Below are 129,056 nucleotides of genomic sequence, written 5' to 3' on the forward strand. Positions count from 1 at the left end.
AGAACCATAGAATATCAGGGTTGGAAGGGACCTCAGGAGGTCATCTAGTCCAACCCCCTGCTCAAAGCAGGACCAAATCCCCAATTTTTGCCCCACATCCAGAAATGGCCCCCTCAAGGATTGAACTCACAACCCTGGGGTTAGCAGGCCAATGCTCAAACCAGTGAGCTATCCCCCCATCAGAGCCTTCCTGCCTACATACCTGTCAAGGAAGAAGAAAAAAACAAAACACCACGCCCACACCAAAACACAACTGTACCACAACACACCCCTTCTCCTAACCTCCCCTGTTTATAGCTCTGTCTGCTGGCTCCTGTGCTGCTGGCTGGCTGACTATTTGGCTGCCTTCATAGGACCCCTAATCAGGGAAGCCCCTTCCCCTAAGCAGGGTTTAGCTTCTCTTACAGCACACTGTCCCCTGCTAGCCTCTGCAAACTGAACAGGAAAAAACAAAAACACACAAACACACACACTGCCCCTAAAGGAACAGGGGCTTGCTTCCTCCCTTTTCCTCCAACAGAGCTCCCACTTGAATTCCCCTGTTTACAATTCTGTTTGCTGGCTCTGGTGCTGCTGCTTCTCTATACCTTTAGAGAAATAAATTTATTTTGTACTAATATATGCCTGAGACAAATTTACATGAAAATAACATTCCCAATCTCTCTCGTTTTCATAAAGCACCTACAGATTTAATGTACACTAGGGACAGAGTGTGATCAAGTTAAAAAAAGAAACAGTTAAAGGGGAAAAACACTTTTTTTTTTTTTTTTTTTTTTTAAAAAGAGAGCTTCCTCTGCTTTCAAATATGAAAATGTTGGAATAGCACAACTAAAAATAAAGCAGAACTGTTAACTTAAATTGAGTTTGTGAAACTACTATTTTTGTTTCTGTCTTCTCAAGCATGACTGACCAGCAGAGTAGCTGGTGTTTTAAACAGTTGTTATATATAAGTTTCAAAAGAGTCAGATATCTTTATTTCTAACTGCAGCCACTTTTTCTTAGGATAAATTAAGCAAAAATTTATTACAACAGAATAAAACATTAAGATAGCACACAGTATTTCAATAATAGCATATGATGGGGGGGGAGGCTCTATAAATGAAAATTTGTCACTACCAATAAGTACCGCTTTCAGAAACAGTACAAAAGCATAAGCAATTCTGCCACAAAAAATTTCTACATATATAACAATAAAGTACTCTTTTTTTCCCATTTCAAAAACGTCACAATTTAACAAATTATATTGCTTCAAAGAGTTCCATCACAAACTAGTCTAGTTTGATTCATCTTTGTTGTTAACCTGTATTGCACAAACAGTATAAAAATATGGTTTTTGTACATTCCAAGAAAGATGACATTAAGCAGTTATTTAACATCAGAAAAAAATTAACAAAATCTTTTTTGTAAACACAGGACTTGTCTATACGATATGTTAATCCGCACTAGAGGAGTGTGAATTCTAGTGCCCACTAGCATGTTGCACATTAACTAGCCCACATTGACCCTGCTGGAGTGCACTCTATTATATATATAAATCAATATATTCTAATTTGATCAATATATTATCAAATAATATGACCTATGTTATTAAATACAAAGATGTGCATTATGCTATAGGTTAAAAATGTATACAGTTACAAGATAAAGGAGCAGATTTTAAATGTGCACATACTGTTAAACAAAATATATATACAGCATCTTGAACAATCCAGGTAAAAGACTGACTTTATCCCATGCAAGTCTGCATAGTTCATACACCCAGCCTACCAACATCAACTATATACATGCAAAAGTTAAAATTCTGTTTAAAGTTCATAAACCCTTTTAAGACTCTCCAGGTCTTCTAAAGAAAATTGGTGATTTTGCTTTTTTGAAAGAGAATCAAACAACTTCTGAACCTGCTCTTTTTCATTCTTGCTAAGAAGCGTCAGCACTACCTGAAAAAATATAATTTGTATAATTAGTGCACATAGGTATAAGTTTTCTGTTTTTCTGTTAAGTGCTAAATTTAATAAGCTTTATACTGCATTGAGATTTTTACATTTTGAGTTTCTTGACATTTTCATAGAGAAAAATTGCACTGAATATATGCTCTTACCTTAAACCTTTCAACTTTACTCAGATAAAGAAGGTGCTGATACACAAGGCCAGGGTCTTTTCCAAGTAGATGATATTCCAATGCCTGCATAAAGATCAGAATGGTATCCCCCTCTAGTTTGTTACTTAGCAGCATTGGCAATTTTTTGGGATCAATAATGGTTAAAAGATCTGCACAGGCAGCTTCATCCTTCTTGGCATTCACTGCATTTATAATCTGACCAAACTCATAGGCATTAGATGGTTCTGAAATGAGCAGTTTTTCAGAGATTTTCAATGGCAGACTGTTTTCAGTTCCTCCTTTGGCAATTTGGTAATTAAGCACAGCATCCTTTGAGGTACTGGTCTGTCTCTCCTCTTCATTACCCTCATTTACCTTCACAGGAAAACAACAGATCATTTTAATTTTGACATATATAATATCTCGAGTTTCATAAACCAGATGACAGCATGTCCTGCACTGATACCACTAAATTAGAGTTTACCACTTTCCTCATCTTGTGGGAAGACTTTTTGGAACATGATGGCTATTCTCCTTTCTATGTCACACTTTTCCCTTTACAGAAATGGTATCCTAATATTCATGCAGGTTAAAAGTTTGTTTTTCTTAGTTAGCAATGCATTATTTTACACTTGTCTTCAGTATTTTGCACCCTCTTCTTAAGGAGAGAGCTGAAAGTTTTTGGCAGAAAACTAAATATAGGACCAATCACATCATAGTTTCAAATATACATACTATCTATATGAATTATAGAGCAACAGCAGTCATACTGTATTTTAGTCATAGTGAATAACTACTAAAAATAGGCTGTCTTTCAAAACATGAAGAGTCATGAAATTGGGTTAACAGAATGAAAATTCAGGGGTCAGTATCTCTTGAAATTTATATAAAATTTTTCTAGAAAGTTTTAGGGTATAACGTCTTTGCGCCTGGTCCGCTATTCTTTTCTCTCTTCAATAATCTGATTGTGTTCTCTACTTCTTTCTATTAGGGGAGGTTTCTTGATCTTATATGTAGTATATTTTGGTTAAAATGAAAAAGCCAACTTCTAGATTATGCCAGTTATATGAAGTTCCCCAAATCCCTTTGACTTTGATGGGATTCCTGCATGGGACCACTTGCACAAATGGGTCCTGCCCTAATGGTTTATATTACCATTATATAGTTCCAGTTTTAATAAAAGTTATACAACAGTTTTCAAAATGAGAGACCCAAATTCTAATCTCAAACTCTATAGATCAGTAGCGATATTTCTTGTAATAAAACAAAGAAGAAAGACACCCATTCTTACAGGACCACAAACATTTAGTCACAGAGAAATACCACCATCAAATGATTCCATATTTAACAGTGACTCAGTATTATCTGGGCACCAGCAACTCAGCGCAGTTGTTTTAACCTAGAATATTACATCACTTGATTCTTTTACTACAATATCAAAATTAAGGGGAAAAATAGCATTCTCTGATGATTTTGTAGATTTTTCACCCACACTCTACTTCTCCAATGCATATTCAGTATTCCATTCCTCCACCAAACTGCCAAACTTAACTGAAGGTATAGCCTCTGACAGCACACACAGCCACAGGGGACTCCTGGACAGCATGGCCTCTTGCTGGTTCCCCAAAACAACATTTGAAAGAGACCTGAAATGTTGCATCATCAGATATGACAGCTATTTTGAACAGTGTTTTCTTCTGGTTTTTTTAAAAGAACATGTCCTCAACTTTAACATCTGAAAGTTTCTTGTTTAGGCATTACAGTCAGTTTATTTCTGCTGGAATTCTGGATGTACCCTGAAGCATCACAGATTTAATTATAAGAGTCTGATTGGCATCAAACACACACAACGTTTAAGATGTGAGTAAATTGGCATGTTTTTAAAACTAGCAAGTACATGAATAAACACACTATATGTACGAAGTATTAGCTCAAAATATCTGTCAACATTACAGAACAAAAGCCCTATTTTAATCTTCTTAAGTGTGTGACTTCAATATTGCCTGCTTTGCAAAAGAAGGAAAATACCTCTTGTATTTTGATTTTCTTCCTTTGCTTTTGTTGGCTACCTGCTCCAATACCATTTTTAAGGTTAAACAACTGGGTGATCTCTTGTAGTTCCCTCTTTGCTTCAGCCACATTTGGATCTATCATAAGTACTTTGCTGAGATCATCAACACTGGCTTGGTAATTCTGAAAGGCAAAGAGGAAAAGTAAGTTGTTTTCATAAAACAATTCCAGATGCCACAGTAGGAGAATTAGCTAACTGCCACACTACTGTTCACAATTATTCGGAAAACTGCTGGGATACTGACAACAAATGAGCAGAAAGCAGCTAGATTTAGATTTAAACATGTATACTAAAGAAAACAAAGCTAAGAATGGGTTCTCTGTTCTGATGTTAACACTAATGTTATGCAGCTAAATATTTACAGATGATCTCTATAAATATCCAATTTGTAAATAAATTTGCTCTCAGAAAATCCACCCCCATTAGCAAATACATTATTAAATAAGGCTGCTTTTATGTGTATTTCCAATTTGCTGACATGATGTAACTTAATGTCATACCATCATCAAGATTGATATAATATGGTCCAGATATACTTAACATAAATTCTGCCAAGACACACAGCTTTAAACCGATATTAATTTAAAAAAAACAAAAACACACGTTATCATATGCACCAGAAGATCCAAATAGGCTACAGCTCCATAATCCAGAAACAGCTAGACAGAAAGGACTAGATTCACACAGAAACTTCGGCATGGTGATGCTGAGCATTGCCATACCTAACTTTTTGGTGTCTAGAAAAACACAAGGATTCACAAAGCTTGAGTTTGGTGCCTTGACTCCCTACACAATGAATGGGGGAGAGATATATGCCTTAGGCAACATGCGAGGCAGCTCCTTGTATAAGCTAGCCAATAGGAGATACCAAGCGGGGGGGGAGGGGGGAAGGAGGGGTGTGCGCTAAACCGCATCCCTCTCTCAGAGATAGGCACTAAGTCCAGGCTCGAGGGAAGCACCTATGTCTTCCTAGGTTTTCCTCTGCTTAGGATTCTCAGCTGCAAACCCTCTCTTGGAGTTAGGCACCTATACTGTTTTGGTGAACGGGGGGAGGAGGACCTCTCTCATAACTTTTAGCCCAGTGGTTAGGGTACTCACCTGGGATGCAGGAGATGTCCATTTCAAGCCCCCTCTCCAGATGAAGGGGAGGAGGAATTTGAATAGGGATCTTCACCTCTCAGGGGAGTGCCTGAAGCACTGGACTATGGGCTATTCTGATCTGGGGCTCCCACACACTCTCCTATTGAAGCTATTCCACTGTGCATAAATAATACAAAAATCATTAGGGGAGGGGAGGGAAGAGAGCATGAGAATGACTCCGTCCTCCTGCTTCACTGACTTTTTTCAGTTATTTTATCCACATTGGAACAACTTCAACAGGAGAGACAGGCAGGGGAAGGAATAGTAGCAAGGGGCTCCATCAGTTTTTCCTGGTGAAGCTATTCCACTGTGGATAAATAACTGAAAAAAAAGTCAGTGAAACAGAGGGACTGGATCCTGGCTATCCTACCTCCCAGGTGAGTGCTCTAACCACCAAGCTAGTGTAATTCAACAGGAGAAACTGAGGGAGCTTCCCTGCTACCACTGCTCAGAAATGAGTGGTGATAGGACCCGCACCAGCACAGCAGACAGGCCCCTGACACTTCCACTCCAAGTGGGGGTGGGGCTATGATGCAGGGGCAGGCCACTGTGGGCCCTGTTTTGTGGTGTTCTCAGGGCCCTGGATTACCTTGATATGGTCTTGCTTCTGAGTGGGGGATTTGACTTTGAGCAGAATGGCCATTGTAAGGGCTTTATACAGTCCTCAAATACGCAGCCACAAACAGCCAAGCAGCTTATATTATGTGATAAAAAACAAGTTACCGTGTGTGTTCCAGTTCGCGCGGCTATCAAAGTCACAAGATACGTAGTGGTAAATGTTCATGCACCTAAGAGACTGTTCATGCCCTAGCTGTGAATTTCCAGTATAGAATTGTTTTTCTTCCAGTCTCTATTCTCCTTCTTTACCCTTTCAATCTAGACAACGTTCACAGATTTAAGAAGTTTTAAGTGTCCCATGCAAACTTTTTAGATTTAAATTGAGCTTCTTCTCTCCCTCCTCTGGAGACTTTCATTTTCACTAGCAGAAACTTTTCCTGCTACTCACGCTAACTTTTCCCTCTCAAATACATCTCAATAATTTTACTGACATCCACATGTACCACATTAAATTTCACTCCATCTTTGATATTTACTCTTCAAATATTTATTACATGATTTATATTTAGAATTTGTTTTCCTTCCTCCCTTTTACATCTTTAGATATTTAATTCTTCACTTTTAAATCAATCAAAATCTGAGATCAATTTTGTTTTTTTCTTCTGTTTTTGTTTTGTTATTTATAATTCTTGGAGATGGCAACACTGCAATGTCTTATCCAAAGAGAAGTCAGTCATATGATGTGGTGCTGACAGCTAGCCAGCTCAGGTCACAACCTCAAGAAAGTGTTAAGTGTACCAATTCACTTGTTAGAACAGAACAAAAGAGGATATCACATTACATGTACATGGCATGTGCCTAGTAATTACATTTGCTTTAGATGCATGAAAGCTAGTGAAATAATAATGTTATTGTCTTGACGTATCTGTTTCCTGTGACTGCTATCTTTGTACTTAATTAACCTTAGATCAAAGATGTATTAGGATAAGAATTTACTTGATGTGCAAACTTCATGAAAACCAGTGACTGGCACCTGTACTGGTTTTCACTTATCCATCCCTATTATAAGGAATAGCAGGCAATTGCATTATGCATATCACTGTAATTGAATCACATGTGTATGCATAGGAAGCAGAATGTTAATTTCAAAGCAAGGAGTCCTCGATGTGGTGACCCAAGGTCAAAGATCAAAATGCATTCTTCATCACAGGAAGAGCCCATGCTGTGAGTGCAAGCATTTGCCTGACTGCTTTCTCAGGAAGACAGCTATAAAAGTATGCCCTGAGAACGATCCTTATCTCTGGACTGATGAATTCTGAGCAATTGGACCAAGATCCCTAGAGCCATTCTAGGAAACCCTGACAGACTTTGGGAAACCAACAAATTACTACAATTTTGCTATCATACTGGACTTACAAACTTTTATTCACCTGTAATGTATTTTACCTGCTTTAACCTCTCAATAACGCATTTCTTTTTCTTAGCTAATAAATCTTTTGTTTAGTTTACTGAAGAAACTGGCTTCAGCGTTGTCTTCGGTGGGATATGAAGTATATCTTGACATGGGGTAAGTGACTAACTCTTTGTGGCTGGGAGTAACAGAATGTGTGATGATCTTTGGTTTTAATAATCTTTCATTGTTAAGTCCAGCTTGTCTGGGTGGTCATAGAAGCTGGAGTGCCTAAGGGGACTGTCGGTGGCTCCATGGTAAGCTAGTATAGTGATCCTGTAGCACATATTTGTTGCTGGTTTGGTTAAATCTAATTATAGAGTATACCACCAATCTGGATGTGTCTGCCCTGTTTTCTGACCGTCTGAGCCAACAGCTGTGACCCATTCTGGACACTGACAGATGATCTTGGGAAATGTATATGTGCTAGGTCCACCTGTGTTCTGTGTGTGCATATGGCAGGTCTCACACTACAAGTATACCATGTAAAGTGTATTTCTGTTTACGTCTTCAATAAAATTACAAACATGTTTTTAGAGTACACAAAAATGGGGAAGTTTCTTAGATTCTTGAATTTCTTCCTATATTATTTTAGGAAGAACAAATGCCTCACTGATCTCTGACTACCTGTTTGGCTGGTTAAATCACTCTCAAACTTCACTGTCACCTATATTAATTTCTACAGACTACAATGACACAGAGAGGTCAATTGCAGCTGATCAATTACAGGTTACTTAACAGAGCTATGGAAAACATTTAACACAAAGCAATACTTTGTCTTCTCATTGGTTTTGAAGAGAGGTGAAATTTTCCTTTTTTTTTTTTTAAGCTGCTGTAGTTTTGCAGATTTTTTTTTTTTTAATAAGAAAAGGAATCTGATTTTGTATCATGCTTACTAAAGCCTACATTTGGAACTCATAGTAGAGTATGAAGGCAACTGAAGGAAAAAAAGTGTACATTCAGTCTGCTGCGTTACTTGATTTCAAGCCATTCCTTATCTGCATGCTCAGCAGTGCTCATCATTACATTGGGGAGACCTCAGCAGGGGAAGGAGATTGTATGAGTATCAGAAAAAAATTAAAAAACAGTAGAATCTTGTTTAACTCAATTCCAGTTAACCAAAACTCTGAGTTACTCCTTGACATTACTGCATGCATGAATCAATTACATGAAATCGTTATTCAAATAATTCTTTTGGCCCCAAAATATTTATACAGTGCTTTACTTTTGCCAAGTACTTTACCAACATTAAAAAACAGCCAACATTCCACACCTCTCTTGTATTTACAAATCCACTGTAACTATGTAAGTGTCTTTGAACGAGATAGCTGCAAATTTAAAAATATTTAGGAATACCTGCCTTGTTCTTTTTTCTTACCTGTAGTCCTTTGTATGCTAGAGCTCTTCTATAAAAAGCTTTGACATTAGCATCTTCTATCTGAAGAACACGATCACAATCCTGTTTAGCCTCTTCATATTGATTCAATTTTAAGTAACAGAGAGCCCTAACAGAATACAATAAAACACAGTTCGGTTTAAGGGAATTGTAACATATTGCAGTGCCAACAATTTCTGACTCTCAAAGGTTAACTATGTTGCTTGTTAGAATTCAGCATCAATACATTTTTTTAAACTTTGGAGTTCTTCAAAAATATTTATAGTACAGATTATTACAGCATTAGATTTATAATATTTCCACATGGCCAATTTCTGCAATCTTTTCTCAGACAAAACTCAATGAGACTTTCGCAGTTACATTAAACACATGGGTAAATGTTTGCAGTATCAAGGCCTATGCCAGCATAATACACCCTAATACTGTAATGGGGCATTAGTTCAATAGTGGCTATGGAAAAAAAAGAGAGTGTCACCTAGTTCATCACTACCACTACTTTTGGCAGCACTTTGCAGCTAGGTATTACTTGGAGGTCTCACATTCAAGTACTGACCCAGTCAAATCGTTCTTAATTTGTGCGAGTTGATGGGATTACAGCAGGTTTAAGAAATTCTATAAAAATTAATGCTGCTTCATTGCCGTTTCTAACCATCCAAAATGGGTAGGGATCTCCTACTCTTCAAAGTGGACCGAGCATATTAAATACTGTGTGAAAAGTCTCTTCCACAGGCACTGCAGGAAGATTTAAAAAGGACACTACACGATCCACTAAATTGTGGAACTGCATAGCATCCTCAGAAGGCAAGTAGGTCGAAGCCACTCCCACATGTTCATCTGGGATAAAGATAATCCATTTCCAAATGCTCCTGCTCAAAGGGAAAGCTACCTCCTCATCTTCCTCTCCTCAGAAAGCATTTCTGGCATGACCATCTGTAATGTTGGCGGATCTGGAGAAGCCAGATCCGAGGATCTCAGGACTGCCGTATCCTCCTAATTTCCTCCTGCTAAAGATCCAGGTCTGCATCAGAGGTAGAATGCAACGGGGATAACAGTGGCTCCACAGGAAAATATGAAGATCCATCTCTTTGTGGGGATCCTGTAGGGCCATAGTAGGAAGAACCAGAAGCACCTTCTGACCAAGTCTTCCTAACAGGAGACGAGGACGATGATCTTGGAATCAGGGAAACATGCCTCCTTTTGGAAACCACATATTTCATATTTGGAACCAATGAACATACCAGAGCCAGAAGGTGAACGTGGGCTGCCAAGGTGACAGAGCTCCCTGGGACCAAGGATGTAGCTGGAACTGACTTAGGGACAACAATGTATCCGAAGAAGTGGATAACATCAGATCCAACATTATACACAAATCCATCTCCCTTGCTATTGAAGCTGGGGATGGAATGGGTCTTTGCTTCGTAACTGTAGAGGTCTTGTCAGAATCAGACAGATCCAAAAGTTCTGGGGAATGGGAACTGGCATTGGTAACAAACAGTTATGTCCCTATGCTGCTTTTTTCTTCAATGTCAGGACAGAGGGAACTGAAGGAGCTGTTGGCCTTGATTCTGTCACCAATTCATTCCATCTTCCTGGATCTGGAAGTGGAAGTCGGAACTGATGCTGGTCCTGCAGCCTCAGGAGTTCAGCCAGGGTCAGGTAATTGCAAGCATGAGGGTTGGCACTAGTGTGGTCAAACTGTCTCTCAACTTCTCTTCCAGAACAGAGTTATTCAGATCTGACCGCATGGCCCTCAGTTTGGACTTGCATAGCTTTGAGGGCTTGACTGGGGGAGCTGAAGGAACATGATCTGGCCCTGACAGGGGTTGCAGCCTGTTAGAACCATTCAGTCGCGGGGAACCACTGGAAGCCCCAGCAGCTGAGACTGGTCTCTTAGACCCAAGATGTGAGGACTGATTGGATCCAAAGGATCTAGCCAAGAGAGCTATCTTGAGACGTAGGAACTGCAAATGAAAGTCACCCTGTTCTTGCAAGCTCTGGGAGTGAAGGTTTGAGAAACTGAACATCCAGAAGGTGAATGTCCTCCTCTCAGACACTTGAGACCCCACTCCTCTCATAAAATGCCAGGAAGGCAGTTAGGCAAGAAGTGTACCTCTTGAATCTCAGGTTTCAGAGTAGCAGTCGTGTTAGTCTGTATTCGCAAAAAGAAAAGGAGTACTAGTGGCACCTTAGAGACTAACAAATTTATTTGAGCATAAGCTTTCGTGAGCTACAGATCACTTCATCGGATGCATCTCAGCTTTTTCTGTTTCAATTCCACCATAGTTCAGAACCAGGGAAAACACTAACTATACTAACAAAGCTAACACTAACTATCTAAGAAGAGAAAGGCTCTGGCATCAAAGAGACCATAGAGGTTCACATCTGTCGAGGTATACTGTTGGAAGGAACTGAGGCGGTGAGGGGGCTCTCTGACCCCTTTATAACCTTGCCTTCAGAATATCAGTGACACTGAGGAGAAAAGCAGGGGGCATGAGATTGCTTTAGCTGACACTGCTAGAAGAAGGTTCTACCACAAGACAGCGCAGCACCCATAAGTAGGAATATGCAGAACCACTTGAAGAAGGATAGATAAGGTTTAAAATAAAAACAATAGTTATTTGAACCACAACTCAAACATGTGGAAAATCTAATTCTCTGTTTATATAAAAAGGTGACTCAGGTGGCATAAAATTAATATCTGCAGACACAAAAGAAAATCATCATAATATATTCTTATTTATTACACTTACAAAGTGTGGCAGAGCTCTTTACCTGTTAGTGTAGATAGCACATTCCTTGGAATTTAACTTCATGCACTCGTCGTATTTCATTAGAGCTTCTTTATATTTACCCTTCTTTACCAATTCATTTCCTTCATTCTTAAGGGTCCTGAAATTCTCTTCAGTTTTTTCACCTTGGTAACAAAAGGACTAAAATGTTATTTAAAAAAACACCAATTCGTTAAAAGTAGATTAATAATCCACCCAGATTAAGCAACAATACATTGCCCCTGGAGTATCTTGAGGGTCACAATTTTGATTCCTTGAGTCACAATCTCTCTCCTCGTCTCCCCACTGCTCCAAGGAGGAAACAAATTGTACCATGCATAAACCTGGCACAGTGTATGCTCTCCAAAAGTGCTGCTATACATTGGGAGAGAGGGCAGAGCCAAAGTGCCAAGTTTTAAGAAAGTCAAACCACAGAATGGGTGGAACTCAGTGGCTCAGCACCTGGAACCTGAGTTTGTTGAAGTGCTAAACTATCTTTTCACAGCAGAAGTAATCACAAGTAAAAAATTAATCATATAGTAAACAGAAAATATTGAATGATGCATTTCTTAATGTAATAAAAAATCCAAAAATTAAGAATCTGAATAAATGTAAATTAAACTATATAATGGCTTAAATAAATGTATATAGGTGTAGTTTATCTCCCTGGTTAGCAAAAAAGCACCAAATTTAGCATAAAGGCTAGATTTAGTTGAAAATCAACATGTTTTAATGGTTACCAACCAAAGAGAATCAACTTTTCTTTAGGAAAATAACTACAAAGTACAAATGCAAAAGGCAATTAAAATTGATTTAAATCATGATTAAAATCAATGATTTAAATGACACTGATTTTAATCAATCCACCCTGGTTACACTTGTCCGCCCTCCCACATTCCCTCCTTTCTGTTTCATCCTCTTGTTGCATCTTTTCCTGAACTAGACTGCAAGCTTTTCTGGGCAAGAACTCTTTCTTACTATGTGCTTGTAAAATGCACAACACAGTGGGGCGCCAGTCCCCACAAATAACAAACAACAACAACATCATAGCCCTTCATGTGCAGTAATGAAAATCTAAATTTACTGCTGTTAAAAATCCTGCTAGGCTTAAACTTGTATAATTTCTTAGATTCAGTAAACCAAATATAAAGAGACCCACATGCTTAACAGACTGTATACACAAGGATCATTTTAGCCAATAATGAAACTGAATAAGGTCTTGGGGTAAAACATGGCAGCCATTCTGCACTAGAAACACTACAAAATAATGTACTTAGGGGAAAATAAAAAGTAACCTATCCAGTTGAAATCAGAGGGGAATTAGACAGGCAGCATGTAAATAGCCTGAGTCAGAATGTGGCCAGGACACCAGGACTAATTATTCCAACTGTTGCTAACAGTGCCAGGTGACCACAGATTTTTATATCTGAAAGAAGTACTGTCCAGTAGCCCTGTGTTCAGGGGTTAGCCTATCTGTGCCAGCTAGTGTGTGTAACAATAGCAATGAAGACAGCCCAGCATGGGCTTCAGAATAGGCTAGTGAGTCAAGTACATATCCAGAGTCTATGCCAGGCTTGTACTACCCTGCATTGAAGCCTACGTTGCACTGTGTTCACTGCTATTACCCGCACTAGCTGCATTCAAGCTATCTCAGACAGATTAGCCCATGCAGCTTTTCCTGTGTAGACATATCCTAAGAGAAGACTATCACCTTCTCAGTTACCCTTCACCAGGGGAAGTAATTATGCAGACTTCATCTAATCCCTTTGTAAGTAAGTAAGTAAATGTATGTATGTATGTATGTTACTAACCTAAAGTGTGTTCCCACCCAGTGCACAGTTGTTGGAGATTTTCCCTCAGCGATACTCTTTGGGGTGGCATGTGTACCTCACCTGCCTCGCATCACCATACAAAAAAAGGGGTCAGAGTTGCCCCCAACTCCCCCCCCCCCATTGCTTTTTACCAAAAGACTACAATAGGGAGTGGAAGGAGGGTAGGTTGTGGAATGGATATATGTAACACATCTCAAAGGAAAACAGTTATTGCTAACAACAGGTTAGTAATCATTTTTCCTCTTCATATGATTGCACATATCCTTTCAACTTCAGGTGACTTTCAAGCAGTTTGATCTGGAGCAGGGGGATTGGAGTCTCCCTGAATAATGATTGGAGGACCACACATCCAAATCTGGCATCATCTCTTGATTGCTGACGGATGACATAATGTGAAGTAAAGGCATGCACTGATGAACAACCAGCCACTTTGCAGATGTTACTCCTGGGTGAAATCTGCGCCACGTGTGCAATGCAGAATTTGTGCAGAATTAATGTTCTATGAAGAAATTCTTTTCCCTGCAGAACTGGCAATGCAGAGCTGCTGGCCAACCTCTAGGGGCCACTGGACCCATGAGAGCCCAGCTCCCCAGCTTGCAAATAGACACTGCCAGGGAGAGGAGCTGGAGGGTTCCAGGCAGCTGCATTTCCCAGCACACCCTGAAAGAAGAAGGCAATGTGCAGAAAACTCCATACAAGCCTTGGACCCAGCATCAGGCTGTTTCTCACGCTGGATCTCTGGGCTATGTGGAGAAGGGGGTGCGAGTGTCTGGGCCAGGGGGCCCTGTGACTGTACTCTTGGGGAAGGGGGTGCAGATGTCTGCCCCCCCAACTGGGCTCTGAGGGGGAGATGGGAAGAGAAACAGGAACTGGGGTGTCACAGGGGTTTCTTTAATTCTCTACTCCTAGGGGAATTTTTTTGTTGTCTGTATTGTTACATACATAGCTGCTGACAGGTATTTTGAAATAAATTACCAAAATAATTGAAACTGGTGTGATTATATAGTGTTATTCTGACAAATTAAATTTGCAGAATTTTGCAATATTGTTCCAGAACATTAATTCTGCACAAATTCTGCAATCGCAGAATTTTTAATTTTTTCTGTCATAGGACTGGAGAAAAATGAGTGATTATCAATTGGCGGGTGGACAGCCAAGGTAGCTGCTAGATGCCATTAGTTCCATCAAGGTCCAAGACCTTATAACAAAAATAGTCCAGCACATGACGGATCGGAGTCTGGACCAGGGAAATGCCTTTTTGGTGTGACCAAATGGAGAATCTTTTCCACTTTTCCAGGTAAGTAAACCCAGTAGAAGGCTTTCTACTATTTAAAAGTACATCCTGAAGCACCTTTGAACAAACCTTCTCCTGAGGAGTTAGCTCAGAGCATCCAGGCAGTCAGGTGGAGGGGGCAACCAGGGTCATGAGAGTTCAGGTCTGCATCCAGTGGTAGTGGCAATGCAGCTCTGGGAGACACGGTCAGTAATGTGGAAAACCAATGTTGCCAAGGCCACACTGGAACTAGGAGTATGACTTGAGCGTGGTCCTGCCTGATTTTCATCACCTCTAGATAGAGCTGGAACTGGAGAAAAGGAGTGCAGGAGCTTGTCCGTCCAGCGCTACAGGGAAGCATCCATCTGAGACCTTAGACTGTGTGCCCTGCTTAAGGGCAAAAGCGATGACACTTTCTGTTGACTGTTGTTGTAAACACGTCTGTATGGGGAGTCTCCCCCAATTTGAAAATGAATCTGGCCTTGTCTGCGCAGAGACACCATTCGTGGTGACTGGTGAAAGATCTGGTTAATCAGCCTGCACGATGGTTTTGAACACCCAGAAGGTGAGAGGCCTTGAGATGGAATGGAGTTGACAATACAGGAGTCCCATAGTCACACTGCCTCCTGGCATAGCACAGTCAAATTGGCCCCTCCTTGCCTGTTCACATAGAACATGGCCACTGTATTGTCTGTGAGTATGATTTCTTCCCTTGATGTGGGGAAGGCAGGCTTGACAAGCTAGCCGGACAGCCCTCAATTCTGACATTTATATGTACAGTTAAATCCTGAGCAGACCATAAATCTTGAGTCTGCAGGGACCACAGCTGAGCCCCAGGGTCAAAGCTGGTTGAGAAGGAACAAACAGAACCCCACACACTCATTTGAAGGGTCTGTCCACCAATACAGAGAGGCCAAGATCTGAATGGGCACCTGAACCACCACGTCTAGAGGATAACGAATCAGAGTGTACACAGATACCAGACACCCTTGCAACTTCCAGTGACAGAGCCTGACAAGCCAAACTTTGTAAATCCATGAAGCCCTATGCCCCAGATATCTCAGACAATTCTGTACTGTCATTGTAGGATGGGCCTTCAGGTCTAACACAATGGTCAGCATCATCTGGAATCTTACCTGGGGAAGGAAGGCCTCGGCAGAGTCCAAGACCACGCCTATAAATTCTATCTTTTGTACAGGTGACAGGATTGACTTCTTGTATAGATGAGCAACTCTAGTGGAGTTAGAGTGGATGACTGACATGCCAGACAGTACCTATGCCTTGGACTGGCCTGCCACCAACTAGTCGCCTAGGGAGGGAAATATGTGAACTTCTGACTTCCTCAGGAATGCTACCACCACTGCCATGCACTTTGTGAACACCCATGAAGTTGCAGACAGGCCCAACGGCAGTACTGTAAACTGGCAGTGGCACTGATTTACCAAAAACCTGGAGGATTTCCTGTGGCTTTGATGTGTTGCCACATGGAAATATGTATCTTTTAATTCGAGGACAGCATACTAGTCTCCAGGATGGGAAAAATGAAAGCCTGTGTAACCATGCAAAACTTTATTTTCTTCAGGTTTGTTGAGCTGTCACAGGTCCAGAATGGGTCAGAGACCTCCCTTTCGGGATCAAGAAATAATGGATCAGAGGAATAAAACCCCTTTGTTCTGTATAACTGAAGAACTTCCTTTATGGCTCCCAACTGGAGAAGAGGTTGCTTCTTCTCTCCTCATGAGAGTGGTCTCTGAAAAGGGATGAAAAAGGAAGGGAGAAGCACGGATAGAAAGAAACTGAAGAGTATATCCCAATTCCACTGTGCATAAGACCCACTGGTCTGTAGAGATGTTGCACCAAGCACTTAGGTAGTGAGATAACCAGATGGCAAACTGTGAAGTAGGAGAGGTTAGCAATCCAGAAACTAGTAGGCTGACCTTGACAAAACACATCAAAATATTTGCTTAGAACTCCCAGGCAGTCTAGATGAACAAGTATCTATTGCAGAAGGAGAGAACGGTCTTCTATAACATCTGCTCTCTTTCCTGGCCAGATCTTTCTGATGAGGTGTGAAAGAAGGATAACAGTGAACCTACTGAGGACAGAACAGCTTCCTCCTTAGTGCAGATGTATAAATGCCCAAAGACTGAGTGTCGCCCTGAAGTCTTTTAGGCTATGCAGTTTGTCATTTGCCTGCTTAGAGAAGAACGATGACAATTCAAAGGGCAGATCCTGTATCATCTGTGAAGACCTCTTAAGGAATATCCAATGACTGGAGCCATGGGCATCTGCATATATTGTAATGGACAATGCCATGGCTCTAGCCACAGAACCAGCAGCATCCAAACTGACCAGAAAGGAGATTCTAGCCACTAATTTACCCTTATCAACCATGGTGAGAAATTTCTGCCTCACATCCTCTGGCAATTTGTCTTTAAATTTTAATAGATTGTCCCAGAGGCTAATGTCATAGTGTCCCAGCAAAGATTGCTGGTTACCAATCCTGGGCTGCAGACCTGCTGTTGAATAAAGTTTTCTGCCAAAGAGATTCACTTTGTTTGCATCCTTTCCTTTCAGGATTGATGCCTGTTGACCCTGGCATTCTCTCTCATTGGCAGCTGAGAACAACCACCACCCTGGAAGGGGGTGGGTGAAAAAATGTTCATTTCCCTGTGAGGGGATATATCTGCACTCAGCCCTTTTTTGCTGGTGGGGAGGAAGGGAAAGTTTGAGTCTGCCACAGCATGTTAGTGGGCTCCAAGATAGCTTCATTATTTGGGAGTGTCATTCTAGATGGTTCCACAGAAGCTAAGATGTCAACCAGCCACTGTAAATGTAGAGTTAACAGGTCCTGATGAACTCTGTAATCCTCAGGGGATGATGAGGCACATTCCAACACCACTGCCTCATCATGCGATGAAGGGGAGGAGGACAAAACCAACTGTGGTGGAGCCTCCATCAACTCCTCTAAAGGGAGATCCAACAGACCAATTTTCTCCCGCTCAGTACCAAGCCTGGAATCAGGAATGGTCTTCCATGGGACCTGGCGTGGTAAATCTTGGTGCCTACTCAAAGAAGCAGAGCAGGGAGGGTGTGGCGACAACCTGGAGGCATGCAGAAACCCCCAAAGGGTTCATAATGGCCATTGATAAGGCCACGGAGCCCAATTTCTGCCTAGGCATGGGTCTCTACTTGATGGCCAAGACAGAGCCTCCAGGAGATACCAACAATGGTAGGCAGTAGAAGGGGAACATTGATGTTTGTGGTCCAGGGGTGACATGTAGGAACCGACCTCAGAATCCGCAGATGAAGCCACCTCCTCCAACAAAGAAAGAGCTGTTCCTATGAGTGCAGAGGTTCGATGTCAGGTGCCTGGAGATGGTGGTTCTTGTGAGACAATGGCTGGTTTCCCTGTGGACGGTATCACATGAAGAGGCATGCAGGGAAATGGAGGCACTCATGGTATCATATGCTGGGATGACGACAATAAAGGTATCGTAGGTGCCAGTACTGGGCAAGAAGACTCTTGGACTGCCAGCAAAGCCTGCACAGAGAAACTCAGCAGAGTCTGCCTCCTGAGTACACAGTACCAAGACAGTCTTCTGTATGGTTCAATTAGATGCAGCCACTTCAGGGTTGGTCTCAACAGCACTGGTGCTGGCATCAGAGTTGACAGGATTAAAATCCCAGCAAATTTGACACCAATCCCTAACATGAGTCTCCTCAAGACACTTCAGGCAACTGGAGTGTGGGTCACTCACTGGCATCAAGTTTTTTTCAGGAATGTCAGGGCTTGATGCCGGTGACTGAGGTATGCCCTGGCAATGGGAATTGAAGTGTTTAAAAACACTTCAAAAGAAAACCTATTTCTATTACCAACAAACACTAAAACGAATACCAACTGTACACAAATATGAGGGAAAGATAATTGGAATACCATATTCCAACAACCATTACAGCCAGTAAAACGGAACAAGGAGGGGTCGGGGTGGATCTGTCCTTTATACCTTTGTGTGGTGGTGTGAGGCAGCAGAGAGCTCATGTGCCACCCCAATGGGTACTGCTAAGAGAAAAATCTCTGACAACCGTGCACTGTGCGCACACACACCTGAAGTTAATGGACATCTGCAATCACTCGAAGAAGAATCATAGAATCATAGAAGCTCAGGGTTGGAAGGGACCTCAGGAGATCATCTAGTCCAACCCCCCTGCTCAAAGCAGGACCAATCCCCAGTTTTTGCCCCAGATCCCTAAATGGCCCCCTCAAGGATTGAACTCACAACCCTGGGTTTAGCAGGCCAATGCTCAAACCACTGAGCTATCCCTCCCCCACCCAAATGCAAAGAATGCATCCCCCCTCCCCCCACAAGAATGCAAACAAGGCCAAATCCACACACTAGGTTCAACAGACAATCTTATACCAGACCACCACGAATTACATTATCTTTTGATTTAGACAATTATAACTAATTTGATTAATTTTCAGAACAGGTTAGATCTTATCACTACAAATCTGACCACTTCTCTCCATGATTACCTGCAAACTCTTCTTCATGGGAAGGTTATTACAGAGTTATATAGCCAACGTTTCAATTCTTACAACTGGAATGATTTAAAATAAGTCAATTTTAATTCAAAACAAACAGCAAGTTCCATTCCTGAGGTTACAGAAACGTATACCATCAATCCTTACCAAAATCACCTTTTCAAGCTAAAAATTTAAACATTTATTAAGCAACGTATCTAACTGAACATAAGAACTGCCATAAAAAGTCAGGCTACTGGGCGAGATGGACCATTAGTCTATCTCCAAAAGTGGCCAGTACCAGAGCTGCAGTCAGACCAGGGCAATTTTGGAGAGATCCACCGGTCTTTCCATCTCTGCTTCTGGCAGTCAGAGGTTTAGGGTCACCCGAGCATGGGGTTACACCCATGACCATCTTGAGTAATAGCCACTGATGGACATATCCTCCATGAACTTACCTACTTCTTTTTTTAATTCAGTTACACTTTTGACTATCACAGCATCCCATGACAATGAGTTCCACAGGCTAATTGTGAGTTGTGTCAAAAAGTACTTCCTCTTGTTTGTATCAAACCTACTGCCTATTAACTTCATCAGTTGACCCCTCGTTTTTGTATTTTGGGAAAGGGTAAATAATGCTTTTCTATTCACTTTTTCCACACCATTCATGATTTTAGAGTCCTCTATCATATTCCCCACCTCCATCATCTCTTTTCCAGGCTGAATAGCCACAATCTTTTTAGTGTCTCCTTGTATGTAAGCAGTTCCATACCTTTGATCATTTTCGTTGTCCTTCCCTGAGCCTTTTCCATTTCCACTATATCCTTTTTCAAATGGGGCAACCAGAACTGGACACAGTATTCAAAGTGTATGCACACCATGAATTTACATACTGGCATTACAATATTTTGTCTTATTTTCTATCACTTTCCTAATAGTTCCTAAAGTTCTGTTAGCCTTTTGACTGCTGCTGGGACCTGAGCTGAAGTTTTCAAAGAACTATTCACAATGACTCAAGATCTCTTTCTTGAGTGGTAACAACTCATTTAAAACCCACCGTTATATATGAGTAATTGGGATTATTTTTTCCAATGTGCATTTCTTTGCACTTACCAATGTTGAATTTCATCTGACATTTTGTTGACCAGTCACCCCGTTTTGTGAGATCCTCCGGTAACTCTTTGCAGTCAGCTTTGGACTTAACTATCTTGAATAATTTTGTATCTGCTACTTCATCATTACAGAAGTGAAAGGTAAAACCAATTTCTGTCATTACTGAGGACTGGGCAAATTGGCAAAGTGATGCATTTATAACTTTAAGAAAAACACTGTAGTCTGGGAAATTTAAACTCAAATTAATTGATTAAAAATGCTGTTTTATCTCTCCATTTATCTAGCTTGCGTTCCCTACATGGAAAGTGATTTTCCGTAGTTGTACTGTGGTTGAGTATGCAATACTACCCTTTCCCTATAAAATCCATATTACTGTAAATGATTACTGCCTGGTCTTATTCTTTGAGTCAAATTTCCTTCTCAGGCAAAATTCTAATGCACATTGTTGGTATTCAACGAACAAATAATACTAACATCAATTTTCAATCTTACCTAATATTACCAACATATCTGCCTCCACCCCTTCATTTATTTTTTGCTTAGTTAATTCATCTTGTACATAGATCTGTTATAACTATAAATGTGTTTTTTGTTTGCAGTTGGTATACAAAAGGTCAAGAGTAATTCTTCAGATCACCTTTCAGACAGCAGTAATATCATTAATTCTTTAGTATCTCAGGAGTGGAGGTTGATTGAGGACATGCCTTTTTCCGGTAATAAATTATGGTTAGATCATCTAATGCCATGGAGATTAGGAGAGAAAAAAATATTTCCTGTAACTGAAACTATGTCTACATGGCCATGTAGTTCAGACTATGGGGGATGTGAACTGAAGAATGCATTGTATAACTGTTCTGTGTGGACGTTGCTAGTGCAAACTGAAAAGTATCTAGTTCACATTAACATAACCCCATTTGAAGAAGGCTGTGCTAATACGAACTAGGTATCTTTTAGTTTGCACCTGCAGCATCCACGCAGCACTAGGCGCACACAATTCAGACAAGCCCTGAGTTCCCTGAAAACTGCATGCTTTAGAAACAAACGTTTGCCATTCTTATGGGTTCACCACGTTGTATACTTATCATGGAAGATTAGGGTTGGAAGAGACCTCAGGAGGCCATCTAGTCCAACCCCCTGCTCAAAGCAGGACCAACACCAACTAAATCATCCTTGAGCTAAGAGGTAACATTACTAGTGGAGAGAGGCTATGCAGTAGTCACAGCAACCTTCTATCATGATGTAGAGCACGACTCTACTTTTAAAATAAATTGATGTAATTAAGGTTAAGTAAATAGGAAAGTCACTGGACAGTTTCAGTGGGTATCAACATATTGCTGATCAATATTCTTACCAAGTGCATTTTTATTTATTTATCTATTTTTATTTATTTATTTTTCTAAAAGAAATGCACATTGAAAACTCATCCACGGGGTGGTAAAGAAGCGTAACATTATGGATCTTTACAGGTTATTAAATCCAATTTTGACCATTATCCAACTTATCCTTTCAGAAAGATTTGCTATTAATATTATTTAAGTATATTGCTTCTTCAGATAATATTCTGAAAAGCAATGGTATGTTTAACTTTTGTTAAACTATATAACTATATTTCCATTTTTCTACCTCTACATATTTGCATATGCTATACATACTCTTCATCTCTGACTGTCTGTCTCCATTGAAGTCTGCAGACTTCTTTCGCTTAGTCTCTGAAGTAAAACTTTCTTCATCCCATTTGTGTAACTGAGCAGAAAAAGGGACAACTGGAATTGGTGGTAGCTTCTCTCTCCAACTTGGTCCATCTTGAGCTATTAAAGTTCTTGTTATTCTGAAGACAAAAACACACATTATTTTTCATATTTTTTTCTTTTTACAACTTAACTTCAATTTTAAAAATATTACTGCCCTTCAATTCTTTCACTAAAATTATTTAAGCAGTTATCAGTAAAGAGACTAATTAAAAAAAAAAAATCTGATAGGCCAGGTCTACACTATCACTTACTTCGGTATAACTTTCGTCAGTCAGGGATGTGAATAAGCCACCTCTCGACTGATGTAAGTTACACCGACTTAGGTGTGGACAGTGCTATGCCTCTTGCGGAGGTGGATTTATTTATGCTGATGGGAGAGCTCTCTCCTGTTGGCATAGAACATCTTCACCAGATGCGCTACAGCGGTGCAATTGCATCAGTGCAGCTGCACTGATGTAGTGCTTCTAGTGTCGGTTTGCCCATAGTGCCCAGTTTAAGTAGCATTGTCCTGAATTTTTTAAAAAGATCCTTAGTTTTTTTTCCTTAGAGTCTTTATGCTCTTTGTTGGTATTTATACAGGTCTTTTCAGCAAAGGAGAAACTCACATAGGCCTGGCCAGTAAAGCATTTAAGCATGTGATTGTTTGGCTGGGTCAGGGCCTCAGCTAGTGCGTATTGAGAGTTCCCAGCCTCTTGAAGGATTGAGCCCTGACTCCTGCTTAATGTATAAACTAAAACTGGAATTATTTTTTTTTGTTAATTTATCTCAGATGTGAAATTAAAGGCACTGCTTGTAACATTATATACACTAGTTTCAGACACAAATGTACTTTTTACAGCAGTTGATGCCACATTAAATACATACAACTACTTTCTGAAACACTACTGCAACTCAAAGTATGTATTACATTGTATTTTAAGACCTTCTTGCTCTACAAGTCTCTAATTAAGCATGAATTATTATCCCCATTTAAAAAGTAAAGAAAATATATTTAAAATGGTCTCTTAACTTGATTCTTTTCTTAAAGAAGTGTACTTTCACTGCTCCCAAATTGTAGGCAACTAGTTTATTCCAACCCATAGCAGGCCCAATATAAACCCCATTAAAGTCAATACGAGTCACCTGATTGACCACAATGGGCTCTAGATTAAGACCTAAATAAATCAATCTAACCTATAAAAAGCTTGACAACACTGCTATACATTTTATAGCATCTTTTAAAAAGAAAATATTAAATATTAATGAAAATGGATTAGAAACTTTTCTAAATTAAGAAAAAAGATCAGGAAGAGCTTAGGAACCAATTCTTGAAGGAAAATTCTGCACTGTCCAGTAAATTATGCTACATTCAAATTTTATTTCATAATCTTGCAATCTGCAGGCGTATCAATCCCATCACTGATGCAAAAATATATTATTATATATGACAAATCCTTTTTCATTAAAAGAAACAATTGATATACATCTGAAAAGGATTTAACAATGTTGGATGCAACATTAAAAATGAGGTTGGCATGAAAGAAAGTAATCCAGATTGACATTTCCTGCCCTTGACTTTAGTCTTAAAAATTGTTACAGTGCAGTATTTATACACTGAAGGGGTTTTTAACATTATAGTATAACTACAGATGATGAACAGTTAGGGCCCAATCCCGGTCTCCTCACTCCCACAAGACCAGAGCCATCCCATGCAATTCTGGGGCTCTACACAGCCCCCCCGTGGTGGGGGTGGGGCCCCAGGCTTCCACGGGGGGGGGGGGGGGGCTGGCTTGGGGGGAAGGGGAGAACCACCCCCCAGCACACACTGGTGGCATGGCTGAGGCTGGGTCGCTGCACTCCCACTGCTGGTGAGTGCAGGCCCAGCCTGGCTGCAGAGCTCTCAGGAGTGGGGGCGGGGCTGGGGCGGAGCAGGGGCAGGGGTTGGCCTGCACTCACCAGCAGTGGGAGTGCAGACACCCAGCCTCAGCCATGCCGCCAGTGAGTGCTGAGGGGAGGGGCTGGGGTGAGGAAGGGGCCCAGGGGAAGAGGTTGGGGGGAGCAGGGGCTGGAGCAGAAGGCAGCTGCGCAGGGCACCAGGAAATTTGGTGCCCCAAATTTCCTGGTGCCCTGCACAGCTGTGTGCTTTGCATATGGGTAAGGACGGCCCTGCACAAGACCCTCAAAGGTCTACAAAAAGACTCTATAAGAGGTTGTATGCAGTGCTGCTGTACCAGTGCTGGTCCCAGGATATCAGGGACAAGGTGAATGAGTCAATATCTTTTAATGGACTATCTTCTCTTGGTGAGAGAGACAAGCTTTTGAGATTCTACAGAGCTCTTCTTCAGATCTGAGAAATGTACTCAGTGTCACAGCTAAATCTAAATACAAGGTGGAACACATTGTGTACATAAATAGTTAACATATACTTCAAGGGACCATTCAAGGTGAATTGACCCATTAACACCTCTACAGTCATGGGGCTTTCCCTGAACAAGCGGCATCCCAAGTCTGGGAAACACTGCATTAAAGGATCTTATGATGAACACATCTGGTATGTTTCAGAGTAACAGCCGTGTTAGTCTGTATTCGCAAAAAGAAAAGGAGTACTTGTGGCACCTTAGAGACTAACCAATTTATTTGAGCATAAGCTTTCGTGCATCCGATGAAGTGAGCTGTAGCTCATGAAAGCTTATGCTCAAATAAATTGGTTACTCTCTAAGGTGCCACAAGTACTCCTTTTCTTTTTACATCTGGTATGTATATGCAAGCTCATTCATCCTGGCCAGTGAATAGACACACTAGATTTATGGCTTATTACAACTATCTGTAACCCACTAAACACCACTCCCAGCTTCCCAAATGACTGAAGATGTGTTAACAGGCCACTTTACCTTGAATGGTCCCTTGAAACAGGTGTTAACTACTTATGTTAAACAATCTATTACACCTTGTATTTAGCTAGGACACTGAGTACACTTCCCAGACCCAGCTCAAAAGTGTGCCTCTCCTACCAACAGAAGTTGGTCCAGTAAAAGATATTGCCTCATCCACCTTGTTTCCTATAAGAGGTTGTAACTATATTTACACAATATATTTTGTGTAATACAGATTACAAAAAAATTGCACTATTTTACAGAATAATAGACTGAAATGGATGCTGATACATTGATTTGTATGAGGTACTGTTTTATGTACTATATTTATGTGCTATGTTGATTTATGCAATTTTTTTCAAATTTTAATCTTTAAAAAAAACGTTTGCATCATACTCAAAATACAGGCAGCACTCACTAATTCCACATTATCACCTAGCTGCTTAATTTCTTTTCAAGCTAATGAACAAAAAAGTGTTCTTCTCTAAACTAACAATTGGTGCCTTTCAGTAAGAGATATGTAAGGGTACATGGTGTTGTTGTTTTACTGAGTTATAATTTTATTTTAATCTAGGCAAAATATTCTCTCACTCTAACTTGAATGAAGTAGCTCATATAAAATTAAGGGTACTATGCAAGTTGAATAGCCCTGACCTTTGCTTTGGTTATTTCACTGTAAAATAAGCCATGTTACACAGAAGGCAGATCACAGTATTTAGATATTGTTCTGAGTAAAGAGCAGAGTAACTCCACACTGAACCAGGACCCTGCTTCCTCCCTGCTCAGCCTTTCTCCATTTGTGGCTGTGTGCCCACAATCGTGCGCAGAGGGCCTGACCCAATGGGCACTGAAGTCAGTGAAAAGACTCCTGTTGACTTCAGTGCATACTGAATCAGGCTCAAAGGGAGCAAGACTGTATTTGTCCCTGATGCTTATAAAGGATGCATGGGCTGGAGGGGTGGCTCCTTGTATCCCACACCCCATCCAGTCACTCAGCCGTGCTAGCGACAGTCTTGCACCAGGAATGGTGTTTTACAAGAAAACATTCAGATAGTCATGTTGCAATACTGGGATTTACTGGGATTTATCACAAAGATCCATTTTATATATAGGGCTCTACCAAATTCACGGCCATGAAAAATGTGTCACGGACTGTGAAATCTGGTGTCTCCCACAAAATCTGGTCTTTTGTGTACTTTTACACTATCCTATAAGCAATATTTCTCAAACTGGGGGTCCTGACCCAAAAGGGGGTTGGCAAGACTATTGTGGGGGTTACGGGATGGCCACCCTTCCTTCTGCGCTGCCTCCAGCTCCAAAGGCAGCACTGATGCCAGCAGCAGTGCAGAAGAAAGAATGGCAATACTATACCAGGCTACCCTTACTTCTGTGCTGGCAGCAGCGCTGCCTTCAGAGCCAGGTGTCTGGTCAGCAGCTGCCACGCTCCAGCCACCCAGCTCTGAAGGCATAACAGAAGTGAGGGTGGCAATACCTCATCACCCCTATAACAAGCTTCTGACCTTCTTTTGGGTCGGGAACCCCAGTTTGAGAAACACTTACTTAAAGGCTTTACATGTTTATATTTTGCCGTTTTAAAATACATATTCATGCTTTGTTACAACCCTGTGAAATTTCAGATTTAAATATCTGAAACTGTGAAATTCAAGATTTTTAAAGTGCATTGACCATGAAATTTATGAAAATGAACCATGAATTTGATAGGGCCATGTTTATACAGTATACTTTTCATATAAACGTTTGTAACAAAAGCTGCAGAGTTGTTCTGATAAAGTTTAACAACTGGTATTACAGGAAACATATTGGAATTTGAGTCAATTAGAACGAGAAGTCCATTTAGTGAATGGAAGTGCATATACACACTCCCCATGGCCATAGCCTATAGACTCCTTACAATAATTAAAAAGGAACAGTAAAAATATCAGTCAATTTAACAGAAATTTTTAAAACAAAACAAAAAACTAGCCACAGAAACCTGATGGTATGCAGTCAATGGTAAAATGCCACTGATTAAAAGCCTCACTGAAAAGAAGCTTACCAAACCTGGGTTCTGGAACCCCATTATAGGGAACAGTTTCCATAAGCAAGGTCCCTCAGATAAGAGTGCTTGCTACCACTCTTGCAGGGTAACGTATCAGGCACCAAAAAAGAAGTCATTCAACATATTCTAACCAACATGACAAACTCTCTTATTAATGGTGGACTGCAAAACAAAAATAAATAAATTGCTCACACCCTTCAATGCTTTCTTTATGATGTATACAGAATCTCAAAGTTTTATTTTAACAATTCTGCTTGTCTTTTACATGACTAATAATAGGAACCTCAGGAGCTCCATTTTTGCTTGTAAAATTTTTGGAGGACTTGGTTATTTAGGTCAGTCTAGAAGATAGCCTGAATAAGATTCCCCTTCACCTAGGGGTGAAAAGATCAGCAGGTCAGTCAACTTCCTGTGATATCACCAATCAGATCCCCTGAGGATCTTAAAAAGTTCTCCAATAAAAATAGGAAGCCAAGACCTGATATTCCTAACATAAAAGACATGTAGAAAAATATTATTTAAAATACATTTTTGAAGTTAACCCTTTATATCAAAAAGGAACAGGAAAGGTAGAAATGCCACCTTTTTTCCTTTGCAATTCACTTCTTAAACTGTTTCTTTTAAAATTATTTCTCTTCTTCACTGAAACTGAGTATTTTCCTTATTTGGTCAGCTATTTAAATTGAATTTAGAAATGATAAAAATTTTAAAATAAATAAATTGTATTTAAACTTACGCAAGAGGGCTATGCTCTAAAAACAAAATCTGAAAGCCAAAAATGAATTACCAGCAAAGGAGGAGAAGGAAGAAGCAGCTGAAATAAGATGAAGGGTTGCCAGGGAGGAAAGAGTAATGAGTAGAGAAGCTAAAAGCATAAGGAAGGCCTAGAGAGGGAAGAAAAGGGAAAATGTTAAGGAAGAAAAAATAGGAAGCTTAAACATTAAGTAAGTTACAAGAATGTCAATCAGGGGAAATTTCTAAAGTGCCTGTTTGTAAATGAAAGATAGTGATACAGGAGGTAAAACCATGAACACCAATTGTTTTACATCCGTAATTTCACCACACCAGGAACTCATCTAGTACCAGATGTAGACACTGATGTACTAGCAAGTTTACTCTGCAGTTAAAGAGAACATCCTTTACAGAAAATGTTAACCTAAGAGCCTTTCTGGTGCACACACACCTACAGTAGAAGTTAAAGTTATCATTTGCTTTTCAAAAAGCATAGGGAATAACCTCAATGCCCCGTCTTCCTTTATAAAACAGGTTCTAATACTGAATGTTGAATATATGTGGGCTATTGCTCAATGCATACTGGCTTCTCTGTTCTCATACACAATATTTACATTAGAAAAAAAGCAAATACAGTTTTGTGATTCATAGAATTACTTACTGTAAGTTAAAGGAAATAAGTATGACAACGTTTGAAGTATCAAGCACAATTCTGTACACTTTTGTTCTAAACATAATTACAGAAATTAATGATCTGCAGTTGGCAGCACAAATGATGGGGTTTTGAAACTATTTAAAAGGTTAGAAAAATTGTATCTCTTAGACTATACACTGTGTAGACAGTGACTATAGCTACCAATATGTTTGTACAGCTCCAGCACATCAGGGCCTCAGTCCTCATCAGGACCTTTGGGCGATACCAGAATATAAATAAGAAAAGAAGGGTAGACGTTATAGTGTTATCTCACCTGGTAAAGACAAAAGTTAAGAAGGGGAGGAAACTGAAGCCCCACCCAAAAAAAGTAAAGCCATTTAAATACAGCTGTAGTTAAAAAAAAAAGCACTGAGGTTCTATGTATATACCTTCTCAGTAACTCCCATATTTAATCTGCTCTGTATTCGAATATCAATAACTAATTTTTTTTTTTTTAAAAAGGTGATGCTACCCTCATGGGGTGTATGAGGTTCAAATCTCATACTCTGGAAAAATATTGTTACCCTGTCATAAATATAAAGGGAAGGGTAAACCCCTTTGAAATCCCTCCTGGCCAGGGGAAAGCTCCTCTCACCTGTAAAGGGTTAAGAAGCTAAAGGTAACCTCTCTGGCACCTGACCAAAATGACCAATGAGGAGACAAGATACTTTCAAAAGCTGGGAGGAGGGAGAGAAACAAAGGGTCTGTGTCTGTCTGTAGTCGTCTTGGCCGTCTTGGCCGGGGACAGAACAGGAATGGAGTCTTAGAACTTTTAGTAAGTAATCTAGCTAGGTATGTGTTAGATTATGATTTCTTTAAATGGCTGAGAAAAGAATTGTGCTGAATAGAATAACTATTTCTGTCTGTGTATCTTTTTTGTAACTTAAGGTTTTGCCTAGAGGGGTTCTCTATGTTTTTGAATCTAATTACCCTGTAAGATATCTACCATCCTGATTTTACAGGGGGGATTTCTTTATTTCTATTTACTTCTATTTTTTATTAAAAGTCTTCTTGTAAAACACTGAATGCTTTTTCATTGTTTTCAGATCCAAGGGTTTGGGTCTGTGGTCACCTATGCAAATTGGTGAGGCTTTTTACCAAACCTTGTCCAGGAAGTGGGGTGCAAGGTTTTGGGAAGTATTTTGGGGGGAAGGACGCGTCCAAACAGCTCTTCCCCAGTAACCAGTATTAGTTTGGTGGTGGTAGCGGCCAGTCCAAGGATAACGGGGGTAATATTTTGTACCTTGGGGAAGTTTTGACCTAAGCTGGTAAAGATAAGCTTAGGAGGTTTTTCATGCAGGTCCCCACATCTGTACCCTAGAGTTCAGAGTGGGGGAGGAACCGTGACATACCCAAACACTGAAATACAGCTCCCCAGAGTTCCATCTCACTTTTACCGCTGGCAGCTACATGTAGAAGATGCTACACATTTTAGTATTTATGAATTTGGTCTTGAATATAAGGGGCACTTAAGTTGTATGGCAAGAGAGTGAGATTCTCTCTTGTCTGCTTCAGTGTTAAATAGATGACCAATGCAGACACTGAAACAAGAGAGTTTGGCAGACCACTAGCTTAGAGACCTTTCTGTCAAGAACATCATGTGAAATTATTGTTCTACTCCAGCCAAGATAGTATTTTGTCATCTAATACAAGAATAAAGTTATGCAGACCCAAGTATTAAGGGCAAAATTCTCAAAGACCCAATGGAAGACCTCAGCTTTAACATTTTGCCCTCCCCATATACATGCATCTCTCATTGAGGTCAGCAGAGTAGAGAGAGGAGGATATTGGGAGTCGGTATCTGCCATGCAGAACTTGCAGGAGATTTCTGCCTTAGGTTATAAAATTTAAATCACATATAAAGGAGTAAAATATCCACAACAAAACATGAAATTTTGCTGACATGGATTAAAATCAAATTTTTAATATAGTTCCAGGGAAGTGGCACAAGCCACTAATAAGCTACTGTTGACAAGTGGTAGCACAGTGAAAATCAATAGGATCTCTGTGCAGGCTAGAAGATGTCAAACATTGGCACTTCAGGGATCAGGAGTCCTACAAGTTTCATTTTGCTGCTGTCCTCACAGAATACAGAACACAGAATTAAAAAGAAATGAGGAAAACACAGAACAAGAGAGGAGGAACAATACAGTGTGGGTAAAGGACTAACGACAGAACAGTAGAAGAAAAAAGATGGTACATTCACAGGTGCTGAAAGCAAAAGAAAAGTGCCCCCTTCAAGTTCACATTCATGGTTTAATTGTAGAGTGAATACAACAAATGGGAAATGATGTTACTGTGAACACAATTAAGAACAAACAATTGGTGTTTCTGTATATACTTCTAACTCTGAGGCACATAGAAGAGAGGGAGTAGATAAAGGAAAACAAATAAAATAAAAAATCCTATTTTTCCATTCAGCATCTTATAAAAACACAAAAGTCACAAATTGAGGTTACCTATTAACACTGTCATTTGCTGCCTGGATCCCACTGTCTATCTGTAGAACCATTTTATAATCAACATACGCCTGCCGATATCGCTCTATGGACTCATATGCCGTTGCCCGTCGCAGAAGAGGTTTAAGGGAAAATGGATGAAGTTCCAGAGCTCTTGAGAATACAAAAGAAAAAAAGATTACAAGCAGTGCAGGGCTCAAAACAGAATGGTCATGTAAATCTAATGAAGCCATCCAATGATATAAAGAACTATACATAGTACGTCCATTATTTCATTTTGGGGTTATCTTGACAAAATAGGAAAGCTGATCTGGAGTGGTTTATTACCAACTAAAAAGAACCTTCGAAATGGGAATGTAGCCATGTACATGCTAGTATATTTTATTACAATGTATTTAACTTAAATTTGTTAACTCCGTCTGGTAACCTACTTCCTCCACAGTGAACGCATTTAAGGCCCATGATACTTAAAAGCATCTTAATGTGGTTATTCTGCTTAATCTTAATGGGATGATTATTCTGCTTAATTGGTGCTTAGATCTGTGTGGATCTCAAACTTATGCTTGTTCTGTCTGCTTGTTCCTCTAATAGCTTTCAGTTCCTCCATAGTTGTAAAACATGAATAATACAAGCAGTACAACACTGCCTGTTGGCTGTGATCAACAGGCTAGCATACAAGGAAAAAATGGACTGTTTTGGCAGGATGTCTCCCAGATGCCACTGCTGTTGATGCAGTCAAGCACCAAGCTCAGTCTCTAGGGCAGCACAATGAGCACTACTTCTAAACTACATGGACTGCTCCAGTGACATGATGGGTTCACAAAAGCACAAAATGCCCACAAAAGCATCACTATTTAAATAGTGTCTTTTGTTAATGGGACAATAGGAGTATTGCGATTTAGAAGATTCTAGGCAGCTAGATGTTAGGATATGTACTCCTGTATATATCTAAATAATGAAGACAGTTGTGTTTAAAAGCTTCCAAGATCTCTTCTACTGCTAAGTACAGTTTAGAATAGCAATTATGCATCATTCCGTAGTACTTACCAAGGCTCAACTACTGCTCTTAACTTTCTTTTAACCTTGAAAACACTAATTTTCAGGTTCATAACACCTAGAAATTTGGTGCGATCTATAGGGTAGACACAAAGTCAGATGGAAGGGGTGCATTTCTTGGGGACTACCAGCATCTGGGAGGTGAAGCTAGCCAGTAAGCATTTCCAGGGTATAGCTGGAGGGTAATGTTAGTCAGCTGACAGGTTATGCCATAGCAGTAATATGGGGAAGTGGAAGCTAGTATAAGGGAGCTACATCCTGCCTTTCACAGACAAAGGGTAAGTTACACCAAACCAAGGCCCTTATGCGGAAGAGGAGCTAAGAGGATTCCTGGCAGCCTCTCAAGAAACAAATATTAAAAGACAAATGTGTAAAACATTTTTGGGGTTTGGTTTTGTTTTTTACATCAAGAATACAAGCACTATGCCATCCCTGACCTTGCTGAAGTCAATCATTATTAAACCTTACCCATTTCTGTTGTGCTTCGTACAGCAAATCTAATGGACATATACATATTTGTTTAATATTGTTTCTATTTCCGATTCTTCCTAACTTCTGTCTAATTTGTTGTGTCTGCTCATTATGGCAGAAACCATACCTCTGTCTATACAGAAAGTGTATAGCATATTATGGGTAGTACCATAAATTAGTATTATACTGATGATGATGATGATGATATAGGTTTCCATTAGAGAGAATACAAAACACAGGTCACAGTATTGTTTTCAATGGCAGAGTTATATTCAAAGAAACAGAACAAGCAATTTATTGCTATAATTTTGTAACTTTATTTGGTCAGTAAACGTCTGTCTTTTTCAACTATCTTATATCTTCACTAATTACAACGAAGTTTAAATTATGCAGAGTATTAGAAAGTATATGAAAAAAACCTGCTCACTCTTAGAAAACTCCTAAAGCAGATGGTAGACTATATACAATATGTTAGCAGCTTAATTAATAAAAATTCAAAGCTAAATCTATATTATTATATCCAGTTATTAATATTTTTATATTCTAGGGGTGTGTGTGTGTGTGTGTCACATTCTGGGGTGCAATCCAGACCAGTGAAGAGTTCTGTCACCTCTTATCCTGCAACCCCAAGTGCCTCACAATGCCTTGTTACTATGACTCTCTGCCTGGGACACCCACTGTAAGCAACAAACATGCACTCACATCTACATATTGAGCAGCCCAGGTCCAATGCTTTGGATCCTGGAGCCTGCCTGGTAAGGCAACTCCATGCTCTCCACTGGTCTGGTTTGCACTCCAGAACGTTACAACCTGGCATTACAAAAGTGGCTGATGAGAGCTCTGACTGTATGGTATCCTGTTTAACCCCTAAAGCCTTACACTCAATCACTGCTTATGAAATTCAACAGAAATTTTAGGAAAAACAGCAATACTTTAAAAAAAAAATGTGGGTTTTTTTGCAGGGGGATTGAGGGTACCTGACCTTCAGCCAATGGTGCCCTACAACAATGCACCATAAGTAGACAGCAGAATTCTAGCTGAGTTTCTGAACACAATTGTAACACAGATTGTGAATATGTTGAGTGTACATGCAAAACAATTTCTACTGTAAACATACTTAAAAATGGTTTCAAACAAGGTAGAGCCTGTTTTCATTTAACGTTAACATTTTGTTCATTTAAGCCTTCCATGCATTTCTATGTACATTTGGGAAGATTTAATTGTCTTTAAACATCAACTTATTCAATATTCTTAAAATTACCTTTCCCCAGTAGTGAGTGATTCATAACATTTTAACAGATAAAGATTCCTGTCAATATGACAAGGAACTAGCCCTTCCTTAGAATGACTTAGTTAAAATAGTATTTTAATAACGATAAACCAATTAAAAATGTTTAATCATCAATAGGAATGTTGTTTCCCTACAAGAAAGAGTGCTGTTTACCTGTTACAATCTTGAATGCAGTCACTGCAGTTGCCTTCTTTAAGGTAACATGCTGCTCTATTTGAATACAAGATACTTAGATCATCTCGACTTTGTACTCCTAAAATTATATGCAAGTACAATGAAAGTTCATTATTTAAATATCATTGAATTAGAATAAAAAAAGACTATAGTATGTTCTGAGTTACACTGCACTGCTGCAGTTCGCTGATGATGCAAAGCTTCAAGGAGCTTTTTATTCAGTATGTCACCTACAATGCATATAATTATCTTAGTACATAAACATATGCAAACATCCCTGTCACTAAGAATTATCAATCTTTCTATTCATTTCACTCTACTGTACTTTATGTGACTCATTTTGTAAATTGACTTTATTATTCATCACAAAGGAATTTACAGCCTGTCAGTTTCTGTCAGAAATCTGTGGATAGGCTATGAGGGTTAAATTGTGGTTCTTTTAACAATAATAGCAATTCTACTCTTTTCATAAGGTAACACAACTCACCTAAATTGATGACATTTTCAATTGCCTCTGAGTACCTCAGCACAGCCTCTCCAAACTGTCCATTCTTAAATAACTCATTTCCTTCACTTTTCAGTTTTGCTGCAGTAGGAGGAAGCAAATTAGAAGTGCTTTTCCCAGCTGATGACGATTCTGTCCCATGTGAACTGGAGGTTTCCTTCTTTACATCATTGCTTTCATTCTTTTTTTTACCATTTAGATAACCATTAACTTCACCTTCATGGTCTGGTAAATGTTCAATTGTCTTTTTCTCGGATATGCCTTTTTTTACTCTCTTCTCAGCGTATTCACTGTGCTTCTGCATCTCTGACTTACAGCCACCTCCTTTGCTGGAAAACTTTTTTTGTACATTCCCCATTTCACTTTTAGTTGGAATCTCGCCTCCAAGTAGTACACCAGTTTCTACAAGGAAGTTAATCAGCTAGGTCAGAGTTTGCATCATTGGAAGGAACTATTGTAAAGGCAATAGAGGGGTGTATACCAAAGTCCACAGCATGAAATACTTCAAGAGTCTTCCTTTATAAAAACTGATTTGCCACAGAAAACACTCAGAATACAGATTAATTTCGAGTAATAAACAATTCCCAATACATAGTAAGAACATAATACTTTCTTGTCAAATCTGTTTTCTCCTTGCTGAAGAACAACTTATAGCACTCCCCTTTTCCTACATAATGGAATGGTACAGAATTTACCTTGAATTTAACCACTTAAATACTGAATGTTAAATAAAAAGCTGACACTAATTTACATGAAAATGCAGATTTACATGGTTTCAATCAGCAAATCACAATTACTTGTCATGTTAGAATTAATACATCAGCAGCAAATTAAATTGCTTTACTAATAGTTCCTGAGAAAATATTACAGCTATCAAAAAAATTAATCGCGATTAATCGCACAGTTAAACAATAATAGAATACCATTTATTGAAATATTTTTGGATGTTTTCTACATTTTCAAATATATTGATTTCAATTACACAAAATACAAAGTGTACAGTGCTCACTTTATATTTATTTTTTATTACAAATATTTGTGCTATAAAAACAAAAACAGTATTTCAATTCACCTCATACAAGTACTGTAGTGCAATTTCTTTATCATGAAAACTGAACTTACAGTGGTAGAATTATGTACAAAAAATAACTGCATTCAAAAATAAAACAATGTAATACTTTAGAGCCGACAAGTCCACTCAGTCCTACTTCTTGTTCAGCTGATCACTCAGACAAACAAGTTTGTTTATATTTTTAGGAGATAATGCTGCCCACTTCTTCTTTACAATGTCACCTGAAAGCAAAAACAGGTGTTCGCATGGCACTGTTGTAGCTGGTGTCGCAAGATATTTACGTGCCAGATGCACTACAGAATCTTATGTCCCTTTATGCTTTGACCACCATTCCAGAGGACACGCATCCATGCTAATGATGGTTTCTGCTCAATAACAATACAAAACAGTTTTCAGAGTAGCAGCCGTGTTAGTCTGTATTCGCAAAAAGAAAAGGAGTACTTGTGGCACCTTAGAGACTAAAATTTATTTGAGCATAAGCTTTCATGAGCTACAGCTCACTTCACTGGATGCATTCAGTGGAAAATCCAGTGGGGAGATTTATATACATAAGGAACATGAAACAATGGGTGTTACCATACACACTGTAACAAGAGTGATCACTTAAGGTGAGATACTACCAGCAGGAGAGTGGGGGGGGGGGGGTCAGAGAAACCTTTCGTAGTGATAATCAAGGTGGGCCATTTCCAGCAGTTGACAAGAACGTCTGAGGAACAGTAGGGGGTGGAATAAACACGGGAAATAGTCCACACAAGAGATCCATTTCCTGGACACTACAGTGCTAATAAGCGATGGTCACATAAATACCACCCTATACCGGAAACCTACTGAGCGCTATTCCTACCTACATGCCTCCAGCTTTCATCCAGACCACACCACACGATCCAATGTCTACAACCAAGCTCTACAATACAACCGCATTTGCTCCAACCCCTCAGACAGAGACAAACACCTACAAGATCTCTAGCAAGCATTCTTACAACTACAATACCCACCTGCAGAAGTGAAGAAACAGATTGACAGAGCCAGAAGAGTACCCAGAAGTCACCTACTACAGGACAGGCCCAACAAAGAAAATAACAGAACGCCACTAGCCATCACCTTCAGCCCCCAACTAAAACCTCTCCAACGCATCATCAAGGATCTACAACCTATCCTGCAGGACGACCCACCACTCTCACAGATCTTGGGAGACAGGCCAGTCCTTGCTTACAGACAGCCCCCCCAAACTGAAGCAAATACTCACCAGCAACCACACACCACACAACAGAACCATTAACCCAGGAACCTTGCAACAAAGCCCGTTGCCAACTGTGTCCACATATCTATTCAGGGGACACCATCATAGGGCCTAATCACATCAGCCACACTATCAGAGGCTCGTTCACCTGCACATCTACCAATGTGATATATGCCATCATGTGCCAGCAATGCCCCTCTGACATGTACACTGGGCAAACTGGACAGTCTCTACGTAAAAGAATAAATGGACACAAATCAGATGTCAAGAATTATAACATTCATAAACCAGTCGGAGAACACTTCAATCTCTCTGGTCACTCGATTTCTGATCTCAAAGTGACTATCCTTCAACAAACAAACTTTGAAAACAGACTCCAACGAGAGACTGCTGAATTGGAATTAATTTGTAAATTGGATACAATTAACTTAGGCTTGAATAGAGACTGGGAGTGGATGGGTTATTACACAAAGCAAAACTATTTCCCCATGTTTATTCCCCACATCCACTCCCCACTGTTCCTCAGATGTTCTTGTCAACTGCTGGAAATGGCCCACCTTGATTATCACTACAAAAGGTTTCTCCCGCCCCCCCACCCCCCCGGCCGCTCTCCTGCTGGTAATAGCTCACCTTAAAGTGATCACTCTCGTTACAGTGTTACACCCATTGTTTCATGTTCTCTATGTATATAAATCTCCCCACTGTATTTTCCACTGAATGCATCCGATGAAGTGACCTGTAGCTCACAAAAGCTTATGCTCAAATAAATGTGTTAGTCTCTAAGGTGCCACAAGTACTCCTTTTCTGGATGCAAAACAGTGTGGACCAATGCATGTTCATTTTCATCATCAAAGTCAGATGCCATTAGCAAAAGGCTGATTTTCTTTTTTGGGGGTTTCGGTTCTGTAGTTTCCACATTGGAGTGTTGCTCTTTTAAGACTTCTGAAAGCATGTTCCACACCTCCTCCCTCTCAGATTTTGGAAGGCACTTCAGATTCTTAAAATTTGGGTCGAGTCCTTTAGCTATCTTTAGAAATCTCACATTGGCACCTTCTTAGCATTTTGTCAAATCTGCTGTGAACGTGTTCTTAAAAATCAAATATGTGCTGGATCATCATCCGAGACTGCTACAACATGAAACATATGGCAGAATGCGGGTAAAACACAGAGCACGAGACATACAATTCTCTCCCAAGGAGTTCAGTCACAAATTTAATTAACGCATTATTTTTTTAATAAGCGTCATCAGCATGGAAGCATGTCCTCTGGAATCATGGCCGAAGCATGAAGGGGCATACAAATATTTAGCATATCTGGAGTGTAAATACCTTGCAACATCAGCTACAAAAGTGCCATGGGAACACCTGTTCTCATTTTCAGGTGACATTGTAAATTAGAAGCAGGCAGCATTATCTCCTGTAAATGTAAACAAACTTGACTGTCTTAGCAATTGGCTGAACAAGAAGTAGGACTGTGTGGACTTGTAGGCGCTACAGTTTTACATTGGTTTGTTTTTGAGTGCAGTTATGTAACAAACAAAAGAAATCTACATTTGTAGGTTGCACTTGCACAATAAAGAGATTGCTCTACAGCTATCTTCCAGCAGCTCCCATTGGCCTGGAGCAGCGAACCGTGGCCACTGGGAGCCGCGATCGGCCAAACCTGCAGACGTGGCCGATAAACAAATCGGCGCAGCTCGCCAGGGGCTTTCCCTGCACAAGCGACGGAACAAGTTTGGGAACCACTACTTTACAGTCCTTGCATGAGATTAACTAAAAAATACTCTTTCTTTTGTAATTTTTACAGTGCAAATATTTGTAATAAAAATATAAAGTGAGCATTGTACACTTTGCATTCTGTGTTGTAATTGAAATCAATATATTTGAAAATATATAGAAAAACATCTAAAGTATTTAATGAATTTCAGTTGGTATTCTATTATTGTTTAACAATGGGATTAAAACTGCAATTAACCATGATTAATTTTTTTTAATCGCAATTACTTTTTTTGAGTTAATCGCGTGAGTTAACTGCAATTGACAGCCCTAGAATATATATATCTACCCATCAGAAGTCCCTGTAAATAACATGGAAAGGAGAAATTTTTAATTCGTCTTCTTGTAATATATCAACATAGCTCAAGAAAAAGAGGTTTCATATGAAAGGTAAACATAAGGACAAAGCATAGCCTTATATGAGTTCAGATTAAAGACACACAATAATGAAAATTAACCCTAAAATAAGCTTTAAACAATGTCCAGAAGATAAGAAAATCCACAAAATCACTGTATCAGATGTAACCTTAGACAAATCCCTCATCTATCAGAATGGCCTATCACCATAGTATGTAGGTATTTAATTTTATTCATTAGAGGAGGTTTTGGAAAAAATTGATAAACTAAACAGTAATGAATCACCAGGACCAGATGTTATTCACCCAAGAGTTCTGAAGGAACTCAGATATGAAATTGCAGAATTACTAACTGTACTTTGTAAACTATCATTTAAATCAGCTTCTGTACCAAATGACTGGAGGATAGCTAATGTGATGCCAATTTTTAAAAAGGACTCCAGAAGTGATCCTGGCAATTACAGGCCAGTAAGCCTGACTTCAGTACCAGGCAAACTGGTTGAAACTATAGTAAAGAACAAAATTGTCAGACACATAGATGAACATAATTTCTTTGGGAAGAGTCAACATGGTTTTTGTAAAGGGAAAATCATGACTCACCAATATACTAGAATTCTTTGAGGGGGTCAACAAGCATGTGAACAAGGGGAATCCAGTGGATATAATGTACTTAGATTTTCAGAAAGCCTTTGACAAGGTCATTCACCAAAGGTTCTTAAGCAAAGCAATCTGTCATGGGATAAGAGGGAAAGTCCTCTCATGGATTGGTAACTAGCTAAAAGATAGGAAACAAAAGGTAGGAATAAATTATCAGTTTTCAAAATGGACAGCGGTAAATAGTGGTGTCCCCCAGGGGTCTGTACGGGGACCAGTCCTATTCAACATATTCATAAATGATCTGGAAAAAAGGGGTAAACAGTGAAGTGGCAAAATTTGCAAACGATACAAAACTATTCAAGATAGTTTAAGTCCCAGGCAGACTGCAAAGAGCTACAAAAGGATCTCTCAAAACTGGGTGACTGGGCAACAAAATGGCAGATGAAATTCAATGCTGACAAATACAAAGTAATGCACATCGGAAAACATAATCCCAACTATATATATAAAATGATGGGGGCTAAATTAACTGTTTAAATTAACTGATCTGGAGGATGGTGTGGATTGCACTCTCAGCAAATTTGTGGATGATACTAAACTGGGAGGAGTGGTAGATACGCTGGAGGGCAGGGATAGGATACAGAGGGATCTAGACAGATTGGAGGATTGGGCCAAAAGAAATCTGATGAGGTTCAATAAGGATAAGTGCAGGGTCCTGCACTTAGGACGGAAGAACCCAATGCACAGCTACAGACTAGGGACCGAATGGCTAGGCAGCAGTTCTGCGGAAAAGGAACTAGGGCTGACAGTGGACGAGAAGCTGGATATGAGTCAGCAGTGTGCTCTTGTTGCCAAGAAGGCCAATGGCATTTTGGGATGTATAAGTAGGGGCACAGCGAGCAGATCGAGGGACATGATCGTCCCCCTCTATTCGACATTGGTGAGGCCTCATCTGGAGTACTGTGTCCAGTTTTGGGCCCCACACTACAAGAAGGATGTGGATAAATTGGAGAGAGTCCAGCGAAGGGCAACAAAAATGATTAGTTTCAGAGTAACAGCCGTGTTAGTCTGTATTCGCAAAAAGAAAAGGAGTACTTGTGGCACCTTAGAGACTAACCAATTTATTAGAGCATAAGCTTTCGTCAGCTACAGCTCACTTCATCAGATGCCTATCGTGGAAACTGCAGCAGACTTTATATATAAACAGAGAATATGAAACAATACCTCCTCCCACCCCACTGTCCTGCTGGTAATAGCTTATCTAAAGTGATCATCAGGTGGGCCATTTCCAGCACAAATCCAGGTTTTCTCACCCTCCACCCCCCCACACAAATTCACTCTCCTGCTGGTGATAGCCCATCCAAAGTGACAACTCTTTACACAATGTGCATGACAATCAAGTTGGGCTATTTCCTGCACAAATCCAGGTTTTCTCACATCCCCCCCACCCCCATACACACACAAACTCACTCTCCTGCTGGTAATAGCTCATCCAAACTGACCACTCTTCAAGTTTAAATCCAAGTTAAACCAGAACATCTGGGGGGGGGGGGGGGGTAGGAAAAAACAAGAGGAAACAGGCTACCTTGCATAATGACTTAGCCACTCCCAGTCTCTATTTAAGCCTAAATTAATAGTATCCAATTTGCAAATGAATTCCAATTCAGCAGTTTCTCGCTGGAGTCTGGATTTGAAGTTTTTTTGTTTTAAGATAGCGACCTTCATGTCTGTGATTGCGTGACCAGAGAGATTGAAGTGTTCTCCGACTGGTTTATGAATGTTATAATTCTTGATGTCTGATTTGTGTCCATTTATTCTTTTACGTAGAGACTGTCCAGTTTGACCAATGTACATGGCAGAGGGGCATTGCTGGCACATGATGGCATATATCACATTGGTGGATGTGCAGGTGAACGAGCCTCTGATAGTGTGGCTGATGTTATTAGGCCCTGTGATGGTGTCCCCTGAATAGATATGTGGGCACAATTGGCAACGGGCTTTGTTGCAAGGATAAGTTCCTGGGTTAGTGGTTCTGTTGTGTGGTATGTGGTTGTTGGTGAGTATTTGCTTCAGGTTGCGGGGCTGTCTGTAGGCAAGGACTGGCCTGTCTCCCAAGATTTGTGAGAGTGTTGGGTCATCCTTTAGGATAGGTTGTAGATCCTTAATAATGCGTTGGAGGGGTTTTAGTTGGGGGCTGAAGGTGACGGCTAGTGGCGTTCTGTTATTTTCTTTGTTAGGCCTGTCCTGTAGTAGGTAACTTCTGGGAACTCTTCTGGCTCTATCAATCTGTTTCTTTACTTCTGCAGGTGGGTATTGTAGTTGTAAGAAAGCTTGACAGAGATCTTGTAGGTGTTTGTCTCTGTCTGAGGGGTTGGAGCAAATGCGGTTGTATCGCAGAGCTTGGCTGTAGACGATGGATCGTGTGGTGTGGTCAGGGTGAAAGCTGGAGGCATGCAGGTAGGAATAGCGGTCAGTAGGTTTCCGGTATAGGGTGGTGTTTATGTGACCATTGTTTATTAGCACTGTAGTGTCCAGGAAGTGGATCTCTTGTGTGGACTGGACCAGGCTGAGGTTGGTGGTGGGATGGAAATTGTTGAAATCATGGTGGAATTCCTCAAGGGCTTCTTTTCCATGGGTCCAGATGATGAAGATGTCATCAATATAGCGCAAGTAGAGTAGGGGCTTTAGGGGACGAGAGCTGAGGAAGCGTTGTTCTAAATCAGCCATAAAAATGTTGGCATACTGTGGGGCCATGCGGGTACCCATAGCAGTGCCGCTGATCTGAAGGTATACATTGTCTCCAAATGTGAAGTAGTTATGGGTAAGGACAAAGTCACAAAGTTCAGCCACCAGGTTAGCCGTGACATTATCGGGGATAGTGTTCTTGACGGCTTGTAGTCCATCTTTGTGTGGAATGTTGGTGTAGAGGGCTTCTACATCCATAGTGGCCAGGATGGTGTTATCAGGAAGATCACCGATGGATTGAATTTCCTCAGGAAGTCAGTGGTGTCTCGAAGGTAGCTGGGAGTGCTGGTAGCGTAGGGCCTGAGGAGGGAGTCTACATAGCCAGACAATCCTGATTAGGGGTCTGGAACACATGACTTATGAGGAGCGGCTGAGGGAACTGGGATTGTTTAGTCTGCAGAAGAGAGAATGAGGGGGGATTTGATAACTGCTTTCAATTACCTGAGAGGTGGTTCCAGAGAGGATGGTTCTAGACTATTCTCAGTGGTAGAAGAGAACAGGACAAGGAGTAATGGTCTCAAGTTGAACTGGGGGAGGTTTAGGTTGGATATTAGGAAAAGCTTTTTCACTAGGAGGGTGGTGAAACACTGGAATGCGTTACCTAGGGAGGTGGTAGAATCTCCTTCCTTAGAAGTTTTTAAGGTCAGGCTTGACAAAGCCCTGGCTGGGATGATTTAATTGGGGATTGGTCCTGCTTTGAGCAGGGGGTTGAACTAGATGACCTCCTGAGGTCCCTTACAAACCTGATATTCTATGATTCTATGTTACCACTCAAGAAAGAGACCTTGGAGCCATTGTGGATAGTTGTCTGAAAACATCCACTCAATGTGCAGCGGCAGTCAAAAAAAACAAAACAGAATGTTGGGAATTATTAAGAAAGGGATAGATAAGATGGAAAATATCATATTGCCTCTATATAAAACCATGGTATGCCCACATCTTGAATACTGCATGCAAATGTGGTTGCCCCATCTCAAAAAAGATGTATTGGAATTGGAAAAGGTTCAGAAAAGGGCAACAAAAACGATTAGGGGTATGGAACGGTTTCCATATGAGGAGCGAATAATAAGACTGTATCCGCAAAAAGAACAGGAGTACTTGTGGCACCCTAGAGACTAACAAATTTATTTGAGCGTAAGCTTTAGTGGGCTACAGCCCACTTCACTGGACGCACAGAATGGAACATATAGTAAGAAGATATATACACACATATATATATACACACACACACACAGAACATGAAAAGGTGGAGTAAGAGGCTAATTAATTAAGATGAACTATTAACAGCAGGAGAAAAAAAAACTTATAGTGATAATCAAGATGGCCCATTTAGACAGTTGACAAGAGGATGTGAGGATACTTAACATGGGGACATAGATTCAGTTAGACTGGGACTTTTCAGCTTGGAAAAGAGACGACTAAGGGGAGATATGAGGTCTATAAAAATCATGAGTGATGTGGAGAAAGTAAATAAGGAAGTGTTATTTACTCCTCCTCATAAAACAAGAACTAGGGGTCACCAGATGTTCTGTTCCGTTTATTCCTCCTGGGGCACCGGGCATTGCCCACTGCTGGAAGACAGGATACTGGGCTAGACGGACCTTTGGTGTGACCTAGTATGGCTGTTCTTATGTTCCAGAAATTTTGACTGAAAATATCAGTAAGGCTACTGTACCTTCTAATCATTTTTTGTGTCTTGGTACCATCAGACTAGATGCTGGGTTTTCCTTTTATCTTAACTGACATGCAGAGGTGCCACAAGAATTTTTCATGCCACCATATCTTTAAGTGTTGATTCCCGATTGTACACACTAGTAAATAATTCAGAAGATTATATGAAAACATATAATCTATAATGCCCAAATTGTTCCTGACTTAATTTTTTTTAAATTACCTAAATCAAACCAGACAAGACTGGAGTAATCAAGATACAGAAGAGATCATTTTATTTGCCATCAGCCCAAACCTAGAGCATTCTATGTACTCTCTAATAAGAAGAGAGGAAAATACCTATTCCTAAATCTGATGCAGGAATCCAGGCAGTAGGGAACTGGGGAAGATTCTATGCAGAAGTTCTACAGTAAAGCAGAAAGAGACACAGAGTAGCTTTGGGATAATTCTTTTTTCCCTGTTCTAATAAAGTTTCTTGTTCAGCATCAGAAGAAAGTGACTCTTTCTGGGATTCTTTACCATTGTCATACAACACTTGGCAACGGAGACAGGAACCAAGATACCAATCTTCAAGAACTTGGTGAACACTCAAGGTGCCATATGCAAAGCAAAAGCAGGAATAACAGATGAGCTAGAATAGCAGATACTTCAGATCAGTTATGTGCAGTGTTGTTTAACCATGTTGGTTCCAAGATATTAGAGAGACAAGGTGGGAAGAAATATCTTTTACTTGACCAACTTCTGTTGGTGAGCTTATCTCTCTCACCAACAGAAGTTGGTCCAATAAAAGATATTACCACATCCATCTTGTCTCTCTTTTATATTGTTATTTTCAGACTGTGGAAGACAATATTCTGAGGATGAAGAGCACAGAATCATTTTTGAGGAAAGATTATAGCATTTGGGGTCACCTTGAAAAATATGATCAAATGACAGCCTGTGTCCTAGCAATGGGAATGGAGACAATTGCAGTCTTTCCTCCTAAACTGCACTAAGGAAGAGCTATTATTAACATTTATATGGTAATAGTGTTTAAAGGCCATAACCAGGTAGACCCCACTGTGCTAGGCAAGGTACAAACAAATAATAAATTACAGTCCCTGTGCCAGTTTACAATCTAAAAAAGACAAGATACATAGGTTGTTGAGATGAACAAATGCATTAGAATGGGGGAGACAAAAAAAAATAAATATACTGGATAAATGAGGGCTAAATGACCTGCTACAAGACATTACCATTTAACCCTTTTAACTCTGCCTATTATTCTGATCTCCAACAGGAAAGCAACAAGTTCTCACAGTAAAATACTTGCAAGAAGGATCTCAGATTGGGCAGAGAGAGAATTCAGACATGGCATAAAGGCCTAAAAAGAGAGGGTATGGAGGTGCACCATAACATTTAACTGGAGGGCTGTGTCCTTCTCAATTATCAAGAACCAAGTAGTCCAGGGTAATGGAAAGCATTATGGAAGGAAATGGGATAACAGTCCTAAAAACAGTGGGAAAAATAAATTAAAGTTGGTTCTGTGGCCTTTGGTGCCACTGCAAAGTTAGAAAAAAGACTCGGCTAAAGATACAGTGAGAGTTGGACATTCACACTGCTTAAAAACGTTCAAATTGCCAAGATCGGTATCCCAGGTAACAAATATATAGACAAACATTACTTTTATCTCCACTGCCACTTTCACGTTCTTCTCCATTTCCTCCTCTTTCTTCATCACCATCTGACTCCTCTGTATCTTGAATAAGTATTCTTTTTCCTTTGGTGTGCGTCTCAGATACAGTCTCTAAATCTTTCAGCTTCTGCTCAATATCGGACAGATTTTTCTGCAGTGTAGCAATAATAGCAATTTTAGAAGTCTTAAAAAAAATTAGCATTTAGATAGTGCTTTACCTTTGCAAAGCACTTTCCATTGTCTAAATAATGCCTACAATACACCTCTGAAGTAATTACTTGGTATTACCTTAAAAATAAGAAAATAGAGATAGGTTGAATGACTTTCAAGACTATATAGTGAGTCAGTTTCAGAACTGGGATTAGGACTAAATTGTTTCTGACTCCCCATTCCAATGCTATATCCAATGCCTACTGCATATACATAATTATACAAATCCATAGGTACCATTTGTTAATAAATTCTTTGAAACATAAATTGTGCCTACCTACCTCTGTGTGTGTAGATAGTGCAACACTGACAATGGAACCAACTGGCACAGTCTACAAGGACAGAGACTAACAAATTTAAAGCCTAAAGACAATGGATTACTACACTAGAACTTTAGACAAGGCATAAAAATAATTTAATCAAAATCCACAGTACGGAGAACCCAATGTCTGCTACGGACTTTTCTTTTCAAATAGTTAAACTAACAGCTAGGATCAACCATAGGAAATGATCATTTCTTGCAGAGTCTAGTAGAAGCACACTGCTGATTGATGAAAAGTTATGCTGGTCTTACAAGAGCTACAATTCTCCCATTTATTTCATTATCATAACCACATGAAAAATACCAGAGGAATTCTAAAGCTGCTAATTTCTGTTTGTAAAAAGCTTCTAAAAGGCCAGATTTGACATATGTCCTAGAGGTTACAGCTAATTATTAGAATTCAAGAAGAACTTTGTTCCAGTTATCAAATGAGTCACTAATTGCCTACTATCAGGCAAGCCCCTTAATCAACCCAATTGTAAAACTTGCTAAAGCAAGACTTCTTTGCAAAGCAAATGCTGCATTTGCGTAGAGTTATCCTGAGCATATATTTTCTTCAACCTACCATACACATTCGGAGATTGCCAGAGGAGAATGCCCCTTTGTGGATTACACACATTTTTGACTACACACTCACACTCTACATTAAGTCTCTAACAAAGAAAAATAAGAGAAAGTGTGTTCTCAAAAGAAAAAACATAACACCTTATTCTGCAAAAGAAATGAGTGCAATATCATACTCTTTCTAATGCTTAATGTACGTTTAACTTCTGATGTTTAAATGGTGCTGTTAAGCAAAGTAATAACTTTATTTGAGATGATGAACTTGTGATTTACCGGATACCTAAATGACAACTTGATGTCACCATTACCACACAAACAAAAATAAAATCTGGCAAAAAGTTTGCCAGAAAATTGCATTTTCAATCATTTGCCACATTCCTATTTAATCCTAAGAAAACATTACTGTATTACTGTGGAGATTTCTGATAGTAACTCCTCACTTAGCGTCATCCCAGTTAACGTTGTTCTGTTGTTACATCGCTGATCTATTAGAGAACGTACTCCTTTAAAGTTGTGCAATGTTCACTTATAAAATTGTTTTGCTGGTGTGGGGTTGGAACTAGGGTGGGCTGACAGCCCTCCTATTAGCTCCCCTCCACAGACCCCCAGCGCCTCCCGCCTGTGGCCCCGCGCCTCCCCCATCCTGAATGCGGCAGAATAGCTGTTTCGCTGTGTTCAGGAGGCTCAGAGAGGGAGGGGGCACTGCTCCGTGGGTCCCACCAGTGGGCAGGAGACACGTAGGTGGAGGGGAGCTGATGGGGGTCTGCCAGCCTACCCTGGTTCCAAGTCCCCACCCGCTAGCTATGACAGGCTGCTCATCCAGAGAATCCCGCAAGTAGTGGACAAAGTACCATACTAGCAGGCAATGAAAAAAGTTTCCCTGGAGCCTAACCCCCATATTTACATTAATTCTTATGGGGAAACTGGATTCGCTTAACATCGATTCCCTTAGTCGCATTTTTCAAGAACATAACTACAACGTTAAGCGAGGAGTTACTGTCATGAGATTGAAGCACAACAGAACCTTGCTAATTTGCACTGACAGTCACGGCACTCAAGCCAACAGCTTCCTGGTATACACAAGATGACTGCAGGCTGGGCATTGACAGTGAAGGAACTTCAGTTCTTGAGCAAAACTTCCTACCTTGGTCCAACAAAACCCATCGTTTGTTGACTTCAAGGGCATACTGGCAAGGACAATCTATTCTTTGGGACTTTGGAGACAGGAGTGGTTAACTGTTATGGATTTATTCTGTAAGTTTTATGTGTTTTCATACTGTGCATGAATCTAGGGCCTGATCTTGTGAGGTTGCAAAGTAGCCTGGCGCACTCCACACCCATAAAAGTCAATGGGAGTTGAGGCTTCTCAACACATCTCCAGAGGTGCTCGGAACCTTACAGGACGATCAGAACATTAAAGCCTATAAAAATAACTGGAAACTCCTTATTTTGGGAAATTAATAAGTAAAAATAAACCAGGAGATATGAAATCTTAGTAACATCAGATCTAGCCACAGTTGTTTCTACCAAATCTTTGCTGAGAAGAGGAGGAAGACTGTATTTCATACACACACAATGGCAGAGAAAGCAGAACAGTAAAGTGTGAATTACTGAGGTTTAATTTTTACTGTTATTTATAATTCCTAGTAAAATGTAAATATTAATAATGGTAAAGAGACAAGATAACAAGCTTTAGTTTTTGGAAAAAACTCTCAGAAATGATTCAGCAATGCCTCCTCTACAACTGACTATATCAGAGGTTCTCAAACTGTGATCTGTGGACCATGATCCATTCAGGTGGTCCATGGATAGTTCCCTCTAAGGTGCGCACCTGGGTGGTCGCACACAAGAGAATGAAGGGCCACCCACCTAATTAGTGGAGCCGGGAAGGCGTGGCTCCACTAATTAGGTGCCTGGACCCTGGAGAAGACACACGTGTAAGGTGAGGTGGTGGCCTTGGGGGGAAATAGGGGGTAGCTGAGAGGGGGCAGTGGGGTAAGAAGAGGGGGTGAGGGGAATTTGGGATGTGAAGGGCTGCAGCGGCCAGAGAAAGAGGCGACTTTCCCCAGCCCCAGCTCAGGGGCTGCCGTGGTGGGGGAAAGAGGGAGAGACCCCCCACTCCTTGGTTACTGTGGTGGGGGAAGAGAGGACACATCCATTACATTAGAAAGGTAAGACTACTGATATTAAAATATGAGTTGTGTGCTTTTATTTGTAAAACAAAAAAAATTATTATTATTAAGTTTTCTTTTTATATAGCGCTTTTATCCAAAGCACTTTACAATAGTTAGCTAATGGTACAAACAACATTTGGAAAGATCATTAAGTGGTCCGCCGAGATGCTCAGCAATGTTCAAGTGGTTCACGGAAAAAAAAGTTTAGAGACCCACTTGGCTATATGACTAGGCACATGAATCAGTCATACATTTTTATTATAATTACCATCTCATCTGTAGTCACAAACACAATTATATTGTTTAGGATGCATTTTAAAAATAGTCATTTCAAATATGTATTATATATTAACATTTTAACAAGTACTTTAAGCTAGAATCTTTTATGGTTCATATCTCATATTTGCCATTATAAAAAAGTAGAAGCCCAGACTTCAACAAAGTAAATTCATTCAGAAAAGTGAAGTCAGTGAGCCAACCAGAACTTCAGCAGAGTTTGCCTGAATAAAAAGTAACTAGATATACATCCATTATTATACTACAGTATATCACTTTTATCTTACATCAAACACATAACACAAGCAACATGCATCTTGTTCTAGAAATACACAGAGTTACTTGTCTTTACCTTAGCTATGGCATTTTCTGGTTCAACATGTAATACTTTGGCCAAATCCTGTATAGCTGCCTGGTAATTCTGTAGATGCTTGTGTACAGTGGCACGGCGCATAAGAGCTACAAATTAACAAAGAACATACTATTTATATTGTATTGTTCTAAATTATACTGCAGACTACAATTAATTCACATTTAATCAGAGAAAGTACAATGTGAAGTACAAAACAATTCTGCATTAAATTTCATAAAGCCTTGCATCCACTTCATAATGGTTATGTATTAAGTTAATTTTTTTTAATTACATCATTTGATAGGACATACCCTACATTTATATGGTGATACATGAACTAGCATTCCTCTTAATAATTTTCCAGTCTGTCCCACTCTCTCCATATAAATTTAGTTACCTATTTACAAATACTTATCTTAGTAAGAAAGCATGCAACAAGCACCTTTCACTGCTCTTTTAATGCAGCTGTTAAGCTTGTTAAAGGAGGTGCTATTCTGTGAATATTAGGACAGCGCATGTCACCAATATGATGTGGCTAACAATCATCATTTGGAAAGCATGATCTGACCACACACCACCATCCTACTGTTGCTTCAGCCCAATCTTAGAATCTTGGATCAAAGATACGCAGGACAAACCTGCACAAATCCCCAAACTGCCACTTAAACTAGCATAGGCGGAGCTAATCTGGGACTATTTTTCCCCACATTTGAGGTCTGACAACTGAAGTCAAAGGAAAGACCTCCCATTTATTTCAATGGATGATAAACTAGGCCTGCATTCCCCCCCAATCCCCCACCCTGAAAAAAGATTTTTCTCTAGAAATAAAATTCTGAGAAATGCTAGTTGACATTTCACCTTTTAGGTTGCCAGGCTCCAAATCTAACACTTTCTCACAATCCTGAAAAGCATTATGCCAGTTTTGAAGTTTGATTTCTGCTTGAGCTCTGTTATTATATGCTGACACAGTGGGCAATACTGATATGCTCCTGCAAAAGACAAGACAAGGTGAGCTGTATACTAGAAAGAAAAACAAGAGCATACAAAAACTTCATTAAAGTCAGTTTTAAATTGTAAAGAGTTATAATAAAATTAAAATCACTAAGCAATGCAATTTCAACTAGAGGACTGTGAAACAGTATGCAAGATCAATTTATTTTAAAATCATGGCAACATAAAACTGCACAACAAGATGCTCTGTACAAAAGTGATGCATCTCTTAAAGCAATTTAGAGAACTTTGATGCTCCTCCTCTCTTATTAAATCTTTCTTGTTAAATTATGGTGCCCAAACTGAAAATAGAAAGTAGGTTTTATTTTAGAGTGGTAGGGCTGGGTAGATGGTATACAGGAGGAAAAAAGACTGACGTGCAGTATAGAATAATCAGGTTATAGTGAACTTATTTTATATAGCTGTATACTAGATAGGACTGTAGTCACTTAAAATTGCTATCAATCCACTCAAACACATTTTATTCAAATTTTATGAATTTATAAACTTAAGTAAATAATAATTGCCATATTGAATCAGACCAGTAGTCCATTCAGCATACTATCATGTCTCTGATAGTGGCCAATGCCAGATGTTTCAGATGAAGGTGGAAAAAAATAAAAACTAAACAAAACATTGTGGTCAAATGTGGGGAAGTTTCTTCTAACCCTGCAACTCAGCAGTTGGCTCAGGCCCTGAAGAATGAAAGCTTATGATCCTTCTTAAAAAAAAAATTATATAATTCAACTGTAGATATTCTTGATATCCATATTATACCCCAAAAAACTACATTATAAGAACATTAAGGTTGCAAAGTCAAGCACTCAAAAGATAGAAAACACCAAAATTAAGGTTGCCTGTGTGTCCTCTTCTTTGTATGCATTATAACCACTTTATTTATGTGATCACATACTATTTTTGCCTCATTCAGTGCAAAAGATGAATGATGCTCACCGAATAGGTATCTAGTCAATATTTATTTTTATCCTCCTTTATTCCGTGTGTAGCTCCGCACTTTATTTATTGCACACCATTCTCCACTGAATATAGAATTAATTTCCTCATAGGCTTTTCTGTGAGATCATAGCATCTTACTGCTTTATATACATTAATGGATTTATCCTCAACACTCTTGAGAGATGAGGCAGTATTATTATCCAAATTTTACACATGGGGAACTGAGGCACAGAAATTAAGACCAAAATGTCCACAAATTGTTGATGTCCAATTTAGGAAGCCTAGGGCCTGACTTTTTTTAATTGCTTACCATTTATTAAACACTTTATATGTTCAGAGCAGAATTCCCACTGACTTCAGTTGCAGCAGTGAGTGCTCAGCACTTCCACAAATCAGACCTAGGTGTTGCAAGCTGCATACTCACAAAATGAGGAACACAGAGTAACCACCTGTGAAAATTTTGGTTTATAGACTTGCTCAGCATCACACACGAAATCTGTGGCAGAGACAAGGAGAAAATCCAATTCTCCAGAGTACCATTCAATCGCCTTCACCACAAGATTGTCCTATATCTTTCTGCAGTTCCCCACCACACAACTTCCAACTTTTGTAACAAATGAGGCAGGAGGCCCACAAACAACAACAACTTCATTCACTACACAACAGGATTCATTTCAGAGCACAGTCTATCCTGTACACTTGAGGAAGAGATCCTGTGGAAACCCAGCATTATTTTGAATCCCAATCTTAATATTTTTGCATTCTTGACCGCTACAGATCACTTACAGGATGTTCTAAAGAATCCTTATTGAGGTTATAGGGACAAACCATACCGATGTGTAGAAAGAATAGTAAATATGGCAGGCGACCAGCTTGGCTTAACAGTGAAATCCTTGCTGATCTTAAATACAAAAAACAAGCTTACAAGAAGTGGAAGATTGGACAAATGACCAGGGATGAGTATAAAAATATTGCTCGGGCATGCAGGAGTGAAATCAGGAAGGCCAAATCACACCTGGAGTTGCAGCTAGCAAGAGACGTTAAGAGTAACAAGAAGGGTTTCGTCAGGTATGTTAACAACAAGAGGAAAGTCAAGGAAAGCGTGGGCTCTTACTGAATGAGGGAGGCAACCTAGTGACAGAGGATGTGGAAAAAGCTAATGTACTCAATGCTTTTTTTGCCTCTGTCTTCACGAACAAGGTCAGCTCCCAGACTACTGCACTGGGCAGCACAGCATGGGGAGGAGGTGACCAGCCCTTTGTGGGGAAAGAAGTGGTTCGGGACTATTTAGAAAAGCTGGACATGCACAAGTCCATGGGGCCTGATGCGTTGCATCCGAGAGTGCTAAAGGAGTTGGCGGATGTGATTGCAGAGCCATTGGCCATTATCTTTGAAAACTCATGGCGATCGGGGGAGGTCCCAGACGACTGGAAAAAGGCTAATGTAGTGCCCATCTTTAGAAAAGGGAAGAAGGAGGATCCTGGGAACTACAGGCCAGTCAGCCTCACCTCAGTCCCTGGAAAAATCATGAAGCAGGTCCTCAAGGAATCAATTCTGAAGCACTTAGAGGAGAGGAAAGTGATCAGGAACAGTCAGCATGGATTCACCAAGGGAAAGTCATGCCTGACTAATCTAATTGCCTTCTATGATGAGAACTGGTTCTGTGGATGAAGGGAAAGCAGTGGACGTGTTGTTCTTTGACTTTAGCAAAGCTTTTGACACGGTCTCCCACAGTATTCTTGCCAGCAAGTTAAAGTAGTATTGGCTAGATGAATGGACTATAAGGTGGATAGAAAGCTGGCTAGATTGTCGGGCTCAACGGGTAGTGATCAATGGCTCCATGTCTAGTTGGCAGCTGGTATCAAGTGGCGTGCCCCAAGGGTCGATCCTGGGGCCAGTTTTGTTCAATATCTTCATAAACGATCTGGAGGATGGCGTGGATTGCACCCTCAGCAAGTTTGCAGATGACACTAAACTGGGAGGAGAGGTAAATACGCTGGAGGGTAGGGATAGGATACAGAGGGACCTAGACAAATTGGAGGATTGGGCCAAAAGAAATCTGATGAGGTTCAACAAGGACAAGTGCAGAGTCCTGCACTTAGGACGGAAGAACCCGATGCACCGCTACAGACTAGGGACCGAATGGCTAGGCAGCAGTTCTGCAGAAAAGGACCTAGGGGTTACAGTGGACGAGAAGCTGGATATGGGTCAACAGTGTGCCCTTGTTGCCAAGAAGGCCAATGGCATTTTGGGATGTATAAGTAGGGGCATTGCCAGCAAATCGAGGGACGTGATCATTCCCCTCTATGCGACACTGGTGAGGCCTCATCTGGAGTACTGTGTCCAGTTTTGGGCCCCACATTACAACAAGGATGTGGAAAAATTGGAAAGAGTCCAGCGGAGGGCAACAAAAACGATTAGGGGACTGGAACACATGAGTTGTGAGGAGAGGCTGAGGGAACTGGGGATGTTTAGTCTACGGAAGAGAGAATGAGGGGGGATTTGATAGCTGCTTTCAACTACCTGAAAGGGGGTTCCAAAGAGGATGGCTCTAGACTGTTCTCAATGGTAGCAGATGACAGAACAAGGAGTAATGGTCTCAAGTTGCAGTGGGGGAGATTTAGGTTGGATATTAGGAAAAACTTTTTCCCTAGGAGGGTGGTGAAACACTGGAATGCGTTACTTAGGGAGGTGGTGGAATCTCCTTCCTTAGAAGTTCTTAAGGTCAGGCTAGACAAAGCCCTGGCTGGGATGATTTAATTGGGGATCGGTCCTGCTTTGAGCAGGGGGTTGGACTAGATGACCTCCTGAGGTCCCTTCCAACCCTGATATTCTATGATTCTAATGGAGCTGTCCACAACAATGTGTTGTCATTTTCCTAAGTAGTTAATACTTACATTAGAACCCAACAGTGTGTATTGCTAGTTGAAATTATTCCTACCAATACATAATAGATTGCATTTATCAACAATGAATTTCATTTGGCACCATGCAGCTCACCTGCCTAGTTTTGTGAGGTCCCTCTGGAGTCTCCTCTAGTCTTGAATAACCTAGATAGTTTTGTGTCATCTGCAAATTTTGCCACCTCCCTCTTCACCCATTTTTCCTGGTCGCTTATACATCATTAATCAACATGCAGAATCTTGAGATACTCCAATGTAAAATCTTTTGCCATTTTAGAAAGTTGATCAGCTGTTGCTTCAACAAGACAGACCCTGAACTAGACTGATATATACATAATATTAATTAATACTTACAAGTTTTAAGTAACGGTTCACATGGCATTAACTTACCGAGTGTAATATGTCACCGCTTCTTTATAATCCCCAATGGCAAAGGCTTCATTACCTTTTTCTTTTTCACGATTAGCAATAAAATTTCTCTCTTTCTTAGTCATACCTAGAACATAATCTTTAGATATAAAAACAGCTAACTATTAACAGATGCAAAATATGACATTTTAACATAGAAGTATTTTAATTTAATTATATTGTGTACATTGGTTTAAAAAGTTATAGAGTGGACCACAAGACAACCTCTCTATTAAGACATGGTCCATGTTATAAAAAAGTGTGAAAACTCCTAAAATGAAACAAAAAAAGGAAACTTTGTCAGTATGCATATATTTCAGGATAAAAGATTTTATGTGGATTTTGTATTCAGCAACGTTCAAGTGACTAGAACACATTCGTCAAGACTCTTCTCAGTGGAAAATTTGTACTGAAATTTTCTAGGATGAACAGAGTCCAAGGGCAGACAAAATTCAGTATTCATTAGAAAGGTAATACTTGAAAAATCTGTGCCTCTTGGCAGCATTTGAAACCAGACTTAAGACCCTTGCCATCACTTCATGCCACCAATAAAATCTTAATTGCTTATACTAGAGTTTAATTAAGTAAATAAAGTGAGCATTGGGATGCCTTATAACAAGTTCTCTCTGTATATACATTATATATAACAAGCAGGAAACAATGGGCTTAGTGTCTTTGCAATTTTCTTCCATTATGAATTATTAAACACACAGTATAATTTATACAAAACATTAAACTGATTTTTAAGCTATTTCTATTTCAAATAGTCTTCTCTGCCAAAAGAGAACGTGCTTTCACTTTGATAAGCTAATTATGTAGAAAAACTTTTTCAGCTGAACAATTGATCCTTCTGCAGTTGTAGTTGTTAGCATGTTTGGAATAACTACCACAAACACACCAGAAAGATAATTTGTTTGGGCTAAAACCTGTTTTCCGCTTTGCTAGGACAAACTCCTATCAGCTGGCCATCTGAGGAATGGGTGAACATGTTGAAAGGTGATGGGAAGCCAAGTCATGGGAGGAAGGAAGCTGGATGGTTGAGAAGGAGAACAAAGTTTTCAGCATAGTAATTCAGAGTTGATCCAAGCAAGCCTTAAGCTTCACATTAACTTGCAACCATTAATAGACAAAAAGAAAAGGAGTACCTGTGGCACCTTAGAGACTAACAAATTTATTCAGAGGTCCACTGAATGCATCCGATGAAGTGAGCTGTAGCTCATGAAAGCTTATGCTCAAATTAGAGACTAACAAATTTATTTGAGCATAAGCTTTCGTGAGCTACAGCTCACTTCATCGGATGCATTCAGTGGACCTCTGAATAAATTGGTTAGTCTCTAAGGTGCCACAAGTACTCCTTTTCTTTTTGCGAATATAGACTAACACGGCTGCTACTCTGAAACCTGTCATTAATAGACAGTAAGCAGAATTAGACTCTCTCACTATTGCATGGTAGGCAATAAGACAGCACGTATGTACTGTCCCCAATTATTTTTATTCAGATAATTTAAAGACAACTGCGGTTTCAATACTCTTTGAAACCACCCTTAAATACCTTAATACCTTTAAACTACATACACACACACACCCCACGACACAGCATGAGCAATGCTACAACAACAAAGTAGTATCAGCATTATAGAAGAAAAATAAAAATCTATTTCAAGCTTCCACTGCTTTGTTTTTTATAAACAGTAAGAGGAAAGTGATTTTAAGCTCTGTGAGAATATCATAATTACACCCTGATACACTTTATGTTTTGTTTACAACGGGACAAATCAATCTTGATGCTGTATTTTTCTTCAGCATCCTCAGCCCCAATTTCATAAGCTTTTTCAATAAGCATTATTAGAAGGCATATCACAATTTCTGCAAAATACAATTTCTGCAAAATTTCTGCCATTTTCTGGGATTGTTAGTAAGAACATGATTTACTTTTATTTTCTGTGTTGGTTGAAAAAAAAGCAAGGAAGAGATATATAGCAAAAGCACATTTTTCCTCTATAATGTTTCTTCAGTTTGCATGAACATTGTACTAAGCAATGTTAATTCTATATATAATCAAAGAAAAGACAACTTTGATAGTAAGTCATCATTTACCTGTTGTGTCTATTTTCTTTTCAATTACAGGTAAATTTGAACCAATATTGAAGCATGCTTTTGAATTATTTTCTTCACAGACCTCATCAACTTTTGAACACTCCTTTTCCACATCAAACCTTAAAGTAAAAAAATATATATATAAATCTATATTACATACATACACACAGTAAAACAAGATTTCTTTACCCACAGAACAACATACTACATTTCAGATATAAACTGAATTGGGTACAAAGATTCTGTCAATCTGTTCAACAATCCAAAATTATTCAGGAAAAAACACACAATTTTTTAAAACTATTTCTATTTCCTTTGTGTGTGTCTTCTTCCATGCTGTCCACTCCAAATACTCTTCAAACACAATATAGCATTCTAAGAATCAAAACTGTGTTTTAAAGGGCCAACCCTAAAAAATACTGAGCACTTGTAACTCCCACTGAAGACAACTGGAGTTGCAGGTACTTTGCACTTCTCAGTAAGACATATAAAGTGATTAAATATTGAAACTGGAAGACCAAAGGGAAAAAAAAACGGTTACCTACCTTTTCATAATTGTTGTTCTTCGAGATGTGTTGTTCATGTCTGTTCCATTTTAGGTGTGTGCGCGCCCACGTGCACAGTTGTCGGAGATTTCTGCCTTAGCAGTATCCGAAGAGCCAGCTGTGGTTTCCTCTGGAATGGCGCTCCCATGGGGAAGTATATCAGGCGCTGCCGGCCCTGCACCCTCTCAGTTCCTTCTTGCCAGTAACTCCAGCAGACGGGTACGAGGGCAGGAAATAGTACAGACATGAGCAACACATCTCGAAGCACAACAGTCACAAAAAGGTAGGTAACCATTTTTTCTTCGAGTGCTTGCTCATGTTGATTCCATTTTAGGTGACTCACAAGCAGAATCCACAGAGGTGGGCTCGGAGTTCACAGCTTAGCGGCTTGCAGTACTGCCCTACCAAAGCCAGCATTGTCCCGGGCCTGCTGGGTCAGTGCATAATGGAACAGAAAGGTATGGACAGACAACCAAGTGGCCACTTTACAGATGCCCCGGATAGGCACATGGGCCAGAAAGGCTGCTGAAGAGGCCTGCACCCTGGTAGAGTGGGCGGTGATGATCACTGGGGGTGGCACCTTCACTTGGTCATAGCAGAAACTAATGCAGGCAGCAATCCAAGAAGAAATTATTTGAGTGGATACACGGCAACCTTTCATGAATAACTGCGTCAACTTGACAGGACCAAGCCTTTCCGTAACGTAAAAGGCCAGAGCCCTCCTGACGTCCAGGACATGTAGCCTACATTCCTCCTCCTCTGAGTTATGTGGCTTCGGAAAGAAGACCAGTAAGTAAATGTCCTGGCTTGAATGAAACTGAGAGACTACCTTCGGAAGAAAAGCCGGGTGCAGTCTTAGCTGGACCTTGTCCTGGTAGAAAACAGTGTACGGTGGCTCCAAGGTGAGTGCCCGAATCTCAGATATTCGGCAGGCCAACGTCACCTCAAACCAGGAACACCTTCCAGGAAAGGAGAAGGAGAGAGCAGAATGCCAGAGGCTCGAAGGGAGGACCAGTGAGCCGCAACAGCACCAGATTCAAGTCCCACGGTGGGACAGGGTCCCTGACTTGCGTGTAGAGGCGCTGTAGGCCCTTAAAAAATCTGGCTGTGATATTCTGAGCAAAAACCGACCTGCCCTCAAACAGCAGGTGAAATGCTGAGATAGCCACTAGATGGACATTGATTGATGAGAGGGACAAGCCCTGGATCTTAAGATGCAGGAGGTAGTCCAGAATAAGCCGCAGCGAAGCCTGCTCAGGACCAAAACCTTTGTCCGCAATCCAGCAGATGAACCATTTCCATGTGGCCAGGTATGTCGCTCTGGTGGAGGCCTTCCTACTTCCCAACGGGACGTGCTGAACCCCAGCTGAGCACTGCTATTCCTGTGAGTTTAGCCACGCAGCAGTCAGGCCATCAGATGTAACGCCACAAGGTTGTGGTGTAAAAGACTGCCATGGTTCTGGGACAACAGATCCGACCTGAGCGGTAGCTGGAACAGGGTCGCCACCAAGAGATCCAGCAGAGTGCTGAACCAGTGTTGGCATGACCATGCCGGTGCTATGAGGATGACTCCTGCTCTGTCCTGTTTGATCTTCGTAAGGACCCTGGGTAGCAACGGCACTGTAGGGAAGACATACATCAAAGCCCTCGACCACAGAAGCCGAAAGGCACCCGACAGGGATCCTCCGTCCATGCCCCCAGCCAAGCAGAAGACGTAGCATTTCCTGTTCTGCTGGGACGCGAACAGGTCCACCTGGGGAGTTCCCCACCTGCAGAAGATGGAACTGACCACCCTGGAAGGTGAGTGGCTACAATATGGATGCTGTGCTGCAGACAGAAGTCCCAGAGCCAGAGGGCTTCCTGGCAGAGGGCAGACAACCTGACTCCGCCCTGTAGATATAGAAGAACGTAGCCATGTTGTCCGTCAGGACCTGAACAACCCTGTCTTGAACCTCAGGTAGAAAGGCTTGGCAGGCTAGTCGAACCACCCTGAGTTCCCTGACATTGATATGCAGGGAATGATCGCGACTGGACCAACAACCTTGAGAGCTGAGAGTGCCCAGGTGGGCTCCCAATCCCAGGTCCAAGGCATCAGAGACAATGGTCACTGATGAGGCCAGGGCCGCGAAAGGAACGCCTTCCAGCAGCAACATGAGATCCTGCCACTAGAGGAAGGATGACAGTAAGCTGTCCGGAATCCTGATCACCAGGTCCATGCTGTGCCAAGTGGGGACACAGACCGACACCAGCCACGCCTGAAGGTGTCTGAGACGGAGTCATGCATGCTGGACCATGTAAGTACATGCTGCCAGGTGGCCCAGTAGTCTCAGTAATTTAATTTGATACACCGCCGCATGGGAGCGCCACTCCAGAGGGCGCCACAGCCGGCCCTATGGATACCACTAAGGCAGAAATCTCCGACAACTGTGCTCATGGGCGCGCGCACACCTAAAATGGAATCGAGATGAGCAAGCACTCAAAGAAAAAACAATGTTTCAGCCACCACTCCACAGCTGCTTTCCAGCTGCTTTTTCCAAAGATCTTTCATTAATTAATTTCAAGTAAATGTTACAGTTGTAAAACAATCCAACCAAAAAAAAAAAAAAAAAAAAGAAATGCAGTCAGAACCAAGTCATCCACTACCTACAAACAATGAAGACCATTCTAATTATAGCTGGATGGGAAACAAATTTTTCCATTTGCAAGAATTTTCAAGATTTGGGACAGGAATAAGTTTTGAACCAAAAATTTAAAAAATTCAAATCAGGTCAATCAAAATGTTTCATTTTGACTTTGACCTTTTAAAAAATTTTTACCTTAAGTTAACTTAAAATTTCAAAATAAAATGTCCTTTCAAACTGAAAAATTGAACTTTTAAATTTAGAAAATGTCCAAAACAAGATTTTGACCATCTGAATCTATTATTTTCCAAATGTTTTCAGAATGAGAAATTAATTAAAACAGGCTCTTTCCCACGAACACTTTTGGTTTCTACAAATTGGCATTTTTCTGAGAAAAAAAAGTTTTGTTGAAAAATTTCCAATCAGCTCTAAATTTAATTACTTTCTGTACACCCAATTAAATTCAAGGATTGGAAGACAGTACAGATAAGTAAAACTGCAATAAATATAAGAGTATGCATCCGATGAAGTGAGCTGTAGCTCACGAAAGCTTATGCTCAAATAAATTGGTTAGTCTCTAATGTGCCACAAGTACTCCTTTTCTTTTTGAAGTATTGTAATACATCTTGTATTTTTCAGAGCAAGAAATATAGCAGCTCCTTTCTACTGTGTAGGTCAAGAAGAAAAACAAAAATCACCCACTCCATTTATTCTCATGCACTCCATTTATTCTTATGTAGGTTATTCTGTCCCAGGTTATTTGAAACTTAAATTGATTGACAAATCATTTTGCCACCGATAAGACAGCACATGACAAAAGAGTGAATTTCTGTCAAAATTAATCTTTTGGCAACATATTTTCTAGGCCACATGTAAACATTAAGGCCCTGTTTTTGTAAACACTTATGCATATAAGTACATTTTGTAAGATTAGAGCGTCATACAATGGTCAGATACCATATAAGGCCCTGCTCCTGCAGCTGACTGTGAAGGCAAACTGTTGTGCCTGCAGCAAACCTAAGTCTATGAAATTAATGGAGCTCAGCGCAGGATCAGGAATTCACCTGCTTGTTGTCATAATGCAGAAATAGGACCTAATGCACACAAACACCACACTGAGGAACATAAAATAAATATCTACTGTTTTGTTTTTAAAGTTAAGGTAAAAAGCACATATTAATAAAACAAGTAAGGAAATTTACTATCTACCTAGACTTTAAAGTATTGATGATTAAAAATGAAATTTGAAAAATTAAATTACTTATTATTTATGCTGTCTGTTTACTTTCTGGTCTACATATTTAGCTTGAACAAATAAAATAGACTTTGCAGCTTCACTTTTTGTTCTCAAGTACTGGCTCCATGCTACATTGTTTGTATTGTAAAGGGAATGTTTATATTAAAATAAAAACAAGTCTCACCTGTATTTTTATAATTTCATGCGATATATTATTAGATGCGTGAAACGCGTTTCTCTTTTTTAAAAAAATCTAAATTGGTACACATTACCTAGTAGTGTTCTATTAAAAAAAAAAAAAAGTAAAAAAGTTCAATACAAAATTAAAAGATGACGATTTAACATACTTGTCCCATTCCCTGTAATCTCGTGGTATATTTTTCTTCTTTCTTTGTTTATTTTCTTTGTTCTAAAAGGAAAAGAAAGTGGCTGAGAATTCATTGTTTAACAAATTCCCTGATTGGCAGTTTTGCTTTTTGTTCCCATAGTTATACTCATTTGGGGTCAACACTATTCGTGATTGGTCTCCAGCATATAGCTGTTTTCAAAACTTCACTAGTTTTCAAGACTTTCCCAGTTTTGACTTTTGTTTTAAGGGAAATCTGCTGGGTGTTTGATATACATGATTCCAACACTATGTACTCACTCATGTATCAATCATCAGGTTTTTTTTCAACCTGGAAGTCCTAAACTTAAAACTTAAGGACAAAGCACCCCAAATCACATGGTGAAACCCAAAGAAAGAAAACTCAGTGAGGTTTCATTTGTGCAGTTATCCCCATATTGTTCCAGCATGAGAAGATGGAAACAGGGTTTGCCCTCTTGTGGAATGAACCAGGGATCCAGCCCAAAAAACCCAAGAGCCCTCAACAGACAGGCCCTCGTGCTCTTGGGAACCTAACTCCCACATCCAGAATTGCTGCCTCAACAGAAACACAATATCAGGGACACCTCAGCTGCTGATACCCCAAAACCTACCCTCACATTAACTTTCTTCTGGTAATTGCACTGAACATAGGGGAAACAATTCAGAATCACTGTCATGTATATACACTACTTGAACTGGGCAGGAAACAGTTTTCCTTTCCCATAAACATTTTTGAAATTTCAAAAATTTTCCCTTTCTGCACTGGGACAAATCTGAGACCTTTCAAAGTTTTTCACAGCAAAAGAGAGAGAGACCTAGCCTGAACAGAGACTTGAACCTGGCTTTCCCACATCCCAGGTGTATACCCTAACCACTGGGCTACTCTGGGGTGGAGATTAGTCACTTTGTCTGGTCAGTCTGTCTCCCATTTTGACCAGAAATTCCATCCTCAACCTGAAAAACCTTTCCTACTAAAAATGCCTCAAAATTGGTTCATTTCCATTAAAAGTTTCCATTTAATGAACTGACATTTAAAGGTATATGTGATCATTATGATTGTAATCATTAACTAGTTTGTTAATGCAGATTGATTAATTGTCTGAGAATGCATCTATCTAGCAATCACTTAAAGATCCCTTATATATATAAAAGATACAAATCAGAAATTCAAATACTGTTAACATGTAAGAGTTTAGAGTCAGTTGGATCTATCAATGCTCCAAAATTCTACATGTTGGATTGGAATTAGATAGGATCATTTATGATAGCACCCCAGGATTCAAACATCTCATTGGCAACTTCGATTTTTCTCTCAATCCATTCTATAGTATTGCACTTTGTAGGGAAATATTTAAAATATTACTTATTGTGTATGTTTTGTGAAGATTTGTTAAATATGTCTTATAATTATATTAGGAAGATGGTCTCTAAAAAAAGCACTGGAAATAACTCAGGGTATAAAAAGTGAAAAGGTGGGGTACTGTATTAAAGGGATAGTTTTGTTTTAATTTTGGTCACTTTCAAGCATGGGCGTTGCCTCCCCAAACTGCAAGCCTCGGGCGACACTGTGGGGGTGGTGAGGGAGGGCAGATTTCTGTCTTCCATTTGACACTGCTCCCTCCCCAAGTCCCACCACACCAGCCAGAGCCCCCTAGTGGGGCTCAGAGGAACAGCCCCTAGCTACATCCCTCCCTGCACCCTGAGCAGTTTTCAAAGTTTATGAGCTGATACCGCCCGACACACAACCTTTGAATTACAGTTTTTGGTCATTCCCACCTCCAACCCAGACAGGCTGGGTGGCCTCTGCAGTGAGTCAAGGGACAGAGGTGGTGCTCCCTCCCTGAGCCCTGCCATGCAGAGCTGACCTGAGCCCCATGGGGCTCTGCCTCCCCATATATAGAAGTCAAACTACGCCTATGCTTTCTAGGGATCCTGTACTAAGCTCACTGATATACAGCTGGTTACAATAAACAGTCAAGAAAGTCAATTAACACATTATTTATGTATAAAGGCATACATATCTCAAAAATAAAAAAAATAAAATACACTTGTTACACATATTTTTAAGAAAAGAGATACCTGGTCACCATGAAGGCAGCTATTTGAACCACGAACTGCTGGCAAATTGTCTAGTCTCTCATGAAGTGTTTCTGTTACAGGAAATTGTATTTTATAATCATCTTCCTTCATTTCTGTCACCCAGCTCTGAAAAGAAACCGATAATATCACTGTACCTCAAAAGAGTAAACGCAGACCTCCTGATGGTCTAATATAATATACTGCCCTATATATACCCAACTCAAGGAATGATATTGATGGATTTCAGTGGGAGTCATGTCTAGCACTGTTGGTACGATAGTCATTATAAGATAGGATTTGGGAGAGTAGTGGCAGGAACAAATAGGGGGTTTTTAAAATGTTTTTGACAAGAGCTTAGAGGATCCTCTTTGGGGAAAATGGCAATAATTAATAAAAACCAGAAACAGTGTAAATGTGATTAGGACACAGACTAATATGGACAGGACCTATGATTAAAAAATCCTGTAATAAAAACAAAAAACATCAACCCATACATTGTTATTGTAAGAAATCCTTTTCCAAACCATCTCTCACACGTTAAACCTCAAAATTTCGTAAAATCTCTAACCAAAAATAGGAGAACTCAAAAGGGTCATATTATTAAATTCAAAAAATTCCACAAGTGCTTGATATCTCTCAGGATCAACCCCAATGGGACTCAATTAGTAGCATACTCAACTCCAGTCCAGAAAATCACAGGTTCATATTTCACATTAGGACTTGGACTTGCATCCAGTTGTGACTGCTGAGGAGCCAAACTATTGGAACTGCTGTCCTTAAGATGTCCTTAAAGCTAAAGGCTCTTCCACCTAAGTTCCCTCTACATTTTCAGCTAGATATGAAATTCTTCAATTCCTGTCCTAAAGTGTGATGCAGTGTTGTTGTGCCCCAACATAATCAGATGCTACATTTTTTCAGTTGAGAGTGATGCGTTTCCCTGAATATAGTTTGTAAATACTTTGTGATTCTTCTCAATCAAAGGTGGTGTATAAATGTGTCATTATTTGTTGTGGCTGTTCAGACAGAAGTTAAAGATTCAGGGGTCCTATTCAAATAAAAAGGATAATTAAGAATGTGTTCTGGTCAATATTTCCTCACTTAATGAAACAGGTCCTAATGTGCAAGGCCATGTGAACTATTAGCAACTGCAAATTGCTGCATTACTGATTTGTAATCAGTCTGAGAACAGAGACAATCAAATTCTAACTAGGTTTACTAAAAAAATCTGATCACTAATAATTACATTAATATATTTACATTACTATACTACATTAAATTAAAATTATACTTTACCTTCATTTCATCATTAATTTTTTCCCATTCTTCAGTTGTAAAGTCAGATGCAGAGGCTGGAGGTTTATCTTTTCGCAGGGCTCTGCTCCCTGGAGCTAAACATTCAATGCGTTTTTCACAGAATAATGTAAGATCAGGGTAATATCCTTCTTCACCAGACCTTAAAGGTAAAAAGATGTCACATTTAAAAACTAAGCAAAACAAATAAACAATATATATATATATTACAGCAGTTTGATGACAACTGTAAATTGAGTTGGTGGCCTTGGTCCAGTGACTAATGGGCAAATGTTCACCTTACAAAAACCACTGCAATTAGTACTAACTGTAAATATTCTTAGAGGATCAACACGGCTACAAGAACACTGGACATATAAATATTCTTGTCACTCTCATCAAAAATTGCAAGGATGAAATCAGCACAGTGTCTGAAATAACCACACCCCCTCACAGGTCCCTCCTTGCCGCAAATTAGGTACAGTGGTGGAACTATGAGAAGACTCTTCCACTGCTGTTCCTCAAGCTGTACCCGCTCTGTGGATTTAACATAGAACTTCTATTTCCAGTGCTGTCAATAAGGAATCTTTCACAAGATTTGTTACCTTTTTTATTTTAATTTAGAGATTTAACTTATGTTAAGTCACCAACACTTTTAAGATAAGTCAAGTACCGAGCCCAGTACTCTTGGGCCAAATCCTCAGAATCTTACCAATAGATAAACCATTAACCAAAAACAAAATTAAAAAAAACTGTAATGTAAATAATAATGAATGTTTACCTCAATATCCTGAGAATTTTTTCCAGGTGTTTAACATCTGAGCACTTTTCAATGAACTTGTAGTCCAGATGATTAATAGGAATTTGATATGTTTTTGTTGTTCCCTGGTCCCACAAAGATGAAACTGGCTGGTCACTCATTCCTAAAAAAATTAAAGATAAAACTAATTATTCTGCTGTCTGAAGTGGTACTCAGATATACTTTGAGGCAATTCTGATTTTAGGAAATAGTCCAGCCCTTAATTCACACTTAATCCTTAAGCATGCTTATTAGTCCCAGTGGCATGATCAAGGAGTTGCCCATTTGAGGCCCTGGTCTTGCAAACTGCTCCACCTGTCCAGAGCCCCACTAACTTCACTGGGGGTCTGGGTGGGCACAAGGATCTATCAGTTTGCAGGACTGAGATCTCGGATTGTAAACTCTTTGAGGCAAAACACACTCTTCTACTGTGACCACAAGGTGCCACAAACATATAGCATTGCAGAAATAATAAACAATTATAATAATGCAAGCAAAATTAGAAACTTCAGACTACATATTCAAGTTTCTCCTTTGGAAAACCTTTTGGCTTCTGTTCCTCTCATGCAAGGTAATATACCTGTTAATAAATTAGCGATATTCATTTCTGTCCCTCACAAAGAAAAGGAAATGTATTGAAGAAAAATAATCTTAAAACTACTAGCAAGTTGATGCAACTAATTTAACTTCCACAGGCACAGGTGAGGATAACTTGGAGGAGTTTTTGTGGGACTGCCATGCATTTTTAAGTGAAGTTGCTGCTGATATATGTGAAAATGTCTACAAATGTTAACTTGAGTCAATATTGCTGTAATTCAGACATATTTCTTCTGATCTTTAAAAAAATCCAAATGGCATGCTATTTTAATAGGAAACATCTAAATTATAAAATGTGGAAATTCCCAGGGGCAGAATAAGACTCAAACAAATTAATCCTGTACAATACAAAAAAGGCATCTCACCACTCTCCTCTCCTCACTATCCCCTTTCAAATCCTACCTTAAACCTCTCCTTTGCCATGATGCCTTCAAAACTCTTGACAATGGTTATACCACTGCACACTAATACCACCACCTATCATGCTGATCAATATTGTCTCATGGTTTCCTGGTACTCCCTAACTATCTGTCTGTATCCATCTGTTGTTTCTTATCTTATTTAGACTGTAAATTCTTTAGGGCAGGGATTCTTTTTGATCTTTTGTACAGCTCCCAGCACAATGGGGTCCTGGTCCATGACAGGCTCCTAAGCACTCCAGTAACACAAATAATATGTTTCAGAGTAGCAGCCATGTCAGTCTGTATCCGCAAAAATAAAAGGAGTACTTGTGGCACCTTACATAAATTTGTTAGTCTCTAAGGTGCCACAAGTACTCCTTTTCTTTTTACAAATAATATGTTTACTCTTCTTTTGCACTGGTGGATACATACCGTATGAATATTCAAAATTCATTCTTCTCACACGCATGTATTTGTGCAACCATCTTGTGTTTTTACAATCAGATTTTTCTTAGTACTATCTTTTACTGTAATAAAGAGAAAGGGCCACATTCTTCTCCTTAAGTAGGATAGGTACCACGGCTGTCAGTAGGAGTGTTACCATGTAACACCAGCAGAACTGAGCTCAAACATGTGTTTTTGGTAATCTTTGCAACTCTCACAACAAAGGGAATAATCCCAGCAAAACTCTCTCCATAGCAGAAAGAAAAGGAGTACTTGTGGCACCTTAGAGACTAATGAAGTGAGGTGTAGCTCACGAAAGCTTATGCTCAAATAAATTGGTTAGTCTCTAAGGTGCCACAAGTCCTCCTTTTCTTTTTGCCAATACAGACTAACAGGGCTGCTACTCTGAAACCTCTCCATAGCAGGGGACTGTAAACCTGCAAAGCCCGCCCTACCCTAGCAACTGTTTCTATGTACAGCTTGGCTTCTGGAGAGCCCAGTAGCAGGGGCTACGGACCGAGGCTCACCACCCAGCCAGGTTGTGGTAGGGGAGGGAATACATTAACTCTGCAGTTTGGCCCCTTCCAAAGAGGATCGGGAAGCACCAAGAGTTAACCCTCACGCTGCCCTGCCCCCCACCTGCCATCGCCCCCTTTCACACACAACGAAACAGCCAGCAGGGCACTAGCTGCCACGATGATCCAGCCCCTCGGGAGCGGGCTACTGCAGGCCGTGTGGGAAGCCCCCCCCAGGCAAGGGCTTTGGCCCTCGGGCCCCCAGCTCCAGCGCACGGCGAGTGGTTATCACATCACCCCCCCCCCAACCCCATACCCCACGGCCGCCCTCATGCACCCCTGGCCCGGCTCCAGGGGAGAAGGGCGGGCGGAGGGGCCAGAAGTCGCGCTGGGGGCGGGACCGCAGCCCTGAAGGAGCGGGGCGGCAGCCCAGGCCGACCGACCTGCCCCGCTGCCCCGCACCAACTGCGGAAGACGGTCGACGACTTCGCCCTCTCCACGTCCCTCTCGACCCGCGTCCGGAGACAGCAGCCGGGGGCAGGACCCTCCGCCGTCCGCGCAGCACATGCGCAAGGGGCCGGCCCGGCAGCGCTGCCGTTGGAGTCGCGGGGCCGCAGGCGCAGCCCGCCCCCAGAGCGGGGGGCTGGGCCGGCTCCGCCGGTCTGCCCGCCCCCACGAGCCGTTGTTGGGATGGCGGCAGCTTGCCCAGCTCCCTCTGCTGCGGGGCGAGGCGTGCCTCAGCCTGCTTTCCAGGGGGCAGCCGGAGCCGGCCGCGCGGGCGGGGCTGAGCAGGGGGCCCTGGCCTCCCCTCCAGCCCGGGAGGAAAGGGGGGGAAGTGGTGCACATAGGACGGGCCATCAGCTGCAGGTTGTGGGCAGATGGTGCCTGGTAGGCGAGAGACGCGTCAGGACTGCGTAGGGAGACGTTTCATTGAGAAATCCCAACATTATGGTCAAAGTCAGGGAAAAGCCTGGTGTTTAATGAGGGCCCCCCAGCGCAGCCCTCATTGCTCTAGGGCCCTTGTTCTCAAACTTTTTTTTTTTCTCCACAAAACCAGTTGAAAATTGCTGAGGGTCTCGGTAGACCACTTAATGCTCTTTCCAAATGCTGTTTGTACCATTGGCTAACTATTGTAAAGCGCTGTGGATAAAAGCGCTACATAAAAAAAACCCTTTAATAATAATGTTTTTTGTTCTACAAATAAAAGCAGGCAATGCATATTTTAAAATTAGTAGTCTTACTTTTCTAATGCAGGTTTCAATACAATGCAATCTAATGCAATGGATGTGCCCTCTCTCCCCCCGCCAGAGCAACCCCCGGGCTGGGGCTGGGAAGGAAGGGGTGCATCCCTAGCAGTCACAGCCCTGGAGCTGGGGAACGTTGCCTCTTTCTCTGGCCGCTGCAGCCTTTCATGTCCCAAATTCCTCCCACCCCCTCTTCTCACCCCACTGACCTCTCCCACCTATCCCCTATTCCCCCTAAGGCCACCGCCTCACCTTACATGTCTGTCTTCTCCAGGATCCAGGCACCTAATTAATGGAGCCACACCTGCACGGCTCTTACCCTTAGGCGCACATCTTAGAGGGAACTATCCGCAGACCACCTGCATGGAGTTTGCGGAACACAGGTGATCCATGGAACACAGTTTGAGAACCTCTGCTCTAGCCTATCCTTCTCAATAGAATGAATTTGGCAGGTGTGTTCTGAAAGAAACTGAGCAGGGCACAGGATACCAGCCCTGAAAGAGGGGAGTGGGACAACAATCCTCACTCCCTTAATTTAGCAAGGTGATGAAATATACTGTCCCATTAAAAAACATTAAAATGTATCTTCATTTAGAAAAACAACAAAAGTGGAAAACAACATACCCTTCGGAAGCTGCACAAGGAGAGCTCCTAGAAATATTGTTTCCCTTCAAAACCGAATGAAAGTTGATTAGTGAAAATGCATCATTACAAAATTTGAGTTTTTAAAAGCAAGAAAATGAACGGTTAAGGACATTGGCAAAAATCCATAAAGAGACTTGTGACACTGAGCGTCATAACACCTAATACCTAACTTTAGGTGCCTGGAAAATCATAGGAACAACACTGGAATTCACAAAGTCTGAAGTAGGCGCTTCAGCTCCCTATACAATTAATGCGGAAGATAATTGCTTTAAACTGCAATTCCCCAATTTCTGGTACCAGCGTCCAGTTGCTCTCTTCTTATAATACTAGCTGTTATAAGCACTGCCCCTTTCATGAAGATATGCATCTAAGCCTGGGGTCATAGGCAGGCACCTCTCTCTCTGCAGTCAGGCCAAGTAGGTGCCTAAGTTATTTCTTGTGAAAATGAATTAGGTGCCTGCCTCATTCCACACAAAAAAGCTCAAGGAGTTAGTGTTAACTACCTTATAACTTTTAAGCCCTGTGGTTAGAGCACTCACTGGGATGTAGGAGACCAAGGTTCAATTCCCCACTCCCTGTGAGAAGAATTTGAACAAGGGTCTCCCATACTCCCCAGAGAAAGTACTGTAAACACTCAGCTCTAGGAGATTCTGATGGCAGGGGGTGCCTTCAATCTCTTCTGTTGAAGCTGTTCCACTAAATAACTACTTAAAATTCATTGTCACAGGGAACTAGACCTTGGGCGCCCAAACCATCAGGCTAGAGTCAGCAGGTAGATGAATCATTCTAAGCGTTTATCCACAGTAGAGCAGCTTCAACAGGAAAGACCAGGGGAGCCACATATGAGAACATCCCACAGCTCACTGGTTAGAGCACCTCTGCTAAGATGTGGGGAGACCCTTGTGCAAATCCTCCCCGCACCTGCAGGCAGAGGGGGTAAAAAAGAACCTGGGTCTCCCACATTCCAGGCAAGTACACTAACCACTGGGCTAGAAGTTGGGGAGGGTACTGCTACCTCCTCCCCGATGGAAGCCACTGAGCATGCCTACCTAAGCGGTTCTCACCTGCGAATTAATCAGATGAACACCTGTCTTCCTCAGGTTTGCAGATTGGTCTAGGGGTTGTTTGCCAGAAGCTAGGAATGGGCAACAGGGGATGGATTACTTCATGATTACCTGTTCTGTTCACTCCCTTTGGGGCACTTGGAATTGGCCACTGTCAGAAGACAGGATACTGGGCAAGATGGGCCTTTGGTCTGACCCAATATGGCAGTTCTTATGTTCTTACGTGAGAGATAGTCTAGGCAGCTGCGGCCTAGACTAAGCCTGCAATGGATGTGCCCAGAGGCAGAAACTTAGACATAGAGGGAACTTTTATCCTGAAATTAGACACCAAGTCAGTTTAGACATCTACAGGGTGTGAGGGAAGTTTTGTAGATCATAGTGGAGCCCAAAATTGGGACTTAAGTGCCTAAGTAGATTTGTGGATCTGCGCCATTGTAACCATATTGATGAAGTAACCAACTAAGTCGCAGATTATTCAAACTCAACTCAATTTCTTGACCACTGGGTACTTAATTTGAAGGTTTTTCCTCTCCACAGAGAAGTGATGTCTTCCGATGATAAAGAACTAGGGCTGTCAAGTGATTAAAAAAATTAATCACAATTAATTGCACGATTATGAAAATTATTCACACTGTTAAATACAATATCAATTGAAATTTATTAAAATATTTTTAGATTTTTTCTATATTTTCAAATATATCGATTTCAATTCCCACGCATAATACAAGGTGTACAGTGCTCACTTTATATTATTTTTGATTATCATTTTGCAAGGAAATATTTGTAAACAAAAAGAGTATTTTTCAATTTGTTATACCAATAAAATAAAAACGAACAGGATCTTATTAAAGTGGATAAGACAAAATGTCACATTTATTGTGAATACAAAAAGAATCATAGTAGGCAGTCAGTTATAGCTATAACATTTCATTCAGTTTCACATTCATTCACACATTTGTTCATACACACACACAGGTTCTGCAGCTGCTGTATAGTTACCAGTCCTGAATGTAGCTTGAGTTCGTGGCTTGGGTTTGTAGATTGTGGTGGCTAACTGGCTAGGAAAGCCGGGCACAAGGAAGAGCTAGGTCTCTGTTGAGCATGCACTTCCATGTTGGCAGCAGAATGTTACCCTTCAAAATCTTCCATCTCACCCATCCTTTTTGTAGGCTTTAGTTTGAATCCAGAGTCTATAGGTCTTGCTGAGTCACGCTGCCTCTGGGTCCGGTGTGATTGATCACCCCGTCAGTTGCAGATATGACTTTCAGCCTAGGACCTGGCTTTGATGTTTCTTCAATTGTAGTTTTGTTCTTTTCCTTTGAGGGTGGTCTCCTCCTACTTTGTCAGGGCTGTTGTCTGCATTTCAGCCATTGTGGTTTACACTTTATTTCATCAGGACAGGCTGGAGCTGGAGGTTGAGTCCATCATCCATACATACCTCATTCACACATCTAAACTAAACTAATAAGATTACAGTAGGGTTTTGCAAAAATGAAGGTTGCAGCAAGCTTTTACAAAATGAAGTGAGCATTTTAAAATGGAGTTTGGGACACGTTAAAATGGAGTTCGACTTATAATATGGACAAATGTAAGGAATGGCAAACAGTGAACAGAAGTTACAATGTTGAAACAGTGTAAGTTTCAGCGATTTAAGCAGCAATTGGATTGAAAGTGAAACTCAATTAGCCAGTTATTGGGGTAACTGGTTTTATGAATGAATGTTGTTTCATTCATAAAACTTTGTTTATGAAGTTATATTAATAAAGTGATTAAAAACAATTTCATTGATCAATTCTACAAATTCACCTCATACAAGTACTGTAGTGCAATCTATCGTGAAAATGCAACTTACAAAAGTAGTTTTGTGTTACATAACTGCACTCAAAAACAAAGCAATGTAAAACTTTAGAGCCTACAAGTCCACTCAGTCCTCCTTCTTGTTCAGCCAATCGCAAGAGAAAGAAGTTTGTTTACATTTACAGGATGCCAGATGCACTAAATATTCATATGCTTCAGGCTTTGGCCATCATTCCACAGAACATGCTTCCATAATGATGATGCTCATTAAAAAAAGACAGGTTTCAGAGTGACAGCCGTGTTAGTCTGTATTCGCAAAAAGAAAAGGAGGACTTGTGGCACCTTAGAGACTAACCAATTTATTAGAGCATAAGCTTTCGTGAGCTACAGCTCACTTCCTCAGATGCATATCATGGAAACTGCAGCAGGCTTTATATATACACAGAGAATATGAAACAATACCTATTCCCAATTACATTTGTGACTGAACTCCTTGGTGGGAAGAATTGTATGTCTCAACCCAATATTCATGCGTCAACCACCATTCCAGAGGACATGCATCCATGCTGATGATGGATTGTGCTCCATAGCGATCCAAAGCAGTGCGGACCAACGCATGTTCATTTTCATCATCTGACTCAGATGCCACGAGCAAGGTTGATTTTCTTTTTTGGTGGTTTGTGTTCTGCAGTTTCCGCATTGCCCTTTTAAGACTTCTGAAAACATGGTCCACACCTTCTCCCTCTCAGATTTTGGACGGCACTTCAGATTCCTAAATCTCGGGCCAAGTGCTGTAGCTATTTTTAGAAATCTCACATTGGTACCTTCTTTGCATTTTCTCAAATCTGCTGTGAAAGTCTTCTTAAAATGAAGATGTGCTGGGTCATCATCCGAGACTGCTATAACATGAAATATATGGCAGAATGCAGGTAAAACCCAGAGTAGGAGACATATAATTCACCCCCCCAAGGACTTCAGTCACAAATTTAATTAATCCTTTTTTAAAAAACAAACAAAAACAAGCATCATCAGCATGGAAGCATGTCCTCTGGAATGGTGGCGGAAGCATGAAGGGGCATACAAATGTTTAGCACAGGGGTTCTCAAACTGGGGGTCAGGACCCCTCAGGGGGTCGCGAGCTGTCAGCCTCCACCCCAAACCCTGCTTTGCCTCCAGCATTTATAATGGTGTTAAATATATAAGCGTTTTTAATTTGGGGGGGGGGGTTTGCACTCAGAGGCTTGCTATGTGAAAGGGGTCACCAGTACAATAGTTTGAGAACCACTGGTTTAGCATATCTGGCACATAAATAGTTTGCAACGCCAGCTACAAAAGTGCCATGCGAACGCCTGTTCACACTTTCAGGTGACATTGTAAATACGAAGCAGGCAGCAGTATCTCCCGTAAATGTAAACAAACTTGTTTCTCTTAGTGATTGTTTGAACAATAAGTAGGACCGAGTGGATTTGTAGGCTCTAAAGTTTCACAGTTGTTTTTTAGTGCAGTTATGTAACAAACAAAAAACCTATATTTGTAAGTTACACCTTCATCATAAAGAGATTGCTCTACAGTACTTGTATGAGATGAATTGAAAAATGCTATTTCTTGTTTATCATTTTTACCGGTCAAATATGTGTAATCAAAATAATATAAACTGAGCACTGTACACTTTGTATTCTGTGTTGTAACAGAAATCAATATATTTTTGAATGTAGAAAAACCATCCAAAAATATTTAATAAAGTTCAATTTGTATTTTATTGTTTAACAATTCATTTTTTTTTGAGTTAATTGTGTGAGTTAACTATGATTAAATCAACAGCCCTATAAAGAACACTGCATACATTGACACTGCTATTTGTTGTTCTACAGCCCTTTTGAGTAGATTCAGCCCTCAAGCCTCAAGATTGAGTAGATTTAGCCCTCAAGATTTATGCATGTTTGACTGTATGCAGCAAGTACTCTCTCTGAAGTTTATGGAACTACTCAGTACATAAAGTTAAAGATGTTTAAAATCTCTACAGGATTGGTGTCTTAGTGAGGTTCTGAGATGGGAACAGAAAATCAGGGAACTTGGAGATATTGGACCAAATTTAGCTCTGGTGTAAGCAAGCATAACTCCACTGCATTCAAAAGTGAAACTGAGTATTTGATATTAAAAACTTTATTTAACTACTTGAATAATTTACAACCGATATCAGAATGAAAAAGTATATATTTGTCCAGAGCAGATGTGTATTCAAACCAAAGTTATCAGTATACTAAAATGAACCAGGTCAAAACAGCTACCTCTTGAATTCACATTACCGGGCATCAAAAACAACCACTGTAATAGTTAGAGTTAAAGAAAATGACAGGGAATTTAAAAAAAACAAAAACAAAACACAATCACAAGTCAGTCATGCAAAATAAATTGAGGCTCATTTTTCAGTTACACCACAATTAGCATTTGTTTGTATGCTTTTAAAAAATGGAATATGCTTTGCATGCATAATAGTATCTTCTATCCGGTGTACTTTTTACCAGTTTGCACTGCAATACAAGATTACCAAAGTTTATTGTATTGTGCTTTAATTAACAAGAGCATCACTGAAAATAATTAAGATGTTATATGTTCTTCCTCACATATGTACTAGTTTGTAAGACTTTTTTGCACTGGACCAATTCTTCAGTACTACCCCAATTTTTCATTTTATTTATAGCCACTATCGTCCCAGATCACTCAAACAATTTAATAGGCATGTGCAAAAGGATACATCTTTTTGTTCTCTTCTTGTACATTATTCTGTACCCACATTCTCGACACCTGATCGGATCTCTTGCTTTTATTTCATTTTCTGTATGACATTCTGGGGGGCAAGGGGGGGGAGAAGAAGAAGAAGACAATCTTATTAGACTACTATAACAAGAAATACAAAATGTAAGATGTTATAATTTACTTTAGGAAAAGGTAACAAAATTCAAGATCTGCATTTGTGGCAAACAAAACAACTTTAGTGAATTAATATTACTGAGAAAATCAAGTTCTTGATTTCTCTTCAGGGTAAACACTTTTAGCTAACCTGTAAAGTTACAATTTATGTTCTATTACCTTTAGTAAAGACAAAGTATGTGGTATTCAAATTACCTAGAATAAATCTATTGACATATTACAAAATGCGTTCACAAATAATTGCCCATTCCGTGCTACCAGCTGAGTGGTATTAACATATTTCAATCCAAAATATTATATAACTGACCAAAGTGACAGGAGGGCGCTGTGGTGCTAACAACTCACTCTAAAACAGGGGTTCTCAAACTGAGGGTCAGGACTGCTCAGGGGGTTGCGAGGTTGTTACATGGGGGGGGGGGTGTCATGAGCTGTCAGCCTCCACCCCAAACCTCGCTTCACCTCCAGCATTTATAATGGTGTCAAATATATTTTTAAAAGTGTTTTTAATGTATAGGCGGGGGGGGGGGGGGGCCCACACGCAGAGGCTTGCTGCGTGAAAGTCGTCAGCAGTACAAAAGTCTGAGAATCCCTGCTCTAAAAGGTTGGAAGCATTAAGAAATACTATGTTTTGTGGAGTACAACCCCTCTCTCTGGTTGCTGCTAAACCATCTGCAGGAATGACTTCTCCTTGCATCAAAGATATTTCTGAAGGACAAAATTATTTTGCCTTTTGATTGCTCCAGATGGAAGGTACAGTATTTCAAAAAATGCCCCCTGAAGACAGTATCTCAGACTCAAATTGTAACAGTATTGTAATCCCTCTACAAGCTATTGCATTTGAACACTGCCCCTAACAATTTTGGCTAAAAGTAAAGTGACCACATAGGCTTTTCTCCGAGATGCGATCGTAGTTTTATTCTTATTTACATAGATAAATATGGGGACTACTGTGCAAATATACTCTACAAACACTGCACCACATTACAAACAGAGCAGCTTATAAAGGTTCTTGGAGAGAACTGCAACGTGTTACCCTTGCCCAATGATGGAAGTTCTAAAGAACTATTTCCACATTGTCACCACTCCATGAAGCAAAAATCCATCATCTTAGTATAATTATTCTGCACCATTTGCAATCAGATGGCATGCCACCCTGAGCAAATAATGCAACTTATTACGAATAGTGATGTTAGGTTCAGCAGATATTATTTCTCTCTCTCTCTCTCTCACACACACACACACACACAGAGCATCTACATAGCAACATTCTACAGATCCAGTTGTAGGTCCACAAGCCATCTCAAGGCCTTCTCTCTGAAGTTGTAGATATCATCAAATTCACCTTTGAATCCACATTTGGGGCACTGTGTTATGATGTGTTCAATGGTTTGCATGTTCACAATAGTCACAGGAAGGGATGTCTGATTTTTGTTCGATGAGATACAGTGTGGTCCACAGTCTGCATGGCAGGTTGAAACTGGGACAGTGGCTTATTGGGTCAGTAATAATGTGCTTGTTTGGAACTGTAGCGGAGAGGCAGACACTTTGCCATTCCCTGGACAGATCCAGGGACATGGGTGGTCCACAGTGGTTTTCACGATTTCAGGCATCGTTTGGGAATGTTGCCTATAGCCTGCCAGATGGGAAGTTCTGGGTACTCTTCGACAGGGTGGATAAAAATCAATGATTTAAAAAAAAAAAAACACAAAAAAAACCCACCATCGGATTTTTTTGATAAAATCCTTTGAGGAAAACAACATATCTAAAGATAGTTTTAATTAAGATACATTATAGCTTAAAGATATCCCTATTCCACAATGAGATTATAAATTCTAAATCTATAGTATGAGACAATATATTCATGTAATGTTTAAGAAAAGTTTTGTAAATGCGTTCCAATAGTTCATGGATTACGGTCCCAATCTTATGGGGTTCCACAGGCTTCTGTATAGATTATTTAGGTTAATCTTTCTATCTACCCAATGGGACTCAGTGCTCAGTCTAGAAGATACCATCAGAGATGCCTAGTTTTGCAGTTCTCAAACTACAGATTTGTGTCTTCAGAGATAACATGCTTGTTAACAGAAAGAAAAAAACCACCACACCAGTAAAAACAAACATACAGAGGTGAGAAACAACAGACATCAGTTCTATTGTCCCTCTGCAAATTGGTGTACACAGAGTCAATCCCTTACTGCTCTGTAAAAGTGCAAAGTTTCAAAAAGTTCAATGAATAGAAGATTGTTGGGGGAGGAACAGATGTGGACAAGGAGAAGAAGTCTGGAGATAAATGTGAGAAGCGAGGGACCTATGCTTGTTTTGTTAAAATACTGTATGTTTGCTGTTGAGGAAAAAAATCCAGAATACTTAACGTTGTTGTTTTAGTTAAATAAAACAATTTATACATCTGTCTGGTGAGGTTCTCCTCTTAATACATCATGGCAAGAAAAATCTTCCAAATATTAATGATTAACCTGTTGAATTGGAGATATTTATGAAGTCATTGGGAAGTGAACTATCTGCTTCAATTACCTTTGGTAAATTAAATAACTAAACAATCATTCATTTTCTGATATAGCTGTAAAACTAATCTGAAAAGTTTTCAAAATAAATCACTGTTTAAAAATGTATAGTGTGTACCTTCTAAAAATGAAACCTACATCTAACTCTGAGTTGTGAAGATTATATATTAAGGTTATACCAACCAACAAGAATACACTTTTATATAGAAAACCATGATTAAATCGAGTCTTCCTGACTAGTGATTTAAATCAAATCCACCCTGGTCTTTGGCACGTTTACGTTCTGATTTTAAAGCTATACCTTGATGGATAGCTGGAGGTTCAATGTTTGCTAAAACAGAAAGCTACTGTAGAGGTGTTGATTGTAAAGTCCCCATGATGATTTGCATGGTCTGATTCAGCTGCCTATCCACAAATGGGGTATGGCAGCTTCTTGTCCACATCAATGCACAGTACTCTGCAAATAGGTACGCCAGGGCCAAAGCCGATATTTGTAGCACCAGGGCAGCGCACTTGCAACTAAGGCCCATAGCATTAAAGAAGCTGAAGTGACCCTTGTACTCCTCCATGATCTTATGGTCAGATATTTTCAGAAGTGACAGCTGAGACCAAAATCTGTAGTCTCTACTTTTTTCCACCTTGACAACAGAATCACACAAAACACACTCACTGTCAAGTTTGGTGGTGAAACTGTGCATTATGAACCAAAGCCAATAGACCTCAGTGTAATTACTGACCATACACTCACCTTTCAGGACCACCCCCAGAAAACAGCCTCTAAAGCAAAGATTTGCAACAATATTATACAAAAGTTAGCAGGACCAAGCTAGGGATTAGCAAACATTATTAAACGTTAGGTTTTATTCTTACCTCCACAAATGTAAATCATTGGCTGTTGCTTTGGAGGCTGAACATCCTTTTGGGAATCCATGTTCTGTCAACAAGAAAAAAAAAATCCATGCTCTTGATTAGAGAGTAGGGATTGGAAGACAAAGACCTCTGAAGACAGCCCTAACGGCAACCCCATCTTCAGTCAACGTGCTAGATATCCTTCTTTGGATAAAGCTTGGGGAGCATTAGTCTCTCCCACTAATGAAAGATTTTGCTGCAACTATAAAAAAAAATATCAACCATATATCACTTAAGTCTCAATACTACTAACCTGTCATCATTTCGGGAACGGACAGCATCACTACTTGTACATACAGGATAAACCCAGCCACATTATTCCACCCACTTAAAACACTGTCTAATCCTGCACTAACTTTGATAGATATGCTGGACCGGAATGGGCAAATTACGGCCCGTGGGCCAGATCCAGCCCCTCAGGGCTTTGGATTCAGCCTGCGGGATTGCCCCCTGTGGTGCCGCAGGCCCTGCGCTGCTCTCAGAAGTGGCTGGCACCATGTGCCTAGGGCCCCAGGGGGATGGGAGAGAGGGCTGCGTGCGTTGCCCTTGCCTCCAGGCACCACCCCCCGCAGCTCCCATTGGCCAGAAACAGGGAACCGCGGCCAATGGGAGCTTTGGGGGAGGTACCTGGAGGCGTAGCAAGGGCAGCGCACAGAGCCCTGTGCCCCCCTCCCCCCCCCCATGGGCCACACAGGGACATGGTGCCAGCTGCTTCCTGGAGTGGCGCCGTGTGGGGCCAAGGCAGGCATGCAGGGAGCCTGCCCTGGAGCACGCCACAGCCACCCCGGAGCCGCTTTAGGTAAGTGGCGCTGGGCCAGAGCCTGAAACCCTCCTGCACCCCACCGCCCAACTCCCTGCCCTAAGCCCCCTGCCTGCACCTTGCACCGCAACTCCCTGCCCTGAGCCCTGTCGTACCCTGCACCCCAACCCTCTTCCTGGAGCCCCTTCATACATCCCGCACCCCTCCTCTGCCCCAATCCCTTGCGCTGAGCCCGTTTCTGCACACCACACCCCCTCACAACCCACACTCCCTCCCGCACCCCAACCCCCTGCCCTGGCCCTGCATACAATTTCCCCACCCAGATGTGGCCCTTGGCCCAAAAAGTTTGCCCACCCCTGTGCTGGACAGAAACCCGCAGGTCAGAATCAGGCAGAAAGTAGTAGTACTTTGCCTCAGAATCCTAGGGTAGCTGGATCGGACTGCCAAATCAATCATCAGTGAAATAGTTAACAGGAACTTTTAAATAATCATTAACACCTAATTGTATTGAGTCAGTTAGTTTAAACTCATTTTAGGACAAAATCTGTCCTCACAATGCCAGAATAAGATATTTTTGCACAGAGGATCTAGGCTCCATCTACTCCAGACTTTTAACAGAGTTTGTAACAATTCGTTTCACCATTGGCTCTAAACACAGTTGTGTCTATAACCATGGTTACTAGGATCTGGAAAGAGGACCAACTAAGTCGGTTACACAGGAGATCCTATCCATACAGCAAAATAATATACTTGGTAATGGCAGACAACCATGTGCCAACTGAATACACTAGCAAGTGCTGCCATTATTTACCAAACATTAACCACATTGTGTAGATACAAACAACATTTAAAGTCAGAGATTTCAGTAATTGGTTATAGACTCCGTTAAACGTTATGCCATCGCCATGCACCTTGTCAATGCGTGTTCTGTAAGCAAACCAGCCCCGCCAGTAGCTGCCCAAGGACACACGGATATGAACGCAGCCAGGCAGGGTGATAAGCTCAGACACGCGTCATGCGGGCACGACTGTGTTGTGAAGACACTTGCCGCATGGGTGAGACTCCGGCGAAAGTACTGTACCACAAATTGGCTTGACCTCTGTGCATCCTATGTGCCTTCGGTGTGGTGGCCTGTGTCTTCCCAGGGCCAGATCCGGGACCCTACACCACTTCCACCACGCTCCTCTGCGGAGCGCCCGCCCCGCGCAGGGCCGAGGAACCCGGCGGCTTCCCCACGTGTTCAGAACCTGGCCTGCCAGGAGAACCGCGGGCCTGCCCCTGGGGCTGCGGTCTCTGCCCCGCCCCCGCCCCCGGCGGCAGGAGCGCGGCACAGGGACCATCGCCGCTTTGCTGAATAAACGCGCAGACTGTGCCCAGAGCGGGGCGGGGGCAGGATGCCGCCGCTCGCCCCTTCCGCACGCACAGAGAGCCTGGGCCTAACTGCGGGAAGAAGAGACACCCTGACCGCTCCCTACCTGTCCAGAGCGGGACCCGCTCCGCTCCGCTCCGCTCCTCTCGGGCCCAGGCTAGGGGCGGGACAGACCCCTCAGCCGACTGCCGAGTCGCGAGGCCTCCTCGCGAAACGCGCAGACGCAGCAAGCGCGGCCAGCTCCGCCCCAAGCTGCCCTGACGTAGGGACAAGGAGGAGTCGAGCTCGGGGTGGTCCCGGGGGCGGAGCCATTGCTCCAGCTACAGCAGGGCGGTGCTAGGCCAGCCGCAGCGCCTGCGTGCTGGGGCTGTCTGTGCTGTGCCCTGCAACTTCCCGGCCCCAGTACACTCTCGCGTCTCGCCCTAGCGCCTCCTGGCCCCGGGGCTGTGACTGCTCCTGAGCAGCTCCTCTCCCGTAGGCTGTTGCCGACTCTCAATCTACAACTCCGAAACTATTATAACAATCTGCTTGAGGGGTTGTGACAGAGAATTTGGCAACGCTTCCACGGTTAAATGCAAATATAACTATGCATTAAACCAACGCTGCGATTTTAGTTATATAAAAGTAGGAAAAGCAAAGTTAAGGATTTGACAGCAACCCTCTCAACTCTCTTGTTTTATACGTATGCATTACAATAACGTTTTGTTTTATGAGCATGCTACATATGTGCACTTAAATTTATAGAAAGTTTAGAGCGTAAGAGTTAAGGAAGTTACACTGTACCTAAAAGATTCTTCGGAATATAATCAGATAAAATTTCTGAGTGGAGAGGAGAATATAGAAGAATCTGTGTGGATGAAAATCCCAAATCATAAGAATACAAATATGCGAGTGCAATTATATTACCAGTTTCCTGAACCAAAAAAAAGAATACTGTGGGGTACTGCAGCCATGAATTTCCCACCACCACCCCCTAGAACGGAGGGATATATCAAGAAGTCACAGAGATGGCATAGCTGTTGTCACCGCTCTCTTGCAGGAGCTCCCCAGGGCAGGGATCATTCTGGAGGATACTTCAGGGACTGATGGCAAACTGATACTTTGAGTAATATGCAATACTATGCAACAGCTCATAAGGGCTATTGCAGCAGGGATGCAAATTAAGGGCTGCCCTAACCTGTGCAAAGGGGCTAAGCCAGTCCCCAGCAATGGGGAACTCAAGCCACCATCACCCTTAGATCTCTGCATTATTGTCCACACCAGCATGGAGTGAATCTGGTTTACAGAGCACATCACACGGAGGGAAACTGAGGCAACCAAAGGGGGTATCACCATTTTTCATTTTGAAAACAGGAATTTTTTTATGAAATATAAACTTACATATAAATAACTGCATGGATTTCATAAGCAAATGCAAAGAGAACTACAAGTTACAATGAAGTTGGAATCTACTGACCTCAGTAGAATATATTTGACTGTACCTGAGTTGGTCTATGTAGCTTGTGGAACGCAAACGGGACTCAGACATGATCACGTGACTGCAGAATTTTATCTCAAGGAGGGCTGGTCTTTGCCCTAAGCTGCTTTTTTATTTCAGAAGCCTATTACTTAAGCTCCACGCAGAAAGATCTAGGTAAATGAAAATATAGCTATATATTGTGTGGGTATTACCATATCCTCCCACATTAATTAATATAAACTTTCAAGCCAAAATACAGATATATTTTCAATGCAATAGAATGGGATTTTGTTATGAAATCAGTTTTCAACAGTTTCAGTGCATACATCAGCAGTCACAAACTAAATTGTGAAAAAAATGCTAACTGCTCTCTTATTCACAGGCTCAACACACTTTTTAGGATAAATCCTGTGTATATGATGGTCATTGTATAGGTTTAGCCATGGTACCTCAATGCCCCAAGAATTAAAATTTCCCCTACAACATAAATATTGTAAAACGTTCAGTAGTACTTGTGGCACCTTAGAGACTAACCAATTTATTTGAGCATAAGCTTTCGTGAGTTACAGTTAGTCTCTAAGGTGCCACAAGTACTCCTTTTAGCGAATACAGACTAACACGGCTGGTACTCTGAAACCTGTAAAACGTTCAGTATACATTCAGCACATCCATTAGGACCAGCATTCCTGAAAGAAACTTAGTTTGGTCTTTGTTGATTAAAACTATCAAACTTTTTGAAATGTGTGATGGTTTTATGGTTTGGATATGTTTTCCAGATACTTGTTTGATATCGCCAAAATAACCTCATATATGATTGGTAGTATATACAAAATAAACTTTTTGGAGTTAAACTAGTTAATCATTTGGATTTACTTCATGTTTTCTAAGTTTGAATTTATCTTACAAATATTGTAAAAGGGGTAGAAAATGTACTGTAAAACAGAGCTAAGAAAAAACAACTCACATGTATAATAATTTTCACATTATTATTATATTTATTTTTACCATAGCACCAAAATTCTCTCCCCACCAAAAATTCAAATCTTAAAATAATCAAGAATTTTTAATAGAGGAAAAAATTTTAAAGTGCACTGGTGCAGTCACACACTACTAATAATAAAAACTGGTGATTTTCCCAGCCAATCTCTGTAAGTGTCCTTAACCAGTATCAGCAGTGTCCATTCAGCCTCTTCCAGTTAGTTAACTGAGTGATTATTTCTTTTCAGTACACTTTAAGTGCATTACACTAGAGTTTTTTTACAAACTCATAAATTGTCCTCCTCCAGGGTCCATTCATATTGTCAAGGTAACCTATTCATAATCCAACTGTAAAAAAAGTCACTTTAACCATATAATTTGATTGAAAATAAGGTTTAATAAATTAAGCAATAAATTAATTATTTAACTTGTTCCCTTGAGAAAACTTGGGGTTTGAAAAAGACCTTAAGAGTTGACTTTGGTCACTAAACATGTTCCTGACAGACTCTGCCCTGACATGTGTAATTAACTGGGACCTTCCCTGTGGTGTAGTTTAAGTGCCAAAAGCATGTGCTTTGGATCTGTAGAAGAAGATGGAAGGGGTGTGTGAGGAGTAAGGTTAAAAATGCTCACTGCTTTATTTATTTAAAATATTCAGCATACAAAAGTTAAAAAAAAAAACAACCTGTTCCATCCTTTTTTTGGAAAGCTGATTATTTCCCCCCTTTTATAAAAAGGGAAGATATATGGGGTATTTTTTGTTTTGAGGTGATTATGTTGTTAGTCTAAATCACCCTAATATGTCATGGACACGTATACTGCTATATGCAGTGTTGTTGTAGCCATGCTGGGCTCTGGATATTAGAGAGACAAAGTGGGTGAGTAAAAGTTGGGGTTCAATAAAAGATATTACCTCATCCACCTTGTCTCACTTATACTGCTGTCAGTTTTCCTTCTTTGCTGCGTTTGTATGTTGATCAGGAGAGCACAAGCCCCTAAGTCCCACCACCACCATTTATTAGACCTTCTTACATTTTTTTGACTGAAGTAAAATAGTTCCACATGGGTTTGAATGTCAGAGGTGGGTTCTCCCACAACTTCTGAACAGGCTCATCTTTAAAAAGCTAAACTCTTGCCAATGATATGATACCCCCTCAAATGATTTTTATTTAGTCAAGGGATCTTCCAAATCTTATGAAACGGATATTGCTATAGTAAACATTTCCAGTCTATTTATTTTTAAAATACTCAAGTATTTTATTAATTTAGTTTCCCCCTTCTGTCTTTTTCTATTAGCTTTACACTCTCTAATAATAACTAAAGACTATCAAAATACTGTAATAGAAAGCTATTAAAAGATTCCCTCACAGAAGGTCAAAGAATAGTACCTATCAATATGTTGTTTTTTCTTTTGCCCCAATACTTCAGTTATATTCCCCAAATGGGTCAATCTGATACATTTGCAGTTGCATTAATCTAATATAATATGTTTTACATAAAAAGTGAAATAAATTTAAGAGTGTCCCATGCTTTGGTTTTGTAACCTTTTAAATAAGATTTCCTCAGGCTCCCAAAAGTTGTGAGGTTTTGCAGTCTGTCTCCTTATTGATATCATTCTCATCACACTGGTGTCAGAACATGTTGGTGTTTTGATTTAAAAGGTAGGAAAAATGGAAGCTGGTGTGAAAAGGGGGAGAGGGTAAGCACACTTGCCAAACGTCACGCCTGGGGATTTTGGCTTTACGATATTTCGGAGTCCTTCCCTCTTGTTGGGATGGATTTTGATGTTTCTTTCAATGAGACATTTAAATCCAATATTTTTTTTTTCAAATCACTAATTCAGATTTGGCACTGTCCTAAAGATGGGAGAAAAATGGAGGTTGAAAGGGGAAAAGAGCCAAGTAAAGACTAAAATTTTAAAGAGAACCAGGGGTGAAAGTAAGTTAGAAGACTTACCGGTATGCCAGAATCCTGAGCAGAGGGCATGGCCTCAACCAGAAGGGGCAGGGCCTTAAATCCCCAGGCCCTTAAGATTTAAAGTGCCCAGGGCTCCAGCTGCAGTAGTGGTGGCTGGGAGCCCGGGGCTCTTTAAATCACCCTTGAGCTACCAGTTGGAGCTCCAGGGCCCTTTAAATCCCTGCTAGACCCCCGCCACCGCTACCCCCGGGCTTCGGCAGCAGGGCTCAGGTGGAGATTTAAAGAGCTTGGGGCTCCGGCAGCCGCTACCACCCCGGCCCTTTAAATTCCCTCCGGAGCCCCACGGCCACTACCCTAGGGCTTTGGCAGCAGGGCTCCAGTGGGATTTAAAGAGCTGGGGCAGTAGCAGTGGCTGGAGCTCCAGGGTCCTTTAAATCTCCGCTGAAGCCCCGCAACCACTACCCCAGGGCTTTAAATTGCTGTCTGGGAAAGCCGGTCCCGGTACAGCACACCGGCTCTTACCGGTACGCTGTACCTGGGCATACCGGCTTACTTTCACCTCTGAGGAGAATGTGGGTAGAATATGACCTCTAAAATGGGGGAGAAAGTAAATAATACCTAATATAGAAAGAGCACAACTACAATTTACATCATATTATTTGTTATTTCACATGTCCTTGCATTATAAATGTCTTCCTTCCCATTGTAGAACTAGAGTTCAAGACAACCTGTCAAGTCTTTCAACCATTGGATGCAAGGTCCCTGTCCTGCCTTGTGGTGGATTAATTTTGAGTGTGTGTGAAGTCAGTGGCAGTGGAGAAGGGATTTTTGGCAGCTCTAGAAAAGGAATGCAGGTGTTTTATTTGCTTTGTTTTAATACATGTTAGCTGACACGTTTTAACAGTGTGCTCCTTAACATGTTAGTACCTAGGGTTTATCTGTTCCAGGTTTTTTTTTTAACTTAGGTTAACTGATTGTCAGCTAGCTGGAGACAGCTACCACGTTTGTATATGCTAGTCTGGATACTCCAAAAATGTTTGTTGCAGGATTATCACCTACAACTGTGTAGGCTAATTTGAGTTAATTGGCAATCATCCAACTCAAGTTAATGTTTTTAGTATAGATATAATGGTCGTGTAGACAGGGCTTAGCTCCTTTAAAAACATTTTGTTTGGTCATGCTGGAAGCTAGGCTCCTAAAGGTTTCACATTAGGGTGAAGCCTCCTCACCTCAGACAGGCTCTCTAGCAGCAGTACCCCCTCGGGGTGATTAGATGTGCTGTGGGGGAGAAGGGAGAGACATAGCAATAGAAAAGTGCGGGAAAGAGGGGGGGAGAAGCAGGAAAAGGCGTCTAGCCCTGGAAAGGGAGGAGGCAAAAAGCCTCCGAAGGTGCAGTGGGGAAGGGGAGGGACACAGCCCTGGAAGTATTGAGGGTGGGGGGAACAGGGGTCGGTCTCTGCAACAGAGCTCCCTCCGATGCCCCCATCACACGCACTGTATATTTTCTGGCTGACTACTGGGGGCGGGGAGGGGGATTACAGCTGTAGTCTCCTTCCCTCCCCCTTTACGGGGTTTGCTCCTGAGCCCTTCTTTGCTCTGGCCCCCAGTGCCAGGAGGCAGCACTGAGGGGGCGGAGGAAAAGCTACAGCGGTTGATAAGGGCGGGCAGTTCAAATCCAAGCGAGGGAAACCAACAGCAGCCGCATGCGAGGAACTGGTGCTGGCTAGAGGCGGCGGCTCCTCACCAGGGCAACGCGGTGGGGTGGGGGGCTAGAGACGCTCGGCGCTGCAGCGGCAAGAGGCAGGGAGCAGCGCCCCGCAGGGCAGCAGGGTGGGTGCCCCCACTGCTCCCCGTCCGGCCTGTAGCATGTTGTTAACTTCAGTCCCCATCGCTCAGCCCCATTGACCCCCTCGGAGAAGCCCCATTATTGTGGGGCAGAGGTTTCCCTTTGCCCAGTGAATTGCCGGAGAAGGATGCTGGGGTGAAGCTCCTGCCTTCCTGGAGCCCATCATTCAAGGTGACTGAGAGTCCTACAGGTGTTATTCCTTAGGTGGTTGGTCTAGTCAATTAGCCTCGTTGCACTAACTGCGGAGGTTGCCGCTAATAAACGCATAGAGTAAGTGGTTAAATGAATTGTTTTGTGACTTGAACGGATTTTGCCTCCCAGCTGCCTAATACCTTTGGAATGCATTGATTTCGTTTTGCTCCTGCCTTTGCCTTACTCGGGAACGCTGTCCCCCAGTCAAGTAACGCGGCTGGTGTCCGCATCCGAGAGCGCTTCGTCAGCCCAGGATCTCACATTGCTTCACAAAGCTGGGTAAGTAGCAAACCCATTGTGCAGGAGGGATTTAGCTACAGCATCCTCCATAGTAATTAATATGGTTGGGGTGCAACGACCCATTTTGGGTTAATTAGGTTGGGATACTTGCAGGGCTTGATGAATGTTGGAGAATCTTCAGGTAAAGTTTGTTTGCTGCAAAGACCAGACTTGATTTAAATACTGGAAAAAAACTATTCATCTCTGCACCAAGAATTCTTCTCCATCCCTTTCCTCTAAATAGCAGGTGCACTGAGAAAGGAGGATAGAAATAAGTTTGGTGATGTTGGTAATGTACACCTTTTATATTACTAATCTAAAAGAAGCCGGTGGCAGAGTCAGCTCAGGACCCAGCCCTCTGGTCCTTCTTTGTTCTAGCCACCATGCTCTTTTGTTTCCTAGTAATCATTGCATCCTTGGGCCACTTCATAAGAGGGATCTTCACATGGAACACCTCCTCTCTAGACATCCTCATCCTTCCATAGCTTGGTTCTCAAAACATTTCATTCTGTAGACTGTCAGGAAACCCTCTGCAGCTCATTAGTGGTCCATAGACCACGGTTTGAGAGCCCCTGGTGCTCCTGCCGGGGAGTGGGGTCAGGGTGTGGGGGCTTGCTCTCCTCCCTTGCAAGAGGGTGGGCAGAGCAGGGTAAGCCCCAGTGCCCTAACTCCACTCCCGGCAGGAGCCCCGGGCAGATGGAACGGGGCAGGCCCCTACACCCTGACCCAGCTCCCCGGCAGGAGCACTGAGCAGGCAGAGTGGGTTGGGGTATGGGGCCCCCAATAGGCCAGGGCCCCCCAATATGCTGGGGCCACTGAGCATGGCCCATTGTCCCAGTGGCTAATCTGCCACTGGTTCACCATGCTTCCAGTTTTCTCACATGTGAAATGGGGATAATGACACTTCCTTTTGTGAAGTACTCTGAGCTCTATGGTTGAAAAGTGCTGTGTAGCATTTAAATATCATTATGCTACTAAATTATTGGATTTAAACCTGTTTCCTTGTGTTAAAGGAGAAAACTCTTATTAAAACACCATATCTAAAACAACTTTGAAAAAGGAATTCTAAGGGAGGTTTTAAATGTTTCATTGAATTACCAAGAAAAATATTTCACTCCAGCGGGAGATATCAATCCTCAAACGAAATGAGACTTGGTTTGCATGAATTTGATGCGTAAATGTATACTAGTAAGTTTTGAAAAGGTTTTTTTTCCCCTTTAATGTTGAATTTGCAACATTATGCTCTCAGTCCTGCAAAATCTTATGCACCAGCTGAACTTTACTACTGTGAGTATTCCAAGTGAAATAAAAACCAAATACGTGCATAAAAGTTTGCAAGATTGGGGTGCAGGTTAGGAAGCGTTATCAAGAATAATTACGGATCATGTTCTGTTAGTCTGCTCTATTGCAGTGCTTCTCCCCTACAATTTTAAGAATATATAGTGTTGTCAATCCAAGGAAGTGTATAATAAGCTCAGAAGTGCTCTTCTCTTTTCCCCTCCCCACTCCACACACATTTTTTTCGGTTAAGTTTGGAGTGCTTTGGGATATTATTTTAATGTGGCAAAAATAATTTTTGCCTTATCTCTCTGCCAGTTCAGATCTCTGTTACAGTGTTACATGAGTTCTTCCCCCCCACCCTTTTTTTACCTTCTGTTCCTTTTGAGACAAAGAGAAATGATCAACTTTTACTTCTTTAAAAGTATAGCATCCTAATCACAGCTTTTGATATCCTCTACTTTCAGTTGTTTGTAATGTTAGAGCTAAAAGTAAATATCGTCATCCTCCCTACCCACCTCTCCAGCTTTCCCACTGTATTTTGACTGTATTGGAAAGCAAGCCCCAGATCCTTCAAACACTTATGCACATGCTTCACTTTAAGTGCATGCATAGTCTCATTAAATGCAATGGAACTATTAATGTGTTTAAAGATAAGTATGTACAGTATCTATGTTTTTGCAGCATTGGAGCCTTGAATGGCTATTTTAAAAGATACTTAAAACTATTTAGCAATTAATGCTAAAACAGCTTCGTTTCCTTCCCTTTGAGAAGGGTTTCGGCAGTCTCTTTACAGGCAGAGTGCCTTTCAGGTCATCTGGCTGATTCATATTGCTTCCCTCAGCATGTTTCTGTTACATACTCTGTAGGGGCTCTGCTCTGAGCGCTCCCAATGTGTTTATCTAGGTCTACCATGTCCTTGTGTCCTGTTCTGATCGACTAACTGTGGAGGTATTTGGACCTCTTGCGTGTGGCCCTCCCCCTCTGTTGGTCCCAATATAAGCGTGGTCATGTATCATCTTATCTTTACCCTAGCCTACGCTTAAAAGCATTTATTATCCTACTGGCAAAATCCTACCTCCCATGTTACTGATCATTCTTTTGCCTCAACACCTGCCAGTTCTCTGTGTCTACTTTATTCTTGCCCTTTACCTAAGCGTTCATTTCCCCAGACACTGTGCTGTGGTCTTTTACTACAAAGAAAAACTCTCCCCTTAACACATCCACCACTAGCAAAAAAAAAAAAAAAAGGGACCTTTCATCTCTGGGGTATTGGGTAATTCAACGCCCTAACTCCATCAAAGGAGAATCCTACAAAACAAAGGGTGGCACAACTAGTTTTTTCCTCGTAGTGGGATACCCAACTACCTCAGGGTCCTTGGTACACTGAAGACATCCCACTCTGGTAAATGGCCTATGAAGACCTATTTTTGTCTGGTATGAGAGACCAGTGACAATCTCTAGGTATATTTCCCAAATTATTAGAGTTAGAAACTGTTATACACTGCTGCAAAGCTTGGAATCAAAAGATGTGTAACTATTTTGCTAGCTTTGGTGGCTCATGAGATCTTTGTCCGTATGGTTACATTACTCAAAATATTCTTACATGTCTGCTGTGTCCTGGACTCACAAAATAGTAACCTGGTCTATGTCCTTGCTAGTCTGATCTGGGAAGGAGAGGGAATACTTTTTTATGTCTATATGGAAATAGCAATCAATGCCTCAGGTAATCGTACCCTTCTGAGAGAAATCACATAAGCACCTAAGAGCTTCTGTTGTTCCCTTGAAAATAATGTGTCCTTTCTGACTGTGCAAAAAGCTTATTACCATAGGGCAGAGTATCTTTTTTCTCCCCACATGCCCAGGGAGAGTGCTAATTAGTTCTCCAGTGCCCATAAATCGTATAACCACAGGGTAGGAGCTATATTACCCCAGATCACCAAGAGACTAATCAGAAATTCTTGGTGGCTTCTGTTCAGAGTTGTAAAGAAAATGTCTTGGAGCAGTGTAGTGACCAACACTAGACTGTCCCTTTTGTGCAACCAGAATGCAATGGTTTCCAGTGTTGAAGGACTGGAGGCTCTGAATACATTTGTGGAAGCTTGCTGATTCTCTAGACAATTAGTTAGGATTATCAGCCACCAGGGCTCCCTCTTTCTTTAAACAAACCAAAAGCCTTTGTGGGCAGTTTTTCTTTTCTCCCATCTTGCCATCAGCACAAATAAAATAGACTAATCCCATGAGTTTCAATCCCCTGTTGGCTCTCAAGAACCGAACTGGCGGAGAGTAGAGGGACTCTATGTACATGAAGGGTGAAATTCTGACCCTATTGAAGTCCGTGGAAGTTTTGCTATTGACCTCAGTGGGGCCAAGATTTTGCCTATTGTCTCTGATCAGACTGAACCCATTCTCCATGGATGATGATTGGTAGATCAGCTGTCTAATCAGATGTGTTTTTTCAGTTACTTCATTTCTCTTATGCCATGTTTTTTAAGTGGTTCATCCCCATTATTTTACATCAGTAAAGTATTTACCATCTATTTATCCTTTTAAATATCTATAGTGTATCCTTCATGCTAGAGCGTGAGTGCTGTTTTCACAGAGATGCAATACAAATATTTTTCACTATGGTTACTATTTTGATAGTGAAAGAACGTTACCTAAATGAAAAGAAATCATCTTAGATATTTGATATCCATTGGCAACTGTATTTAAAATAAGTTCTTTATGGCTCATTCTAGAGATAAAATGCTGTCTTCACTTTACAGAATCAGAGAAATTCCAAGTGAAAGATGTCAGAAAGTCGCTCAGTGCTGTCTATTCTTAAAAGAGGCAGGTTGACTTCTCCCAGCAACAATGTGAAATACTCCAGCTTTAGAGACTCTTGTTCCACCTCCATATTTCATGATCGTGGATACAGTGTATCATTAAAAGATCCTAGCTTTGATCATACTGATGCAGAACATAAAGATGAACTGAGCACAAGACGTCTATCATTACTACATGATTATTCTGAACATTCATACCCTAATTTAGTAATTCCAGTGTTGTCTCCCATTGAAAATGAAAATAATCCTATCTCCTTATCTGAAAGAAAAGAGGCAAATATAGCTACAGATTTTTTGGAAACTCCTAAAGTAGGTAAAAAAGACTCATCACTGCGTAGGAGACTGCTTCTGTCTAAAACTGCTTTGGGAGGCACTGTAGGATGCTTGGAAAGGCAAGTCAATTCTTCAGATTGCAGTAGGAAAAAAACATTATCTTGTGTTCTCAGTTTTGAAGAAAGACTTTCAAAAAGTTGTTCGTATTCTCCAAGAGATAATACTTACAAACCTCTAGCTACTAGCACTTTAAAAACTGAGGAGTCTAGTCCTGCTTGCCAAAAATTGAGGCTTGCCTTTTCGCAGCAAAGGACTTCTACAGTAGATGATTCCAAATGTAAAAACAACTTCTTGTCAGAACCTGAATGTTTATCTCCAATTCACCATAATACTTCTAAGGACACTATTATTGACAAGACTCCTAATGAGCTTAGTGATAGTTCCCTTACAAGCATTAATGATGAAAGCACCTCTCTGGAATTGCTTAGAACCCCTACATGTTGTATGTTGTCTGAGACGAATGAGGATAAATTTCTGACTCCAGTCAGCAACCTAACAGCAGATTTTAACTTTGATTTACTTGACATAAATACTCCCCCTACTCATGTGGTAAGTGACTTGGAGCTTTCAGTGCCTGAAGACAGTGGGTTTAATTCCCTTGGCTTAGATAAATCAGAAGATTCCTCTTCAGATCATGAGGGATCTTTCCAAGAACTCCTTCAAAAACAGAAGGAAGTTTCCAAACTTCTGGATGCTAAAAGAAAGTCAAGAAAACTAGACCGAGTGAGGAGGTTATCCACCCTTCGGGAACGGGGTTCGCAGTCTGAGACAGAGGAAGACTATGATATTACGCTAATTAATTCAGAATATAAATTAAAAATAGCAAGAGACTCTGCCAGTGAAGACAGTGGATTGGTTTTTAATGAGGAGAATAATGGAGATTTGGTTCTAAATCTTGGAGATTTATCAAGAACACCTGCTTTACAAGTAGTCCGTGAAATCTTCTTGCGAAGCAAAAGAAAAAGACCAGAGCAAAATGGACTCTTGGAGAACACTGAGAGAGCTGAAATGTCTGTATTAGAATATATTCTTGCTGGACTCATAGGCAAGAAAATGGGCCTTGAAAAATTAGATATTTTAACAGAATTAAAATACAGAGATTTAAAACATATTCTTGCTATAGTTCTAGGTGCTTTGACTGTGGAAAGCCTATGCAGGTAAGAAATACAACTATATATTCTTTTTCAAAATTTTGAAAATGTAAGCATTTTTTCCCTGCTAATGAGTTGGGGAGTTGGAACAGTGGCCTGAACAGTATTACTCCCATGTAACAAAAATAACATTTAATTTACTAATGATGTGTTTGAAGTAAAAAAGAGAATGTCACTTGTAATTACAGGTTTCAGAGTAGCAGCCGTGTTAGTCTGTATTAGCAAAAAGAAAAGGAGTACTTGTGGCACCTTAGAGACTAACAAATTTATTTGAGCATAAGCTGTCGTGAGCTACATGCATGCATCCGCTGAAATGAGCTGTAGCTCATGAAAGCTTATGCTCAAATAAATCTGTTAGTCTCTGAGGTACTTGTAATTATGTTTTTCATCTATCTAATAATAAAGATTTAGGGTATTCATTCCCATTTGTTTTTGTAATCAGTGAAAATATTCATAAATGTTAAGCTCAGCTCAGTTCCCAGAGCATCAGTTTATGATGCTGTAATATTGTAAGTCTAAAATATTTAAGTAAAAAATATCAGTAGCATAACAAGACCCCAGAGACTTCAGGTGTAATAATACGTTAGGGGCTCCCTTCCCAGTTCCAAAATACACCTCCTTCCAGCCCCGCCCCCATCACCTAGCTCCTATTCAGCTCCCTGCCTATCCAGATACCTTCTCCCCCAGCTTCTTCCTCCTTCAGTCCAGCCATAGCTCTCCCAGGCCTGATGCAGTCCTCCCACCTTGGTCCCCTCCAGTTCCACTCCAGCCCTCTCCTCCCACAACTCAGCAGCTCTGATCCAGCCCCCTAGTTCTGCTCCAACCCTCTTCCCCTCAGCTCTCAACCCACCCCATTCTCCTACCCCATGCAAAGCAGTCAATGATTTTGCAATGGTGATGCAGAAGAATATATGAGGCAATGTTATGTTTCAAGTCAAGTCTATAAAGTGGAGTTTGTTACAGTATATTGCAATATTCTTCAAAATGATCAAGATAACATTTTAAGTCATGATAAAATTGGAAAGGGTTAATTTTTAGTCTTATTGGATCTTAAACTATACCACTCATAAAAACCTAAGCAAGATTTGAAAGGTGGATGATATTTTGTTTGGTTTTTGTTTCAGTATTTGGAAAGTAAGCAAGAACTGGCGTGAAATTGTTATACAAGACAAAAATGCATATCTCAGGAGAAAGCTGTACATCAAACAGCTGAAGGCCGAAGCTGGGGTAATGTATCTCCCAAAGGCAGTATTTTTCTAAATATTGGGCGTGTTGGAAAGATTTGGGTAGGGGGAAGAATATAAAGATCCTAGCGAACTGCAGAAATCTCCCAGCTGACAATGAGAGTTGTAAAATCTTTACCCAGTAGATATAACTCAGAATACACGTAGAGAACCATTCTGACTAAAAATGTCATTTTTAGTCTTTTTGCTCTAGCCACACTTCAAGGAAAATGTTTTTAAAACATGTAGTGCTTGGAATCAATAGGACTTTCCTCAAATTATAACAAATTTAAAGTGAACCAGGTTTTGGGCTTAAAATCCTGTCCCTTCCTCTTCATCTCTCATATGTCCCATTTCAACACCATCTTTTTTTCTTCTTCCATTTTAATCACTGCTTGCAGGTCCAGTAGGACTAAAATTGTGACTCCTTTCCAATTGTTTGATTTGTTTTTCCTTTGTGGCTTAACTTACCTCTAGGGTAGGGATTCTTTGAAGTGACCTGATGTCAAGTGACTATCCTATAAGCAGTTGGAAGTGTTTACTATTCAGATTTCTGAAATAGGAAAGATATCAGAGGGAGTTGCAGGGAGAGATGAGGTTTTGTAAGTGATAAAGGAGAGTCTATTTGGTCACCCTGAAATGATCTTTATAGACCACGATATTTCCTCCAATGGATCTTGTTTTGTCCACCTGTCCATGAAATACTAAACTTTTACTTGAAGAAATTTACACATTTTGTACCTCTTTATTGTGAAAAATAAAAATAGTTCTAAAACAAAAACAAAGCTACATTAAACAAAGCCCTAGTTATCTTGGTACTCATTGAAGCTGATTTCTCTTCTTATAATCATCATCTGTAACAGGGATGTCTCTTGCATGTTGAAGATGCTGCCACAAGACTTAATATTCTAAGTAGATCTGCTCTAAGACCTGTTCAAGCTCAAGCTAAAACTGCTGTGTTACAAACACCACCCTATTGCAATGAGCTTTTAACACCTACAGGATGCAGTTCTGTTCCCCAGTCAACTAGTAAACAGGAAGAGTACCTTAAGGTAAGCAATGTAGCTCGTTGTTAGCATTGAAAATAAAGATTACTTAAGACGAATCTTAGACTTCTTAAGATGTACAGTCAAGAACTGCAGGTATTAAATGTTGTTTTCTCCCCTCTTGACACAGATTGCCAAAACCCTTTTTATTGATGAAGCTTTAAAACCTTGTCCAAGATGTCAGTGCCCAGCTAAGTATCAACCCTTAAAGAAAAGGGGACTATGTAGCCGAGAAGCCTGTGCGTTTGACTTTTGTATTTTGTGTTTGTGCACCTTCCACGGGTCAAAAGAATGCAGTAGTGCATCTGCAAAGCAGCGAAATAAAAAAGATGCTCTTCCAGGAAGTGCCCAAAGCAAGAGAAATTTAAAAAGACTCTAAAGTTATAAGGAACATAGGTTTCCCTACTCTCTCTCAATTTCTGATCTTGTCTGTCTTTTTATTAATTATGCATATTTTGAAAGTAATATTGTCATTTTGCCCAGTAATTAAGCTGATGATTTCTCATGTACATATCTTAAATTAACTTAGTGTATTTTTGATAAGTTTTTGAAAAAAGGGAAAAAAATTTTAAACTTTTAATGTCTCGTTTTACCCGTCATGTAGCCAGACACTTCCAACTTCTTAATTTTTCAATAAAGTACTTTCAATATAGTCTTCAATATCTATTTTACAACATCACTTGAAAATTTAAAGTTGTGATTCTTGTTTCAATGGCAAATTAAAGAGAATGAATCATTAAAACTTTCTTTTCTATAGGTTTTGTTATGAGACAGTTTAAAAAATTCAGTTTTTAAAAACCTGCTATGATGAGGCATTAGAGAAGCACTGACTCAGAGGAAATACTACCACCTCGTCATTTGACAATGCTGCTAAGATAGAATATTAGATTTTTTTTTTTTAAAGCCAGATAAGACCATTATGATTTAGTTTTATCTCCTGTATTACACAGGCTGAAGAACCCTACCCAGTAACTTCTGCATCAAGCCCATACTTTCTGGTTGAGCGCTATAGTGTGTGTGTGTGTGTGTATATGTATATATATATATATATATGTATAGTTTTAGAAAGATATCCAGTCTGGCTTTAAAGATTTCTGGTGATGGAGAATCCACCACATCCACTTATGTAGTTGTTCTGGAGGCTAAGTACCTTTATTGTTTTAAAAATATGCACCTTATTTCTAGCCTGAATTTTTCTAAAATCAGCTTCCATACATTGGACTTTGTTATGCCTTTTTCTGCTAATGAGCCATCTGTCAGAGTTTCAGGGTTAGCTGTACCTTAGCATACCCCTTGCCCCCAGTCTTCCTCAAGGGCACCCACTTAAGGTTTCAGGCTCTTAATTGTAACCTCTGTTGGGCAGAGACCTGCATCTCTCTCCCTCAAGACTGGGCATGTAGGCTTGCAGTTCTTACAGTCCCACTTCTGTACCTCACTGTGATTTCCCCAGCAGGTCTGACTAGGAACTGGCACCTGTAGTTAACCTTTCTCCAGGGATTGCAACAGTGTACTAATCAGCCTTCTTTAAATACATTGGGAGCAAGAGACAGACAAAGGAAAGCATAGATCCTCTGCTTAGCGGGGAAGGAGAGCTAATAATGAAATCAACAAGGCTGAGGTGTTTAATACCTATTTTGCTTCAGTCTTCGCTAAAAAGTTTAATGGTGACCAGATACTCAGCACAATTAATATTAACAACAAGGAGGAAGGAATGCAAGCCAAAATAGGGGAAAAAACAGGCTAAAGAATATTTAGATGAGTTAAGTGTATTCAAGTTGGCAGGGCCTGATTAAATTAATCCTAGGGTGCTTAAAGAACTAGCTGAGGCAATCTTGGAACCATTAGCAATTATCTTTGAGAACTCATGGAGGTTGGATAGGGTCCCAGAGGACTGGAGAAAGGCGAACATAGTACCCATCTTTTTCTTTTTTTTTAAAGGGTACAAAAAGGACAAAGAGAACTATAAACAAATCAATTTAACTTCACTACCTGGAAAAATACTGGAAAAAAGAAATAATCAATTTGTAAGCATCTACAGGAGAATAGGGTTATAAGGAATAGGTGCCATCTATTTGTCAAGAACAAATCATGCTAAATCAACCTATGTGGTGGTTCAATACAAGACAGAACACGACTTTAGGCAAGCAAGCAGGCTGGTCTGCTGACGGGATTGCCCCCGTCAGCTTTTCCAGCTCTCCTTTTATTTCTCTTCCCCCTGCGCAATACATACTTCGACCACAGAAGGCATCAACAAAGGAAATAAAATGACTTTGATTAATATTCTTATTTACCAGCCTCTATCTACTACAATCCTTGTTCTCAGGCCTTGAGCCCAGGCCAAGGAAGCTTCCCACGGTTCATGTCCTTTAGTTGACTTCCCATGGTCCACCTCCTTGGCCGGAGCAGTGTGTGCATCGCTCCTACACAACAGTCAGGGTGTGCCCTGAATGTTTCCAGGTGCATGAATGATACATGAACCCTTCATCCCCCCCTTTTTTGTTATTTGTGCTCGGCCATCTCATGGTAGCCATCAATTTGCTTTTGCAAGCGATTTAACTCCCGGACAGACAAGGACATAACTCGGGGAGCCTGCCAGGACGGGTCTCTACAAAGCCTTAGCAAAAAGGGAATACATTGTATACAGCAGCAGCAAAAAATAAGCCCAACAATCACAAACACAGCATAACTGAAAAGTTGTCGCAGCCATCCTAGAGAGGGCAGCCAACCTGTAAGCCAATTCCAAAAGCCCTCAAACCCCAGATCTTGGCGTATGTGTGCTGTAAGATTGGCCAATTCGGCCAGTCTAGTTTCTATGGAACAACTATTATCAGTTAAATTAAAACAACACATATGCCGAAACGTGGAACAGCCTAGATGATGTTTCAAGAGCAGAAAATCAATGGCTGCTCTGTTATCCAAAATTGCATCCCTTAATTCATGTTGCTCTGTGTTAAGTAGGGCAATTGCCTGGGATGTTGTATTAATTGCCTTTGCCGCAAAACACGCCAGGGCATTCAAAGTTCTGGCTGTATAAGTGACAAGCCCAGGGACCCCAACAATAGAGGCTGCTAAGGCGGTATACTCAGAGCGGCTGAAAAGATCGACATCTGCAACACAATCTTCTGAAAGGGGTATACTTCTTTTACTGCGCTTTTGGCCGGCAAAAGGCAAAATGAGTGTCATTCTACTGAGGCAAGAAAGGGTGCCATCACTTAAATTTGCAGGAATATAACTAAAGGTGCGTGAGCCGCAGGTAAAAAACCACCCGGATGGTAGGATGATATGGCCATAATTGTACGAAACATTCACAGCGTTGGAACAATTTAAAAAGGGTTGAGAAATTTGCCGACAGCATAAGGGCATCTTTGTACTAGTGCAGTTAACCACACGCGCACAGGTGACATTGTTGGCCCCGGCCGGATACAGTGTGTGGAGGGATATGGCCGTGTGAGGCAAAGTATAGTTGGCCGGGCCCCAATTAGCCATGCCAGAGTACTGGGAAGAGAGATTCGCGTAAGCAGCGAGCATCGTCTCATTCCCTATTTCCTCAGGGTGATGACATAATGGAATGAGGCATGTACCTAACAGTTCTCTAGCTGCTACAGAATCAGATAAACAAAAGTGGGTAACATTTGCTATCGAAGCCAATCTTTCCCATAGGTTATATGTCATTCGGGCCCGTAACGGAGGAAGCGCTTCCGAGCCAACCCCTACAGGAAATATTAAGCATAAAAGGCATACAATCAATACAGAATTAGCAGTAATTTGGGCGAGAATTGCCACAAACAAGGTCTCAGGAGTCTCTGGCTGTTGGTTTGCTGCCAGTCTTCGTTGAGCTGCGGCGACCAATGCTTTTACCGCTCCCCATGTCATGGGCTGGCTTGGGACACTATGCCTCCTCCGTTTCCGTCCCGTCGTTGTCAACCCGGGAGGCACCGCGCTCTCCTCCAGGGTCAGCTGAAACTCTGGCATGGGGTTCGATAGTCCCTGGCGCCATGCCATGCTGCTTCAGTGCCGGTCGCACACACCGGGCCGGAACCCACAACGGTCCTGCAGGGAGAGACACAGCAGCATATCCCCAACCCCAAGTGATTAGAGGTACTGGGCCCAGCCATTGCGGGTCGGGCAGCTGACAGTAATAGACATGCGGTCTTTCCAGTACCTCAGATTTATGAAAATGCCGATCCGCGGGGGTCTGCTGATCTGCATTCAGCGTTAAATTATTTAAAGTAAACAAAAAGATAAGCAATTGTTGCTGAATGTCTCCTAAGGTTCGGAGACGCTGCTCCCCTTGTTTTAATTGTTTATCAAGCAAGGTTTTCAGCGTGCGATTTGCACGTTCAACAATAGCTTGGCCCGTGGAATTATAAGGGATCCCGTGTGTTAGACGGACGTCCCACTGGGCACAAAAAGTGGAGAGGGCTGTGGAGCAATAGACTGGGGCATTATCCGTTTTTATCTGGCTCGGGCGACCCATAACAGCAAAACAGGCTAGCAAATGGTGAATAACTTTGGGAGTGGCTTCTCCGCGCTGTGGAATTCCCAGAGGAATCCCGAATAGGTATCAATGGAAACATGTAAAAACGAATAGGGGCGGAATTGTGGCACGTGAGTGACATCCATTTGCCACAGCTGATTCGCTGCGGTACCTCTGGGGTTAACAGCACAAGAAAAGGTAGGGGCAGCAGCGGCACAGTGGGGGCAGGAACGAACAATAGAACGTGCATGATCAGCAGGAATGTGAAACTGCTGGGCCAAAACAGAGGCAGACTGATGAAAAAAGGCATGGCTTTCAATGGGGTCAGAAAAAAGGGAATTTACCTGACCACGTAACGGGCGATCAGCGTGAGCATTGCCCTCAGTGAGTAGCCCAGGCCGAGGGGTATGACTGCGAATATGAGCAACAAAATAAGGGAAATTACGAGTGGTGATGAGATACTGTAAAGACAAAAACAGGCGAAGGAGGTCTGCATCGACCTGAGGGGCAATGAGGGCTAGGGGTAAATGATCAATTACCTGATAAACATAATGGGTGTCCACAATCAAATTAAAGGGACAATCAGCAAAAAGTTGAAAGGCCAAAACAACAGCAGCCAGTTCTGAGCGCTGCGCGGAATGCTGAGGCAGCGTAAAACGAGAATGCCAACGAGGGGGGTCACCTAATTGATAGGTGACAACACCTCGACATGGCGCGCCATCAATAAAAAGAGTGACAGCTGAAACAAGGGGTTGAGAGCGGTTAAGATGATGTACGATTAGGGGTACCTTTTGTGTGATCACTAACCGAGGATCTTTTGGGGGATTATAAGAGATCTCTCCCACATAATCACAAAGAGCAACCTGCCAGGCCAAGGAGGTGTGGCACAAGGAATCAAATTCACTACGGGACAAGGGGAACACAATGGCAATTAAATCAGTGCCCGTGAGTTGTACTGCATGGTGGCAGGCTTTACGAACAAGATCGGACAGGGCGTCTAAATAAGGATAAATGTTCCGAGGAGGAGTGGATGACAAATATATCCACTCTATGATAGAGACGGCCATGTCTGTACAAGGTACAAACAGAGCAGCAGTAGGCGTATGAGGGGTGGCAAGGAGAACCAACCGCAGGGGACGGACCTCAGTGAGTCTATCCACAAACTGCTGACTCGATACTGCATTGATCTGTCGAATGCAGGCAATGTGCTCCTCAGTGATGGCAATAATTGCGCCCGGCGCCCAAGCTCCACGTAGGAGCTCGAACAATGGCTGCAGCATTGATGTGGGAGACAGAAGTAGGGTCGAATCCAATTTAAATGACCCAAAACCTGTTGTAATTTAACAAGGGTTAGGGGTTGAGGTAGAACCAATTCCGGGCAAACAGGGGCGGCATAGGTTTGTAAAACCTTATGCCCGAGGTAGTGGTAGGGATAAGAACGTTGGATTTTTTCTGGTGCCACCAATAGGCCATTTTGGCCGAGAATCTGGGACAAAGATTCAAGCTGTTGTGCCATGACCTGGGGACCACTAAGCAAAATGTCATCCATATAATGGTAAACCTTTAGTGTGGGGTATCGGGCACGAAAAGGGGTGAGGGCCCAATCCACAAAAAGTTGACATAAGGTTGGACTATTTTGCATTCCCTGGGGCAAGACCTTCCACTGATACCTATGAGAGGGTCACTGATTATTATATTGTGGCACCGTAAATGCGAATTTTTCGCGATTTTGTGGGCAAAGGGGGATGGTGAAGAAACAATCTTTTAAATCTAACACACAAAGCTGATCGGTTTGAGGAATTAAATTTGGGTTCGGTAAGCCAAACTGCAAGGGGCCCATGGATTGGATGCGTTTATTTATTTCCCTTAAATCGTGTAACAGCCGCCATGCACCCGATTTTTTCTTAATAACGAACACCGGGGTGTTCCAAGGACTAGTGGAGCTCTCCAAGCGCTGTGCATGCAAATGTTGTTGCACCAGCGAATGAAGCGCTTTCAGCTTCTCTAAAGGGAGGGGCCACTGGTCAATCCATACGGGCTCTAAGGATTGCCACACCAAGGGTAATGCGGAGGGCAAGGTGGGTGCGGGAGGGTTTTGGGCCATTATATATTAATATCGAGGGTGGTGTCCAGCTTTGTAAGTAAGTCACGGCCCCAAATATTGAGGTGGACAGGGAGCACAAAAGGGCGGATTGTAGCAAGGGCACGGCCTCCCGGTTTAGAGACCGTGACCCAAGACAAACTTTGGCGCCCGGGTTTGCTACCCCCGATCCCTCACAATTCTTTAGAAGGAACTGTCGGCCAACTGACCGGCCACTCCGGATCACGAATCACCGTAACGTCAGCTCCAGTGTCCACCAGCCCTGTAAAAGGAACATTATTTAAGAGAACTGAAGTTAACTGAAGTTTCAAGGGGTGGACCAACATTGTTAGAGCCACAAGTGGAGAGGACATGTTGTGAGATGGCGACTGAGCCAGCGTCGATCCAAAGCCGCCTCCGCCCCGGGCTCGATCCTCTGCAGCTGGCACCTGATAGGGGACTAAAAGCAATTGCGCAATTGACCGTCCACGCAGGAGTAACTGTGGAAGATGGGTCTATACCTGAACCTTAATAACGCCGGTGTAGTCGGCGTCAATGACCCCTGGGATGACAAAAAAACCCTGTTTCCCAGCGTGTGAGCGAGGGAGAACCAGACCCACAAATCCGGCAGGGAGAGGTCCCGTCACCTGTGCTGGTATGGCGCAAACCTCCCCCGGCAACCAAAAGTCAGCGTCCTCCTGCATAATCAAATCAAGCCCTGCACTTCCGGCAGTCACTGCCTTCATGGAGTCTATGGGTTTTAAAGCAGAGGAACAGTTGTCTGAGTGGGAAACACCCCCATTTGGCCCTGGGTTTGGGGGGGACCCGTCGTGCGGTTTCCCGACCCGCTACGACACTGATTAGCCCAGTGATAGCCCTTCCGACACTTGGGGCACTTCTTTGAGGGGCGAGCGGACGCCGTCGATGAGCGGCACTCGCGCTGAAAGTGACCCTCCTTACCACAGCGGTAACAACGCTTCCCCTCCTTTCTGCTTTTTCTCAGGGCGGCAGCCAGAACTCCAGCTTTATGGGCTTGGGTTCCGATGTTTTGGCACGCCCGCAGCATGTCCGACAGCTCTAGAACGCCAGCGGCTTGTGCCGCCTGGAGAGCACGACGGCAATCCTCTTTCGCATTTTCAACCGCCATTTTTAACAGGATCTCCTGAGCTGCTGCAGGGCTATCCACCTGTCGGAGGATAGCCTCCTGCAATCTGTTGGTAAAATCCATAAAGGACTCTGACGCACTCTGACGGATACTGGCAAAGCTTTTGGAAGGCTTGCCCGAATCCGGGACCTTCCGGAAAGCATGCTGGGCGCACGTGGAAATAATGGGGAAGACGGCCTGAGGGAGTTGAGACTCCCCTCCAGACTGCCCTCCCCTGCCAAGTGCTCATAAATGATACCTTGCTCTCTATATACCTGGGCTTGGCGTTCCGCCATCTGCCGATACTCACTAAGTCAAATAACATACTGACTGGGCGTCAGCATCATGCGCAACAGCACCTTCCAGTCTTCAGGGACCAAGGAATACCCAGAACCTAGCCCTTCAATGAGACCACGTACATACGTGCTGGTCAGGCCGAACTCGCGAATCGCTTTCTTTACCTCTCTGATCACCAAGTAAGGCAAACTGACCCAGTTTGCAACCTGGTTGCCCTGGCCATCATCCTGCCAGGTCACTGGACAGACTGAGACCAGATCAGCCAGCTCCTCTGCTGTAATATCTGAGCGAGTCTTCGCTGCGTGAACCATTTGTTGCACCAGCAAAAGCCCCTGAGCAGACGCGGATGACCCCCTGGGGGGCCCTGAAGCATGGGGCCCCACGGGGGGAGGGTGATCACACACCGGCTCCGGTGGGGAAGGCCAGGGAGGCGGTGGTAATAGAGGCACTGGGGGCGAAGCAGGGGGAGGAATGGTTGCAGGAGTGGATGGGGGTGGCGAGATCGGCAGCCCCTCTGTTGGTGCGGAAGAGGGTCTTTCCGAGGCGACACGCTGTATTGCGTCGCGGCAGAGGTGCCAGGCATGTAAAGCCTGCATGGGCGCCCGAGGCTCCTTGTGCAATGTCTGGCCCAACCGCTCCCAGTCCGCTAGCTTAAGGGTTCCAGCTTCAGGGTACCACGGGCATTGGGCACTCACCTCCTGTAGCAGGAGAGTGAGTTCTCGAGTGGGGCAGTCGTGCTGAGCCTTACGCAGCAAATACTGTAGCTCACTGCGGTGTTGCACTTGCAAAGCAGAGAGGGAGCTTCCCATACTTACCACAATGAAAAATACTCACCGGGATGAGTGACGCGTCTGAAACCCTTGCCGGGCGAGGTGAGTGCTGAGGGCCCCACGTTTGGGTGCCAGTTGTGGCGGTTCAATACAAGACAGAACACGACTTTAGGCAACCAAGCAGGCTGGTCTGCTGACGGGATTGCTCCGTCAGCTTTTCCAGCTCTCCTTTTATTTCTCTTCCCCCTGCGCAATACATACTCCGACCACAGAAGGCATCAACAAAGGAAATAAAATGACTTTGATTAATATTCTTATTTACCAGCCTCTATCTACTACAATCCTTGTTCTCAGGCCTTGAGCCCAGGCCAAGGAAGCTTCCCACGGTTCATGTCCTTTAGTTGACTTCCCATGGTCCATGTCCTTGGACGGAGCAGTGTGTGCATCGCTCCTACACAACAGTCAGGGTGTGCCCTGAATGATTCCAGGTGCATGAACGCTACATGAACCCTTCAAACCTAATTTCCTTCTTTGACTGGGGTACTGATCTAGTGGATCAGTGGGAAGGGGTAGGTGTGATATATCTTGATTTTAGTAAGGCTTTTGACACAATCCCATGTGACATTCTCATAAGCAAACTAGGGAAATGTGGCCTAGATGAAATTACAATCAGGTGAGTACACAACTGGTTGAAAGACTGTACTCAGAGTTCAAGGGTTCGCTGTCAAAGTGGGAGGGTGTATCTAATGGGGTCCTGCAGGGGTTGGTCCTGGGTCTGATACTAGTCAATATTTTCATTAATGACTTCAATAATGGAGTGAAGAGAGTATGCTTATAAAATTTGCAGAGTACACAAAGCTGGGAGGGGTTGCAAACACTTTGGAGGACAAGGTTAGAATTCAAGGTGATTTTGACAAATTGGAGAATTGGTCTGAATTTAACAAGATGAAATTCAATAAAGGTGAGTGCAAAGTACTTCACATAAAAGAAAAAATCAAATGCACAACTACACAAGGGGGAATAACTGGCAAGGTGGTATTACAGCTGAAAGGAATGTGGGGGTTACAGTGGATCAGAAATTGAATATGAGTCCATACTGATGCAGTTGTGAAAAAAGCTAATATACTTCTGGGTCATATTAACAAGAGTTTCTCACATAAGACATGTGAGACAGTTGTTGCATTCTACTCTGCCATGGTGAGACCTCAGCTGGAGTACAGTGTGCATCCAATTCTGGGTGCCATACTTTAGGAAAGATGTGGATAAACTGGAGAGAGTCCAGAGGAGAGGAACAAAAATGATACAAAGCTTAGGAAAAGTTAAAATATTGATCATGTTTAACTTTGAGCAAACAAGACTAAGGGGGACCTGATACCAGTCTTCAAATACATTAAGGGCTTTTATAAAGAGGACAGGGATCAATTGTTCTCCATGTCCACTGGAGACAGGACAAGAAGTAATGGGCTCAATCTGCAGCAACTGAGGTTTAGGTTAGATAATAGGAGAAACTTTCTAACTATAAAGGTTAGAACTATAAAGTTTTGGAATAGACTTCCAAGGGAGGTTGTGGAATCTCCATTAGAGGTTTTTAAGAACAGGTTGGACAAACACCTGGTCAATGATGGTCTAGGTTGACTTTGTCTTTCCTCATTGTAGGGGACTTAAATTGATGACTTCCTGAGGCCCTTCCAGCCCTATATTTCTACATGTTCTAAACAAAAAAATTTACATTTATTCTTATGGTAACTGCTTGTTTTTATATGTTTTCTCTGCAATACTAAGTTCATGTACACACACTAAAAGCTTACTAGAGGTCACCCATCAGTTTTATAGGGCCCTAGTAGACTAAAGGCCTTCCAGCCCTTCTGCAAGGGTTCGGGACCCCCTATTGGATAAAAGTTGTTGTTCATTTGCTGAATCAGAAGAAAGCCCTGTGCCCAGTTTAAACTCCGCCTTTTTATACCAAAAGACTCTGTCAGTCTCTGGAAAATCCAGTTTGAACCACTCTATGCAAACCTCCTCAGGGCACGGTACCTCACTGGAAGTGTTCACAGCCTGCGTTATTCATCTTAATCACCCCCACACTCGCTCTTTTTATTTCCTGGAGAAGCAGTGTTAACCCTGACCCACTGGAGTTGCACACGATCCCTGGCTCACAGTGACACAGAAACCATTCATAAATTTAAAACTATATGGTCCCCAACAATACTGTGTACTGTTTAATATCTGTCACATCTATCAGAAATGTCTTCCACTGTAGGTAACTGCAGCCTGTGATCAAGTGTGTTCAGTCACGACTGAACCTTCTCTTGGATAAACTAAATGGATTGAGATTGAGTTTCTTCCTATAAAACTTGCTTTCTAGACCTTAAATCACTCTTGTAGCTCTTCTCTGAACCCTTTTCAATCTTTCAAACTTTCATTTTTGAAGTGTGGGTACCAGAACTGAGTCACAATATTCCAGTAATGGTCACACTAATGTAATATATGGAGTGTAATAACACCTTCCTATTCTTATTTGATATTTTCCTGCTTCTACATCCAAGGATTGCATTTGCCCTCTTAGCTATGGCATTGCACTCGGTGCTTAGGTGCAACTGCCAACTCCAATGACCCCTAACTTGTCTTCAGTGTTGCTCCAGTCCAAGATGCAGTCCCCCATCTTGTGTGATCTACATTCCCTGTTCATAAATGTATGACTTTACATTTGGCTGTATTAAAACGCATGTTGCTGGAAAAAGGCCTATTTTATTAAGTGACCCAGCTTGGTCTGTAATACTCACTTGTTCCCATCATTTAAAATTTCCCCAATTTTTGTATCATATGCAAATTTTACTAATAATGATTTTATATTTTCTTCCAGACAACTGATAAAACTATTTAATAGAATTGGGTCAAGAACAATCCCAATGGGACCCCACGAGAAAACACCCCCTTTAGATGACAATTTCCCATTTACAGTTTTTACGATCTATCAGTTAACTAGTTCTTAATCTATTTAATATGGGCTACATTGCATAGTGTTAATTTTTTTTACAATGTCATTTGTGACTAAGTCAAATGTCTTAAGAAGTTTAAGTATGTTATGTGAACAGTTTCCTTTATTAACCAAAGGACCTTTATTGTGATCTCATCAAAAAAGACATTGTTTGACAAGAGCTATCTTCCATAAAACCTTGTTGATTGGCATTAGAGGCTACCATCCTCTAATTCTTGACTGATTGCATCCCATATCAGCCTTTCCATGATTTTGCTCAGAATCAATGCCAGACTACAGTTACCTGGGTCATCCAGTTTGCCCTTTATTAAAAATTGGCACAACATTAGATTTTCCCCCTAGTCCTCTGGAAGTTCCCCAGTGTTCCAGGATTTGTTTAAAATCAACATTAATAGTAAGCTATTTTAATACTCTTGGGTGTGAGTTATCTGGTCCTGCCGATTTAAAAATGTTTAATGTTAATAGTTGCTGTTTAACATTAGGTTACTGTGCTGTGCCGGTACCATCACTAGGTTTAAGAGAAGGTCCCAGTTAGAAAGCCCATCTCTAACCAATGACCATTTTTATGCCCCCAAATTCCTTCATTACTCTAAAATGACTGCAGCAAATAGTAATATCAGCAATGTTTGCTGTACAAGCAAATATGACACAGGGGCATAGTAGTAACTGCAACACAGAATCAAACATCATGTTAGATCATTCAGTCCACTTATTCCCAGGGAAATTCTCCAGTCTCTACTTTGTATTTCTGATCTCTATTCTGAATAAGCAAAAATCACTCCACCCTGAAATGGATGCTGCAGACCCTGGCCTGCTTAGTGAAAACCTAGGATTTCTAAAATGGTTCCCTGGCAAAAAGCCAGGTATGTGTGTACTGTATGTGGATAGGCAAAATCACAGCTCTGAGGTAAAAAGAACAGGAGTACTTGTGGCATCTTAGAGGCTAACACATTTATTTGAGCATAAGCTTCCATGGGCTACAGCTCACTTCATCGGATGCATAGAATGGAACACAGAGTAAGAAGATATATACATACAGAGAATAAATGACAACAGTGAGTATGTGCAAGATTGGTGGCTATTGAGTAAGGCATGACAGAGATATCAGTTAATTTATTAGCTAGTTGGTCATAGCCCACTCATACTGGTCACAACTTGTTTTAAAGGCAAGAGCTGTCAGTCATAATTCTGAGGTAATGGTTGGTACTGTGCATGTGCGAATGGGGTAATTCTTAAGGGTATGTAAGGAAGTCCAGGAGAGTGTAAAAGGCCAGACAAAGAGCAGAGCAGTCAGTTGATGGGGAGAGAAGAAGAAGATCTGGACTGGAGAAAGAGAAAGATATTTGCTGACTTCCAGTTCCCCGTCATCTTCTGATCAAAGAGAAAGCTGCTGTAAAGAAGTCAGAAAAGCTGCTGCAGAGAAAAAGAGAAGAAAACTGGAGCAGAGCAAAGCTGACTGACCAGGAGCTGAACAACGACAATGATTAAAGATTTTAAAAGCAGTAACTGATTTTAAAGGGATACCAATGGATTTATAAAGTCAGCTTGCCAGGTTTTGGTATAAATTTTAGTATAGTATAATTTAGTATAGGATTTAATGTGTATGCTTGGAATGTGTGTGTTAATTGTATTTTATTTATATAAAACAAAGTAATTTAAGAATTGCTGTCAGCAATTTGTTGCAAACTGGCCACTTGTAACAAACAAATCACTTCACTTAGAATCATTTGAATTATATGATACTGTAATTTGAATGTTCTTTAACTTGGAATAAGGGATTGGTGTCAGGGATTTTGTCTTTTTGAGGATTTTTTAGATCATATTGTAGTAGGGATTATTACTTACATTAATAAAAAATACTTTGTTTTGGAAAGAATACTGCCTGCATCAATTACTTTATCGGGGGAGAGGGGAGGGTTATATCCATGTCCTTTAGTGTTTCCTTAACCCAAGGGAAGAACAGACTAAGGCGGAGATAGGCAGGTTATTATAGCAGTGTCCCAAAATCTAAATTTCAGGGTAACACACTGGGTCCTACATTGCATTTCACCTTTTTTAAAAAGTGTGTGTTGTGAAGTCTCCTGAAAAGGGTGCATTTGGGGCTCAGTACAATTCCCTTAAAGTCAATGGAAAGACTCCCATTGATTATAATGGGACTTAGCCCTGGTCTACACTACAAGATTAGGTTGAAGTTAGCAGCATTAGATCGATTTAACCCTGCACACATTCACACAACGAAGCCATTTTTGTCGACTTAAAGGGCTCTTAAAATCGATTTTTGTACTCCTCCCCGACAAGGGGATTAGTGCTGAAATCGACATCGCCGGGTCAAATTTGGGGTAGTGTGGACACAATTTGACAGCATTGGCCTCCGGGAGCTATACCAGAGTGCTCCATTGTGACCGCTCTGGACAGCACTTTCGACTCGGATGCACTGGCCAGGTACACAGGAAAAGCCCCGGGAACTTTTGAATTTAATTTCCTGTTTGGCCACCGTGGCACGCTGATCAGCACAGGTGACCATAGAGTCTCAGAATCGCAAAAGAGCTCCAGCATGGACTGAACGGGAGGATCTGATCGCTGTATGGGGAGATGAATCCATGCTATCAGAACTCTGTTCCAAAAGACGAAATGCCAAAATATTTGAAAAATATCTCCAAGGGCATGATGGACAGAGGCTACAACAGGGACCTGCAGCAGTGCCACGTGGAACTTAAGGAGCTCAGGCAAGTCTACCAAAAAACCACAGAGGCAAACACCCACTTGGGGTCAGAGCCCCAGACATGCCGCTTCTATGATGAGGTGCATGCAATTCTAGGGGGTGCCCCTACAACTATCCCACACTTGTACGTGGACTCCTGCAAGGAAGTCTCACACAACAGGGATGAGGATTTTGGGGATGAGGAAGATGATAGCGCACACGAGACAAGCGGAGAAACCGTGCTCCCTGACAGCCAGGAACTGTTTATCACCCTGGAGCCAATACGCTCCCAAGGTTGGCTCCCAGATAATGAAGTCGGAGAAGGTGCCTCTGGTGAGTGTACCTTTTGTAAATATAATACATGGTTTAAAAGCAAGCGTGTTTAATGATTGATTTGCCCTGAAGACTTGGGGATGCATTCACAGCCAGTACAGCTACTGGAAAAGTCTGCTAACGTGTCTGGGGATGGAGTGGAAATCCTCCAGGGACATCTCAATGAAGCTGTCCTAGAGGTACTCCCGAAGCCTTTGCAAAAGGTTTCTGGGGAGGGCAGCCTTATTGCATCCTCCATGGTAGGACACTTTACCATGCCAGGCCAGTAGCACATAGTCTGGAATCATTGCATAAGAAAGCATGGCAGCGTGTGGTCCCCGTGTTTGCTGGCATTCAAGCAACATCCGTTCTTTATCTCTCTGTGTTATCCTCAGGAGAGTGATATCATTCATGGTCACCTGGTTGAAATAGGGGAATTTTATTAAGGGGACATTCAGAGGTGGCCGTTCCTGCTGGGCTGTTTGCCTGTGGCTGAAAAGAAATCATCCCCGCTGTTAGCCATGCGGTGGGGGGAGGGGTGAAGCGATCATCCCAGAGAATTGTGTGTGTGTGTGTGGGGGTTTAGTTGGGTTTGTGCTACATGTTAACCTGAAAACATCAGCCCCTCCTTTTAAATGGCCAATGTGTCTTTTTCAATTTTACTCTCCCTTTTTTCCCTCCCGCAGCTGCAAATGTTTCAACCCTGCCACTAGCATCTCCGTCCCAGAGGCTAGTGCAGATAAGGCAAAAAAACTGCACTCATGATTAAATGTTCTCTGAACTCATGCAGTCCTCCTGCACTGAAAGAGCCCAGCAGAATGTGTGGAGGCAAACAATGTCAGAGTCCAGGAAAGCACAAAATGAATGCGAGGACAGATGGCTGCAGCAACAGGAGACGTGGCGGCAACAGGATGAGAGGAGGCAGGATGCAATGTTGAGGCTACTGGAGGATCAAACTGATATGCTCCGGCATATGGTTGAGGTGCAGGAAAGGCACAGACCGCCACTGCAGCCCCTGTGTAACCAACCGCCCTCCTCCCCAAGTTCCATAGCCTCCTCACCCAGACGCCCAAGAACACGGGGCGGGGAGGGGAAATCCACTGCCACTCTGCTCTCCTGACGGTCTCGCAGGTCCTCTATATGACCGTCGTCATCTGCCTCTTCTGCTGCAACTCTGCTCGGCTGCTCTTGTCTCGCCATACCATGACAAGCGTGCAGCCTGCTCAGCTGTTGTGTCCCGGCAGCAGACGGTGCAGTAGGTTTGCAAAACTGGTCATCCAACCACCACTTCCCCTGCAACTCTGCTTTCCTGCAGACGCCATACCACGGCAAGCATGGAGCCCACTCAGATCACTTCAGCAGTTATGAGCATTGTAAACACCTCGTGCATTATCCTGCAGTATGTGCAGAACCAGAACCTGCAAAAGCAGGCAAGGAGGCGACGGCAGCGCGGTGATGAGAGTGATGAGGACATGGACACAGACTTCTCTCAAAGCATAGGCCCCAGCAATTTGGACATCCTGGTGGCAATGGGGCAGGCTCATGCCGTGGAACGCCGATTCTGGGCCTGGGAAACAAGCACAGACTGGTGGGACTGCATAGTGTTGCAGGTCTGGGATGATTCCCAGTGGCTGCGAAACTTTCGCATGCGTAAGGGCACTTTCATGGAACTTTGTGACTTGCTTTCTCCTGCCCTGAAGCGCAAGAATACCAAGATGAGAGAAGCCCTCACAGTTCACAAGCAAGTGGTGATAGCCCTCTGGAAGCTTGCAACGCCAGACAGCTACCAGTCAGTCGGGAATCAATATGGAGTGGGCAAATCTACTTGTGGGGGCTGCTGTGATCCAAGTAGCCAATACAATCACTGAGCTGCTGCTATCAAGGGTAGTGACTCTGGGAAATGTGCAGATCATAGTGGATGGCTTTGCTGCAATGGGATTCCCTAATTGTGGTGGGGCAATAGATGGAATGCATATCTCTATCTTGGGATCTGACCACCGTGGCAACCAGTATATAAACCGCAAGGGGTACTTTTCAGTGGTGCTGCAAGCACTGGTGGATCACAAGGGACGTTTCACCAACATCAATGTGGGATGGCTGGGAAAGGTTCATGGTGCTTGCATCTTCAGAAACTCTGGTCTGTTTGAACAGCTGCAGGAAGGGACTTACTCCCCAGACCAGAAAATAACTGTTGGGGATGTTGAAATGCCTATAGTTATCCTTGGGGACCCAGTCTACCCCTTAATGCCCTGGCTCATGAAGCTGTACACAGGCACCCTGGACAGTAGTAAGGAGCTGTTCAACTATAGGCTGAGCAAGTGCAGAATGGTGGTAGAATGTGCATTTGGACGTTTAAAAGCATGTTGGTGTAGTTAATGACTCATTTAGACCTCAGTGAAACCAATATTCCCATTGTTATTGCTGCTTGCTGTGAGCTCCACAATATCTGTGAGAGTAAGGGGGAAATGTTTATGGTGGAGTGGGAGGTTGAGGCAAATCGCCTGGCCACTGATTACACGCAGCCAGACACCAGGGTGATTAGAAGAGCACAGCAGGGCGCGGTGTGCATCAGAGAAGCTTTGAAAACCAGTTTCATGACTGGCCAGGCTACGGTGTGACAGTTCTGTTTGTTTCTCCTTGATGAAAACCTGCCCCCTTGGTTCACTCTACTTCCGTGTAAGCCAACCGCCCTCCCCCCTTCGATCACCGCTTGCAGAGGCAATAAACTCATTGTTGTTTCAAAATCATGCATTCTTTATTAATTCATCACACGAATAGGGGGATAACTGCCAAGGTAGCCCAGGAGGGGTGGGGAAGGAGGGTTGGGAGGGTATTGGCTCCAGGGTGATAAACAGTTCCTGGCTGTTGGGGAGAATGGTTTCTCCACTTGCCTGCTGTGCACTATCCTCCTCCTCCTCCTCTTCCTCATCCCCAAAATCCTCATGCCTGTTGCATGAGACTCCCCCCTTGCAGGTGTCCACGGACAAGGATGGGGTAGTAGTAGGGGCGCTCCCTAGAATTGCATGCAGCTCATCATAGAAGTGGCATGTCTGGGGCTCTGACCCCGAGTGGCCATTTGCCTCTTTGGTTTTTGGTCAGCTTGCCTGAGGTCGTTAATTTTCACGCGGCATTGCACGGGTCCCTGTTGTAGCCTCTCCATCATGCCCTTGGAGATTTTGGCAAATATATTGGCATTTCATCTTTTGGAACGGATTTCTGATAGCACAGATTCATCTCCCTATACAGCAATCAGATCCAGTGCCTCCTGTTTGGTCCATGCTGGAGCTCTTTTGCAATTCTGGGACTGCATGATCACCTGTGCTGATGAGCTCGCCACGCAATCATGCATAATGAGGAAGGCAAAACTGTAAAAAAATCAGCAATTGAAGTTCAACTCTTCTCTGACACCACTCGTTATGTGTCTGTTGCTTAGGGGAGACTCATATCCCTCAAAAATGTGCTCACTGTAGTAACCTGAAAGCCAGGACATCTTTGTGCATCTGTGACAGAGATCTCCGCCTCAAGATGATTTTAGTGGAGAAGTCCCTTCAGCCTACCCCTCAGGGACCAAAACCAACACCAGCAGCTGGTTCCCCAAATAAAACCACTGCTAATGGGAGTGCTCAGTCTTCCAAAATTTCCAGGAATGAGCCACAACCTCTCCTTATAGGGACACTCCGAAACAGAAGAGGTCCCCAGCGAGGTAGCTATTCTCGGGGCTGAGCACTAGAATGAGCACCTCCGGTACCATCCCTCCGTGGACCTCTGCCAAGCCCCACCACACTGACACGGAGTCAAGGCACTCCTCCTCCACGGCACTGACCACCCCAGTGCGGGAGTCAGCAATGAGACTGATACCACTGGCAATGCTCCCAGTACTTGCACCAACTCGGTTGTCGGGACCAATGGACAGACCAAGAATGGTGCTGACCGTTTCAACAAAGGCTACCCACAAAACAGTCTCTGCAATGTCCTTATCTTCAACAGCTGCACCTGCTGGAACAGAAACAGGCGGCTCCACAACAGTTTCTTCAGCACAAGGACATAGCCGTCTCTTGTGTGTTGCAGTCAGCTCTGCTTGGCACCGAGGGACCTCCGGGCCAAATAGCAGAGCATCTACCCACTTCACCTGCTCCCCATCCCATATCCAATGATGAAGAAGAGGACATACAGGGGAGTCATTTTTTCCTGCTAACACTCCTCACCCATGAAGCATAGACCACCATGGAATGCTGTTAAGCCCAAGTCTCATCAATCTTGAGAGATGCAACAATGGTACAGATAACCCTGGATTTGTCCACTGATGCCCTTTCCTATGCAGTGGCCCCTTGGGATCGCTGGGTGGCATATAGGGCCCACTACACCAGACCCTCAACTCCACTCCACGGAGAAATTTGCTCTCCTCCTCCATCCCCAAGCAGGGATACCTCGGAGGCACCTGGGGGCATCACAGATGAGGAGGAAGACGACATGGACAATGAAGCCACTTCACCGGCCCACAACTCATCTTCTTCCCCTGACAAGGCAGTCATATCACCACCTCCAACCACAGTGGAAGACCTGAAAGAATTTCAGGAACTTTTTAAAAAAGTAGCTTCCAGCCAAGAGCACGGGGTTGGACTAGATGACCTCCTGAGGTCCCTTCCAACCCTGATATTCTATGATTCTATGATTCCCCTAGAAGAGTTGCAAGAAAATCAGCACAACCACTTCATCCAAGATTGCATTACCCATAAACAATGCCATAATGGAATCATCGGAGAATATTTGGCAGACTCCAGCCATGATACCACTTACCAGCAAATGAGCTGGCAAAGTATTTTGTCCCAGGTAAAGGGATGGACTTTCTCTTCTCTCATCCACAACCCAGTTTCCTAGTTGTGGAAGCCGCCAATCATCTCAGCAAACAACCTCAAATCCAGTCCACTCCATAAGACAAAGAACACAAATGATTAGACTTTTTCGGTAGAAAGGTATACTCATCGGCTATGCTCCAATTCCGGGTAGCCAATTACTCGGCCCTTCTAGCCAAGTACAATTTTGATAACTACAGTAAGCTGCTAGAATTCCTTGAAGCCTTACTGGAGGAAAAATGTCCCCAATTAAATGCCATCATGACAGAGGGACAATTAATTGCCCATACAACCCTACAGGCCTCAATGGACATAGCGGACACTGCTGCTAGAGTGATGGCCACAGCTGTTGTAATGCGCAGGGCCTTGTGGTTTCAGTCGTCCGGTATCCCGGTGGGTTTTTCATAGATTTACAGCCATTAAGTTTTTGTAGTTGAATACAATGGTGGTTTTTCAAATCATTAGTCTTGGTTAAAGTCCAGGCAAGAATTATGATGTATTTTATGTTTTCATTTGGGTTTTGTTTCATTTTTTGAATGGTTGGTGTATCTTGTAATCCGTCTCCTTACTATGGGGTTCTTAGTTTGGTTTTGGGGGCGGCTTCTAGGTGCGGGTTACTGGTTGTTATGGGAGGGTCTTTTGTTTCTTTGGTGGTGTTTTTAATTTATTTGAGAGGGAATGTTAGAGATTTTTGCCTGTTTGTCTGCATTAGCAGCAGAGCATTATCCTGTTGCTTGGGGTAATTGAGGAGGGGTGGTTTATGTGGCAGGTTATGTTTTGCTTATTATAGGCCTTGCGGTAATGGATTCTTGGTTGTGGGGTGTGGAAGGGTTTGGTGATATTACAGTTGATGCTGATGGGTTTTATACTGTTCGTTTGGATTTTCATGCGGTATCATGGTTTTATTATTTTGGTAGTGTAATATTTTTGGTTGCTCGTGGGGGTTGTTGTTGACGTTGTTTGTTGTGTTAGAATTGGTTCGTGGTTTGTCTCATGGGGTACTTCGTGAAATTAGATTATAAAGAGTAGTAATGTGATAGATAAGATAAATGAGGTTATATGGATTTTAATTAGGCCTTTTTGTAATGAGGCAGTTATAATTATGGTGATTTGTTATTTGGCTAATCCTTTTGGGCCAATATATTCATACCAAGATCGATCAGTTAGGTGGGTTGCAATGTTTTGGCTAAATATTAGATTTGTTATTGGCAGTGAACAGTGGGTTAAGGTGTTGAAAAATGGTAATGAGTTGGAGAAGTTATGGATGTTGGAAGGCTTTGGGGGTATTTTGTTCATTATTATGGTTAGTTCAAGGGCTAATAGAACACCTATGATTGTTACCAAAGACGTAGGGCTCCTCAAACTCAGTTCTCGTCTTCACAAGCATCTACCACCAAGCCACAGTTCTGAAGTCTTGGTCAAGGATCTGAATGACTTCTCCCACAATAGAGCACTGTCAGATACTCCTACCCAACCTTTTGGCCACCGCCTGCACCCATTCTATCATGCCTGGGTGGCAATAACAATGGACCAATGGGTACTGGAGATTACAAGATTGGGTTACGCCATCCCTTTCCTCTTCCTTCCCCCTACTCTAACCCCTTTCCCTTCCCCCTTCAGGGACTCTTCTCATGAGCACCTTTTACAACTGGAAGTGAACCATATTCTACAATTGGGTGCCATGGAGCAAGTTCCAACTCAATACAAGGGGAAGGGTTTTTATTCCCATTATTTTCTCACCAAAAAGAAAAACGGCGGATGGAGACCCATCTTAGACCTTCGGAAGCTCAACAAAGATTCAGAATGGTCACACTGGCCCTAATTATTTCAGCACTAGACAAGTGGGACTGGTTTTCAGCCCTCGACCTCGAAGATGCTTATTTTTATATTACCATACACCCGGCTCCCAGACGATTTCTAAGATTCATTGTGGGCCTCAATCATTATCAGTACAGAGTACTACCTTTTGGCCTTTCCACTGCCCATCAAATTTTTTCCAAAACCCTCACGGTAATGGCGGCCCACTTACGAAGAAAGGGAGTGATGATCTTCCTGTACCTGGATGACTGTTGAAAGGTACAACTCAGGAAGACGTGACAAATATGATGCAGACCACCATCACGCTGTTCCAGTCGCTGGGATTGCACATAAACATACAGAAATCTACACTGACTCCAGTGCAACAACTGGAATGCATTGGGGCTTACCTCGATTCCTCACAGGCCAGAGCACTGTTGGCCAGTCACAGGTTCAGAACAATAATCAACCTCATCTCGACAGTCACCAGCAGCCCTCAAATATCCACCAGAACCTGCATACAATTATTAGGCCATGTGGTGGCGATGACATTTGTCATGAGACACGTTAGCCTGCATATGCATTGCCTACAGAGCTGGCTGAGGACAGTGTATACTCCCAGCAAACACAGTCTAAACAAAAGAGTGACATTACCTCCAAAGGTCATTGTGTCACTACAGTGGTGGACAAAATCAGAAAACATCTGCATAGGGATCCCTGTCAAACAGGATCCACCATCACTAATAATCACGACCAACGTGTCATTGATAGGCTGGGGCACTCACTTGGACCAGCACACCATACAAGACAAGTGGTCAGCGACAGAAACTCAGCTCTACATCAATCTCCTTGAGCTCTAAGCAGTATACAAAGCGTGCAGACGCTTCCTCCCGATCATACAAAACAAATCAATCTGCATACTGACCGACAACATAGCATGCATGTTCTATATCAATCATCAAGGCGGAGCTTGCTCCCATTCACTCTGCACTGAGGCCATGAAATTGTGGAACTGGTGCATTCACCACAACATAACCATCTCAGCATCTTACCTCCCCGGGTGCCAAAATACGACGGCTAAGCAGCCATTTCTTCCAGGAACACGAATGGGAAAGATACAACAGTGTCCTCCAATTGATAATCCAGAAATGGGGCTTTCCATCTGTAGACCTGTTTGCATCTGCAACAAACCACAGGTGCCCACTTTTTTGCTTCCGGGTGGGACTAGCACCCCAGTCCCTAGCGGATGCCTTCCTCATCACGTGGGACACAGCACTCATGTACGCATTCCCACCAATACCTCCAATCCCATAAGTCATTCACAAGATACAGATGACAGGGCCCATATCATACTGATTGTTCCAACGTGGCCCAGACAGACTTGGTTCCCTGATGCGATTAGCAGTGTGCGCTCCATGAGCGGGTGGATCTCCTCTCACAGAACAAAGGCCGGACTCTCCTTCCAAATTCGGAGAAACTTCAAACCTCAAAGCATGGCTCCTACATGGTTCCAACATGACAAATTAGCCTGTTCAGAAAGAGTGAAACGTGTGTAATTAAATAGCAGGAGATCTACCACTCACCATACCTACCTCCAAAAATGGAAGAGATTCTCACTATGGCGCCAACAAAAACATTAAACTTCAGTCATGGAGTCTCTACATACTTCACTACATACTGGAACTCAAAGAATCAGGCTTATCTGTAAGCTCAAAGTATACCTAGCAGCTATTACAGTCTTTCACCACGGTGGAGGGAACATCAGTCTTTGCTCATCCAACCGCTAGATGCTTCCTTACTGGTATACAGAACATGTACCCGGCAGTCCGACACCCCCACGGGATTTGAATATTGTACTCAAATGCCCACCAGAGCACCTTTTGAACCACTGGCGACTTGTTCACTCCTTCATATGTCTATGAAAGTCACGTTTTTTGTAGCGATCACCTCAGCTAGACTAGTCAGTGAAATCGGGGCACTTATGGCTGAGCCCCCTTACACTGTGTTCACTAAAGACAAGATCATGTTGTAGCTACACCCTAAATTTTTACCTAAAGTAGTGACATCTTTCCTTGTGAACCAAACAATACACCACATTTTACCCAAAGCCATATGGGAATTCACAAGAGGCCATCCTACATACATTGAATATCAGATGAGCCATAGCATTCTATTTCGACAGAACCAAACTCTTCCAGAAATCCCCAGGACTGCTTATTTCCACCACAGAATGCTCCAAAGGCTGTGCAATATCAACCCAGAGATTATCTAGATGCATCCGATGAAGTGAGCTGTAGCTCACGAAAGCTTATGCTCAAATAAATTGGTTAGTCTCTAAGGTGCCACAAGTACTCCTTTTCTTTTTGCAAATACAGACTAACACAGCTGTTACTCTGAAACCTGTAATTGAAAATATATAAATATTGTTATGGGCTCGGTGAAACCTCATTGAAGAAAGTAGCTTTAACTACTGCACTTCATTTAAGATAGGATCATCTACCCAAACACGTGTGTGTGTCATCGCCAAAACAAAGGTACATGTAACATCTCAGAAATGGAATAGTGGGAAGAGGGGTTTTGCTGGGTGTGACAGAATATACCTGTGTTCATACTCTACACACTATTGTAATAATGTTTGTACAAGATATGTCTTGTGAGGTGTTAGAGAGCTTATTCCTTCACTTTCCCACTTCCCTGGTCCTTCTTGCATGAACAAAGAGCAACAATACCCGAAGTCCGAAGGTACAAACAATTCGACGTTTATTGGGGTGAACTTCCAGCAAGCTTAAATCCAAGTTCCTTTTTCCTTATTTTCGAATCCCAACTTACTTCCTGTTTGCCCCTAATTTATATAGTAATATTCTTAGCTATATCTTAACCAATCATTCTACTGAAATTTACCTAACCAATCCAAACATATTGTAACATGATTAGCTAACCAATTATATCCCACCACCTTAATTAGTTTACACCCAGCAAAATTAATTATACAGCAGACAGAAACAATCACAGAACCAGACAGAGACCATGCCAATAAACAATAGCAAAGTGGGAACTATTATGACAAAACAATACAGAAGTGAGGATTTCACAACTACATCTATAAAGACATAAGGGTTTCCCAGCTGTGTCTATTGATTAGTGAGTTCTTACCAGACAGAAAACTATCAACCTAAATTTCCTTTTACATCTTCTAGGCACTTCCCTTTCTCTGGAGGTGATAGGCACTCTCAGGACAGGATTGTATTCCTAACAGCCCAATAGCATCTTCTTTCAGTGTGACTAGTTTGGAATGTGAGGATGTGACCGGTCGCTTCCCAGCTTACGGCTGCCTCTGCCGCTTAGCCAAAGGCCTTAGCCTAAGCACAGGGCCTCAGACTGTCAAAGTAAGAGAAGGCCCTCACACTGGCAGACAGTGATTTTGATTCTTTCTTTTATACCTCTAACTAGCCAAGTGATAAGAATACACCTAAATTCTTAAAGTACAGGCCTTTGCAGACAGTCCTGAATATCTATATCCTAACATGAGGTATCATTTAAAAACTCATAATTTGCTGATCTATTATATCTTGGCAAAATGCACATAGTAACATTATATAAAGTTATTAATATTAACTGAAATTATGACAGAAATATGTTTCCCAGATAAATCTTGGGAGTGGCTAAACCAGTTCCTCAGAGACAAAGGACAAATTGATGACTCAGCCAGGTGTTAATAAAGTTGATGGACCATTGCCTGCTAAGTGGCCATTCTTTGGAAAGGAAGGGGGCAGAGACACAAATCTACATTTTTAGCAAAGAAACAACATGGAGTTTCCTTTCTTCACCAGACTGCTTATCACCTTGCTTCCAGCAGGAATTGCTTCTCAAAGTGGGGAAAGGACTATAAAAAGAAGATGCACACATCCCTCTCTCTCACCCCACCCATTGCATTAAGTGCATCGGAGAAGTCAAAAGGAAACAGCTGTTGGATTTTGGGAGAAGGGCCCTCACCTGAAACCTTGGTAAGTAATCTGCTGGAGCATGTGGTGAGAAAGTTTCTTAGTAGATACTAGCAAGCATTTTATCTTTATTACTCTTGTAACCATTCCTGACTTTTATGCCTCATTACTTGTACTCACTTAAAATCTACCTCTTTCTAGGTAATAAACTTGTTTTACTGTTTTAACTAACCCAGTTTGTTTAAACTGAAGTGTCTGGATAATTCTATTTAAAATAATAAAATGGCATATTATTCCCTTAAAGGAATAATGGACTTATTCTCTTAAAGCAATAATGGAATCTGTGACTTCCAGAGGTCTCAGTGACATTTTCTGCTTCAGCCCTGCAGCAGCAGGGCTTGGGGGGACACCCAGGAGCACCCAGATATTGGCCCCGGAGCTCCAAGCTGCAGCAGGGGGGCCCCTGCAGCTCCCAGGCACCACAGGCGGTGGGGGGAATCTGCAGCTGCAGTAGCAGTGGGTGCTAGGATCCCCCCCCCTTCCTATTTTGTCACACTTATTTTTAGTAAAAGTCAGGGACAGCGTCTGTGAATTTTTGTTTATTGCCCGTGACCTGCCCGTGATTTTTACTAAAAGTACTTTATTGCCCATGACAAAATCTTAACCTTAAGGATAACCAAGGTTGGTGAGAGCCAGGATACTGGTGGCAGACTGCAGTTACACACAGACACTCAGGGTGTGGCTTGCATGCTGGAAGGTTGTTTGTGAATGGCCCAGGTGGGAACTACTTCACCAAGGCATTGTAAGGCACTCATGGTTACAGGGCAGGGGAGACACAGCTTCCCATTAGTCTGGATTGTGTCCTGGTATGTCGCACTGGGTACTGTTGGTGGAGGTGCGTGTGAGACAGAAGCAGAAGCAACACCAGAAAAGCTGTTGGAATCAGCAGAAAGCCAAGGATACAGCCAGAACAAGTACTGGCAATCTTGCCCTGAGAAAAGCCTAGTGAGAAAGTGCTTTTGGGCTAAGTGCTGACTGGAAAGAGGCTAGGAACTATGAGCAAAGAAACTGTCTCCTGTTGTTTGATTCCTACTATATTCAGGGAAACAGTTCATGTGTGCGTTCTTTGTAAATAAACAGCTTCGCATCAAATAAATACCTGATTCCATCAATTTCTGTTCCTAACCAAAACAATCAGCTGGACCCCAAATTGTGGCTAACTGGGTCAACAAAGGGTAACAATATCAGGTAATGTTAGTAATGGGAAATTGAGCCTATTATAAAAACTAATAACTTTATGTACTTCAAATAACTTTCTAATATACTGAGCAAATGGATATAAAGACGTACTGCAGGTTATTGATATACAGTATTAATACTCATGTTCTCAGCTGGGCCTGAGCTACTGCAATTAACTCAATCAGCAGAGAAACATTTAGTTGTTTGTGCTGAATGTCTCAGTCATTAGCCAGATTGTACAGACAGTCAACACAAATAAGTTTATCTAAAGTTTTAAAAGTTCACACACTGGGTCCTCTTTCCCCCTATCATGAATCCCTCTTAGTAATTCCTGGTTCAATGAAGCTGTCACAGAATGTATTTTCCTTTAACATTGCAAATGCTATGAATTGCAATGAGTTTCCAGGCTCTCTGATGTTAGTCTCTCCTGGGAAGAGGGTGAGAGAACAAACAAGAAGTGACAGATGTGTGGGTATGTTGATTAATGCACTATTGAAAGGCATTCAGATAGGATGGTCATGAGTGCTATCTAATGATATCTATATAGAATAGAATGTATTTAAAAAGAAAAAAGCAGTGTGTCACATTCACATTCTAACTTCAGTGAATGAGAAAGTACCAATTGTATTTCACAGCCTGGTTAGTCAGAACATTCACCATAGAAATATGCGCTGAACTCAATTTTCATTTATAAAATACAGATTATAGCACTTTAGCGCATTTCCTTAAATCTAATTGTATTAACTCTCCTTAGAGGCCTCCAACACCATCTCTTATTATTATTTATGTTGGGGTAGATCCTAGAGGCCTCAACTGGGATTAGGGCCACATTGTTCTATGTGTTGGATGTACACATAGTAAAGAGATAGAACATCCCTTCCAACTAGTTTACAGTTTAACTTATTGAGAAAGACAAAGGGTGGGAAAGTAACAATATCCTCATTTTACAGATGAGAAACTAGGGCCAAAGGTCACATGGAGTCTATGGAAGAAAAGGGAATTGAAATGGGATCTTCTGAGCCACAGCTCAGTGTCTTAACTACAAGACCACACTTATATTTGTCACTAGTCCCCCAAAATAAGCAATTTGTATTGAGGGCTCAATCCAACACCCATTGTAATCAAGGAGAATCTTTCCATTAATTTTAGTGGGAACTAGATCAGTCTCTACGTGAACTGAAAGAATATTTTCTTAAAATTCAATACAGAAGCAGAATAAGAATCTTTTAATCTATTATACCTGTCAGTTTAAGCCCTCTCTTTTTTGAGGTTGTATTTCACTGAAAAACTTCTATTTAATTTAATAGTTCTTCCAACTTAAAATTATGGGTATTTTTTTCAAATGTGCCTAAGTAACTAGGAATGTAAATTCCATTCTCAAAAGTGAATTTGGAGCCTAAAAGCCAGATTTTGCATGTTTAGGTGGCTAAATACCTTTAAAAATAAGTCTGTAAGTCTGACTTTCAATGAGACTTAGTCTCCTAAATCATTTAGGCACTTTTGAAAATATTTAGCCATTCTCTTTATCTAATTTTTTTCTGGATAGACTGGATTAGAATACTGGTGTATTGATTAAATTATGAGTTTTATATGAACACGGACTATATTAATTACTTAGTTATTTGATAGCATTTACAAGTGTACTAGGAATTTCACACAGAAGACAGGTCCCTATGCTGAAGAGTTTACAGTCTGATAGGTGTAACAGATAAAGTGAGGATATACCATACAACAGGGAAAGGAGGAAAGGAAGGACACAGGTCACAGAAGATTGCTCAGTTAATCAATTTAGATATCCTCACATTGTGATGTTTCAAAAGATGTTTTCTTCCCAAATTTTGCCCTTAATTTGAAATTAATTGGATGTTGCCTATTAAGCAGCAGAGAGTGTGTTTGAAATGTTTTACCACTAGGGGACACCAAAGATTTGTGAAAGAAAGAAAACTGTTTAGTACTTGTAATTATTTTCCTTACTTGCATTAAAACTGGCAAATTAATTTAATATTAAAATGTTTTATACTGTAGCAGCTTAATGCTCTGATATGTGCTGCATTTGGGAAAAATGGCTTATTAATATTAAAAATCTCTATATTTACCTACTACTGTGAATTTATAAGCAATGCACAAAGTTACCATAACCGAAGGAGATTAGGGGGAAATCTTTTTTTCAGTGTATACATTTCAGTGTTTTGCATATAGTTATTTCCCCTATGGTTTATGTGGGTATTCCACATAGCAACAGGGGAGAGAAAAACATTTTTTTAAGAAAGGAAAAAGTAGTTGTAAAAAAAAAAAAAAAAAAGGAGTGGGACCTAGGGGTATGTGTAGTACTTGAAACGATCTTCTTAGTTCATTAAAAAAAAAAAAACGGATTAGATATCAAGATGACGTGTCCCTTTAATGTTATCTTATTAGATGGGGTTAAAATTGGGTTAGAATTTGGAAAACTAATGTGTTCATCTCCCACTTCTCCTTACTCTAAAACAAAATCATAACTAGATGTTTATGAACTCCAGCAGGGCTCTATTCGGTGAAACTCCTATGCTGCAAAATACTGGACGTATCAACACTCCACCCCACTCCACCTCTGTCAGAGATTGAGGAATTCCAGGGGTGCGGATTGGTATTAAACATTTTAACAGCGACAACACAAATTCAAAAAGGTAAGTGTGTCTGGGCCCATGCACACTTAATGATTGTGAAAGGTGCTAGCCAGTCCTAGGGATTAAAGTCCTCTATCGACCCACAAAGTAGGTTCAGGACAGGCAGAAACAGTGCAAGCTTCTGTACACTGTCCCACCAACATACCTCAATTCTGACAGCAAGAGGGCAGAAAGTAAGACTACATCATAATTCATTATCTGTCTATTGTTGACCCAATCTTGTGAGGTGCTGAGTGACCTCAGTTCCCATTGAAATCAATGATACTCCAAATGCACCTTGATCTCTGACAAGAAAGTCAATATTACTGTTAAAAGAATCATCTGTACTATATATATATATATACACCCACACACCCCTTGCTGTAATTATTTCATTGCTGACTCATGATCTTTTTGTGTTGTACTGATTTACCTTTGTAAATTTGGTAACTCCTTTCTACGCTTCAGATTTGTCTCCACAGAATTTCATTTTATTATTTTTAACTCATTTCTTCAAACCACCAAGATCTCACTGAGGTTTTATCATTTGCACCAAAGTATTAGTGATTCCTTTCAAAATTCATCTGTAAAGTTAATTACAATAGTATTCTACTCTTTAAGATACTGTACCAATAAAATATTTAATATAATTGGACCCAGAACTTAGTCCTACTGTATCTTATTGTAGGTTCTTTAGGCCTAATTCTGTTTTTATACTGGGATAAATGAGGATTAAATCCATTAAAGTCAGTGGATTTCAACTGGTGTAAAACAAGTAGGTATAACTGGGAACATAATCAAGCTTTCAGTGTTCAATGAGTTTGATTTTTAAAATAATTTGTGTATCAGTACGATTAGAGTTTTATCTAATTCACATTTTTCCAGTTTCCCCATAAGAATTTTCTATGAAATGATATCACAAGGCTTATTATAGCTGACATATATCCTATTGAGAAATAACTGTTTCCTTTTCCCTGTAAGCTTGTTATATCAAAGAGAGAAATTTATAGTTATGATTTGTTTTAGATAAATCATTATTGCCTACCACTATGTGTATGACCTTATCTCCCTCTAGGTGTTACAAATTAACTTCTTTATTAATTCTACCAATTTTCCAGATATTAAGATGTAATTTATACTTTTATAATTCCATGGATTAACCTTTTTCCCCATCTAAAAATAAGCACTGTGTTTGCCCTTTTCATTCATTTGGGAGCTGTTGAATTGATTTAGATGTAATATATGACCTAAAGGTGTTAACGTAACCCAGTCACTGTCCAACATTAAACAGTGTTAAACAAGGCCTGGGGTTTGGTATACAGAGCCCTCAGCCTGCTTAGTACCATGACAAACACACCATTAAAAATCCTTTTAACCTTTTATTAAAGATACAGAGAAGAAACAACAGTTAAAGCATTTGAAATGTAAAGTATTAAGTCAGGTTTTCATTTTAACAACAACTCTTGTTCCCTTTCTCTTTAGCTGGAGAGAGTTTTAGAAGGAACACCCCCTATTCCCTGATAGTCTGTGATGTCATCTGGATCCCTCTCTCTGGCCCAGTCAGTGCATCTCCCAGGGTCAGGATGACAAATCCCCACAGTCTGAGGAAATGATGGGGGTGGCAGCCATGATGGTGAAGCTCACACCAGTAGCCCCCATCTGTTCTTTCATTCTTTTTCCCCTTTAGATGAAGAGAGAGTTTTTCTGAGGAAAAAAGAAGTTAGTTGAGATGGGCTGGAGCTATTGTTAAAGCCCATTTTATCCCAGGTGGCATTTGGGATTCAGGTCAGTAGAGGCGGCAATGGTTTCTGGGTATCTCCCTCTGGTCTGGTCTGATCAGAACGTCTTGCAGGATTAGGGTGACGAAGGCCCAGGGTTCCAGGAGACTGTGAAGATGGTAACCATAAAGATGTAGCTTACTTCTGTAGTCTCCATCTGTTCTTTTCTATTTTCCCTACAAGTCTCTTTCTTTAAGGACCCAAAAAAGGAGTGATAGGTGGAATAGCCCATTCCCTCCTTATCTTGTCCACCATTTAGGCCTACTATCCAACATACCAATTTTGGTTCATTAATTTCTGATTCCACATCCTATTTTTACCAAGCATGATTTTAACATAGTCCTTGAACTATGCTGGCAGCTCTTTTTGTTTAAGCTAATTCAGTCTGTCTCCTTTTCGTACCCTTTCCAATCAACATTTGTTATTACAGTTTATTGTAACATTTTTGGAACCTTTACATACTAGTTATAGTTGGTCTCACAATTAGAGTAAATTTATAGGCCCACTTATCACAACAGACCTCATTGTCTGTTGTGATAAGTTCATTCTCAACCATAATGGTCTGTGCTTCTGATGCTCAGTCTGCTATTCCAGTTAGCTAAGAATTCTTGAACTGTTATTGAAATTATTTCATCCTGAATCTGTCTTGTGACCTCTCTCTTTCTTTATTAGTTTTTACTGGATTAGATATTTTGTTACAACTACATTATCCTTTTTAATCAAGACTAAAGCAAAATAATTATGTATCTTAGCCTTGCCTTTGTTTTTGAATATTGACTCTCTTTCTCTGTTAAGTTGGTAACTTGCACTTTCTTTGCTATCCTTTTGCTTTTTATGAACTCATTAAAGCTCTTTTTCATGTTCCCTTGTACCTCCTTTACTAATAGTACAGCTTTTTAAAACCAGATCCCTTCTGTCCATAGGCAAAACTCTCACTGACTTTGATGAGAGTTCCATGAACAGAATGATTGCAGGTCTGGGCCTTTTGTGCATTTGTCTTTATGACTTGTCACACAAACTTGTAATTTCTTTCAGATTTGTAAAACAACACAAGAAATACGTGGTTATGGCTGTACACACATTTGTTATGCCATTGCAAACCACATAAACTTCACTCTTCTAGTTTTAAGATCACCAAAACCCCTTGATATTTTTGTAGTTCAGTTATTTGAATGACTGTCCACATGTATTCCACTTCTGGTGCATATCCATCCTCTGGATGATCGGATTTTTTTGGCCAGGAGTGTCTGTAGAGGTTTTGCCTTTGCCATGGATGCCCTTGTGTGCCTCCCCCACCCAAGGTTATACAGGGCAGAGTGGGCCCAACCATCCTTCAGTTTCTTCTTACAATCTGTGCCTGTGAGACAGAACCCCTGCAGTGTCTGGTTCTTTGTGCACAGTATGATTTTACTAATTTTGTACATATACAGTTAGCAATATTAGTAGAGTTAGTATAGTGGAGGGATAGTATAGTATAGTCAATGTAGATTTCTTTTCTTCTTGTTACATGTCTGTATATATGAGTGTGTTTTTATATATCACTTGTAGAGATTTCCTCAGTCCTAGGATTTAGCTGCTATGGCTGAAACAAGTGTCCCAGGAGTTCAAAACTTGCCCCTTTTGTATTGCAGCTTGTCTGCTTAATGACAGGCACTTGAGGTGTCTTTTTTGTCCAAGAGAACACAGAAGGAGAGAAAGGCCTGTTTAATTTCTTTTTCTCCTGTTGTGCTTAATGAGAGGTTCCTCCGAACTGGAGACAAAACAGTCTACTGGCCCCAAACATGCTGTAAGTTCTAAGTTAATGTTCCTGTGAGCTGCAGCTCGGTTCTGAGCTCCCAGGTGCACTCTTGTAAGTCATCAAAAGCATAATACACCGAGACTGGCAGAGCAGATAAATTCTCCTCCAGCCAGTTGTCTGAAAGGGGTAGGAAGGAATATCTTTCCCATAGTGAGCAGAGACCAAGGTCACCCTCCCTCAGCACTAGTTAAAGGAGTCATCGGTCCCAGACTACTCAAAGGGCAGTTCATGGCCCAAAATTGGTCCCTCTGTCACCCAGGCAGCAGTTTGCACTTCACCTGGTACCAACTTGTCAGTACTGATGTCTGTGCCTGTGACCCACATCCCCATGACTCCAGTGCCAACAACTCCAGTGCCAACGTCTGTGGTGCAGCTGCTCCCAGCACCAACTTTCTCCGCATCTAAGTTATTTTTGGTACTAAGTGATCTTATGATGATAACTCAGCCTGAATCACTACTATCTTCAGCTGTTAAGAATACCCTGTACTTTGGTACTGACTACCAATACTGTTATGGTACCAGTCAGCTCTTCAGTTATACTGGTATGGGGCACTCAAATTCACCCTAGAATTCCAGATATTAGGGTAACTCCACTATTAGAGAAGAAATACTCATTTTCTTCCTTCCCTTCAGAGCACAATAGGGAGGAGTCCCCACTCATTCTCCTCATTTTCATTCATATGACCCATATTGGTCTGAAAAGGAATCTAGCTATTGTCACTGTACGCAGAGACCTATGGGATCTCAGGGAGAACTGTCACCTTGGTATCCACCCCACTGGCCCCCAGTCTCTTACCTCAGCAATCTACAATCTTGACCCCACAAAGCCCTTTGGAGTATGCAAAAGGAGAGGAAACCTACCTTTCTGCCACTGCCCCAGAGTTAATCTCCCTCCCCATAAAACTTTGTTG

At 41.5% G+C, this 129,056-nt stretch overlaps 3 protein-coding genes across 5 annotated transcripts; 1 reads left to right on the forward strand and 2 right to left on the reverse strand.

The window, feature by feature from the left end:
* Positions 1-887: 887 nt before the first annotated feature.
* SPAG1 (sperm associated antigen 1) lies at positions 888-68,242 on the reverse strand. Of its 2 annotated transcripts, none has more exons than XM_084620955.1 (19): positions 67,991-68,242; positions 65,573-65,714; positions 64,795-64,954; positions 63,502-63,627; positions 61,403-61,464; positions 56,653-56,771; positions 54,538-54,643; positions 50,156-50,286; positions 49,298-49,404; positions 45,388-45,550; positions 34,251-34,670; positions 33,743-33,842; positions 30,772-30,924; positions 21,877-22,052; positions 11,486-11,627; positions 8,696-8,822; positions 4,127-4,291; positions 2,099-2,473; positions 888-1,937 (listed from the first exon to the last, which is right to left on the reverse strand). In XM_084620955.1, exons 1-19 carry the CDS (start codon positions 68,112-68,114, stop codon positions 1,806-1,808), a joined length of 3,030 nt encoding a protein of 1,009 aa, XP_084477081.1. In that variant the 5' UTR covers positions 68,115-68,242; the 3' UTR covers positions 888-1,805. The 2 variants fall into 2 exon arrangements, with proteins under 2 accessions (XP_084477081.1, XP_084477080.1); XM_084620954.1 differs by having other exon boundaries at positions 54,538-54,655.
* Positions 68,243-74,444: 6,202 nt separating this feature from the next.
* POLR2K (RNA polymerase II, I and III subunit K) lies at positions 74,445-82,316 on the reverse strand (the record flags this gene model as incomplete). 2 transcript variants are annotated; one of them, XM_084618845.1, is made up of 4 exons in its annotated part: positions 74,445-74,622; positions 75,053-75,145; positions 78,621-78,684; positions 82,245-82,316. In XM_084618845.1, the coding sequence occupies 4 exons, from the start codon at positions 82,314-82,316 to the stop codon at positions 74,600-74,602; spliced, it is 252 nt and encodes an 83-aa protein (XP_084474971.1). In that variant the 3' UTR covers positions 74,445-74,599. The 2 variants fall into 2 exon arrangements, with proteins under 2 accessions (XP_084474971.1, XP_084474972.1); XM_084618846.1 differs by lacking the exon at positions 82,245-82,316 and adding an exon at positions 80,468-80,673.
* Positions 82,317-86,831: 4,515 nt separating this feature from the next.
* FBXO43 (F-box protein 43) lies at positions 86,832-95,697 on the forward strand (the record flags this gene model as incomplete). Its single annotated transcript, XM_084621744.1, has 5 exons — positions 86,832-87,459; positions 91,506-93,055; positions 94,174-94,276; positions 95,136-95,324; positions 95,449-95,697. The coding sequence occupies exons 2-5, from the start codon at positions 91,530-91,532 to the stop codon at positions 95,695-95,697; spliced, it is 2,067 nt and encodes a 688-aa protein (XP_084477870.1). The 5' UTR covers positions 86,832-87,459; positions 91,506-91,529.
* Positions 95,698-129,056: the final 33,359 nt, after the last annotated feature.

Source organism: Lepidochelys olivacea (assembly GCF_965140295.1).
Source record: "Lepidochelys olivacea isolate rLepOli2 genome assembly, chromosome: 2".
Classification (NCBI taxonomy): Eukaryota; Metazoa; Chordata; order Testudines; family Cheloniidae; genus Lepidochelys; species Lepidochelys olivacea.

Bases quoted from the DNA above. Each gene is read 5' to 3' on its own strand.
- SPAG1 (XM_084620954.1), bottom strand. From the start codon at position 68,114: ATGTGCTGCGCGGACGGCGGAGGGTCCTGCCCCCGGCTGCTGTCTCCG. The intron at 65,715-67,990 runs GTCGGTCGGCCT...TAATTTTTTTAG, and splicing joins GGTGCGGGGCAGCGGGGCAG to GAATGAGTGACCAGCCAGTT. The intron at 2,474-4,126 runs GTATTTTCCTTC...TTTCCTGTGAAG, and splicing joins AGAAAATCAAAATACAAGAG to GTAAATGAGGGTAATGAAGA.